This window comes from Bos mutus, chromosome 22 (genome assembly GCF_027580195.1).
Source record: "Bos mutus isolate GX-2022 chromosome 22, NWIPB_WYAK_1.1, whole genome shotgun sequence".
Taxonomy (NCBI): domain Eukaryota; kingdom Metazoa; phylum Chordata; class Mammalia; order Artiodactyla; family Bovidae; genus Bos; species Bos mutus.
This window is the reverse complement of record NC_091638.1, coordinates 12815126-12944936: the sequence shown is the minus strand read 5'-3', so window position 1 is coordinate 12944936 and position 129811 is coordinate 12815126. Positions and strand designations below refer to the sequence as shown.

General features: G+C 46.0%; 6 protein-coding genes and 2 non-coding genes across 13 annotated transcripts; 1 reads left to right on the top strand and 7 right to left on the bottom strand.

The window, feature by feature from the left end:
• Nucleotides 1-24736: 24736 nt before the first annotated feature.
• RPSA (ribosomal protein SA) lies at nt 24737-38276 on the bottom strand. 2 transcript variants are annotated; one of them, XM_005909647.3, is made up of 7 exons: nt 38137-38276; nt 36547-36712; nt 35314-35432; nt 26176-26421; nt 25301-25429; nt 25016-25181; nt 24737-24907 (listed from the first exon to the last, which is right to left on the bottom strand). In XM_005909647.3, the coding sequence occupies exons 2-7, from the start codon at nt 36677-36679 to the stop codon at nt 24813-24815; spliced, it is 888 nt and encodes a 295-aa protein (XP_005909709.1). In that variant the 5' UTR covers nt 36680-36712; nt 38137-38276; the 3' UTR covers nt 24737-24812. The 2 variants fall into 2 exon arrangements, with proteins under 2 accessions (XP_005909709.1, XP_070216613.1); XM_070360512.1 differs by lacking the exon at nt 38137-38276 and adding an exon at nt 37576-37667.
• LOC138984787 (small nucleolar RNA SNORA62/SNORA6 family) lies at nt 25973-26121 on the bottom strand. Its single transcript, XR_011462073.1, has one exon. It is a non-coding gene; the product is annotated as a small nucleolar RNA SNORA62/SNORA6 family (small nucleolar RNA).
• LOC138984786 (small nucleolar RNA SNORA62/SNORA6 family) lies at nt 35506-35656 on the bottom strand. Its single transcript, XR_011462072.1, has one exon. It is a non-coding gene; the product is annotated as a small nucleolar RNA SNORA62/SNORA6 family (small nucleolar RNA).
• A 2012-nt stretch (nt 38277-40288) lies between the features above and the next one.
• On the bottom strand, nt 40289-60741 carry LOC102276247 (caspase-14). 2 transcript variants are annotated; one of them, XM_005909648.3, is made up of 7 exons: nt 59143-60741; nt 57633-57685; nt 56236-56385; nt 47919-48144; nt 47063-47179; nt 45014-45123; nt 40289-42264 (listed from the first exon to the last, which is right to left on the bottom strand). In XM_005909648.3, the coding sequence occupies exons 1-7, from the start codon at nt 59489-59491 to the stop codon at nt 42163-42165; spliced, it is 1107 nt and encodes a 368-aa protein (XP_005909710.2). In that variant the 5' UTR covers nt 59492-60741; the 3' UTR covers nt 40289-42162. The 2 variants fall into 2 exon arrangements, with proteins under 2 accessions (XP_005909710.2, XP_070216650.1); XM_070360549.1 differs by lacking the exon at nt 56236-56385.
• A 1296-nt stretch (nt 60742-62037) lies between these two features.
• On the bottom strand, nt 62038-76869 carry SLC25A38 (solute carrier family 25 member 38). 2 transcript variants are annotated; one of them, XM_005909649.3, is made up of 7 exons: nt 76491-76865; nt 69060-69181; nt 68383-68467; nt 67509-67688; nt 67075-67249; nt 65153-65319; nt 62184-63149 (listed from the first exon to the last, which is right to left on the bottom strand). In XM_005909649.3, the coding sequence occupies exons 1-7, from the start codon at nt 76557-76559 to the stop codon at nt 63027-63029; spliced, it is 921 nt and encodes a 306-aa protein (XP_005909711.1). In that variant the 5' UTR covers nt 76560-76865; the 3' UTR covers nt 62184-63026. The 2 variants fall into 2 exon arrangements, with proteins under 2 accessions (XP_070216651.1, XP_005909711.1); XM_070360550.1 differs by lacking the exon at nt 65153-65319 and having other exon boundaries at nt 62038-63149; nt 67081-67249; nt 76491-76869.
• A 2013-nt stretch (nt 76870-78882) lies between these two features.
• Nucleotides 78883-85632, bottom strand: LOC102277746 (acyl-coenzyme A thioesterase THEM4). The gene is made up of 6 exons (XM_070359545.1): nt 84629-85632; nt 83478-83676; nt 81397-81541; nt 80275-80385; nt 79564-79688; nt 78883-79095 (listed from the first exon to the last, which is right to left on the bottom strand). The coding sequence occupies exons 1-6, from the start codon at nt 84896-84898 to the stop codon at nt 79073-79075; spliced, it is 873 nt and encodes a 290-aa protein (XP_070215646.1). The 5' UTR covers nt 84899-85632; the 3' UTR covers nt 78883-79072.
• Nucleotides 85633-85784: 152 nt separating this feature from the next.
• Nucleotides 85785-101619, bottom strand: CCR8 (C-C motif chemokine receptor 8). 3 transcript variants are annotated; one of them, XM_070359659.1, is made up of 3 exons: nt 101066-101619; nt 90095-90207; nt 85785-87988 (listed from the first exon to the last, which is right to left on the bottom strand). In XM_070359659.1, exon 3 carries the CDS (start codon nt 87955-87957, stop codon nt 86899-86901), a length of 1059 nt encoding a protein of 352 aa, XP_070215760.1. In that variant the 5' UTR covers nt 87958-87988; nt 90095-90207; nt 101066-101619; the 3' UTR covers nt 85785-86898. The 3 variants fall into 3 exon arrangements, with proteins under 3 accessions (XP_070215760.1, XP_070215759.1, XP_005909714.2); XM_070359658.1 differs by lacking the exon at nt 101066-101619 and adding an exon at nt 90936-91076; XM_005909652.2 differs by lacking the exon at nt 90095-90207.
• Nucleotides 101620-118219: 16600 nt separating this feature from the next.
• LOC106701546 (alpha-N-acetylgalactosaminide alpha-2,6-sialyltransferase 6) lies at nt 118220-118887 on the top strand. Its single transcript, XM_014482909.2, has 2 exons — nt 118220-118419; nt 118827-118887. The coding sequence occupies exons 1-2, from the start codon at nt 118220-118222 to the stop codon at nt 118885-118887; spliced, it is 261 nt and encodes an 86-aa protein (XP_014338395.1).
• The last annotated feature ends 10924 nt before the right edge of the window (nt 118888-129811 follow it).

The window sequence follows — 129811 nt, the reverse complement described above, 5'->3', positions numbered from 1 at the left end:
CTGACTGACTCCTGCTATGAGGCCAGGGCTCTGCCAGTGCTGCAGGGGATGTGTTTGAGGGCTAGGTAGAGTGAGGTGGTTGAGAGCATGGGCTCTGAGCACTGGGATGGTCACAGGACTCCGACTCTAAGTACAAGCCCAGGGCTTGTTGACAAGCGGTGGAATGGGCAGACAGGCTGGCCTTCGCATGGGCAGACCTCAGAATCCAAGTAGCTGGAAGGTTTTCCCATTTGGTCATTCCGTCTCTTCAGCAAAGAGCAATCTATCTTCCAGTCTAGCAGGGTAGGGAAGGTGGGGGAGTTGGAGTATCTTACCACTGATATTCTGTGATCAGGGTGGGCAAGGGGCCCACATGAGTTATGTAGATGTTCCCTTTTTAAGCCCTGCCCATCACCCTGCTCTGCCCAGCTTCTGAATCTGGAAATTTCTCCGTAATAAACTTCCCAGAACCAGGGCAGGTCAGTGCAGTAAACCTGGAAATCTGTTCAGAATGTGCACCTTCCCCACACCTTGCCACACTTTCTGCTCTGCCTGCCACCCAAGCCTGGAGATGAGTGGTGTTTCGACACATGATTGTGACATGCTTTTTTCTGGCGTGGCCCCTGCCAGCTCTTACGATGGAACTTCTCGGACAGCCAAGCCAGTTACCGCCCTCCACTCATTTCTACTTCCCCAAATTGTGTTATAATTACCCATCTTTTGTTTAATGGGTTAAAACCTTTTTAAAAATTCTCTACTGCCCCTGTGAGAGTTTAAAAAATCATTCTTTACCTTTTAAAAAATATTGTACTATAATTTTAGTAAAAATTTTTGGATAAAAGTAGATAAATAAGCTTGTATAGTCAACCTATCACTTTTAACCAAAAAGAAAAAAAAAACTATTATTGTTTTTATTGGGATATGGTGGCTCAGTAATAAAGGATCTGCCTGCAATGCAGAAGACCTGCGTTCAATCCCCGGGTTGCAAAGATCCTCTGGAGGTGGGCATGGCAACCCATTCCAGTATTCTTGCCTGGGAAATCACATGGACAGAAGAGCCTGGCAGGTTACAAAGAGTCAGGCATGACTTAGAACTAAACAACAACAACATAATTCATATACTATAATAGTCATGATTTTAAACTGTAAAATTTAGAGACATTTAATATTTAATATAATCACTCTACACGTGGACATCACCAGGTGGTCACTATCAAAATCAGATCCTTTATATTCTTTGCAGCCAAAGATGGAGAATCTCTATAGAGTCAGCAAAAACGAGACCAGGAGCTGACTGGCTCAGATCATGAACACCTTATTGCCAAATTCAGACTTAAACTGAAGACAGTAGGGAAAACCACTAGACCATTCAGGTATGACACAAATCAAATCCCTTACAATTATACAGCAGAAGTGACAAATAGATTCAAGGGATTAGATCTGATAGACAGAGTGCCTGAAGAAGAATGGATGGAGGTTCATGACATTGTACAGGAAGCAGTGATCAAGACCATCCCCAAGAAAAAGAAATGCAAAAAGGCAAAATGGTTATCTGAGGAGGTCTTACAAATAGCTGAGAAAAGAAGAGAACCTAAAGGCAAAGGAGAAAAGGAAAGATATAAGCATCTGAATGCAGAGTTCCAAAGAATAGCAAGGAGAGATAAGAAAGCCTTCCTCAGTGATCAACATAAAGAGAAAGAGGAAAACAATAGATTGGGAAAAACTAGAGATCTCTTCAAGAAAATTAGAGAAACCAAAGGAACATTTCATGCAAAGATGGGTATAATAGAAATGGTCTGGACCTAACAGAAGCAGAAGATATTAAGAAGAGGTGGCAAAAATACACAGAAGAACTATACAGAAAAGATCTTAATGACCCAGATAACCATGATGGTGTGATCACTCACCTAGAGCCAGACATCCTGGAGTGCAAAGTCAAGTGGGCCTTAGGAAGCATCACTATGAACAAAGCTAGTGGAGGTGATGGAATTCCAGTTGAGCTATTTCAAATCCTAAAAGGTGATGCTGTTAACGTGCTGCACTCAATATGCCAGCAAATTTGGAAAACTCAGCAGTGGTCACAGGACTGGAAAAGGTCAGTTTTCATACAAGTCCCAAAGAAAGGCAATGCCGAAGAATGTTCAAACTACCACACGATTGCACTCATCCCACACACTAGCAAAGTAATGCTCAAAATTCTCCAAGCAAGGCTTCAACAGTATGTGAACTGAGAACTTCCAGATGTTCAAGCTCAATTTAGCAAAGGCAGAGGAACCATAGATCAAATTGCCAACATACACTGGATCATAGAAAAATCAAGAGTTCCAGAAAAACATCTATTTCTGCTTTATTGACTACGCCAAAGCCTTTGACTCTGGATCACAACAAACTGTGGAAAATTCTGAAAGAAATAGGAATATCAGACCACCTTACCTCCCTCCTGAGAAATCTGTATGCAGGTCAAGAAGCAACAGTTAAAACTGGACATTAAACCACAGACTGCTTCCAGAGTAGGAAAGGAGTACATCAAGGCTGTATATTGTCACCCTGCTTATTTAACTTCTATGCAGATTACATCATGCAAAATGCTGGGCCAGATGAAGCACAAGCTGGAATCAAGATTGCCAGGAGAAATATCATTAACCTCAGATATGCAGATAACACTACCCTTATGGCAGAAACCAAAGAGGAACTAAAGAGACTCTTGATGAAAGTGAAAGAGGAGAGTGAAAAAGCTGGCTTAAAACTCAACATTCAAAAAATTAAGATCATGGCATCCGGTCTCATCGCTTCACGGCAAATAGATGGGGAAACAATGAAACAGTGAGAGACATTATTTTCTTGGGCTCCAAAATCACTGCAGATGGTGACTGCAACCATGAAATTAAAAGACACTTGCTCCTTGGAAGAAAAGCTATGACAAACCTAGACAGCATATAAAAAGTAGAGACATTACTTTGCCAACAAAGGTCCGTCTAGTCAAAGCTATGTTTTTTCCAGTCATGTATGGATGTGAAAGTTGGACTATAAAGGAAGCTGAGCGTGGAAGAATTGATGCTTTTGAACTGTGGTGTTGGAGAAGACTCTTGAGCGTCCCTTGGACTGCGAGGAGATCCAACCAGTCAATCCTAAAGGAAATCAGTCCTGAATATTCATTTGAAGGACTGATGCTAAAGCTGAAACTTCAGTACTTTGGCAACCTGATGCAAAGAACTGACTCACTGGAAAAGACCCTAATTCTGGGAAAGATTGAAGGTTGGAGAAGGGGATGACAGAGGGTGAGATGGTTGGATGGCATCACTGACTTGATGGATGTGAGTTTGAGCAAGCTCTGGGAGCTGGTGATGGACAGGGAGGCCTGGTGTGCTGCGGTCCATGGGGCTGCAAAGAGTCAGACACGACTGAGGGACTGAACGGAACTGAATGCAATCACAATGATGTGAAAGCACCGTCACTATCTAATTATGTAGCGTTTTCCTCACTGTAAAAATAAACTCATACTGATTAGCAGTGAAACATAATACTGTTTGATATCAGCACATAGAGTAAGACATTAAAGGAGTTAAGAGGATACAGCAAATACTGTGTTGGCCATCAATGAATATTAATACAAAGTGAGGGAATCTCTATAGAAAAAGTTACCTTAGGAAAGACACTGATGAGAGGAGGATGTCTCCATATTCTTCCTAGCAGGTTAAATATGCATGAAGTCACAGCCACAGTTAGACAGGTGTGTACCTGATAAAATCATGTCCCAAAGTATGTGTTGTAAAAGATAGGCTAGAGACGGACATTCAGATTAATGGCAATGCTATTTTTCCTGTGGAAATATGAAAAAATGACCTTTATAAATAACTGTAAAACCATTAAATTATTGCAGGGTAAATAATACTGAATTGATCAAATCAGAGAGAAACAAACTGAAGCGTCTCTTCGTTTGCCCTTCAATCCTCACTTTCAGAGTAAATCTGTCTCCTCCGAGACTTTGACCTGCACCTTACCAATTTTGAACTGTCCCCAACTTTCAGCAGGAATCAGAGGAATACGACACTCAGTGAGCTACCAGCCATTCAGACAAAGCCTCTGTGTGTTCCCGAGTTCCACACCCAGTGTCTCTCTCTTTCTTTCTCTTCTTGGATGCAGTCACAATTGTGTTTTGGCTACTAGTGACCTATATGTACATTATGTTCTCTGCTTAAAGGACTGGATTTTATCCAGTTGCTGGGTTAAAAGTCACTCTTTAGAAGACACACTTCTTCTGTTCAACTCTCTGAACCCAAACCATGGATTGATTGTACTACCCCTTTTAATTTTACCATTAGAAAAGGAAAGAGTGGACACAGGGTAGCAATAAGCAAAGATTCTAGCAAGAGGAGAGAGTCAGAATAAGAATGTATTGTTGTGATGTGTTAAAGAAAACCCAAGCTAAATAGTAATTAAAGTGTAAAAACCAGATTTTACTCAGGAACTATTGCAGTAGGAGAAAAGAGACCACAGTATAAAACCGGGCTCAACTCCAAATACAATATGGGCAAGTGGGGATTAATGCCAAAGAAGCAGATTGGAGGCGTTGATGGATGGAAAACTACTATCCCTGATAAGGAGGGGATTTCTAACTAAACTGACTTGACAGGATTCTGGTTAAAATCACAAGCTGTAACGGGCACTGCAGGGTCCCAGCTGGCATGCCACACAGCACTTCTATATATAAAACCCGTGGTTTCCAAACACTGCAGGAAGCCCTTCTATGCACAGCAGCCTCTCAGGGTGCCATGGAATATTTAAAATGTCAAGAAAAACTCAACAATACTGGACCTCTGTCCGACATCCATGGACCAACAGCTTGCGATAATTCACCATTTCAATAGTACATTGAACTGTGTTTTTCATTTTGCTTGGTATTTTGGCCGCACTGCGAGGCTTACGGGATTCTAGTCCCCTGACCAGAGATGGAATCTGCACCTCCTGCAGTGGAAGCATGGAGTCCTAACCACTGGACTGCCAGGAAATTCCCTGTATGGTTTTATTAGATGATATCATATTCTTTATAAGGGTGGATTTTTAGATGTTCGCTTGATAAAAAGCAAGTATTTCAAGAGAATCGTGAGGAACAGGACCTGAGAATGGCATTGTCACAACTCACCTCCTGCACGCAGCCCCATTAGTGGGTACTTGTAGTTTCTAAGAATAAAAACATTATTGTTTTTTTGTTCCTTCTCTTTTTACTTTTTTTTGGCTTCAGCATAGCTTGTGAGATCTTAGTTCCTTGACCAGGGATCGAACTCAGGCTCTCAGCAGTGAAAGTCCTAATCACTGGGAAGTCTTTTTTTTTCAGTTTCTGTGTGTTTTCAAATTACTGCTTAGTTCTGAGAACATAAATTCTAATGAGGTTATTTGGGTCTAACTGCCCCATGAAAAGGACTGTTAGGGATTTCTTTTGACCTATGGGTGCTATGAAAAAGAAATTATAGAAACCCTAAAAACTCCTTGAACCGAGATGCTCAAGAATTCTGATATAAAATGACTGAGGTGTGCCACAATAAGATTGTCTCTCTCTTACTAGAAAAATGTTTACGATCTGCGGAAGCTCTGCAGTGACTCTGAAGAGCCCCGGGTTTCGTCCCGGAGCAACAGTATGAGAAACACAAAGAACAGAATAGCAGCATATACGCGTGTCAGCCCCAGCCTCCCAGCTCACTCCACGCTCCGGTCCCTGCTTGGTGTCCATGCAGCTGTTCTCCGCATCTGTGTCTCTATTTCTGCCTTTCAAATGGGTTCATCTGTTTTTCTAGATTCCACATATATGCATTAATATACAGTATTTGTTTTTCTCTTTCTGACTTACTTCACTCTGCATCTTCTCTCTTCTAAAATAGTTCACCCCTGAAAAGAGTCAAATGTCCTTTTTATCAAAAGTCTGTCTTTTCGAATATTTCTTTTCTCTTTGGCTGTGTTGGGTCTTAGATGGGGCATGTGGGATCCTCACTGTGGCATCTTGTGCCGCAGTGGGCAGGCTCAGGTGCCCTGCAGCATGTGGGATCCTAGTTCCTGTTCCAGGGCTTGAAGCAGCGTCCTCTGCATTCGAAGGCAAATTCTTCATCACTGGGTGGCCAGGGAAGTGCCTCTAAAGTCTGTCTTCAGAGGTTCTGGAGCTCCCTTACTTCAGGATCGGTTCTCACTGATCTTGGGAACATGTCTGTAATAGGTTGGGTCTGCCTAGCTGCGTACAAGGGATGTGGCCAAGCCAAGTCAGTGGAAACAGCGGGAAGTCATCACTGATGGGAGGACGGTGATATAATGTGTGGAGTAAGAAGTGCCTATTCTTACTGGCTTGGGAATGGGATTCTTCGAGACTGCAGCCTGGCAGAAATGGTGAAAGTGAAAGTAGCTTAGTTGTGTCCAAGTCTTTGTGACCCTGTGGACTATACAGTTCATGGAATTCTCCAGGCCAGAATGGTGGAGCAGGTAGCCTTTCCCTTCTCCAGGGGATCTTCCCAACACAGGGATCGAACGCAGGTCTCCCACACTGCAGGTGGATTCTTTACCAGCTGAGCCACAAGGGAAGCCCAGAAATGGTGAAATGTTAGCCAAAGCAGCTTCCTCCTTCCACCAAGGTTACAGGCAGCTTGAGCTGGGTGCCATACCTCACAGGAGAACTCACACCACCATGGGCCTGGGCAGGCCTAGTTTCTGTCTCTTTTCCCTGTGTCCCTTATGGCTTATCATTTGTCTGCATTTTTTATTTTGCCATAAAGTATTCTCTTTAATCACCACCTTGGAAGAAGCCAGGACGAGTTCAGTAGGCCTCGACCATGTACGTCTACTTCTGCTGTGACCTCTTCTGCCGGGGTGTGAGACAGGCAAGCAGTGAAAGGGACTCTCACTTAGACGTGCTAAAGTCTGAAAGATGACCCCAGATAACCAGCTCTCTTTCCAAACACAGCAGCTTAACTAATGCCTCCCTGTCGAGAACAGCATTCAGGAGGCTTGCTAAAATTATAGTGAGCTGGGACACCAGCTGGGGCCAGTCAATTCCTCCTTGTCTCAGATGGTGAGAGAAGTACCCCAAGCTGCTGCCTCTGCTGGGGACTTGAGTACCAGCCAGATGCACAGTGACAAAGAGCGGTCTGATGGTTTTTGCTGCAATGCTTTTAAAATTTCTTTGTATGATATAAAGCTACAACTGTTTAATTATTTGGCAGTGGTTTTTGCATTTTGCAATAAAGTTTTTGATGACCAAGAGCTCAGAGAGATGAAAGCCACGGTTTAATAGAAAACTGTGTTGAATCTCAGTTTCCCCAGAGAGTTGGGGACAAATGTGTAGCTTGCACCAAAGTTGTACAAGCATTTACATGCCGCTGTGGACTCTGTGATGGTGTCAGTGACCCTCCCACGCTCCCCCTCAAAAAAGAGAGAAATCTTTTGTGGACATGAGAAATATCTTTGTGGATGTGAGAAAGCAACAGCGTCCACTTCTAAAGAATGTTAAGAAGGAGATGCATCCTACAATGGCAGGCAGTGTGACAGGCGCAGCTGCTGGACGTGCAATTACAGAGCACGCCGTGGTGACGCTCAGTTTACATCACATGACAGCCCCTTTTTACCCCAATATGTATTTATTTGACTGTGTCAAGTCTTAGTCGTGCTACGCAGGATCTTTAGCTGTAGCACGTGAGTTCTTGGTTGCGCCAAGTGGGATCTCGTTCCCTGACCAGGGATTGAACCCAGGCCCCCTGCACTGGGAACGTGGAGTCTTGGCCACTGGATCACCAGGCAAGTCCCAGATGACTGCCCTTTTAAGTATGCTTACTTTTTATTTGAAATTTGCTGCTAGGCATCAGATTTTAGGAAAGGTTGAGCCTTTGAAAAACTACTTCATAAATCAAACTAAATGTCCCTAATCGCTTTTGTAAATGAATTTGAACTCCATTAAAATACTCCAAGGATGGAGCACCAGAAACTTCAGTGTTTGAAGTTTCAGCAAATCACAATTATCATTAAACCCAAGAAACTTGCTAGTTCTCCCCACCCCATCATCCTTTTTGAGACACTGTGCTCTATTTTTATCTTATTTGGCTGCACTGAGTCTTAGTCGTGACACTTGGGATTAGTTGTTTCCTTTTGTTTTTTTAGTTGTGGCATTCGAACTCTTACTTGCGGCATGTGAGCTCTAGTTCCGAGACCAGGTATCGAACCTGGGCCCCTTGCCCTGGGAGTCCCAGCCACTGAAGCACCAGGGAGTCCCAGGATACTCTGTGTCCTGTGCTGCTTCCAAGTGCCCAGTGGCTGCAGCCCCTTCCCTACACGTGGGGGCTTCCTGCCATCACCTCCCTGGTAACTTACTTGGGAGTCCTTGTGCCTGGGTCTGCTCCTGGTGGGACCCAATCTAAGGCTAGCCCACAGGACAATCTTCCTGTGAGTCATGCCCTTTTTTCCTTCATCTAACGGGGCCCTCATCGAACTTGGGGTCTGTGTCTACCTTGTATGAGAAGTCACATTTCCCCAGCTTAGCCCCAGGTCATCCTGAAGTTTGGCATGATTTAGCCAAGCATTTGCTGTCAAATCAGATGCCTTGTTCCTAAGAGCAGCTTCTGCTCTAACAAGTCCATTAACATTTGCTGAAACCTGGGACATCTCTGTATGAAAGGGTTAACCCATCCACTCAACTGTTATTTGCTTCAAGAAATACTCTTTTAAAAAATAAGCTGTGGTACATATACACAATGGAGTATTACTCAGCCATTAAAAAGAATACATTTGAATCAGTTCTAATGAGATGGATGAAACTGGAACCTATTATACAGAGTGAAGTAAGCCAGAAAGAAAAACACCAATACAGTATACTAACACATATATATGGAATTTAGAAAGATGGTAACAATAACCCTGTGTACGAGACAGCAAAAGAGACACTGATGTATAGATCAGTCTTATGGACTCTGTGGGAGAGGGAGAGGTGGGGAGATTTGAGAGAATGGCATTGAAACATGTATAATATCATAAAATATATATATATATAAACAGATTGTACCAATTTGTACAAATACTATAAAATTATATTTGGTGTCTACATAAACTACACTGCATAATATGTAACATTCTCTTTGATTATTAAAGAAAAATAACTTTATGCTTGACCAGTCAGAGATTACAAAGAAGTGCATGTCTAATTCCAGGGATCAAGTAAAGCAGTTAAGTCCTCCCGTGTAGGCTGCAGACTTGGTCTCCTGGAACCAGCGATTGGAAGAACTGGACACCAAAAGGCAGAGCGTCCAGGCTTACAAATAAGGAACTTGTTGCCTCTCTCTGCATCTGCAGTGTCTTTGTTAATCACAAAGTGTGATTTTGCATTCTGATTACCAGTGTCATCAGCCTTTGTACAGATTTGAGCAGAGCAAATCACAATCATAATCATTTTATGGCATGTGATTCTAATCTCTTCCCAAATTATTAAATTTTGAATAGTATTTAACTGCAATGGTTGATTTAAAAAGACACACACAAGACTGAAAACCAAGATCCAACAAATACTTTGGTTGAGAACAAAGTATTTTAGAAAACCCGCTGTGCAGGCTATATTTTATGGTCAGTATTTTAATTTAAATATTTGATATTGGTTAAATCTATTTTTTTCTTAGTAAATTTTAGTGAAGGACAATGTTCAGCATAACTTGTTAATTTATCTTTATTATAAAGACTTTTAAATATACACAAAATTGGGGGGCATTCTCATTTTTTTGCCTAATTTCAGTAACTGTTGACATTTGTCTTTCTTGTTTCATTTATACCTAATCCTCACTCACCCTCTCCCCCACCCACATTCACTTTTTTCTTTTCTTTTCTCTTTTTTTTTTTTTTTTTTTACTGAGGATGGGTTTAGAAGTTTCAAAATCAAATCTCAACCATTATTTCACCCACAAATCTGTACAATTTACTGTCTCTAACAAATTATGACTTTTTAAATTGCCCACAATGCTGTTATCATGCCTAACAATTTAACAGTAATTCCATAGTTAACAAGATGATTCATTTGTGATTGTTGTTGATATTCAGTAATTCAAAGTGGCAGTAGGAAAGAGCTCAGCTGGTACTTTATTTTGAAAATATAAATTGTCATAAGATTTTGCTTCTGTTTCAAATTCACCAGCTAATCTTGTCTGAAAATTCAGTGAAGCCGGGGGAAAAAACAGAACTCTCCGTCTATTAAGGATTGTTTAAGGTAAAGTTACATAAAAAGACAGTTTCTTCTATCCCCAATTTTAAATAAAATGTTTAAGCTCTGTTTTATAAATTCTCAAACAACATTAGGATTCTGTGGGACTTCCCAGGTAGCTCAGTGGTAAAGAAACCACCTGCCAATGCAGGAGACACAGGAGATGCGGGTTCGATCCCTAGGTCAGGAAGATCCCCTGAAGGAGGAGATGGCTACCCACTCCAGTATTCATGCTGGAGAATCCCATGGACAGAGGAGCCAGCAGGCTACAGTTCATGGAGTCGCAAGGAGTTGGACCCGACTGAAGGGACTTAAGACGGCAGACCAAAAATGACTTTTGTTTTGCTGAAGTTAAATTGTGGCCCTACTTTGGGTGGATATTAAATAGCGGGGCTACCTGTCAGTTAAAGCCTTTACTTCCTGTGGCAGTACAGGCATGCTCACCCCATGAGGAAAATGTTGAGCTCTCTCTAGAGTGGGGACTGCTTCCCAGGTGACTCAGTGGTAAAGAATCTGCCTGCCAATGCAGGAGACACATGTTTGATCCTTGGGTTGGGAAGATCCCCTGGAGGAGGCCATGGCAACCCACTCCAGTGTTCTTGCCTGGAGAATCCCATGGACAGAGGAGCCTGGCGGGTACAGTCCATGGGGTTGCAAAGAGTCAGACATGCCTGAGCACACACGCATTAGGATTCCACACACAGTTTCTGAAATATGTTCACGCTGTGTTTATTGAGGTGGAACATAAGAGGACTCCAGGGGTATTTGGGGTTTCAGGAATAAAATGATGCATTTGCATGCAGTGCCAAATTTACTCACATGTATTATGGAGTAAAATCTCATATTTTTAAACAGAAGCAAAAGCTTGTGAAGAAATACCATCCTTTATTTGGGCTGCTTTACCAGACCCCGTTAGATTTGAGTTCAGGCTCATCCTTTCCTCCCCTGCTAAGGAGAGGGACAGCTTTGCTGGAGAAACTTGTAAATACTGAGTCAAAAGATTAAGAAAATGCAGCTAATTCTAATTGAGGGATATCTTTATTAGTCAACACATTTCAACGCTGCTTTAGGTGAAAAACTTGCCTTTGATTATACAATCCAGATTCCAGCCTGGAAATTCAGAGCAAAATCCTAACTAGTACATTTTAGGCATGCCAGAACCAAAGTCTTTATTATGTTAACAAAAGTAATTACAAAATCCAGCAATCCAGAAGTTAGCAGACTATCTAAAATGCACCCACCCTCATTTAATAAGCATAAAAACTATTTTATGGATTTTCTTTTTGGTGCAATGAGTCCCAGCTTTCAAATATTTCAGAACATATCATTTCTGCTTGTTGTTCACAATACCTGATTGGTATGAATTTGCAATTATCCACAAGATAAAGGCAAAGGGAAAGAGAAGAGAGGATAAAATAGTATACTTTCTAAACAGTGCAGTAAAGAGGATTAGGCCATCATTCATCATATCTCTTGGAAAAAAATTGTTTACTTTCAGTTATATCACTTAATAATACCATTAACTTTACATTTGTCTTTTTTTTTTTTTTTTTTTTTTAACTTCAAGTCCTCTTTATCACCATTCCCAATTCCAGGGCCCAAATCAAGTCCTTCTCGGTAGTAACTGCTACAGAGCAGATCTCCCGTTTTCATTCCTGTGAGGTTTGTATGTTTATTCCTTAGTACATGTGAGGTCTTAGGAGGGGTCAGTATGAATATACTCATACACTTCTGGTTTTTCAGCAGTGTCTTTAGGATCTGTTCAGATGTAGAGGCATGTGAATTCCTTTTAACGGCTGGATGTCCTGTGTCCTCACATGCAGGTTTATCTGTGATTCTGCCTTCCCCCTTTGGATGGAGACGAAGGTGTTCCCACAAGTTCCTCTGCTGGAGTGCCCAGTGCCAGGCTAAGGTTTGAGGAATGAGAATGCGTTTTGTTAAAGGGGACGATGTCCTTAAGCTGGTTGTTTCTGAATGGAAAGTGCAGGCCAGATTAATATGGACACAGAAAATTGTGGAAGGTTTGTGGGGGAAGAACACTGAGCTTTGCGCACGTTCAGGATTGGCTGAGATAGGGTTGAATTTCATTAATAAAATGAATGTGAAAGGTAAAGTGGTTTAGAACCTGAATCTGGTTCTCTAAGAGAACAAAGTTTTCTTAAAATACTGAACTGTTTTTGGTAATTGTGAATTTCTTTAAGTGATCTCTATTTGCCAGTGAGATCTTTTATTACCACTGGTTAAAGTTTTTTTATATTTTGATAAACTTCCCCTCCTGGGGTTCCTGTTACATCCAGATCTGGGATCCTCGGCCCCTCAGCTAATTGGAGGCCCTTTTCCTTATTTTTTTTCCTGCTGGGCACACTGGCCTCACCAGAGCAGCTGCTCCAACAAACACACATACACACATTTAGACAAACACATGCACACTCACTCCCAAAGGCCTGTGGGTGAGCAGAAGGCAACCAGAGACAGTAGACGCCTCTTCCAGTGTGGGGGCCTCCCATCTCAAGGGAGTTTCTGGACTTTCTGCTTCCTTGAGTGTGGAGTCCAACCAGAGAACCAGGCAAGGGAAAGAACGAGCTGGGGGGTGCAGGCCAGGCTCTGGAAGGACAGGAGGGACGTTCTAGGGTCAGTTTATAATCATCAAGCTCTCCCCTCTATCCCTTTTTTTCCTGGATATAGAACATGAAAAACTCAGCCTTTTGCAGTGGTCATTGGGGGTTCCCATGTGGACAGAGGGGCTGTCATCAAGGAGCCCAAATCCCACTGCAGGGACTGGACTGGAGAGGGTGGCATTGCTGCCAACATACTGATTCAACACAAATTCCAGAAAGTAGATGTGGACTAAAGAAGCTGACCCATATTGCTCGCAAGTCATTGCCAGGAGGAAAACTTAAGTTTTAAAAGGGCAATAAAAAAAAACCTCTTTAAAACATAGTAAATCCAAGCAGAGCAGAAAGGGCCCGAAGTTCCCAAATCCCTGTGGGTCCTACCTCAGCCCGCCTGAGAGTCTGCCCATCTGGGCCTGAGAGCTTGGGGCAACTGGCCGGAGAGGTTCACTGGGGCGAGGCAGGCAGCGTGCCTGCTTACAGAGCCCAGCACGGGGAAGCAAGCTGGCTGCACCCGCCCTGGAGGGCTGGGCTACTCGAGTTTGACCTTGGCTCCTGACCCACGTACTAGGTCCATCTGAAAGGCTGAGTTAGACACCGCCCACCCTCCCAGGAAGCGAACCCTGCCCCCAGCAGCCGTTTCCAAATGACACCAGGGACCCTCCCACTCTCTGCTTAGGGTCCCCAGAAACAGCAGGGCTGAGGGGAGGTCTGAAAAGCAGTGGAGCGTTTTCATGGGCAGGTGGGACTTGAGGTCAGAGAAGTGTGCCCATGGAGGCCCTGTGTCTCAGCTGCGTCCCCACAGTGAGCTGAAGACAAAGGAAAAAACGAGGGAGGGTTGAATCGTGTACTTTCTAAATAGTGGAGTTTAGAAAGTGGAGTTTCTAAACAGTGAGAGGCTTAGGCCTCTATTCATTAAGTACTTAAAAAAAAAAACTTTCAGTTTTATCACTTTAAATTATACCCATAACTTAACATTTGCCTTAAAAAAAAACCAAAACTCCAAATTCAAGTTCTCTTAAATACCACTCCAAACCCCGAGGTCCTTCTTAATTCTAACTGCTACAGGGCAGACCTCCAATCTGTTCCTTACACTTTTAGATCTGTATGCTTGTTCGTTAATACACATGAGGCATTTCCTCCTAATAGAGATCGGGATGAATATCCTCATGCACTTTGAGCTTTGTCAGCAGTGTCTTTAGGATCTATTCAGATGTACAGGCATGTGAATTCCTTTTAACTGCTGGATGTCCTTGTCATCACATGCAGGTTTATCTGTGATTCTGCCTTTGTCCTATGGGTGGACATGAAGGGTCCCCGCCAAGTTCCTCTGTTATAAACAACGCTGCAATAATGCTTTACCCAGCGCCAGCTTGAGCTGGAGGGCTGTATAGCAGCAGTCGGGAATAGTGGGAAGAAATAGTTTATCAAGGACTTTCAGAATTTCTTTCTCATGGTGCTAATTAGCAGGCTTTAAGTGAGATGACTTTGAAGTCTGCACCACGCTCTCCTATCCGGCAGGAACAGACTGCTGCCCACCTCTCCACCTCTGCCGTCACGTGCCTCCTATTTCCTGGTAGGTACAAGAAAAACATAATCACGTTTAATTTCCATGAATGTTGCCAAATGTTTGTTCCAAACTTGATTTTTTTTTTTCATCAGCCTTTAAGACAACTGTACCTTGGATTTTCTTCATTTTCCCTCCCCTGACCTCCTGAGATTCCTACGGAGTTTCTCCCCCTCTACCTGGCCCTGGGAGCTCACTCCTCTCAGATCTCATCCAGTTGCCTGGCTCCATATTTATGCCAATGAACCCAGCCCCTCTCTGATGCCCTGTCCACACAGCGCACCTCTCCCTGTGAATCTTGGCTGGGTCCAGGTTATCTGTTCACAAATGATTCATCTCTCCAGTTGGCCTGGGCACACCCTTTCTCCCCGTACACCCCAACTTCCTTCACGCCTGCCTCTCCATCTCAGTTAAGGGCAGGGGAACAGCCAAGTACTAGAATGTCTTTCCAGTCCCTCCCCCATTACAATGACTGATGCTGCTGCTGCTGCTAAGTTGCTTCAGTCGTGTCCAACTCTGTGCGACCCCATAGACGGCAGCCCACCAGGCTCCCCCATCCCTGGGATTCTCCAGGCAAGAACACTGGAGTGGGTTGCCATTTCCTTCTCCAGTGCATGAAAGTGAAAAGTGAAAGTGAAGTCGCTCAGTCGTGCCTGACTCTTAGTCTGTCACATATATTCATACTTGTTTATAGGTTTAAAAAAAAGTCAGCCACTCTCCACCCTAAGAGCCACCCCTAGCCCAGGTCGTGTTCCCCAGGCCCCCACCTAGGTCACCCACACAATCTCCGGCCAGCTTCCAGTCCCTGACTTGCCTGGGAATTCTGTCTTTGCCCTCAGTGTCCCCAGAACGTCCCTCCACACAACACATCTGATGGCACCCCTCGGCTCTCTTCTTCCAGCCATGCAGGCCTCACGATGTTGCCTCTATACTTTTCGATCCAGGGGTGTCTCTCTCCGCCCGCTCCTCTCCTTCTAAGGTCCAGCAGCACACTAGGCAACCAGAAAGGCTTTCAAAGTCAGGACCTTCTCCAGGCAGCTCTCCAGGACATCATGCTGCCCTTAACCTCAGCGTAGGACACCCTGAAGACCATCTTCCTTTGTCAGTTACCAGCCCTCCTAAACACTGCCTCCTCTAGGCAGCCCACCCAGTATCAGCACCCACCCCACCTTGGGGAGAAGATTAAAGCCCCAATCCAGAGTCACTGGGGGCCTCCGGGGGCTGGATGTAGGCCTTGGGGTTTGGCTGGGGCCCTTGTTGATTGGCTGGGGCCCTTGTTGATTGGCTGGGGCCCTTGTTGATTGGCTGGGGATGTTGTTGACTTACTGGGGCCGTTGGGGATTGGCTAAGGTCGTTGGGGTTGGCCAAGGCTGTTGGGGATTGGCTGGAGCCATTGGGGGGGGGGTTGGATGGGGCCGTTGGGGATTGGCTGGAGCCATTGGGCGTTGGCCAGGGCCATTGGGGATTGGCTAGAGTTGTTAGGGCGGGGGGGGGCGGGGCGCGGGGTTGGCTGGGGCCCTTGGTGATTGGCTGGGGCCATTTTTTACTTGCTGGGACCGTTGGGGCTTGGCTGGGGCCGTTGAGGATTGGCTGGAGCTGTTAGGGGTTGGCTGGGGCCCTTGGTGATTGGCTGGGGCCATTTTTTTTTCATTTGCTGGGGCCATTGGGGGTTGGCTGGGGCCGTTGGGCGTTGGCTGGGGTCGTTGGAGTCTCAGACAGTTACCAGAGAGGTTCTGCCTGAGTCCAGGGTAGGGAGCTGAGGCCAGTGGAACCAGGAGTTGGGCCCCAATGCCAAGGAGCCTGGTGACACAGTGCCAGGACCTGAAGTCGGGGAATCCAACCGAGTCTGCCAGCATGCCAGCCAATAAGGGCCAAGGCCAGGCAATAAGCAACAGCCAGGGCTCCCCTGAGCATCCGCCCTGCCATCTGCAAGCAGCGGGACAAGGGCGCCCCCCCAGTGAAGAGCAGGACTGGTGTGTGCAGGAGACCGAGGCCCCTGCACCGTCCCTGGGAGAGTCGGGCCCGCAGTGGGCTCAGCTGGCCCCCAAGTCCGGGGCCGCGACTGCTGAGAGCCAGGAGACCCCTGCCGCCTCAGCCCTGTGCCCGCAGGAGCCGCGAGGGATCCTGGACTGGACCCAGTGCCCCGTCTTACTGTGGCTCTTCCCAGATCTTTTTGAGCACAGGCTCCAGTTTTAGAGGAGGAGTGGGGCAGGGGACTTCCAGCCTAAAGGCTCCCATAGCTCTTTCTCCACTCACTCCAGAGGAGCTGACCAAGGTGCCTTGGCCACACTCTTTGCTCCTAAAGGCAGGGTCTAGATCCCCTGCCTCACCCGGTCTTGGGAACCTCATATTAATTTTTACTTTATACGAGCTGCCTTTTGTTCTCATTCCTCCATGAGGTAGACTTCAGGGCCTGTGTTTGCCCTTGCCTTCCTGTATCCACACTCTCGGGGAACTCTCTCACCTCCTGAGGCTGGGCTTGGACAGGTGATTTATTTTGGCCAATAAGATACCAAAAGTGTTGCAAGAGGAAACTTGAGAATCATTTGTTACTCCCAGAACCTGCCTGGGTGTGCACAAACCCTGACTGTTCTGACAGATGACTGTGGCCCAGAAGCCTCAAAGTGCGGCTGAGCGGCCACCTTGAATCATCCGGCCCACGGGCCCCGACCCCAGACGCGTGAGTAAATTCATCCCAGGTCGGCTGAGCCTATGAAAAGAACCACCCAACACTAAATGTGTTGTTGATTTGAGATAGGCTGTTACAGAGCAACAGATGGCTTACATGCTATATCCAATCCCTTTGTTCTCCCCAGTTCCCCCCGCCGCCCATTTCTTTTCCTGACCTTGTCACTCTAGACAGCAAGCCTGGAGGAACCTCACTAGGGTTTCTAAAGAAGTGTTTCCCAAAAACTTTTACAGAGATCGCTTGCCTCAGACTCACTTGGAGAATCTCTTGGAAATAGTCATGGACTATTTCCGAGACTTTGAGAGTGCAGGGTGGGAATCTCCAACTTGGCAAGTCCCTCTGTCCTGGAGGCGGAAATGGCAAGGCACTCCAGTGTTCTTGCCCGGAAAACCCCATGGACAGAGGAGCCTGGCGGGCTAAGTCCACAGTTCACAGTCGGACGCGACTGAGCACACTGGCCCACTGGACACATTTCAGCAGTTCTATTGCCACATCCACAGTTGCAGCGTCCTTCCTTCCCCAGTCCCTGTGTAACAGGAAGAAACCTTTGTATTCTGTACAAGTTAATTGGGAAACAGATGTTGCCTATAAGCTTGGGCATTCTGGCCCTTCTCTGGGAACCCTGCCTCCCAGATAACAAGCACTAAGCTAAAATTCCTTTGTTTAGCACACAGGAACCGTCTTGACCAGATCCATCTATGAATGACTGCAGGTGGGAAGAAAGTAACACACCCTCTGTGAAGGCTGACAGAAACCAAGAAATGTTTGATTCGTTCCCTGTCAGTTAAAGGAAGCCTGAGTTCTAACTCAGGACACAAGTCCACCATCTTCGTGGGGTGCTGGCTTTCCTACTAAAGTCGCCATTCCTTGCCCTGACAGCCTCTCAATTTATGGCCTGTCCTGCGGAGAGCAGTACAAGCTTGTACTTGGAACCAGCTGGTGACTAGCTGGCCCTGGTTGGGGATTTTCAGGTAAGGCCCTAGCAGCTGCAGGAACCACTTGTCCTGAGGATCTTCCCTTCAAAATTCCCGAAAGCAGCACCGGCTGCCCAGCACTTGGCAACTGGAGCAAGGAATCGACATCCGGGAGCCAACGGGCTCGATTCAGTAGGGTAAGTGGCTCCACTGCTCCTAGCTGGGAACTTTATTTACTGTTTCAGGCATTTTCTGGGCAATAGTCAAGTTGGGGGCCCTGTTGGAGACAGGGAAGGGCTGCTGGAGTTTACCCAATCTGCGAGCCAGCTCTTTCGTTGGCTTGGACGCTAGCATTTGTGTTTTGTTTGTCTTGAATTTCTGGCTTTAAATATGGTGAGCGCTTCAGCTATTCCTAAACTGCAGGGGGAAGACATTTTATTGCACCCACGTGTGGCCGGAGCGTCCGTTAGGATCTCCACGAGGGGTTTAGGCAGATTACCTTGGGGCCCTGTGCGCCGTGTTTGTCATTGGGATATGCAAAACCCCGAGGCCAAACTTGAGGGTTTCTTTAGGATTCTGTCTGTCCTTTGGATTTTTCGTTTCATTTTGTTTGGTACTGTTTCTCCATTTACCTCCAAATCAAGTTTTATCCTGGTAAATTATATCATTTCTTTTGATAATCTCAAATTGTTGTATGTCACAGTAGTAATCAAGTTTCTTTTCAATTGCATTGACCCCTGGTTGGTTGACACCAAGGCAAAAAGGCATCCTTTTAATGGTTAGAGGTGAACTCTGTGCAAGTGCCTGAGCTGTGACATCAGGGAAAGTACGGACAGGAAGCAGAGTGAGGATACGTTGCTCCGAACTTTCACTCCTCCAGCTGGGCCTGCGGTCTGAGCTGTTACTTGCGGCTTGCTGTTACTTGTTACTTGCTGTTACTAGCTGCTCTGGCCGCTGTGCCAGTATAAGCACCACTTCTGTTCCCATCCAGCCCCAATTCCCAACACTGGGACTTGGGAGTGCCTCTCTGTACAGGCGTCATTTAGAAACCCCGTGTCATCTGCTGGAGTCCTGGGACTCAGTGTGGCCTCACCGAGGCGTCTTAAGACGCCTCACTCACGTCTTAAGACCTGGAAGGGCCCCCAACTCAGTCCAGGAGCCGCTCCCAGGACAGACGGTTTCCTCTGCTGCCACCTCACATGGGGGGTTATGCACATGACCAGTCAGCAGGCTTTCCCAGACTGACTCCTGTAACTAGAGAGACCGCACCCCTCTGTACAGGGAAGATTTCTGTACCTGAAGCCCACCTGGCAGTACCCAAAGCTGAACCAAATCATGACCCCAGTGAGAGGAATGCCCTTATTAGATGACTGCGTGTTAGCGCACCTTGGCAGAATCTCAGTTCCCTGACCAGGGATGTGACCCTGGGTCCTTGGAGGGAGAGCAGAGTCCTGACCACCGGACCGCCAGGGAATCCCATCTGTAGGTGTTATCTTACTCACATAGTTCATTCAGATTACTGAAGGGGAGGCTGGCAAAGAAATCTGGTTACTTATTCTTGATTTCTTAGGCCAGGTGTAGTGAGATTAAGATTTGAAAGATGTGCTTGGGCTGGAGATGAGTAGAGCATGGGGTTCCTGACTTAAAAGTTCCAGCAGAGCTTTGCTAAAGGGATAGGAAAAGGGACTGTCTGTTGAGGGTGGTTTCCTGTAAACAGCTGCTTACAAGCCTACTGCTCACTGCTTTCACCCAACATAAGCTCTCAGCACCACTGGCTAAGGGTGAGTGCTCAAAAGGCCTTGCCTACTGCTCAGCCAGTGCTTGCCCACAGGCTGTGTGTTTACAGCCAGAACACCGTGTGACCTCAATGACTTGGAATGAAGGGATGACATGAGCCTGAGGGCCCTGCGATGTCCTAAGCCCCCAAACCCAACTCCTAGGCAATGTTTCTCAAGGTCAGTCTGATATTAGCTAGACATGTCCACTTTTACCAAAAGCTTTTCCAACAAAGACCTGGACAGACGAGGGCTGTGCCTTCTACTACTAAGAATTGGTCACCATGGAGGTACAAGGCAGTTTCTTAAACCCACACTGTTAAAATAGACAAATGCATAAAAATAAGCAAGGAAGATAAAATCATGAAGGCCTGGTTGTGATGGCCATTTGAAATCCCCCATATATGGCCCCAAACCAACTGCCTTAATCCTACCAGTCCCAGGCCTGTTTCCGGATGACAGAAGGATTTGCTACCTGATTTCCTTCAAGTTACAAGTTATTTTTTCCTTTGAATATTAAGTATCCCACAAAGCGACTTGGTCTTGCAATGTCTTTTTTCTAACGATGACTTGGACTTGAGATTTCTTTGGTGTCTGAAGGTATTTGGTAGTATTTAAGGGACAGTTATCCAGACAGATGCCCTTCTTCTTCAGTTTTATTGGACTCTCTGAGCTCATAAAAGGGACCAAAAGAGGAATTTGGGGGTGTGAAATGCGAACTCTAACCGCATCGTTCCTGTTCCTTGAGAAGGAAGAGGACAAAAGGAGTCATTGTACGCCCACCATAAGCTGTCCACTGTGGTCAGTCCTTTGTCTTTGACCAATCTCAAGTCCTTACACCAATTAATTGGAGTAACTAGCTGGACAGTCCTTACACCTGTGAGGACAAGCACAGGAAATGCTTCTCTTTCTCTGAGACGACTGCCAATGTGTACTCGTGGAGTTACGAGTGATTTTAGTTAAACTGCTCCAGACTAGTTCTTGATCTTCAACTTGAACAGCCCCTGGATTCTACCCAGATTTTAGCTGTCCTGCTAGGGAGGGGCAGAGGTTGACCAAAAGGAAAAAGCTTAAAAAAAAGAAAAAAAGGGAAACTTACTAGTGACTTTTTTCCTGTAGGGGGTCTATTCCCCTCAAGAACCTTTGCTTTAGCTTTCTCTTCAGTATCCTGCAGCAAGCTTTTTTTTTTTTTCCCCTTTTCATTGAAATAGTTTCCTTTCAATATCAATTTAGATTCAGGTGTATAGCACAGTCAATCAGTTATACATAAATTTCTGTTCCTTTACTGACTTTTTTTCCTTTATAGTATTTCCCTATGCTATACAGGAGGTCCTTTTTATCAATTTTATATGTATTTGTGTATCTGTTACACCCAGACTCCTGATTTATTCTTTCCCCTAGGATAACCGGAAGTTTGTGCTTTAATTCTGCAAGTGTTTCTCCTTGGTAAACTAGTTTATTACCACCAATGATCAGATCTCACTTACAAATGGTATCCTATGACACTGGTCTTCCTCTGTTCACTTACCGTGATCCTCTAGATCCACCCAGGGTGCTGCCAGCGGCATTATTTCACTCTCCTTTCTGCCTGAGCAATATTCCATCGTGTCTAGGTCCCATTCTTCTGTTCGTGGACATGGTGGTTGCTTCCCTCTTTTGGCTTGTGTAAATTAGTGCTGTGCTGAGTGGCGAGTTGCGTGTGTCTTTTTGAATCCTGGTTTTCTTCCTGTAGACACCCAGGAGTGGAACGGATAGATCACAGGGTAGCTCTTTTTTAGAGCTCTCGTGTTCTCCGTGGACTGTCAACAGTTTGCATTCCCAGAACAGCGGAGGAGCCTTCCTTTCCCCACATCCGCTCTAGCATTCACTGCTTCTAGGCTTCTTTTGGCTGTGCTGGGTCTTCATTGCGGAGCACGGGCTTGGCTCCAGGTGCAGAGTGGGGGCTGCCCTCTAGCTGTGGCGCACGGCTTCTCACTGCTGTGACTTCTCTTGTGGAGCACAGGCCCTCGGGCACGCGGGCCTCTGTAGGTGTGGCTCGCAAGCTCTAGAGCACAGGCTCAGCCGCGGTGTATAGGCTTAGTTGGTTCTGTAGTGTACACAGTCTTCATGGACCAGGAATCGAACCCGTGTCCCCCTGTACTGGCAGGTGGATTCTTACCCACTGCAGCACCAGGAAGTCCTGTTTGTAGAGTTTGCTGATGGCCCTGCTGACTGGCAAGAGGCGATTCCTGCCTGCAGCTTTGATTTGCACGTCCCTGATGTTAACAATTACTCATGTGGAGCCCCTTTTCATGCTGCTTCTAAAAGAAGGGAGAAAAAATGAACGTATGGTTGCCAGGGGAAGAAGGGGGGTAAGGGATAGTTACAGTTCTGAATGGCCATGTATGACTGCTGTATTTGAAACGGATAACCAACAAGGAGGTACTGTACAGCACAGGGAACTCTGTTCAGTGCTGTGCTGTAGCCTGAGTGGGAGTTTGTGGGAGACTGGATACATGTATATATATGGCTGAATCCCTCCACCTTTTACCTGAAACTGTAACATTGTTAATCAGCTATATCCCAATACAAAATAAAGTTAAACGAAAAATAAGTGAGAGGGAAACTTCCTTTTTGAAACTGGCTTCCTGACACTGTGCCCCATTTTAATGTATTCTTTTTCCACTTTTCTGATGAAAAGGGCAGGTGTCATTTACAGCCCTGGAGGCCCTGTGATTATCAAGTGTCCAGGGTACAGGTTTTAAAAGTCGCTGCTACCCAAAACAGCCACAAGGGGGCAGGATTTCTCCCTAGCCTCAGCTGGTTACTCTAGAGACCAGTTAAGTCACGTTCCTAGGCAGAAAGGAAATACCCCAAACCTTGTCTCATTATTACTCTTTCCTTATTTTAAATGGAGTTGTCACTTTACGGTGTTGGTTGTATATGTACAACATATGTATATGTCCACGTCCTAACGCATGTGTGCGTGGGTCTTCTGATATACCCCTAAGAGGGTATCGGGCTTCCCTTGTGGCTCAGCTGGTAAAGAATCTGCCTGCAACGCAGGAGCCCTGGGTTGGTAAGATCCCCTGGAGAAAATCTTGTCCGTTTATACATGTTGTCACTTCCTCTTCAGGTTCCCTCCCAACGTTGAGTGTTGAGTCAAGCTCCCTGTGGTACATAGCTTCTTAGCATCAACTTCATATGTATTCAGTGTTTTTGTTCAGTTGCTAAATTATGTCCAACTCTTTGCAGCCCATGGACTGTAGCATGCCAGGCTTGTGTATATTAATCCTAAACTCCTGATTTACCCTATGGTAACCAAGTTTGTGTTTCTCTAAGTTTCTCCTTGGTGACTAGTTCATTACCACCACTGTTCAGTCCTACTTAGGATGCCTTTTGATACTCACGTCTCAGCTCAGTGACTATGATCCTCTCTGGGTCCACCCAGGGTGCTGCCAGTGGCATTACCTCACTCTCATACCCCACTGTGTCTGGGTTCCATCTCTTAGCATCTTCCGTCCATGGACATTGTGGCTGCTTCCCCCTTTGGCTTATATAAACAGTGTTGCACTGAATGGTGGCACCCGTCTCTTCGTCTTCTCTGTAGACACCCAGGATTGGGATTAATTGAAACCTCTGCAGTGTTATATATCCATGTTATCAGTTTACACTTCCAGCAGTAGCACAGCAGCATTCTGTCCACGTCCTAATGCATGTGTGCGTGGGTCTTCTGATATACCCCTAAGAGGGTATCGGGCTTCCCTTGTGGCTCAGCTGGTAAAGAATCTGCCTGCAATGCAGGAGCCCTGGGTTGGGAAGATCCCCTGGAGAAGGGACCAGCTACCCACTCCAGTATTCTGGCCTGGAGAATTCCATGGACTCTACAGTCCATGCATGGGGTTGCAAAGAGTTAGACATGACTGATTTTCACTTTAAGAGGGTGTTAGGGATGGCTACTAAATAATGCCATGATGTACCAATTTAGCTTCCCAGGTGGCGCTAGTGCTAAAGAATCCACCTGCCAATACAGGAAATACCAGGGACAGGTTCAATTTGTGTCAGGAAGATCCCCTGGAGGAAGGCATGGCAACCCACCAGTACTCTTGCCTGCGAAATCCCACAGCCAGAGGAGCCTGGAGGGCTATTGTCCATGGGGTTAGAGTTGGACACAACTGAGCACGCACAGTCTGCTGACCGGCCAGCAGACAGTTGTTGATAGAAAGTATGGTTACCAAAATCTTTATGGTATTTCTTCTTTATGGTATGTTTGTAAAACACCTTTAATCCTACCCAACCCTTTTCTGTTAGCTTTTCAAGGAACAAGTGTTTTCTCCTTCAGTCTGCCTCTTCAGATGCACAGGCATAGCTGTGCGCCTTGGTCACACGCAGCGTCTGGCTGAGTGCACCGCAGCTCAGACAGAACGTCCTACTGTGACAGCTGAACTGTTCTTCCACTTCTGCTACAGGCTGCCTAGATTTACCTCAAGTTGCTTCTTCTCACAGGACTTTGCTGAGAAACTGATGCCTCAGACATTAATTAGATCTAACAGTTTCTCAGCTTCCACTCAGCTCACACTCCAGGCACCATGTTAGTATGGAAGGAGGGAGAATGGACGCTGGTGACCACAGCTTCCTTCTGGCCTGACACTTCTATTTACCTTGGTTTTTTAAAGAAAGCTAGTGTCCTAATTCTTGGGTAACAGAGCTGTATTGACCAATTCTGTGTATTGTATTCTCCAAGAATACATAGGTATGTCTATTAGATCAACTACATGCATGACATATTTTACTATTTAAAACTATTTTAAAATTACACACTAAGGAACGACAAAGTGATAGAATAAGCACTGGCCACATGCCCAGACTCAGGACTAGCTGCTCTGAATCACAGCCCCATGAATATTATCCTCGGCTGAGGACACCTGGGCCCAGAGCCACACACCAGGCTGAGCAAGGCTTTCATACCAGGTGTGTCTGTCCCATAGACTGAAATGAATGAACAAAATTTTTAGAAACAGTTTATTTTCCATCAACCAAATTTCCATTTTGGTGGAAGTTCTGCAAGTGTCTGGAAGAAGAGCTTACGACCACTCGGTGGTGGTTCCTACCCATTCCGTGGCCTGGGCGGTGGGGGCTGCAGACCAGTCTTCAGTGGAAGGCTGAGCACTCCAGTCTTCTGTTGAGAAAATACAAGGAGGTCATCAGCCACATCCCCAGATTACTTTTGTAACCCCGCCCCACCAATCTGCTTATATTCCTACAGATACTGGACCCTGATACGTACCAGTGGGGAACTGCTGAATGGGCACGGAAGGCACCTGCACGCCTTCAGACCAGTCTGCCACCTCAGGCTGAGCAGCCGTGAACTCTGGAGCTGGAGCGGTCCATTCACCCTGAAACTCCTCCTTGGTCACAGCCTTCTCAGCTGCTGCCTGCTCTTCCTTTTCAATCTAGTTTAGGAAAATATTTTTTAGTTTATATACAATGGCGGATTAGTTTCTGTTCTTGGCAGTAAAAAGTATCCATGTACTTATGTGAGTGACAACAAGCCCCTGTGGACAAAGCTCACCTCCTCAGGATCTCTGTAGAAGTAGAGGTCCGGCATGACCTCCCACGGGTGCTCTCGGGAGATGGTGCCACGCATGCGCAGGACTTCCCGGGCGAGCATCCACCACATCAGACCCACTGAGTGCGCTCCCTGCAAGAGTGCCAGGTTAAAGCGACACTTGGCAAACCCCGAACAATAAGCAACCCCCACTCCACCTAACCTGTCCCCTCATCATCTAGGTCCCTTGGTACCACGTGAGCAGACGTGTCTGTTAGTCTGAAAGTGTTGACAGCACAGCAGAAACTAACACAACACTTAAAACTGTACTCCAATTAAAACAAAAATGAAAGTTTATACCAAGACTGTTCTCTATCTCTGGTTCTTAATCTTGTCTGCCACTGGAATTAACTAACTGGGTTTAATTAAGACTCCACTCAACAAAATGGGGCCAGTGCCTGAATATTGGTAGAAATAAAAGAAAACCTCTGCCCCATTCTTACGTGTAGCCAGGTTTGAGATCAGTGACAAACGACCAATTTGAACCATAGGTAACCTACCTTTTTCAGCATCTCAGAGCAGGATACATGAGCTGAGAAAACAGAAAAGTCAAGTACTGCCTGAAGAGTTAGGAATATTCAAGAGAAAAAAAAAAAGGCTATCTTTAAAATGTTTTCACCTCTCCTTAGAATCATATTTTGTAGCAAGTATTACTATCCAACTCCACTCATTGGGCCAGAGACCCTTGTGGCGTTAGCGAAAACTTGCCGCTCGTGTAGCACACTACCTACACTTGAGAGTTCACCGGCCAGTGGCCTCAACCCCAAGCTCTAACAATGTGCAGAGGAGGCCCGGGCGGAGCGCTCAGCGGCCGCGCCAGCTCAGTCACAGACTGTTACCTTGTTGTTGCATGGGATGGCAATGTCCACGTAGCGCAGAGGAGAGTCCGTGTTGCACAGGGCAATGGTTGGCAGGTTCACGTAAGAGGCTTCCGTGAGGGGCTGGTGGTCAGCCCTGGGATCGGTGACCACCAGAAGCCTTGGCTCCCTGAACGCGGCCTGGATCTGGTTAGTGAAGGTTCCCGGAGTGAAGCGGCCAGCGATAGGAGTGGCTCCAGTGGCAGCAGCAAACTTCAGCACAGCTCGCTGGAAGAAGCAACAGAAAGAGTAACAAGCGTCCCAGAGACGGTGCCATAGGAGCCCTGCGATGATAAATGGACCACCACCACCTTCTGTAATGTCACCAAGCAAGCTATCTAGCAGGAAACTCCCCCAAAGCCTTGCTCAAAACATCTAGTAGTTGATCGTTCTATGAAAACTCAAAGTGTTAGTCACACAGTTGTGCCTGACTCTTCGCGACCCTATGGCCTACAGCCTGCTATGCTGCTCTGTCTGTGCTCCTCTTGTCTGTCTCCAGGCAAGAATACTGAGTGAGTTGCCATCCCCTTCTCCTGGGGATCTTCCTGACCCAGGGATCGACCCTGGGTCTCCTGCCTTGTAGGCAGATTGTTCTCCATCTTCCACTTATTGCCTGGAAACATAGAATCAGGACAAAAAGAAAAACGCAAAGCATGGCCCCACACCCAGGCCCTCTGTTGGGGACGCTCTTCCCTCGGGTTAGCTGATGCTCACTACACCCTCACTTCTGCTGGTTCCACAGCAAACCAGCCTGGTTCAAGTACCACTTACGAGTAACGGGCTAGTGACTCCTGTACATCCAAATTCCTCATAAGACTAAAAAATGACACAAAATGCAAACACACCATGTGGAATCTGACCACCAGAGCACTTCTGTAATCTAGGTAGTAAATTTTCCCTGATGGAAGCACAGACTGGTCACTGAGCTCACTCTACAGCAGTAATTAAAACCATCAACCATGTGCCTCACCAAAGAATTCCAGTGATTAAGCCAGCCACAAGGGGAATAAAGCCCAGTTAAAACACTCTTGCAAGGAGGCCTACTCAGGACAATTGAGTAAAATGAGAATTGAGAAGAATTCACCCCCTTCCACCAACACTGTTATATATTTGTATATATGTATAAATGTACATTTGTATGTATAACAGGACACCTAGGAACAACTCAAAGGGCAAGAAAGAGCTCCACAGAACAGGGCTGAAGGAGGCAAAAAAGAGGAAGTGGGGCGGACTCCCAGTCCTCTTGGGAGGTAGCTGAGAAAGAGGAAATGTCACCCGCTACCCTGAACATTCCCTCACTGGCAGGGATATTAACTGGAACAAAAAGGGAGGTTCCGAAGCTCAGCACAAAGATGACTGGTTTGTGCCGGGCAGGACAGAGACCCGCGCAGGCGGTCTGTGCCACCGCCCTGCTCACTGCAGCCTGAGGCGTGTGTCCGCGAGGCCAGGTGAGGGCTAAGTGCTGCCTTAGAGGACACCAGGCAAGAAGCCTGGTCGGGGGGAGAGCAGTCCCGCTGCAGATGGGAGTGCTGTTGTGCAGCGGCACGAGAAGAGGCGAGGTCGCCAGGGCAGCCTCTGCCTCTACTCACTAGCTCCAGTTGCAACCCTGGCCTCCCTGAAGCCAGAGGCAGACACCACCAGGTTGCAACGAAACAGAGGGATCTGAAACTACAGCTGAGGCCTAGGACCAAAGCCACAGTTTGGAATTAACATATACACTAATCTATGTAAAACTGATAGGCAACGAGACCTACCATAAGCACAGGGAGAGTTCCCCATGCTGTACAGGAGGTCTCGTTGCCTACCAGTTTGATATCTATTAGTATATATGTTACTCCCATGGAAACAGGTCTGAAGATGGTGACACATAACTGGACACGACCTTGCACACCTACAACAAGCACAGCATTGGAAATCAACTTTACTCCAATAAAAATAAAACTCAGAAACTTCCCTGGTCAAGGGACTGGATCCCACATGCTACATCTAAGATACCCCATGGTGCAACAAGGGTCAAAGACCCTGGGGATTGCAAGTGAGAACCAGGGCAATGCAACCAAACAAATGAACACATAAGCATTAAAAACAACAAAAACACAAAACTTAGAAAATAAAAAGCTGTAATGTGAAAGGAGATTTGGAGTGTTTCTTCTGGCACTTCCACAAAATCCTGCCACCATGTGGCCATTTCAGGCCAACAGCGACCTTGAAACCAGGCCCTGCAGGGCTGTAAATGACAGCTGCCTCAGGAGTGTCTGGGGTGAGTAACTGGGGAAAAAGGCAGCAGAGTCTCAGGAGGCCAGTTTCAACAGTTTCATCTCCGTCACACCATGTTTAAAAGAAACACATGAAAAGAGGCTCAATATTGCTAATTTGTGGAGACATGCCAATCAAAGCTACACTGAGATTTCGGTTAGCACCAGTCAGAATGGCCACCACCCACATCTACAGACAATAAATGCTGGACAGGGTGTGGATTAAAGTTTGTGGTTGTAAACCAAGGGTTCCTTAGTAAAGCAGAAACAGAGCTGCCCTAAGACCCTGCCACCCGACTCCTGGGTGTCTTACCAGGAAGAAACCAGAATTCAAAGACACACGCACGCCTGAGCTCACTGCAACGCTATTTACACAAGCCGAAAGAGGGAAGCAGCCAAAACGCCACCCACAGCAGAAAGGTAAAGGAGAAAGAAACGGTAGCCAGGGACAATGGATTATTACTCAGCCAGAAACAAGAATTTAATAAATGCCACTGGCAGCAAGCCTGGATGAACCTAGTGAGGATCATACTAAATGAACAAGTCAGACACAAAAGGCCAACGTCATCTTGTTTCTGGATCACAAGCCTGTTTGCTCAACGCCAAGTGAGACCAATCATACTAATCATTTAGTTTGGAACAGAGAAAGGCTTATTACAGGTTCATACAAGGAGATGGACAGCGCATGCCCTAAGAGCACCTAAAGTTACTGAAAGCTTTAAGCGAAAGCAAAAGGTGAGGGAGGGGCGAGGTTAGTTGTTGCAAACTTCTTGATGTCAGACCCTTTGTTTTTGAGGTCTGGCCATGGTTAGGTAACAATGTTCCTATGAATCTCTACCAAATGAATGTTATTCTTTGTCTTGACAAGAAAGGGCAAGGTCCCATCCTGGCCAAGAGGTGGCAAATCTCAGTTGGCAGCTTCTTCAGGGCCAGGTCTCCACATCCTGCCCAGCTGTCATCCCCGAGGGAGCCAGGCACCCAATCCAACTGGCCCTCAGTCTCCTCAGGCCACACCAAAGCTGAGGGAGGTCTAGGTCTCACAGACTGCAACCCAGGCAGGTCCAAAGCTGGCAGAGGGCCTTAGTGAAGGCTCTGGAGCCCTGCAGGACGTAGTCCCCAGTCTGTCCCCTGGGCCCTCCCGCTCACTCGCCAGCCCAAGGCTGGGTGAGTCAGAGGGGCTCCATCAGAAGGCCTCAATCTGCCTCATGGTCCACACACTACTGACCCTTGGCTGAACTGCTTCCTTAATGGTCCCCCATTGACAGCTGCTTGTAGGCAGGGCCCACTGAGGTACCCACCAAAGGCTGAGTAAGACTCGTTGCTTAGTAACCAGGATGTGGGGTAACGAGGCACAGCAATGGCTGCCTGCTAAAGGCTGTGCTCATCCTGCTATTACAATGTCTTATAGGTGGAACCTCAAAGTTGGTAGCACAAGTTTACCAGGGACAAACTCCCTCGCAGAATTAAAAGCCAAACTTATGCTTACCATGGGGGAAAGGATAAATTAGGAGTTTGGGATTAACAGATTCACACTAATACAACACCTACAGCGAACACAGCATCGCAAATCAACTTGACTTCACGGTTCAAGACGGCGGAACAGGAGGACATGCGCTCATCTCCTCCTGCAAGAGCACCAAAACCACAACTAGCTGCTGCAGACCCAGAACAGGAAGATGCTGGGACCTACCAAAAAGACACCCCACATCCGAAGACGAAGCCACAGCGAGATGGTAGACGGTAGGAGGGGCACAATCATGATAAAACCAAATCCCACACCAGCTGGGTGGGTGACTCAGACTAGAGAACAATTAATACTAAAGAAGTTCTCCCACTGTTGTAAAGGTTCTGAACCTCACATCAGGCTTAATCCCCAGGGAATCCGACCTTGCAGACCAGTGGGATTTGATTATAGGACTTCCACAGGATTGGGGAAACAGAGACTCCAGTCTTGGAGGGCAGAAACCAAACCTTGCGTGCACAAAGACTCAGGGGGAAGGTGCAATGACCCCACAGGAGACAGAGCCAGAACTGCCGCTCACGTTGGAGGGCCTCCTGTGGAGGTGTGGGCCCACAGAGGCTCGCAGGGATGGGGGCACCAGTCTGGGAAGGTCCTTCCTAGACGTAAAGCCTCTCGGAGGTCACCACTAACCTGACCACTGAGCCTGCAACCCAAGGCTGGGTGTTCTCAGGCCAAACAACTACCAGGGAGGGAGCACAATCCCTGGGAGCACCCATCAGCAGATAACTGGATTAAAACTTTACTGACAAAGGCCCTGCCACCAGAGCAAGACCTAGTCTTTCCCACCACCAGTCCCTTCCATCAGGAAGTCTACAGAAGTCACAGCCTCCTCCAGAGGGCAGACAGAGAAGCAAGCACAGGCCCACAGCGAGTAAAACAAAACCACATTACAGAAAGCTAGTCAGCATGAAAAAGCAGGTGGTTATGTCCCAGATGAACAGACAACATAAAACCCCAGAAAAACAAGTAAATGAAGTGGAGACAGACAACTTTCCAGAAAAAGAATTCAAAATGATACTGAAGATGATGATACAGGATCTTGGAAAAAGAATGGAAGCAAAGATTGAAAAGATGCAAGAACTGTTTACCAAAGACCTAAAACAGACAGATAAATAATACACTGGAAGGAATCAACAGCAGAAGAGGCAAAAGAACGGGTAAATGACCTGGAGGGCAGAACGGTGGAAATCACTGCCACAGAACAGAATGCAGGGGGAAAAAAGACTGAAAAGAAAGGAAGACAGCCCAAGTGTCCCATGGGCCAACATTAAACACACCAACGTTCCCATTACAGGGCCCCAGAAGAAGAGAGAAAGAAAGGACCTGAGGAAGTATTTGAAGAGGTAATAGCTGAAAACTCCCCTAAAACGGAGAAGGAAATAGTCAATCCAGTCCAGGAAGCAGAGTCCCAGGTAGGATAAATCCAAGGAGGAACACACAAAGACACATAGTAATCCAACTGGCAAACCTTAAACAGGGAAGATATTAAAATCAACAAGGGAAAACAACAAATAACGTGGCAAGGGAACTCCCATCAGACTACCACCTGATTTCTCAATGGAAATGACAAGCCAGCAGGGAATGGCATGATACAGAGAAATCAAAAGCTTTCCAGACAAGCAAAAGTTAAAAGCGAATTCAGCACCACCAAACCAGCTTTACAACAAAAGGAACTTCTCCAGACAAGAAACACAAGAGAAGGAAAGACCTACAGAAAATAAACCTGAAACAATTAAAATGGTAATAGGATCATACATTACCTGAAATGTAAATGGATTAAATGCACCAAAAGATATAGACCGGCTGGGTGGATGAAAACACCTGCATGAATGCACTTCCACTTACCACATCTCTCTGCTTGACACCACCCCCCCTCCCCCCGCCAAATTATATGTCATTATTTTATATTGTTAATCATATTCCCATTATAGCTTACAATTATCTTTTATTTTTTGATTGTGAAAACTGATAAACATCTTTCACTACTGCCATTATGTAGCTATTACTCACTTAATACCACTGTATCATGACTGGCCAACCGAAAAGAAAGAGAATTCTGTACCACCAAAACTACCATTTAATAGAAAAACCTGTAATCACTTAAAATCCACATGCAAATCAGAATTGTTGTGAGTACAAATGCCCAGGTACTGCTTTTTGTTTGCCAGTGCTCCAGATGTGTGTCTAATGTTTAGAAACAACTGGACTGTATGTAAGATCCCTTACTATTATCTAGTTTGTTTCCGTTTCTATTTCATATTCAGTGCTCCCATTTCACTTAGTTTATGGTTTCCAATTTCTCCATCTCTTTTTAGCTTAATGTTCTTTCTCAAGCATTTGTGAAGCGTAGTAGTAAAGCCTTTGTGTATATAAATAATATGCATAATACGTATATTTTAGAAGACACGAATTTCTGCCTAACTAAAACAACGTATGACATTTTGATTCCACTTGACTTAGAAAACAGATATGCAAGCAGCAACAAACGCTTACTGTACAGCACAGGGAACTAAAGTCGGTATCTTCTAATAACCTATTATGGAAAACAACAACTCAAACACAAAGAATTCTACTTTTTGAAACTTAGTAATGTTCATCTTTTAGCCAGTTTTTCCAAATGTTCTGTGGACACCTAATAGCAACATGTAAAATACAAAATTTTAAATAAATTTTAGGATATAAAATTACTATAACTTAATATAAATCTATTCTAATTAAATTAATGACATCATTCAAGATGCTCCAATTTTTCTTTTTTTCTGCACTTGATAAAATATTCTCAGAGAAATATTAACGTCTCACTATATGATTATTCCCCCCCCCTTTTCTTTTTACAGTTTTGCTTTGTTTCTTTGTTGTTAGGCGTCTAATCGTTTCTGTTGTCTGTCTTCTTTGTGAATAGCACCTCTTATCACTGATCACTTTTCATTTTAAAAATAAGGTAAAAAAATTAAAGTTATTAAGAAAAACTCTATTCCAATAAAAAATAAAAATTACATTAGAAAAAGTAAAGCATAAGGCTTTGGGTGCTCATTCTATCAACTACCACTTTCATTGTCACCCAGGAACAGGAGTCACCTGTGGCCGTCTTGGGCAGCAGCAACCCACAGGGCCTCGGGCACTACCAGTCCAGTGCCTGCAGGGCTGTAAATGACAGGGACTGCCCCAGGGAATGCCTGCGGGAATTATTAGGCGGGAGGTGGAATCAAGCCTCAGTCTCACTCAGAATGCCAATTCTGATGGGTAAATCTCCCTCACACTGTATTTAGAAGCAGCACACGGAAAGAGGCTTGATACTCTCATTTCTAGAGATGTGCAAATCAAAACTACTCTGAGGCATCAGTCCAAAAAACCTTTTAGTCACTCAGTTGTGTCTGGTTCTTTGGGACCCCATGACCTGTAGCCCACCAGGCTCCACTGTCCATAGAACTCTCCAGGCAAGAATACTGGAGTGGGGAGTCATACCCTTCTTCAGGAGATCTTCCCAACCCAGGGATTTAACCTGAGTCTCCTACACTGCAGGCAGATTCTTTACCATCTGAGCCTCCACAGAAGCCCAAGGAATCAAGATAGCACCAGTCAGAACAGCCATCACCAAAACATCTACAAACAGTAAATGCTGGACAGGGTGTGGAGAAAATACATACTCATTCCTATTCTACTGGTGGGAATGTAAATTGGAAACAGCCACAATGGGGGTTCTTTAATAATGTAAAAACAGAGCTCCCCACTCTTGGGTGTCTACCAGGAAGAAACCAGAATTCACAAAGACACATGGAGCCCAAAGCTCACCGCAGTGCTGCTATTTATACAAGCCCAAAGAGGCAAGGAGCCAATATGCCCATCCACACAAGAACCGGTAAAGAAAAAATGGTAGCTAGGGGAAATGGAATATTACACAGCCAGAAAAGGAGAATTTAATAAATGCCATTGGCAGGAAGCAGGGATCAAACTAGGGAGGATCATACTAAATAAACCGAGTCAGAGAATCAAAAGGCCATTATATGACTTACAGGTGGAATCACATACTAAATCCATCATCAACAACCTCCTCAATAGCACAGGAGCTCTACTCAACGCTCTTACCCCCTATACCAGAAGAGAACTGCAGAGGCAAGCATACATGGTAACTGGACAAGATGCTGTACACCTACACCCAACACCCAAGTGTAAATCCACCTGACTCCAATAAAAATAAAAGTAACAACAGACAAGCTTTTAAGTGTTTCTTCTGGCATCTTTCACTTTTAACTTTCAACCCAGGAAAAGGACTTACAGTAAGGCACTGGTTGCCTGAGTAAAAACTTGAGCAGAGAAATCCTGCCACCTTGTGGCCGTTTCCCGCAATAGCAACTTTCAAACCATGGCCGTGGGCACTAAGCCTTCAAGAGCCTGCAGGGCTATAGACACCTGCCATCAGCAAATGTCTTGAGGTGGGTAACAAGAAAATAAACTCATTTAAGGCAGAAATTTCAGCTTGCCAATACCAACTGGTAAATTTCCCTCATACTGAGGAACTGGTTCTCACTATTCAAAACGGCCATCATCAAAATGTGTACAAACAACGCTGGACCCCCGGGGTGTGGAGAAAAGATGGCAGCTACCAGTGGGAATGGACTGGTGTCCTAGAACAAGTTTCAAAAAATGAAGGCAAAGAAAGACAATGTTTATTAAGCTATTTTTATTCACTTAATCTGGCAAATATTCTTACTCTTGCTGATGTGACAGAGTGTGGTGATGTCCTATCGACAGAAGCCCTTCCTTAAAAACTGGCATTTAATTCTAACTTTTCAACTCAGTATTTCAGTTTTTTTTAAAGAAATGAAACCTGAATGTAATTAAATTTTGGGTGCAGTGTCTTCCTTGGTGCGCGTGGGCTTTCTCTATTGGTGGTGGCTTCGCCTGCTGTAGAGCAGAGACCCTAAGGGTAGGGGCTTCAGTACTTGGTGGTGAGTGGGCTTACTGCCCTGGGGCACATGGAATCTTCCAGGACCAAGGATTGAAGCCATGTCCCCTGCATTACCAGGCAGATTCTTACCACTGGACCACCAGGAAGTCCAATATTTCACTTAAAACCTTCAAAGCTCACTGCTGAAAACGGCAGTGAGCCACTTTTTCATTTCTTGAAATTCAGCGGCTCAGGAAAATACACAATAATACAACACGAATTTTAAGTGTCAGATGTGATGAATACGGTGACAATCTTTAATTTTGGGAATTCCTCTAACTTAGCCCAGTTTCAAACGTTTTTTGAATACATTCTGGGGTTTGTTACTGCTTTTCTATACATCCCCAAACATCTGTAAGCTTTATAGCAAAAACCAAGCATACTGTTCCACACACCTGGCCAGTATTCCTGGAGGATATGACACTGACATCAGCCGGGTTTTCAATGGCGACAATGGCCCGAGCGGCCAACAGAAGCTTCTCCCACGTCCTCTTCAGATTTATGATGTAGATGCCTAGGCGGGGACACAAGGTTTTCTTAAGAGCAAACCAAGTTTTGTAAGGTAATACTCTTCTAAAAACATGAAGTCATGTGGCAGCGAGTACTATCAAACTCCAGTCATAGAGGCAAGCTCTACTGGTGTTAGCGAAAATCCTGCCATTAATATAGCACACTTCCGACACTCAGCAGTTCATTGGCCAAGACTGGCCTCCACTCTGAGCTTTAATAATGTGCAAAATGCATCTTTTCATTTCTTATCCTCCTGTGTTAACCCACTCTCAAGCCTCCCATGCAGAATCCAAGAAGCTCTTATTTGTGGCCTACCATTATTTTCCTCGTCAACTACCACGTCAAATTTATCGCGAACTCCTTTAAACCTTGCCACTCACAGGGGTAAATCCTTTAGTGTTTCTATTTCAGCTGAACAACTTAATGCATTCCAGTCTCATCAAAAGCTACCTTACTTTTCCTGATACATAAATGAAAACAAAAATGCTTGTTCCCAATTCAGAAATCAGCTTTACAAACCCGTATTGGTAGCTACAAATTACAAGGCACTCTGGGAGATAAATTATTAGGAACTAAGCTATGGTAGCTGCGATTCATGGGGTCGCAAAGAGTCGGACACGACTGAGCGACTGAATTGAACTGAAGCTATGGTAAAGCGTCCACCTACAACGCGGGAGACCCAGGTTCGATTCCTGGGTTGGGAAGATCTTCTGGAGAAGAAAATAGCACCCCACGCCAGTACTCTTGCCTGGAAAATCCCATGGACGGAGAAGCATGGTAGGCCACAGTCCATGGGGTCACAGAGCTGGACATGACGGAGACTTCAAGCTAGTGAATTTTCTCCTTATCTTTACATTGTGCTTATTCAAGGCCCAACCCACGACACATAACCTACCAGTTTCCACTCTTCCACTGGGGTTCAGAATCTTCCTTTAAAAACAACCGGATCAGTTAATACTTTTAAAGCTTCTTACCAAAGATCTATTTTCATCACTTAGTGAGAGCCCTCTAAGGCTCGAATTTCACAAAGCACTTCAACTCAGTACCACAATAGTGGTGTCAAAACTTGTTCTTATAGCTGGAATGACCAAGCAAAGAGCACTAAAGCAATGACTGACCATCACTTTTCCTTTTGTAGATGTACTGTTCCATTTGGAAGTCAAGGTTGGTGCCACCCAAGTGGGTTCCTGCTGCAAGGAATTTGAGGACATCCTCCTCCTTCATTTGCAGGACATCAAGGGCTCCGGACATTGTGAAAGCTTCCCTTTAAGTTACGACGGGAATCTGAAAAACAATAGTTAATCAAAGTCCTTTAAACTCGAGGGACTCAAGCGAGATGATACATTCTACTCTTGGGAGTCAGGTGGCTTAATGTTGAAATCTTAACCATAGACCACACCTCCTACAGTGTCAGGCAGTGGGGTCAGTCTAGTGGATAGGACAGAACATTAACAGATCTATGTCACACCTTGGAAAATCAAATCCTGCTAAAAGAGTGGTGTAGAGACCGACAAAACACCCAGGTAACTAAATGGAAACAGTGAATTGAGACTTTTTAACACTCAAGGTACAGAGGAGTTAGATGTGAAAGAGCAGCCATGTCTGAGAATATTCAGAAGGCGAGCAACGGTGATGTAAATAGGCGTTATTTTCAAGCAGATTGAAGGTGGCACCTTCAGCGCTACTTCTGAGATTATTAGTTTTCCTTGAAAGGAGAAAATCAAGGCCAGATCAAGGACAATCTCCTCAAACGCAGATAATCAAGAACTCCAACCCCTTTTTGCTGCACTTAATGTGACCATAAAGCGTCAAATATGGCGTTTACAACACGAACATCAATTAGATTTTGATTAAAGCTCGTCACATCTGAATAGGAAACCCTGCCCACAAATCCACAGGGCCTGGCCGAGCATACTAGCTGCAGGTGACTGCTCTTCAACCTCTCGGGAAGGGCGCTCATAGAGGAAAATGGCTCTTAAAGAGCATGTGCGGTGCCTTCCAGAACCAGGTGCAATCAAGATCCCATCCAATTTCAACAAAGTGTACTTCGCCCCTAATCAAGAAACCTCCCATAGAAACCAAAGAGAAATCAAAGTGAAATGGGGGGTGTGTGTGTGTGTCTGAAAAGCTCTCGGTGCGCTCCTCACCTGCTTTCTTCCCCGAGTGCACTTTCGCGTCTGTTCGTCACTAAATCTCTTTCTCTCTACACCTCAGTCTGTTATGACTTTTTTTTGCATTCCTTGTCCAAGTTATTTTGAACCGAGAGAACAGAAACGTGACGTTGGAGCTTTCCATTAACAAAAACCTCAAGAACCTTAACTCCTGAACACCATGAACAAGGATGAGACCAACTCAAGTAGATGGAGAAAACTGGAGCATAAACCTCGGGATTTACAACCGAGCGTCGGGATTTGCGTCTAAACTAGCGCGCAGCGTAAGGTGGTCTCTTTGCACCCTCGGCCACCCGCACCGCGGCCCGGGGCCTCCGCGGCGGGAGCGCAACCTCTCCCCGCTCCCGAGGCCTAGTGGGAACGTCCCGGCCCGGGCCCGGCCACGTGTGGCTCGCCAGTTTGAGCGATAGAGCGCCTAGTCAGAGACTAACGCACTCCGTCTGCGGGCTCTCACCCCAGGTCCTCCCCACACCTCGTTTTAACAGGAAGCTTGTCCTTTTGACCCTGAGGGCCACCGGCACCCCAAAAGCAACTCACTCAGAACAACGCCGTATGGACCCCTCTCGAGGTAGCGCCGAAAGGACGGGCGGGCGGAAATGACGTCCTTATATAGTGCGCATCCAGCCAATAACAAAGAAAGCTCAACGGAAGCGCAATGAAGGCTTGCATCTTGGGGGCGGGCCTTCCCCCGGAAAACGGGCTACGGCGCTAGCGCGGGCGCCAGCGAATGCCGGAAGTTGGAGGGTTGATTGCTGCACTCAGATTTCGAAATGGGTTGCGGTCCGGAAAGACCGGCAAGGGATTGGCGCTCTGCCCGTTGGGATTGGCGCTCTCACCCAGCTTTTTGTACTTATGCGCTTGAGCGGGTTCCTTATTTACACTGCATTTTTCTTTCGTGGGAAAGCACTGAACAAACCTCTGTTGGATGAAGAAGAACTGGAGAAGTTACTTTGCGGTTTTTGGAGGACAAATTAGCGGTGTCTAAATCAGATTTTTAAAGAGTTCTGTTAATGGGAAGTTTCCCATTAAAAAAAAAAAAAAGACTACACGGATGGAACGCATGAGAATTTTTTTCGTAGAAGAATTGCGATAGCAATTATTAGTTAATATACATTCCGCCCAATACCATGCAGCCATTAAAAAGAATTAAAATACATTCTTTGGTTCAAAAAGGAGTTACAGGATGAGGGCGATCATTTTGAAAAATTGAAGCCCTAGGTATTAAACGACTGTAAAGAAATAACCAGTAGCCAGATTGTTAATTATACAGTAGGTTTGGAGTCTGGTTGCACTTAGAATCGCTTGGAGAGGTTTTAAACATATGCCCAACGCTAAACCGAAAGAATTTAGATAATTTTAACGTGCACCCAGGGTGGGAACTACGGATATACAAGTAGAGAAGTGGATAGGTTCTTGGCCTCTTGAGTATTTTTTGAAATTTTCTTTGAGGAACGCAGTTTTTTAAATTGAAATAAAACAAACTCCGCATTTAAATGAAGAGCTGACATACAAGCAAAGGAATAAACTTAATTGTGGCTTTAAGCATCCTTAGAAACCGGTGCAAGTATCTGTAGACAAAAAGGGGGAAAACTTAGGCTGGCTTTTAGGGACAGTTTTCAGTCACTGCAGGACTTTCCTGGAGGGTGTTCTAGGACACTCCCAGACTATCTCAGCTCCCTCCCCAGTGCACCATAGAATCTCCAAAATACTTCCATTCTAACAACTGGGAAATTGCGCTGTAATTATGTTTAGGTTTTGTTTCTCCACAAAATACTTTTTTTCCCCACAAAACAACTCTGTCCTTGAGAAGTGCTAAGCATGATGAAAATTTTCGGCAAGGAAGTGAGTTATCTTCAAAGATGAAGATGTACTATGGTGATAGTAAGCCAGAGTGAGGAGCCCTCAGCCTACGGGGCGCTTGTCAAACTGCGGTTGCTCCCCAGCCAAGTGTCCTCCTTCCCACCTCAGCCTCCTGGTCCTGTGCACAAGTTTCTCCACTATTTTTTATTCGTACACATTTAAAATAAAAATCTCAGCCTTTCTTTTGCAAACTTTGGTTCCTTGGGTCTGTATTTAAAAAATAATAAAAAATGGGCTTCAATTTTTTTTTTCTTTCAAATATAAAACTGTGCCAGGGACTATTTGGTGGTGGGGGGTGGTGGGGGATGGTTATATTTCACATGGCATTGGATGGCTAGGAGATTCTGTACTGATTTGAAGCTGAGAGAATTATGGGGTAGTTAGCTGGCCCCAGGCATCAAGTTCATCTGGGACCACCCACCTTTGTAACCAGAATTCCTCCTTTCTCTTTATCTGTCTGCTACCTAGTTGTCCTACAGTTCTCTCCATGACCCGAACTTGCCTGTAGTGGTCTGGGCAGGGTTCCAAAATAACTTTTCCCTCTGTTGTCCCAAAGCCCTCATTCCCTCAGTTTAGTGGTAATGGAAAGGTCCCTTCCATCCATCAAAAGCATTCTGTCTTAAAACTTTTCTCTGTCATTTGGCATTCCATCTCTTATATTATTCATGCATTGAAATCCCAGCTTCACTACATGCTGATTCTGAACAACCTAACCTCTCCCAGGAAATAACAGCTGTTGATATTTCAGCTGATGCTGCCTCCCTGAAACAAGCCTCTGTGCCTAGAAGTCTTGCAAAACCCAAGTGAATAGAGAAGGCTCACCGGATGGTCATGTTTTATGAACCAGAGACATTTTAATGCTCTATACAAAACCAAAGCTACATATCAAGTATCAGAACACAAATGCTTAAAAATTAAATCACATATATTTATACTTTAGAAATCACATTACCTAAAATGGACACAATGATCTCTGAAATGCGGATAGGCCTGGAGATTCCAGATTGCTTCAGTTCATTTGGCTGTCAATCTTCAGAGCATTCTCACTAACCACCTGCATCCTCACATAGGCCCAACAGTCTTATGCAACTGCCAGCTTGAACCCTTAGGTTCAGCAACAGTCCCACCTGCAGGGTGTTCAGGAGCAAGTTCATGAAGCGGTCCAAGTTCACTGAAGTCCAGGGGGGTGAGTTCTCAGGGTCTGCTGAGCCAAACCTCCTTTCATACAGATGAGGAAACCGAGGTCCAGAAGCAGTCCAGAGTTACAACAAAAGTTTGAATACAAAAATTCATGCTCAGTCCACAGCTTGTTACTCTAAAATCATTAGTCTGTATACAGTTTTCTTTATTGTGGGATGGGACCCAAGTTGCTCCCTGAAGAATACACAGTAGAAGGGAAGCACACAGAACGGAAGGGCATTGCAGACCGAAAGGGGAGACTGAACTCCGATACAATGACATATCCAGGAGAGTTCATCCATCCACTAAGCCACAAGCCCGGTTCTGTGAGACAGGATTATTAAGGGAGGGCGAATTACCAGGACAAACAGGCAGAACATGAGTAGTGTAGACTGAGCCTGATGGAGAAAGACTTGCAATATTCTCCTAGGGAACTTGGGGGGTATATCCTGCAGGCAGTGGGGAGTCAAAGGATTATGAACAATGGGATGGCTTTTATGAGAGGATTTCGGGGAAACTCAGGTTAACTCCCAACTTGTTGAGTAGAAGCAGCCATGAGACATGCATGTATGTGGGGATGAATGGCAGCTGGCTAGATATGCAAGAGGCCCGATCTGTGGAATGGGTAAAATAATTAAAACACAGGGATCAGTCACTCACTACAACATTCACTGCATGGCCTCTCTGTGTCCTAAGGTGCGGACGGAAGCTAGGACACAGCCATGAGTGAGACACACAACCTCTGCCTCTTGGAGCTCATGACTAAACTGGAGAGGGAGAGAAAACAGGCACTATAGAGTCATTTCAATGCTACAGAAGAGGAGCAGAGAGTCTCTGAGCACTTAGAAGAGGCTGACCTAGCAGGGGGGCTATGGAAAGCCTCCCTGTGTAAGTGATGCTTGAACCAAATTCTAAAGGATGGCAAGGACTTACCTGTGTGGGGTGGAATAGAGGGTTCCAAGTGGAGAAGACAGCAGCTCAGAGGTGCAAGGAGGAAGGTGGGAAGCAGGTGCAAAGCAAACACACAAAGGCATCAAGGCCCAGAGTGATCCAGGTTAAGACCCGAGAATGGCTTACGGATCCAAGAGATCAGACTGGCTACAGACAAGTCTGGGGAGATAAGGCACAACAGAGGACAAGACCACACCCAGCAATCCTCGACTAAACCAAGAAAATAAGCCTTAAAGCCAGCACCAAATGAGGGGTGCGGAGGGCAGGGTAATCAGCAAGAAAAACGCGGGATAAAACCAGTACATAAATGGAGCTGGACGTCCATGTTTTGATAACAATTCAGGAAAGTGTTTTTTCAGAAAACAGTGATCTCAAAAAAAAGAAAAAAAAGACTTACAAGTATCAAGTAAGCAGACTTAAATCTTAGAAAAATTATATATATATACAAAACTGAAGAAACATCAGTGACAAGAATAATGCAAAATGGTAACCATTAGTGCAATGCTACAAATGCTCATAGCTCTTCACAAACTGTGTTGCAAAGCAGTCTTTGTTTTTTGAATCATCCTTGTGTCAAAAGTATACAAATTTTGTTAAAGTCGACTCCATTACCAGCGATACTTTCACTGGTTTGTTACACAGATTAAAGTCGCGGTGCACCACTCTGTTATTCACCTGTAAGATAAAAGAACAAATTGTCCAAATGAACTGTAAAGCCCTCAAAAGCCTCTTAGTAAAGCCCACCAAAGGTGAGAGCAGAACTCTGACTGCATCAGGAAAAGCAAAGGTCACCCACATCCCAGCGAAGGCAGCGCTGTGGCTGGAAAGAGCACTGAAGTGTGCACAGCGTGCTCGGTCGCTTCAGTCGTGTCCCACACTTTGCAGCTCCATGGGCTGTAGCCCGCCAGGCTCCTCTGTCCATGGGATTCTCCAGGCAAGAATACCGGAATGGGTGGCCAGGCCCTTCTACAGGGGATCTTCCTGCCCCAAGGTTTGAACACTTGCCTCTCACGTCCTCTGCACTGGCAGGTGGGTTCTTTATCACTAGCGCCACCCAGGAAGCCCAAGTGTGCACAGACCTGGGTTCAAGTCTCAGCCTGGCCCTGGTAACATCAGGCAACCGTCTCTGAGCCTTGGTAACTTATGGTACCCTGAAAGGATTGGGTTATGTGATGTCCAAAGCATTCAATAGCTCTATGAATTCCAGGGCTGGTTGTAGGCTCGCCTACATCGGCTGCCTCATGAAGCTGTAAGGGCCTTTAACGCAAAGGTCACATACATTCGTTTTTGGACTTTCTTGCCAGTGTCTACTCAGCAAGGACTTTAAAAATGAAAAGTGTTCATACCATATGACCCAGCAATTCCACTTCTGGGTATATATCTGATAAAAGCAAAAACACTAATTTGAAAAGATACATGCACCCCAATGTTCATAGCAACATTATTTACAATTGCCAAGGTATGGAAGCAACCTAAATGTCTATCATCAGATGAATGGATAAAGAAGATGAGGTATATACACATGCGCACACATGCATACACACACACACACAGACAGAAACACTACTCAGCCATTAAAAAGTGAAACTTTGCCTTTTGCAGCAACATGAATAAACTTGGAGGGTATTATGCTAAGTGAAATAAATCAGAGAAAGATAAATACTGTATATCACCACTTTTAAGTGAAATCTAAAAAATACAACAAACTGGTGAATTAAAAAAAAAAAAAAGAGGGACTTCCCTGGCAGTCCAGTGGGTAAGACTCTGTGCTTCCACTACAGAGGACATGGGTTCAGTCCCTAGAAGGGGAACTAAGGGCCTGCCTGCTGAGTGGCCAGAAGCAGGCTCACAGCTGTAGAGAATAAACTAGAGGTTACCAGTGGGGACAGGAAAGTGGGGAGGGGCAAGATAGGGCTAGGGGTCAAAAAGAGTTCTGGAATTGAAGACGTATGTGAAATGAAGAGTTATAGAAATGAAGACGTGTGTGAAACATTTGAAAATTGTAAAGCACTATAGAATTTAAAGAATCTTTCATTCAATTAAAAAAATAAGCTTTCAATTAAAAAATGAATGCTGTTCAAAAAAGACTTAATGAACACCATTTGGCAAAATAATTTTTCAGTTAGCCTAACTAAAAGGAATTTCTACCTAGGTTAAATCTGTCTTTATTATTATATTCTTGAAACACTGACAAGAAACTATTTTATTAAAGAGAGAAATTGAATAATACAAGAGATTTGGGAATATGGTTGGAATGACTGTCAAAATCATATTTCTTCCCTTTAACACTCCCCCCTCGCCAAAAGCTTACCTCAAAATGAGGTGAAAAAGAATTCTGAAAGCTCTTAAGCATCATATGCAAAGCATTAACATTATATTTTTTTAAAGAAATAAAAATTGTTACCGTACCTTGGGAGGTAAGAAGTAAGTTCATTTAGTAACTAAGTTGTGTCTGACTCTTTGCGACCCTGAGGACTGTACCCCTCCAGGCTTCTGTCCCTGGAATTTCCCAGAGAAGAATACTGGAATGGGTTGCCATTTCCTTCTCCAGGGGATCTTCCTGACCCAGGGATCAAACCTTCTTCTCCTGCGTCTCCTGCGTTGGCAGGTGGATTCTTTACCACTGGGCCACCTGGGAAGCTCCTAAGGAGTAATACTGCGTGATTGTGATTAAGGCACGAGCTCTAAAAGCACTTTGGACTAGAAAGCCCAGGCTGCCACTTTCCTAGCTCTGCATTTGTAACAGGGGATGGGAATCAAAGCACCTGCCAGAGGGCTGTTGAAAAACTTAATGTATTAATATCTGTCAATTGCAAGGAACAGTAACTGGCACAGAGTGAGCTGTTCAGAACGTGCGAGTACTGCTGTTACTGTGCTCATTTACAACCTTTTCTAGTTAGCTCTCTTCAGAGATAAAACGCCCAGATTAAGAAGAAAATAACTCTTTGATCCTGATATGGTAAACCACTATCATCAGGCCCTCCTCCAAACTACAGTGTGTATATAAATCTGCTATAATTCCTGGCCCCTCATTCATTCACTGAACGTTCAGTATTGGCTACAAGCTGGGCAGACAAATGTAAGATAGTATTGGTCCTCAAAGAAGCCCTCCGGTTCTCCCCTCTTCCTGGGGGAGATAAATCAGGCTGGCAGGACCACAGTGCAGGCAGAACTTCCAAGCTCGCTAATAACCAACTCACTCGTGTTCCACTGAATGAAGTGTCACTGTCCGTTCTCCATTGGCGCCTGGCTCAGCCGTGACTTCTGCCACAGCCCTCTAAACTCACCAGCCCACTGGTTACAGGCCACTCCTGAACCCCCCTCATGCTTTCACGGCTGAAGGCAATCTTCTCATGAAGATGTTTTCATCAAGCGCATTAGCTTTAGACTGGATGGAGCGCGTGTTCACTTGGAATCTACTCACTATGGTAAAGAAGTCAGCGAGGTGCCACTTATTCCCATACTGCTTAAAGACTTCAGTCATCTCCTTGATCATCACAGAGCCAGTGCGGGGATCCCGTAAAGCGACATGATCTATAAAGGAAAAAAAAAAAGAACCACTTCATCCATTTCCCCCTCTACTTGTAGCAAACTTGCTCTTTGCTCCATAGTTAAAACCTAGAAAATGGCTTTGAACTGATAATACAGAAACACCGGCATTATGGAAAAGAATCTAAAAAAGAATATATGTGTGGGCTTAGTCGCTCAGTTGTGTCCGATTCTTTATGACCCCATGGACTGTAGATCGCCAAGGCTCTTCTGTCCATGGGGATTTTCCAGGCAAGAATACTGGAGTGGGTTGCCATGCCCTCCTCCACGGGTTCTTCCCAACCCAGGGATCAAACCCAGGTCTTCGTCATTGATGGCTCTCCCCATATGAGCCACCAAGGAAGCATTAAGATGGAGAATCCCCATGGACAGAGGAGTCTGATGGGCTAAAGTCCATGGGGTCGCAAAGAGTTGGACACAACTGAGTGACTAAGCAGAGACAGAAGACTTGTGTGACCAATTGCACACAACCCCTCAAGGGGAAACTTTTAAATATGCATTTTTTATCTAGCTTCAAAGTTTTCAAATATACACTAAAGTGGGAGGGAAAGTTGAATGGCCCCCCCGAATAATCATCCCTCAGATCAGAGTTATCAGTTTTTGTCATATTTGCTTTCCTTATCCCCTTTCTGGGCTTCCTAGGTGGCGCTGGTGGTAAAGAATGCCTGCCAAAGCAAGAGACGTAAGAGACGCAGGTTCAGTCCCTGGGTGGGGAAGATCCCCTGGAGGAGGGCGTGGCAACCCACTCCAGTGTTCTTGCCTGGAGAATCCCATGGACAGAGGAGCCTGGCGGGCTCCAGTCCACGCGTCGAAAAGAGCTGGACACACTGAGTGACTTGGCATGCATGTACACATCCCCTTTCTACCTTTTTATTGCTGACTTTTGCTCTAGCATTTTAAGCTAACCCTAAATATACCCATATGGAATTTATTTGGGGGTATTCAAGGGTTTGACTACTGAAATTATGCTTATTATTCGATTGAAAAACACAAAATACGTCTGTATAGTGTGGAAGGACTGTGAAAATGGCACCCTCTCATAGTAAACCTGGGTTGGAACACAAAAAAACACAGGACATGTTTGCAACATCAGGGTATGCAAAGGTTTCTTACAAAAGGCATACGCCATAAAAGACAAAAGTCAATAAACTGGAGTAAAAACATAAAACGCTTGCTTTGCAGCAGGCAAGAATTCTACTACTGAATCACCACTGAATGCTTATAAAACTTTTGCTTTTTGAAAGACATCTTTAAGAAAAGGAAAAGCCAGTCACAAAGTGGGAGAGAATATTTGTAACTTGTACCAGAGAAAGGACTAGTATTCAGAATATACGTAACTTAATAAGAAAACAACCCAGTGCAATACCGGGCAACAGGAGATGCGTGAATGGCCAACAGGCACGTGAACAGATGGTCCAAAAAAGGCCATACAAATAGAAAGAAAAATATTCTTATTTATTTTTTTTATTTTTGATCATGCCACTGGGCTTGTGGGATCTTAGTCCCCAAACCAGGGATTGAACCTGTGCCCTCAGCAATGAGGGCACGGAGTCCTAACCACTGGACCACCAGGGAGGTCCCTCATTCTTAAATAACCAGTTACTACCAGGCTGTGTGTCCCTGTTGGGCACTGCATGACTTCTCAACTTAGGACACCACAATGGTGCTTGCTCTTTCTCCCATGCACATCAATCTATAAAGCACAGATAATTTTTTTCAGAAAGATTTCTGGGAAGGCCCTGGTGATCCTGTGGTTAAGACTCTGCACTTCCATTGCCAAGGGCCCAGGTTCAATCCAGGGTCGAGGAACTAAGATCCCACAAGCGTCACAGAGAGGCAAAAAAAAAAAAAGGATTTTCAAAAATCAGTAGGAATAACCTAAACCCTCTGGATGAATGTCTATCTTCAAGCCTCACTATCCTACCTGCTTGGGTGGGATATACAATGAAATAATCACTGAATGTAGGCAGCCTCTTCTTCTCTGATCCATCATCCAAGTCCATGGGTTCATCATCTGTTTCAACACCACTGTCTCTTCTCTCTGTTTTTTGAGGAATGAAAATACAAACTACAATAATATACCATTGACATGAATAACCTTTAATAAAAGTCACAAGAAGCTTGTATCTCCACAAGAGAAATAATTAAAACCAAAGTTACATAAATCAGAAATTAGTCCCACAAGCCAACTAGAATCACATGAATGATGGGACATCCCCCAGAAAATTGTCCACCTCTCCCCTAGAATTTGAGGCTCTCAGATACACCTAATGATTTTAATGGCTTAGACCTTCCTCAACTCCCATGGATGGAGGAGACTGGTAGGCTGCAGTCCATGGGGTCGCTAAGAGTCGGGCACGACTGAGCGACTTCACTTTCACTTTTCACTTTCATGCATTGGAGAAGGAAATGGCAACCCACTCCAGTATTCTTGCCTGGAGAATCCCAGGGACAGAGGAGCCTGGTGGGCTGCCATCTATGGGGTCGCACAGAGTTGGACACGACTGAAGCGACTTAGCAGCAGCAGCAGCAGCAGACCTTCCTCAGACTAAATTAACCATCCTAGCCAGGTAAGCTGTCACTCCATCCCTTTCTCCCAGCTCAAAGTCCCTAGTATGCTATATAATGTAAGATACATCAGCTAAGGGTCTGAGGTATCTTCAGTTATATTATTTAATATAATTATTAAAAAATAATTTTTTAAAACTTACTTTTCTTTCCTCAATCATCAACATGAGAATTTTCTGGAAAGAGAATGATACAAAGACATCTCCACTTACCTCCTCTGCAAGCCTGGATTATAAAGATTTTTGGTTTCTCTTGAAGTGCTGGACAATTTTTATTGTTAAACATTTCAAAAATGTCTTCCAGGCTGACTTTTTCACCGTCTTTCATTTTGATAAAACCTTCTTCTCCATGGGACATAAGAGTAACAAGGCAACAGCCAATGTCATCTTTAAATTCATTTAGTTCATCACGAAATGATGTTATTTTTCCAAGTAAGTCCTATAAAATAACATATTAAAAAGAACTGTATATACATATATATTATATATGTATAATATATAATACAGATAAATATATAAAAAGAAGTAGAAAAAACAGAAATCCCAGAGATGGCTTCTTCACAAAGTGAATCAATGAGATGACAAATATGAAAATACCTACATCTCTTATAGTGTCAGTATTACTTATCACTTCCCTTTTGGTTGCTATCAGACTTCGTATGATTTATTCTTTTACCAATGGTGGTTCTTGTTTGACAAAATTATGGTGCTTCTGATTCTCTACCACAAAACATAAGAAAACTACAGTTCCCCAAAGAATTAATGTATTTAAATGCTGCATTATTAATTATTTTATTGATTTATTTTTAATTAATTAATTTATTTTAATTGGAGGCTAATTACCTTACAATATTATAGTGGTTTCTGTCATACATTGACATGAAACAGCCATGGGTGTACATGTGTTTAACTTATTTTAATAAAAAATTATTTTATAAAATTAATACCCTCAGTAAGCTAGAAATGGCAAGGAATGGAGGAGTCTACCCAATCATATCCACTTGCCAGAATCTATCAAGAGGCATCAGCAGAATCAATGCCCCTATAAAGACAAGCAAGAGAGGAATGGCTGCTCTCACCATGTTGTAACAAAGATCCTGGCCATTTCAATACAGTACAGCAAAAGTTAAATGAGGTATAAATACTGGAAACAAAGACTCATTGCTGCTAAGTCACTTCAGTCGTGTCCGACCCTGTGCGACCCCATAGACGGCAGCCCACCAGGCTCCCCTGTCCCTGGGATTCTCCAGGCAAGAACACTGGAGTGTGTTGCCATTTCCTTCTCCAATGCATGAAACTGAAAAGTGAAAGTGAGGTCGCTCAGCCGTGTCGGACCCTCAGCGACCCCATGGACTGCAGGCTTCCAGGCTCCTCCATCCATGGGATTTTCCAGGCAAGAGTACTGGAGTGGGGTGCCAAAGACTCATTACTTACAAATAATATGACTTTCTAGAAATATATTCAATTAAAACCTACTAAAAGTAGAGATCTGCAAGTTGACCAGATACAAACTTAATTTACAAAGACCTTGGTTCAGTTCAGTCGCTCAGTCATGTCCAACTCTTTGCGACCCCATGAATCGCAGCACACCAGGCGTCCCTGTCCATCACCAACTCCCGGAGTTCACTCAGACTCACGTCCATCGAGTCAGTGATGCCATCCAGCCATCTCATCCTCTGTCGTCTCCTTCTCCTCCTGCCCCCAATCCCCCCCCAGCATCAGAGTCTTTTCCATTGAGTCAACTCTTCGAATGAGGTGGCCAAAGTATTGGAGTTTCAGCTTCAGCATCATTCCTTCCAAAGAACACCCAGGGCTGATCTCCTTTAGAATGGACTGGTTGGATCTCCTTGCAGTCCAAGGGACTCTCAAGAGTCTTCTCCAACACCACAGTTCAAAAGCATCAATTCTTCAGCACTCAGCCTTCTTCACAGTCCAACTCTCACATCCATACATGACCACAGGAAAAACCATAGCCTTGACTAGACGGACCTTTGTTGGCAAAGTAATGTCTCTGCTTTTGAATATGCTATCGAGGTTGGACATAACTTTCCTTCCAAGGAGTAAGCGTCTTTTAATTTCATGGCTGCAGTCACCATCTGCAGTGATTTTGGAGCCCAAAAAAATAAAGTCTGACACTGTTTCCACTGTTTCCCCATCTATTTCCCAGGAAGTGATGGGACCGGATGCCATGAACTTCGTTTCCTGAATGTTGAGCTTTAAGCCAACTTTTTCACTCTCCACTTTCACTTTCATCAAGAGGCTTTTTAGTTCCTCTTCACTTTCTGCCATAAGGGTGGTGTCATCTGCATATCTGAGGTTATTGATATTTCTCCCGGCAATGTTGATTCCAGCTTGTGCTTCATCCAGCCCAGCACTTCTCATGATGTACTCTGCATATAAGTTAAATAAGCAGGGTGGCAATATACAGCCTTGACGTACTCCTTTTCCTATTTGGAACCAGTCTGTTGTTCCATGTCCAGTTCTAACTGTTGCTTCCTGACCTGCATACAGATTTCTCAAGAGGCAGGTCAGGTGGTCTGGTATTCCCATCTCTTTCAGAATTTTCCACAGTTTATTGTGATCCACACAGTCAAAGGCTTTGGCATAGTCAATAAAGCAGAAATAGATGTTTTTCTGGAACTCTCTTGCTTTTTCCATGATCCAGCGGATGTTGACAATTTGATCTCTGGTTCCTCTGCCTTTCCTAAAACCAGCTTGAATATCAGGAAGTTCACGGTTCACATATTGCTGAAGCCTGGCTTGGAGAATTTTGAGCATTACTTTACTAGCATGTGAGATGAGCGCAATTGTGCAGTAGTTTGAGCATTCTTTGGCATTGCCTTTCTTTGGGATTAGAATGAAAACTGACCTTTTCCAGTCCTGTGGCCACTGCTGAGTTTTCCAAATTTGCTGGCATATTGAGTGCAGCACTTTGACAGCATCATCTTTCAGGATTCGAAATAGCTCAACTGGAATTCCATCATCTCCACTAGCTTTGTTTGTAGTGATGTTTTCTAAGGCCCACTTGACTTCACATTCCAGGATGTCTGGCTCTACGTCAGTGAGCACACCATCGTGATTATCTGGGTCGTGAAGATCTTTTTTGTACAGTTCTTCTGTGTACTCTTGCCACCTCTTCTTGATATCTTCTGCTTCTGTTAGGTCCATACCATTTCTGTCCTTTATTGAGCCCATCTTTGCATGAAATGTTCCCTTGGTATCTCTAATTTTCTTGAAGAGATCTCTAGTCTTTCCCATTCTGTTGTTTTCCTCTATTTCTTTCCATTGATCGCTGAGGAAGGCTTTCTTATCTCTTCTTGCTATTCTTTGGAACTCTGCATTCAGATGCTTATATCTTTCCTTTTCTCCTTTGCTTTTCGCTTCTCTTCTTTTCACCGCTATTTGTAAGGCCTCCCCAGACAGCCATTTTGCTTTTTTGCATTTCTTTTCCATGGGGATGGTCTTGATCCCTGTCTCCTGTACAATGTCATGAACCTCATTCCATAGTTCATCAGGCACTCTATCTATCAGATCTAGGCCCTTAAATCTATTTCTCACTTCCACTGTATAATCATAAGGGATTTGATTTAGGTCATACCTGAATGGTCTAGTGGTTTTCCCTACTTTCTTCAATTTAAGTCTGAATTTGGTAATAAGGAGTTCATGATCTGAGCCACAGTCAGCTCCTGGTCTTGTTACAAAGATCTAGAGTTCCCTAATTACCCAGGAATAAAACATTTAAACTGGATAATGGAAAAGGGATCCTTTGAAGGTCATAACAAAAGTAAAACATTACCTAGGAATAAACCTAACAAGAAATGAACATTATCTAAGTGAATAAAATTATTTAAAAAATCTTCAGTGAAGAGGCAACATAAAATATGACAGCCTGAAGTTTCTGATCGAGATGACTCAATACTATTAATTTGTCAATTAACTCCAAATTAATCTCTAGTCAATGTCATATGAGTTAAAACCTCAAGGGATTTCTGTGAAACTGGATGGTTCTCAAGGTCACAGAAAACAGATGCTCAGGAATAGCAAGGTACTGAAGAATAGCAAAGAACATTCAGAAGTAAGAAACAAAGGCAAACAAATAAAAACAAACAAAAAAAACAATGAACGGGAGGTAGATCATCTCAGCTGTCCAAAAGCACTATAAAATCAGGGTGAACAAAACATGGATATAGCAGCATGTTGCTGCCGCTGCTAAGTTGCTTGTCTTGTCCAACTCTGTGCGACCCCATAGACAGCAGCCCACCAGGCTCCGCCATCCCTGGGGTTCTCCAGGCAAGAACACTGGAGTGGGTTGCCATTTCCTTTTCCAGTGCATGAAAATGAAAAGTGAAAGTGAAGTCGCTCAGTCGTGTCCGACTCTTTGCAACTCCATGGACTGCAGCCTACCTGGCTCCTCCATCACCAGCATAAGTATAAACAAATATATGAATACATATTTTAGAATCCAGAAATCAATCCAAATACACATACAGGGATTTAATATATGACAAGAATGGAATTTCATGTATGTGGGGAAAGGATGTATCACCAACAAATGAGAACTGGCTTGGAAATAAAGTTAGACCTCCCACCTCACTGTTTCAGTGAGCAGAAGGCTAACCTTAACTATAAAGATATTATAGAAAAATAATTTAAAAAATGTTTAACTGGGGGGCTTCCCTCTTGGCTCAGTGGTAAAGAATACGCCTGCCAATGCAAAAGATCAGGGTCTGACACCTGATCTGGGAACCCACATGCCAAGGAGCAACTATACCCATCTGCCACAACTACTGAGCCTGTGCTCCAGAGCCCGGGAGCCCCCGCACTGAAACCCACATGCCCTAGAGCCTGTGCTCTGCAACAAGAGAAGTCACAGCAGTGAGAAGTCCACGCCCTGCAACCAAAAGTAGCCCCGCTCACTGCAACTAGAGAAAGCCTGCACAGCAACGAAGACCCAGGGCGGCCAAAAATAAATAATAAATTTTAAGCTGGGAAATCATGGGGTTTAATCAAGACAGAAAAACCAAGAAGCTGACAAAAAGAAAGACTGACAAGTTTACAGCAAAAACTTCCATATGACTTGAGGCAACAAAAAGTCAAAAGGCAAGTAACAAGGCAGGAGAAAAATATCTGCAGTCTATTTTGTCTAAAATTCAGCAAAAAGAACTACAGAATAAGAAAAGAAAATCCAGTAAGAAAAAAGGGCAAAGGATATAAACAGGTAATTCACAGAAGGGAAAATAATGACCAAAAGATGTTCAACCATGCTACTACAGTCAAGAAAATGAAAGTGAAATAATTTTACCAGTAAGATTGCTAATTATTTACAAATAAATGTTGACAGGATGTAGAGAAAGAAGTTACTTCTGGACCTTTGGGAGAATAAACCAGAAAAACATTGGCAATTATCTGTCACCTGAATGGAAAAGATGGATTTAAAAAAAAATCACATAACACAGAAGAAATTCTGGTACAATCCATGGAAAACATGAAGGAGTCTGCTTTTAACTTTGAAACAAAATCTAAATTTATCGAGTACTTACTATAGGCCAGCTATTATCCTGAGAACTTTAACATAAAGCAGTTCATTTCATCCTGACCCCAGCCCTACATAATAAATTAGAGAGAAGAAAGCCGTCCATTAATTTCAGGCAGAATTTCTAGACAATTACCCTGCTATGGACATTTTGTGTCAGGAACTCTTTGCCTTGGGGGCTGTCCTGTGCATCCTCATATGTTCAGCCACACCCTCGGTTCTACCTTGGCATCTACACTAATGCCAACAGTACCCTCCAACGATGAAAAACAAAAACGTCTCTGTGCACTGGCATGAGTGCACGCTGAGTCATGTCCGACTCTGTGATCCCGTGGACTGTGGTCCGCCAGGCTCCTCTGTCAGTGGGACTCTCTAGCCGAGAATACTGGAGTGGGTTGCCATTTCCTTTTCGTGGGGATCTTTCCAACCCAGGGATCGAACCCGCGTCTCTTGTGTCTCCTGCATTGGCAGGTGGGTTCTTTACTGCTGTGCTACCTGGGAAGCCCAAAAATGTCTCCAGACAGTGTCAGAAGTAGCCCCCAGGGGGGACAAAGTCACCCCCAGTTGAGGATTAGACTAACAACTGGTAAGAGACAGGACTCCACCCCTGTTGGCCTGTGCTGTTTTCCTGGTCCTCCTGCTATGCTGTTCCTTCATATTCACTAGCAATGACTCCTGGGGTCTATGAAGGACTCTCCTCTGTTACTAATCCAAAGCATGGGCAGGGCTAGACCTGGACTCAGCTGCAGGCAGAGGGTCACAATGAAGCTCCCACCCATCCACCACCGCTCTTCCCCTTCATCTTCTTCTCTGTCATCTAGTTAAATCACAATGCAGTTTTGCCCAGGGCTCTCAGTAATCCCTCTCCATACCTGCTCAATGCAAACTTCCAAAGAAAAGCAAGGAGAGATAAGAAAGCCTTCCTCAGTGATCAATACAAAGAAACACGGAAACAACAGAATGGGAAAGACTAGAGAGCTCTTCAAGAAAATTAGAGACACTAAGGGAATATTTCATGCAAAGATGGGCACAATAAAGGACAGAAACGGTATGGACCTAACAGAAGCAGAAGATATTAAGAGGAGGTGGCAAGAATACACAGAAGAACTGTACAAAAAAGATCTTCACGACCCAGATAATCACGATGGTGTGATCACTCAACTAGAGCCAGACCTCCTGGAATGTGAAGTCAAGTGGGCCTTAAGAAGCATCACTACGAACAAAGCTAGTAGAGGTGATGGAATTCCAGTTGAGCTATTCCAAATCCTAAAAGATGATGCTGTGAAAGTGCTGCACTCAACATGCGAGCAAATTTTGAAAATACAGCAGTGGCCACAACTGGAAAAGGTCAGTTTTCATTCTAATCCCAAAGAGAGGCAATGCCAAAAAATGTTCAAAATACTGCACAATTGCACTCATCTCACAGGATAGCAAAGTAATGCTCAAAATACTCCAAGCCAGGCTTCAACAGTATGTGAACTGAAAACTTCCAGACGTTCAAGCTGGATTTAGAAAAGGCAGAGGAACCAGAAATCAAATTGCCAACATCTGTTGGATCATCAAAAAAGCAAGAGAGTTCCAGAAAAACATCTGCTTTATTGACTGTGCCAAAGCCTTTGACTGTGTGGATCACAACAAACTGTGGAAAAATTCTTAAAGAGATGGGAGTACCAGACCACCTTACATGCCTCCTGAGAAATCTGTATGCATGTCAAGAAGCAACAGTTTGAACCACACATGGAACAGCAGACTGGTTCCAAATTGGGAAAGGTGTACATCAAGGCTGTATATTGTCATCCTGCTTATTTAACTTATATGCAGAGTACATCATGTGAAATGCCAGGCTAGATGAAGCACAAGCTGTAATCAAGATTGCCAGGAGAAATATCAATAACTTCAGATATGCAGATGACACCACCTTATGGCAGAAAGTGAAGAAAAACTAAAGAGCCTCTCGATGAAAGTGAAAAAGGAGAATGAAAAAGCTGGCTTAAAACTCAACATTCAAAAAATGGAGATCATGGCATCCGGTCCCATCACTTCATGGCAAATAGATGGGGAAACAATGGAAACAGTGACAGACTTTATTTTCTTGGATTCCAAAATCACTGTGGATGGTGACTACAGCCATGAAATTAAAAGACACTAGATCCTTGGAATGAAAGTTATGACCAACCTAGATAGCATATTAAAAAGTAGAGACGTTTACTTTGCCAACAAAAGTCCATCTAGTCAAAGCTATGTTTTTTCCAGTTGCCATGTATGGATGTGAGAGTTGGACTATAAAGAAAGCTGAGCGGGAAGAATTGATGCTTTTGAACTGTGGTGTTAGAGAAGACTCTTGTAAGTCCCCCTTGGACGGCAAGGAGATCAAACCAGTCAATCCTAAAGGAAATCAATCTTGAATATTCATTGGAAGAGCTGATGCTGAAGCTGAAACTCCAATACTTTGGCCACCTGATGCAAAGAGCTAACTCATTGGAAAAGACCCTGATGCTGGGAAAGATTGAAGGCAAAAGGAGAAGAGGATGACAGAGGATGAGATGGTTGGATGGCATCACCAACTCAATGGACATGAGTTTGAGCAAGCTCCAGGAGTTGGTGATGGACAAGGAAGTCTGGCATGCTGCAGTCCATGGGGTCGCAAAGAGTCGGACATGACTGAGCAACTGAACTGAACGGAACACGACAAAAGCTCCTACATCCATAAGGGAAGCTCGGTTAGATTTCATCAGGACATTCAGGTCCATCACCCAGCAGGCCCTGGTTCTAACCAGGTAATAAAACTCAGTTTTTTTAAAGAAGAAAAGAAGATTATAATATCCAAGCTACAAATTTTCCTTTTCTTTTTTTGCCATGTCACAGGACATGTGGGATCTTCGTTACTGACCAGGGATGGAACCCGAGCTCCCTGCAGTGGAAGCACAGAGTCTTAACCAATGGACCACCAGGAGAGTCCCAAGCTACAAATGTTCACTTTTGTTTTTAACTTGGTACCATTTTGTCAGGATCGATGCACAACGTCGGTTCGAACTTGCACTCCTTAAGCCAATCCTTCATCAGTTGGACATCCTGGTGAGCTCCTAGCCTGTTCTTCTTCACACACATGAGGAAGGCCTTCCGCCTGCCACTTAGGTCGTAACGGTACTGTTTGCAAGGAAAGCCAAGAAACAATGTTAAAACCAAACTGAATCCAAATGTGCCTTATATGTGAAACGAGTTTAACACTGACTACCTCTCTCGTCATGACTTCCTTTATAATTCTTTCAAATACCTCTGTCAAACTTGGACCAACAGGCAATCTCATCTCTAAATCCTATACATAGCCATAACTACGTTTAAGGAAAGTGGGAAATGGTAAATGACATAACTACATGGTGTAAAGAAAACGCAGTTATGGAAATCCAGAAGGTGGGGTATTCTACAGGACAAATAACCTGGCTTCATCAACAAACAAGAGAAGAGGTTAAAGGAAAGGTATTGTAAATAAAGAGTGTTAAAAGACAGGCCTTCAAATGTATTTGTTTGAATCAGAGCCTAACTCAAGCAAGCCAACTGTACAAGGCACTGGAAGCAGCCAAGGACATCTGTAGGCTAACTGCATCTCTACCGAGATGAGGGCGTTTGTTTCTAGGCTTGCTAAATACATACTCAGGTATTGTATGTATGAAAGTGATAAGATATCCACGTGTGGGAGAGGGTTGCTTTAAAATAACAGGGTCGAGGGAGCAGATGAAACAAGATTGGCTACATGGCTAATTGTTGAAGTAGGACTCTAGGAAGGCGGGGCTGGAGTTTGGGGATTCATTTTTCTCTTCTACTTTAGCTTATGTTTTAAATGTTCATAATAAAACAAACAGAAGAGAGTCAGAAGCCAGCAATTTATGTAGTTGCACAAGGCCAAACAACCTGCGGTGCCCTGATCTGTAAAATGGAGATACTAACCATACTTACCTAATTCGGTTCATGCATGCAAAGTGGTTTTAACTGGCGAATATTTTGCTTTTTCTATTTATAACAGAAAGCAGAAAGATGTGACCACTTGAGACAACCACAGATGTTCATTTTCAGCCCAACAAAAGCAGCACAAAAACCTTCAAATGGTGTCTAAATACTATCTGAACTGATTAAGTGTGTGCGTGCACTAAGTTGCTCAGTCGTGTCCAACTCTGCAACCCCATGAACTGTAGCCTGTCAGACTCCGCTGTCCATGGGGATTCTCCAGGCAAGAATACTGGAGTGGGTTGCCATTTCGTACTCCTGGGGATCTTTCCCACTCAAGGATCTAACCCACATCTCTTGCATCTTCTGCATTGCAGACGGATTCTTTACCACTTGAGCCGGCAGGGAAGCCAGCTAACATGCAGCATTAGAATAAAAGTCCAGATACTTACCAATTCACCGTCCACACAGTCATAGCTTCTCTTTAGAATCTTTCGTGGAATCACTGAATGAATTTTCGTGGAAAGACAAAACAGAAAAGAGCATTTTTTTTTTCACTTTTCTCTTTTTAATTATGATCTGTAGTGGTTCCTGTTAACAGAAAGCAACTCTCAAGAAAAACAGTCGCCTCTTTTGTTTTGGGGCCCAGCAGGCTTCAATCTCGTTTCAGAACAGGTTTCCAGGATCATGAAAACCCTCTCCCAAACTCATGAGAACAGAAACTTAACAGAACTCCTTTAGTCCTCAGTCAGGTTCAGAGGCAGGGAGAGGCAGGCCAGAGATGAAAAGGATAAGGACCAATGAGCATTACTGAACATGAACCTCCAGAAAAGGAGACCAAGGCTCTGATAAAGAGACAAATGAAGTTAAAGACCCCATTTGATGTTTTAATTAAACAAACAGCATTCAAATATTTTGGAGGTACCTACAGTGTGCAGTCATGATACTGTGTAGTTTGGTTGGTTCTGAAAAACCAAAAAAAAAAAAAACCACCCACTTTACCAAGTGCAAGAGATTCACAGTCTAAAGCATGATAACTAAGCATGGAGAGACAGTATAAGAGCTGTGCAGATGCAGTCAAAGGAGAATCAAAGGCTTCCCGGGGCCAGTATTCTACCCACAGGCCATGTTTTGTGGTGGTTTTCGGTGGTCACCCATTACAAATTCAAATGTCAGCAAAGCAACATACTTGGAACTCAATCAGATCATAAGCACGGGAGAACAGACCCCAGCCATAGTATATTTTGGTGTGTACCTCAACACGTCCAATCTAAGTGCTACTTTCTCTTTCTCCTCTTTCTCACTCTCTCTTTCATCTCTCTACATAAGTATACACAAACTGCCTCATATATTATACACACATACAGTTGTTAAATTTACCAGGGGAAACCCTAACCTCCCCCAGCTTGGTACGTTTCCTGCTCCTAAACCACATCTTCCCAGATTTATGGCAAATGTTCTAACGGTATATTCAAACACTGAGTTTCTCACTGCATCATCTAAAAACCTTCTCCATCATAACCACCCGGAGGTAAGTGTTCAAAAATGCACCTCAGTCTTGCTGAGTCAATCTGGATTTCTCAGCCCGTCCCAGAATGGTAAACCCTGATGGCTGCTTTGGACTGGTCACTTGGATTCCGTGCCTGGGAACTCTCTCTCTTCTTCCCGCTGACTCCCGGGCTCCCACCCTCCGCCGCTGGTTCTCTCCGTCCCTCGAGGCCCTCGTCCTTCTTGCTCCGCCTCCCCCAACGCCCATCACTGATACTCTGTCCCCCGCCGCTCACCTGGGCTCCGGGGCCAAACCCGGCCCTCACCTAGGGTCCTCCCCTCGCCAGTCTCCCCCTCCCTAGTTCAGTACCCACCCCACCCCCGCCCCTGCCCCAATCCAGGAATCCCCGGGCGGCGGGGGCCAAACCCCGCGGTCCCGAGCACCCCCTCCTCCGGGAATCCCCGCGCACTCACCAGGGCAGTCGGTGGGGGCGCTCTGCCAGCGCGGCAGCAGGTCTGCGCGGGGTAGCAGCTCCAGCACCTGGACAAGGACGCGCTTGGCGACGGCCGCCGGGTAGTAGTGCTTGGCAAGAAGCTTGGCCAGCCCCGACGGGCTGTGGCCCTCCAGCTCCAGCTTCACCTGGCTCACGGGCGGCTCCACTTTCTTAAGGTGGTCGCGGAAGCTGCGCAGCTCCTGCGAGGAAAGCAAGTCCAGGGTCTCCTGCAAGCGGCTCTGCAGCTCCTCTGTGGTCGGCGAGATCTTCGGAGGCGCCGGCTGACCGTCTGACCCCGAGCGCCGGCCGCTTCCCAGGCTCCCCTCCATTGTCCCCCAGCGATGCTGAAGCGCCCGGGCAGAAGAGACCTATCTGAACCCCGCGCGCCACACACGCCTCCCGCTTCTCCTCTTTGTTTTGAAAACTGGAGGCGTTTCCGCTCGCCCAGCGAGCCTGACCAGGGCGGCCTGGAAGCTCCCGCCTTCCCCGCGCTGGCCCAGGCCCCGCCCCCGACCCGGAGCCACGCCCCGCTCCGCCCACAAGAGTTCGTCCACGGTTTAACCCTTGGAGCCTGGGTTGGGAAGGCTGAGTGGTGCCCGCCCGGCAAGGCTCCTACATGGTTCTCTGCCTTGGCAGCACGTTAGAATCGCTAGGGGGACTTTTGACATTACTCACGCCCAGGCCACAACCTAACCTGATTACACTAGACCCTCTGGGTGGCCGACCCAGGTACTAGTGGTTTTTAAAGCTTCCCAGGTGATTCCAACCTGCAGCCAAGTTTGAGAACCACCGATCTTAGAGCGTCTATCAGCTACCTAAGCCAGTCCCCAAGGAGCAGGGGAAAACTTGGAAACTGAAAAAACACCTACAGATTATGGAATCGAGCCAGCTTTTTTAGGGGACTTGGTGACAAAGCGAGTTTTTTTAGAGGACCTGGTGACAAAAAACTAGTAATTTGAAGGCAGTAAGATGTCGGAAATGCACTGTTCAGCCTGAGGGGTGTGAAAGGAGCACTGCCTTGGGGAGCACTTCGCAGCTTTGCAACCACCCTCTTCCTCCTATTCCTGTTCCCTGACTTGATAGGGCTCTCAGGAAATGATGACTCATTTAAACCATGGTCTGCCTCAAAATTACTTACCCTTTCAAACAGTTGGTGAAAGAATCTCAGGACCTGAGTCGTGACTCAATTAAACCAACTGTAAACAATCATTTTGGAGACCATCAGAGAACTGTGAATATGGGCTGGGTACCGAACGATAAGCAAAAAAACTGTTAACTGTTTTTCTGGTGGGGTAATAACATGGTACTTACTGAAGAAAAATGTCCTTGAATTTTAGAGATGCATATTGAAATATGGAAGGGTGAAATGGTATGATGCCTGGGATCTGCTTTTAAAAGCTTCATTGCAGAATAAAGGAAGTAGTGGGGAGAGGGGAGAGACAAGCAGCAGTGAGTAAACTCTGATGATTGCTCCATTTGAATGATGTTGAGTGAGGGGCAGTGTACTATTTACTTTTTTGATTGATTGAGCTGTTTCATAATATACTCTTGGAAACAGTATAGCAGCTTGAAAGCTTGGCTTCAGTTCTTTTTGCCTCCTGCCTTACTAGGCCTTATCTCTAGCTGCCAGATGACTGTTCACTCCCACAAAGCCCCCGCCCCAAAATAATTTGCTTTAACTCTGGGGCAGTTAAGAACAAATCAAATTTTTTTAATAAAAAAAAAAAAAAAAAAAAAGGAGGTGGGGTGGGCACTGGGCAGTGTTTCCAAAGTCAGCTGAAGCTCACTACCCACTCCCTGCCTGAACCTCAATACTTGTGGGAGACAGTGGGAGAGGAAAAAAATTCTTGGAGCCTGGGATATGCAGACCCCAGGGGCCTTCACTCTTAAGAGTCAGATTTCATAAAGGCGAATTTCAGTTTTACCCCACTTTTAGAGAAAATGAGATGATTTCTCCAAATTTTAAGATGATATGCCCCCAAAAGAAAAAATGAGGAGCGGGGAAGGGGACTCTGGTAGCTGAAATTCATCAGTGTGTATAAGATGAGCAAATTTGTACTGGATGAAGCCTGCACCTCTGGGCCTCATCCCTGCTCCTCCCCTCCCAAGTCCCTGGCAGGGCCCTCACTGGCTCTAGGCTCCCAGAGCCCAAGATGAGGGTTGGTCAAGGGAGACTGAAGAGGCCAAGAAACCTGAACATCTTGCCTCAGAGGCTAAGTAAGTCCTTAGGCAGCAGACGCCCCAGCCACCATCTGGGCTAAGCTGCCCGCCCTGCATTCCTGCCCCAGGGCCACCACTGCCACCTCTAAGTACTTCCCGCTTGCCCAGCACACAGCCTCACACACAGCACGCCAAGCTCTGGTGGCTTAGGCACCACTAGACTAGGATCCCACTTTCCTCTCCTGTACTCCTCCGCATAGTGTAACTGTGCATAGGGCATCCTAACCTTAAAATATAAACTGAAGCTCGGAAATCCAGACAGAGAGAAACATGCAGGAGAAAGCATTGTGAAGACAGAGATTGGAGTGATGAAAGCCAAGAATTGCCAGCAACCACCAGAAACCATAAGAGTAATACCACCAGTAACACCACTCCGAGGCATTTACACGAGGGAAATGAAAATATATATCCACACAAATGATCTATACAGGAATGTTCATAGTAGCGTTATTCCTAAGTGCCAAAAAGTGTTCACAATTCACATATTCATCAACTGATGAAAAAAGAATAAAGTATTGAAGATGCCACATCACAGATGAACTTCCAAAATGTTATGCTAAGTGAGAGAAGCAAGACACAAGAGACCATGTAAGAAAGACTACATGAGACTACGTTGTATTAGTCCCCTTATAGGAGGTGCACAGAAGAGGCAGATTTATGGACAGAAAGCAGATCAGTGGCCGCTGGGCTTGAAATGAGGGTTCATTGTAAATAAGAGCTCTTACTGGAGGTGTGAATGTGTTCTAAAACTGACTTGTGCTGATGGCTGCAGCAGACAGTAAAGTTACTTTAAAAAATCATAGAATTGTGTATTTGGAATGGGCAGATCATATAACATATAAAATAAAGCTATTTTAAACAATTTTAAGCTTCAGGACCTGTACAGATCAAGTGTCAGCCACCTTATTCTGTTACTGTAGGATGGACCCATGGCACTTGAGGTTTTCCAATGATAAAGTGCTTCACTTTATTTATCCCAACTTTAGCTGCACAAAAATGCCAGATCAGCTTGGGAGCTGAAACCGTGCAGGGGCCGAGACCAAAAAATACACGTGGACACTTAGAGGCTAGGAAGCTACTTCCCTTCCCTGCTTCCCTGGAGCCTCTTAGAAATTAACAAGGAATCAGTTAAGTCATGACATCTCTTCTTCTTCATCCTAACATCACCTCAGAGGGAGACTTCAGCCTGTTGAGTGTGACTCCTCGCTCGGCAGATCCAGTCTCGCTGCTGGAACTCCTCAGACACGAGGGACAGCTCACAGCATCTCTAGCGTTGCGGTTTCTTGCCCAAGAGCAGATCCAAGGAGGCGGCATGGTGTGGTGGATGGCTGAGCGGGACCACCGACAGCACTCTCTCTGGAAATGCCCTTTCACATGGCCTTGTAGGGTATGCAGACCCTTTTCCTGACTCCCCACCGTGCTCTATCAGGGACTCCTCTTCTGGGAGGTTCAGAAGGCTTAAGTCGGGCCCACCTATTTGAGTTGGGCCCACCTATTCTCTTCTTGAACTGAGTAACTGAAGGCGATGTGTCTGCCAGGCTCTCCTGCTAGGACTTCATCTGACTCCAGCATGGTGAGATGAAGCGGCCCTTGGCAGAAACCAAGCCGGACAACAGGTCCCGTCTTTGCCCGGTCCCCGCTGGGTCAGGACTTCAGGCCCATCTTGGCCATCATCTCTTCGTAGACTGTCCACGCCATGGCTGCCATCAGAGTTCTGCGGAGGGCCCGGGGGACACTGCCTTGGAAGAAGCCACGCAGCCCATAGTCCTAGGAGGGAAAATGGAAGCCCAAACGCTGGAATTAAAGCAGCAATACAGTTACACACCTGCCATGAGAGAGAGGATGTCCCTCTGCGTTATTCCCTTTTTAAGCCTTACTTTATAGACTTTTACAAATATCATTAAAACTATGAATACTGGGTCCAAAGGGACGAACTAAAAAAAAAAATTTGGCTTTGTTGCTAAGCTTTATATGTTTTAGGTGAGCTCTATCCAGGGGACTTTATTTCTCAGATGAAAATCTTCTGGAGGCTTACTCTATATAGTGTGCAACCTGTACAGTACACAGGAGCCAGGAGTCCCTGAGCAGCAGCTGAAATGCACACCAAAGTCTCTCTGCCGAGCCCTGGGCCCCAACTCTAGGCTGAAGGAAAAGGTACCTTCTTGGCAATCCGTCTGCCTGGAGGGAGAACCCTTTTTATTTTTTATTTTTTTAAACTCGCTAGATGTTCTTGGTGGCCCTAAATAAGAATTAAAGACAAACACCTGTATCATCTGGATTGTTCTTTCCTACTGTTATCATTCCTTCCATTTTCACATGGAAGATATATGGAGACTCTATTTTCAAACTTTATAGCTTCAGGTATCACAAATAAGAAAGCAAGCAACCTATGCAGTGTGAGAAATATGATCAGATTCACAAACATCTGCTTCTATCTAGGGTAAGACATAAGTGCTGGCAGATGCTAACATGTTTCCTCTGCTATGAGGAAAAACTGAGAAGTACAGAAAAATCTAAAGATCTAGGTGACAGATTTACCTTGAAAGAGAATATCTTTTAATAGAACATGTTCCCAAAGGACCAACTCAGTGGCTTTTAAATAGCATTTTAATGTACTTGACATCTACTTTACTTTTTATCTTCAATACATCTGTACATTTGTATTAGCACAAACTCCTAGAAACAAAACAATGTGCCTGTGGTTTTTTTCTGACTACATTTCCTCCTAGGTCCTTGATTCAGAGAAGGAAATGGCAACCCACTCCAGTATTCTTGCCTAGATAATCCCGTGGACAGAGGAGCCTGGTGGGCTTCTGTCCATGGGGTCGCACAGAGTCGGACATGACTGAAGTGACTTAGCATGCATGCATGCATCGGAGAAGGAAATGGCAACCCACTCCAGTGTTCTTGCCTAGAGAATCCGAGGGATGGAGGAGCCTGGTGGGCTGCCGTCTATGGGGTCGCACAGAGTTGGACATGACTGAAGCAACTTAGCAGCAGCAGCAGGTCCTTGATTAGGTTAATGAGTCCTCCCAAAACTCCTGACTCAGGAGGTCTGGGGTAGAGCCCAACAATATGCACATTTAATAAATATCACAGGCTGTCCTAATGTTGGGCCCCCTCCCTAAACAAACAAAACCCAAAAAACAAAAAGACCCACAACCAGTTTTTCAGCAGTGATTCTCAACCTTGGCAACACATTGGAATCACTGTTAAGTCACTTCAGTCATGTCTGACTCTGTGCGACCCCACAGACGGTAGCCCACCAGGCTCCGCCGTCCCTGGGATTCTCCAGGCAAGAACACTGGAGTGGGTTGCCATTTCCTTCTCCAATGCATGAAAGTGAAAAGTGAAAGTGAAGTCGCTCAGTTGTGTCCGACTCTTAGCGACCCTATGGACTGCAGCCTACTAGGCTCCTCCATCCATGGGATTTTCCAGGCAAGAGTACTGGAGTGATGCCAGGGTTTCATGTCTTCCAGAGACTCTAATATGATGAGCTCAGGTTATGCTCTGGGAATGGGGAGTTTTAAAAGCTCCCCAGGTGATCTACCAGTAAAGGACAGAGCTACTGCCTTAGAGAGAGAGAGAGAGCTTTAACCACAACAATATGAACCAATATGTATTCTAAAGCCTCATTTTTTTTTTTTTTTGGTTGTGCCACAAGGCATGGGAGACCTTAGTTCACTGACCAGGGATCAAACCCATGTCCCCTGCAGTAAAAGTGCGGAGTCCTAACCACTAGACCACTGGGGAATTCCCTAAAGCCTTACTTTGAAAATGAGCGTAACTGACTGGCCAATCCACCGAAATTTCATTGGGAAGAGCTGCATGTGAGTTTTGATCACATCTGCAGGTTGAGTTACCAGCGAGGCCAGAATCCCAGCAAATATCCCACAGCTGAAATTCACAACAGGAACAAGGACTGCATCCAGCTGGTCTGAAAGAGGACAAAGGCAACCTTTGGTTATAAATAAATCTCATATCTACCAGATAAATATCAGTGCCAAGTTGCCACTAATTCTTCCTGAAAGCCAGAAGGGTGTGGATATTCAAACAAAGCTAGGAATTCAAAGTCTACACTAATCAATGTAAACAGAAAAAATGGAACTAAAAGTTTACCTTTTTACAATCATCAGCATAGTAATTAATTCTGGCAAAAGTCATTGACGGACGCTAAAATACATGGGTGAAATAACAGGACGTTTTACATAGATTCAAAGTATCGTCCCGCAAAGATACTTAGAAATGACAAAAGAACAAACAACTGAGTTTTCACTGGAGACGTTCTTTTTATCCAAGCGATAAAGAGTTAACATCACCCACCACGGGTCAAAAGCTGACATGAGCTTCCTGACATCACACAATGAAGACACAACCTGTTATATGCTTCTTTTGCGGAAAAGGTAGCGTATAAATGAGTCTAGTTGCAAAGAATCATCAGATAAACCCAGGCTGAGGTTATATAATTGGCTTATACACTTGAAAACAATAAATAAAAATGGCCACAAAATACATTATTGGAAAAACTGGAGAAATTAAGACTATAGATTGGACTACAGACACAAGAAGTCTGTGTAAAATTTCCTAAATATAAGATGGTTATTAAGAATGCTTTTATTCTCAGGAAATGCACACTGATGTATTTAAGAGTAAAGAGTTGCATCATGCCTGCAACTTACTCCTAAATGGTTTGGAGAAAATAATTATACATAGAGAAAGAGAATAATACAGGGCTATGGAGTTATATGTACTATTCTTGTGGCTTTTTTGTTAAGTATAGAATGATTTCTAAATACCAAATTAAAAAAATTTTTTTTAGGATGAATGAAGAAGTTAAAAACATATATCCAAGCTCCCTTATTGCCTTAACCTTCTACTGCAAAGTAAGGCTGTGACCCGCAATGTCACAACTCCTGGTACTTGGGGCGAAGCAGCAAGTCTCCTAAAGCACCCCTACTGACAACATGGTCATGAGGGCGGCATTCTAGCCTTCCCAATTAAATGACCTCGGTTGCAATTCCTGCTCAGATTATCCACAGACACCTGACCGAACGCTGTGTTCCTATCAGTGTGTGACTCTGCCTGGGTGGACATTTACTGATTGTTTACTTTGCCCAAGTCTTGCAACATGAGCTTACTAGTAGGGTGGGCCTGCTAGAATGCGGGAGGTTTGGCAGCCTTCTCTCCATCCAGAGGGCTCTCATTGTTAACTGAGAGCATACCAGGTAAATGAAAATAAAATTTTTCTTCGAGCTCTGAACCCACTAGGTTTCCCAAATTTGTCTGTTAAGAATCATAAGTGCTTCTTGAAAGATACAGTTTCCCAGTTCTTACCCCAAAGCTTCTGATTTAAGATTCCTTGGATAGGACCCAGAAATCTGAAGATCGGGCCAATGTGGGAAGTATTGTTGCATGGCCTATGCAGAACGTGGTTTACTCTACCCCGACCCCCGACTCAGGAATTACATACTATCAGTACTCTTCCTTAAGAAGCTATAAACTCAAAAGGGCAGGGACTGTAACTGCATCCCAGCACAGGGCCCCATGCCTGACACAGTGCAGATATGCCTCAGTTTTTAAAACTAGGCTAAGAATCCAGAGCCGCTAAGAACAACAAATAGTCTCCTATCTCAGAGAAAGCAGAGGATGTGATCCCTTGAGGGATCTCTCTTCCCACCACGCCTTCCCTTACCTGTACGGTGAAGCACAACGTTTTTGGTCTGGCTATAAAACATCAGGTAGATTCCGGAAAAGGGAGCGTCACGAAGCAGTGTTGCTGTCAGGCCACTGAAGAGGCCCCGGAACCCCTCGCTGTGACAGATGCTCCTCAAGGCGGCATAGACGCTCTCGTAGCCATACCGCCCACTCTGTGAAGGAAGCACAGAACCCGTGGCTGCCTCGGTGGCCCTGGGGCTGCGCACTGAACCAAGCCATTTTCAGGCTGCACAGCCGGGGCCCTGGGGGCTCTGGTTCCCACGTGCTTGGCCTGACTACACAGATGGGTTCTCCCTCCACACTGACCTCTGTGTTGGGTTATAACTCAGGAGGTGGCATCAGTGGCCACTTGACGCAAGAGTCCAGTGCCCCTGTTTGCCCTCTCCCAGGCTCTGAGGCTGTCCAACTCACCTCGTACCGTGTCTTGATCACAGTGATGGGTGACATGCAGACCCCTGCAACGGAGCGGGAGCCCGCCCCCAGTATGATGGACTCCAGGGCGGTGGGGGGATGGCCCCGCAGGAAGTACTGCTTCAGAGAGTAGAGGGTGCCAAAGTAGATGCCAACGCCTGGGACACACCTCACGATGGACTGCAGGAAGAGTCGGAGGAAGGACAGGGATCAAAGACCACCACGGGTGGAGCTCCCCAAAGGAGACCCAGAATTGGCATGAGAGGAGTTGACTTAAGGTGTGGAGGGAACACCAATGGGAGAATGGGCACATGAGACGGGACAGAAGGTGGCCAATAAAGGGCATGTTGTCTCATCGGTGTTCACCGTGGGCAATGGAATCCCTCCGGGGAACTCTGGGAATCAGCATGGATGTGTCTCAGTTACCTGCCGCCTGAGGAGGGAAGGGGGCTTCTAAACCTCAGGTCTTGTCTTTCACTGGTTAAGAGCTGCTTTGAGGTTGGGGTGAGCATGAATTCCCCGGCTTTTCCAGCAAAATGACTTCTGAAGGCCAGAAAGTCTTCTAGGTAGGGAAATGCAGGTAGGAGGCACGGGAGGAAGGGGCGGGGAGTGGGGGGAGGACCTGCTGACCGTGGGGCGCCAGCTGCCTCTGCTCTAGGACTTGATGCTGCTAAGAAGCCGTGCCCAGGGCACACACAGGCAATGGCCCCCAGGGCCCTCAAGCGGAAGCCAGGGAGAGTGACGGGCAGGGAGACAACAGAGGCCTGCTCACAGCCTCCAACCCTCATGTACTCTTAAAAGCGAGGATGTGTGAGGTGGATGAGAAATGGCTGGTGAGTAAAGGAAGTGGTGCAAGACCCAAAAGGCAGCTTACGGGAGACATCCCTTTCCAGAGGCCCAACGGACTCTCCGTGCGAACCACATTCAGGAGCAGAGCCAACATGCCAACACGTCTGGACCTGAAGGCAGACAAGATAGAGGGAAGGAAGGAAAGATCACTGAGACTACGTCCTTGTGAAAGGACTCCCCGCTCGAAGACTTCTCTGTATGGCCTCTTTCTACAACACTTCACGGTCTCTGCTAGGCATCTGGGAGTTACTCTGAGTTCCTACGCATTCAGTGTGGCAGGTCCGTGATTCTTTGTTCATTCAGGCTGCAAGCAATGGGATAACTACTCATTTTCCCTACATTTCACACACTTCCCACAGTGCTGAGCCCAATAAGGGGGCTCACAAGAGGCACTCAATACTTCCCTTATTTCCAGAAAACCAGCCGCTGCTTGCGCCAGGCAGCACAGTCATGACATTACAGACCAGCACAGTAGAATGCAAATGTCACCAAGGCAGATGCCAGGGGGCAGCTGAGCGAAGGACCCCGTTTAATTAAGAGAAACGTCAAATAAAACAGTATACACAAAACACAGGAGAGCTGGGCCTGATCTGTGTTTCTCTTTGATCATCCCACAGAATGGAAGTTGACTGAACCCAGATGCTCCCGCTGAAACCAGCTCCTCAGTGAAATGGGGGTGGGGGGGTGGGCAGCAGGCCTTACCCACGGGCCGAGGGCTGAAGGGTCTGCAGGCGGGTTTTGAGGAGATCCAGGGGTTGGAAGAGGAGGGTAGAGCAGGTCCCACTGATGGAGCCACACAAGAAAGCTTTGATGACTGGCTGCAACTGCAGGGCAAGAGAACACGGTGTCGTCAGCTGTGTCCCACCATTCACCACACCTGGACCAGTCAGTTCTTCTAAGGATTTCTTAGAAACTCACCTGGCGGTGCCCAGCTTCTGACTTCAGAGAAGGGCAAAATGTAGTCAGGGATGAACAGTGTTAGAATGTTGTTGAGAACATTGTACACTCCAAGAAGTAGCTCTCTTGTCTTACTGATAACAACTTTAGTAACCACTGATAATTGAAAATTATGGATAGGGCTTCCCTGGTGGCTCAGTGGTAAAGAATCTGCCTGCCAATGCAGGAGACATGCATTCAATCCCTGACCCTGGAAGATCCCAGATCCCTAGGAGCAAGTAAGCCCATGCGCCACAACTATTGAGCCTGTGCTCTAGAGCCCAGGAACCAACTACTGAGCCCATGTGCTGCAACTGCTGAAGCCCAAGCACCCTAGAGAGAACCCATGGCAGTGAGAAGCCTTTGCACCACAACTGGAGATGGCCTCCGCTTGCTGCAACTACAGAAGAGTCCCCAGCACAGCAACAAAGACCTGCACAACCAAAATTTAATAATAAAGTATAAAAAAATTATGGATAACTTCTCTCCTACTGAGCAACATGGTTATTTCCATCTGTGAATTATGCCACTGACCACAACTCCCTAATTTGTCCTCAACATAAGTTACTGGCCAACTTCTTCTCGTGACAAAAGCAAAATGAGCAGTGTGTTTTAACCCTGGACTGCTGGTTTCAGGTTCCCTGGGTTGTGGAACCAGTAGATTGTTTACAGGAGTAAGACAAAGGAAGTGAAACCGTAAGTGAGCTGATGCACTGTGACATGTATGTGCCACTTCCTGTAAAAGTCATGCATTTCCTTAATCTAAAACTTTCCCCCTGTCATACACCCATTCATCTCACTGGGACTGAAGCAGACCGCAGGTGCACCACAGGCCGGCAGCCACTCCTGGGTTTGCTGGCGGTCCTATATACTGGGACAGTCACAGTTCAGTTCAGTTGCTCAGTCGTGTCCAACTCTTTGCGGATTCATGGACTGCAGCATGCCAGGCTTCCTTGTCCATCACCAACTCTCAGAGCGTGCTCAAATTCACTTCCATTGAGTCGGTGATACCATCCAACCATGTCATCCTCTGCCGTCCCCTTCTCCTCCTGCCTTCAATCTTTCCCAGCATGAGTCAGTTCTTCACATCAGGTGGTCAAAGTATTGGAGCTTCACTTTCACCATCAGTCCTTCCAAGGAATATTCAGGACTGATTTCCTTTAGGATGGACTGGTTGGATCTCCTTACAGTCTAAGGGACTCTCAAGAGTCTTCTCCAACAGCACAGTTCAAAAGCGTCGATTCTTCGCTCAGCTTTCTTTATAGTCCAACTCTCATATCCATACATGACCACTGGAAAAACTATAGCTTTGACTAGACAAATCTTTGTTGGCGAAGTAATGTCTCTGTTTTTTAATATGCTGTCTAGGTTGGTCATAGCTTTTCTTCCAAGGAGCAAGTGTCACTGTTTCCATTGTTTCCCCATCTATTTGCTATGAAGTGATGAGACCGGATGCCATGATCTTCACTTTTTTGAATGCTGAATTTTAAGCCAGCTTTTTCACTCTCCTCTTTCACTTTCATCAAGAGGCTCTTTTGTTTTTCTTCACTTTCTGCCATAAGGGTGGTGTCTTCTGCATTTCTGAGGTTACTGATATTTCTCCCAGCAATCTTGATTCCAGCTTGTGCTTCATCCAGCCTGGCATTTCATATGATGTACTCTGCATATGTTAGGGGAAGCACACTGACTGAAACCGCCCACCCTGGCCAGGCCCTTTAGTAACCATTTGCATGAGTTGTTTTATGACAGGAGATCCTGATAAGGAATATGGAACTAATAAGCCACCACCAACCGGAAGAGTTCGGGAAAGGTTGAAAGGAGACACCACGTGTCCGTCCACTTCCCAGAATCCCTCTCACTAGCATCCACCTTGGCTAGGCGATGCGTGCACCACCAGGAAAGACTCTGAATTAGAGTGATTGGCCAAAGACCACCTGGAAACTAATCCCACCACCATAAAACCCGAGACTGCGAGCCATGCGGCAGAGCAGTTCTCCTGGGTTCCCTTAGCCTACTGCTCTCCACCCGGGTGCCCTTTCCCAATAAAATCTCTTGCTTTGTCAGCACATGTGTCTCCTCCGACAATTCATTTCCAAGTGCTAGACAAGAGCCCAATTTCGGGCCCTGGAAGGGGTCCCCTTTCCTGCAACAAATGGTGACTCTGGTGGGGACTCTTCTTCACTGAGACTGACATCCTGACCACTGGGGGTACTCAGGGGCCAGCTTGCCTGCCAATGGACCAGACCTAGTGGCCGCAACTGGAACCCTTCTGTCCCCGGTCTCCTCCTGATGCTGACAACTGGCCAAAGTGCCCCAACCGGTAAGGAACAAGAGACTTTACTGACCTCTCTCCCCTTCCCTCTCTCTTTCCTCTCCTTAACCCTTCCTATCCTTCCCTGTTTTTCTAGTCCCCCAGTCCTGGACACAGGAATCTGGTCGAAGGGCCTCAGCCTAAGCTGAGGATTGGAGACAGATCACCTCCTCTTGGCAGAAAACTCGAATTATTTCTGGTAGGGCCGAGTTCCAGTCCTCCCTTCTCTGGAGGCCCAGGGTAAAGTCCCATAATGCCTGGGTATCTGCAGGTGGCAGGAGATGTCTGTAAAGCCACCCCTTTTGCCCCCTTCTCCCGCCTCCTCCCCGTTCTTTCAACCTGGCTCCTTTTCCTCCCTTTGAAATCTTTGAAGACCTGAGATATTTTCCTTTACTCTCTTAGTACTTGGATGTGAAGTTCTGTGCCTCTATAGGAGGTTTTCTGAGAGACTGTATTCTTGTATTTAAGGGCGTGTCTGATGAGGACTGCCAGGTTTACATGTGTATGTTTTAACTGTGTGTTCTGTGTTGTGATTTTTTATGGCCATTTTGCTTTGTCTGGCCACCATTTGGTTTAGACCTGCCACCGTTTTGTTAGAACTTGATATTCTTTCCCTGTGCCTTGAGACCAGGGCTCTCAGGAACACTTATCTAGACCACCTCTAACTCCTGAAACCGAGGGAAAAGGGGGAAAAGCCTTTAAAATTTTTATTTCAACTGTTTTTTAATAAACTAGTAAATTTTATATTGTAATATCTAATTCATGACTAAACTTTGAAAATGAAGCTAGATCTTGCACTGTATCTGTCTAAATATGTCTTGGTATGTCTTTGCCTCTGGGTAATATTTTTGAGGTTACTTTGTAAATGAGCTCTATTTAATTATATTTAACACATATAAGTTGAATAAGCAGGATGACAATATACAGCCTTGACATACTCCTTTCCCAATTCGGAACCAGTCTGTTCCATGTCCGATTCTAACTATCGTCTTTTGACCTGCATACAGACTTCTCAGGAGGCAGGTAAGGTAGTCTAATGGTATTCCCATCTCTTTCAGAATTTTCCACAGTTTGTTGTGATCCACACAGTCAAAAGCTTTGGAACAGTCAATAAAGCAGATGTTTTTCTGGAACTCCCTTGCTTTTCTGATGAATCAACGGATGTTGGCAATTTGATCTCTGGTTCCTCTGCCTTTTCTAAATCCAGCTTGAACATCTGGAATTTCACAGTTCTGGGAGAGTCACGCACGCTGGCTAATCTACAGGCAGCATTCAGAAGGGCAGGACTGCTTGGTAGGCTAACTGCACTTTCCCCAAGCATACTCCAGGGCCCCACAGCATACCCTGGAATCCAGACACACTCAAATGGTTGTGCAAACACACTTTTAAAAATCCAAGCAGGAGAGAAAAGTCTTCTTTTCCATAGGAGACACTGGGCAAACTCCACCCAAAGACCTTCTCTCTCCTCATTAAATGGCATTTGCACGATTATTTTGTAATACATGGCATACTGTCATCCTAAAATGCTATTAAGATGAAGTTGCTTGTTACCTACATTACATAACTACCTACCTAGAACCAAAACGTTTGTAATCTGTGTTATTTCACAGAGAAAAGAGGTAATTCCACGTTCCACCAAACCAGCAATTATCAACTAATAACTGGAATTCCTTAAAGGTCTAAGTTCAGATAATAAATACTGGCGCTTACAGCCACATTCAAATAGCTTTCTAAGCAAAGGTCAGACCGTAAGCACAGCCAAGTCACATTGTGCTCCATCAGCTGTGTGCACAGAGTCCTGCTCCTCCTGCTAACTTGCACTCCCATGAGCTTTGTTTCTCAGGCTCATCCGAGACTTTGGGCTCGCAGCGAGGGCCTCCTGCCTGCACACTGAGCCTCACTTCCGCTGACTCCTTTGCCTGGAACAAGCTTGAAAGCCCCCATCTTTCCAGCCTGAGGCCACGTCATCTCCACCCCCTCTTCACCAGTCACCCCTCACGTCCCCCCAGTTTGCCATCCGGCTAAAGGCCCTTCGCTGAAGCTGCCTCACCGAGGACCCGAGCAGCCCAGGGCCCCTTTCTCGTGCCCTTCTCTTACCTGGCCTCTCCGGTGCATTTGGAACACCTGCTGATGGCCACCCCTCTCTGGCTTCTCTCTCCTCTTCTGGGTCCCCTTCTGAGCCTCCTTTCCCCAGCGCACAGATGTCGCTGCTCCTCTTATCTCCCTGTAGCTGCCACCTCTCGGGGCACCCTTATCCCCACACCACACCTCGCTTCACACGCACATGCCGGCAACGCCCACGTCTCCAGCCCAGTTCAGCTCGCACTCCCGTATCTCCCCTCAGACGGCCTGCAGACATCTCAAACTCTACATCCCCAAGTGGAAACTCAGTCCACAGTTCTTCACATGCCTGCCTCTCCTTCAGTCCACACTGAGATGTTCCAGCAGGACATTCAGGAGACGAGGAAGACGCCTTGGTCTACCTACCATTTCACGACCAACTCCTGCCGCTGACCCCTCTTTCCTCCCACAGCCTGCCCCTCGCTGATCCAAGTAACCTCCCTGTGAGTCTCCAGCCTCAGCAGTGCCAAGCCCACTGAGCAGCCTGGGGTGAGGCATCCATATGCACCACCTCAAAATCTCACAGTGCTCTTATGAGCTAGGTGTTCAAACCCACAGTGGTCCCCCTCAGGACTGATTGCAGAGCCTGGTCCGCATGAGGGGCTCAATAGTCAACAATGAAGGAATCACATCATCTAACAGGAAATCTGCACGTGGCTCTCCTTTGACCACAATCCCACACGATAAAGCTTAGTGGGCCCTGCGGGCCCCATTCCTGGGCAGCGGGATCGCCCCAGGCACCCTCCAGCCCTTTGCTCCAGTAAGGCTGTAGGACTGACCTGCAGTTACCACTTCTAAGCAGTTCTCTTTGGAGCTGCTTCCCCAGTGTTCTCACAGGTATTGTCTGGAACTACCCCTCCCCCCTGGGCTTCCCAGGTGGCTCAGTGGTAAATAATCTGCCTGCCAATGCAGGAAATACAGGAGACTCCGGTTAGATCCCTGGGTCACAAGAACCCATGGAGGAAGAAATGGCAACCCACTTCAGTATTCCTGCCTGGAGAATTCCATGGACACAGGAGCCTGGCAGGCTACAGTCCATGGGGTAGCAAAGAGTTGGACACGAATGAGCACACTCAACATATAGTACGTTGCTTAGACATTATACTGACTCAATAAATATTTGTTGAATACATCCATACATAGAGCCCATAACCTTTTTAACTGTAACTTTCCAGGTCTAGTACCATAACTGCTGCTGCTGCTAAGTCACTTCAGTTGTGTCCGACTCTGTGTGACCCCATAGATGGCAGCCCACCAGGCTCCACAGAGCAGATGCTAAATATATACCAGCAGTATTGATTAACCTCGAGTTAAAAAAAAAAAAAAAAACAGGCAACAAAATTGTTTTTAAAAAACAGAATTTACACTTTTCTTTTCGAAAGATATTATCAATAGTGGATGGCACATTCTTCAAGGCTCACTTGACTTTCTTCTAAGTAGCCCAAATTTATTCAAAGTAAATACTGATAACAACCGAATAATAATACAAAGATACATAAAGGCAATAAACAGCACTTGAATAGTTGGCAAACAACTTCCACAAACAACAATTTCCCTTGACAAAATTAAATCCTAAAAAATTAATCAGATCTCCAGGTCAGAGCTGGAGGACCCAGAAAGAAATCGGTAAGCACGTGATTAAACATGTAAACTTAAAACGGCCGACTCCGCCTTTTTTAAAGATTAAAAACAAAAACAAAACACTAAAAAAAGAAAAAGTGCCCACAACCCCGCCCAGCGCCTGCGGCAGGTGGACCGTAACCTTTATCTCCGGAGAAAGCGGCTTGCCACAGGCCCTCGCGAACTAAAGGAAGCCGCATTCCCGCCTCCATCCACGTCTAATAGCGACTTGGCCAGACAGTCCTCCTCCGCCCGCCTTTCCAGCCCCGCCTCCAACAATGGCAGGTCCGCGGACGGCCACGGCAGCCAATCCAGACGCGGGGGACGATGCAAACCACACCAGTTTCCCAGCGAGTCCCTCTGGCCCAGCCCTCCGGTCCCGTGTGGTCCTAATCTACCTTGCTTGAAGAAGGATCGCATTTCAGGCTTAGCTTCATTGCCGGGCTTTGCAACGGTCCAAATATCTACCCAGATGCCCTCTCATCTTTCAATCTAGGAAAACAACTCAAAGCAACTTCCCATAGCTCTCGCACGTCGTTCCCAGCCGCAGGAGGACATTCCCCATATGGCCCCCAAGGCCGCAGCAATCCCGCCTGCTGCTGCTGCTGCTAAGTCACTTCAGTTGTGTCCGACTCTGTGCGACCCCAGAGACGGCAGCCCACCAGGCTCCCCCGTCCCTGGGATTCTCCAGGCAAGAACACTGGAGTGGGTTGCCATTTCCTTCTCCAATGTATGAAAGTGAAAAGTCAAAGTGAAGTCGCTCAGTCGTGTCCGACCCTCAGCGACCCCATGGACTGCAGCCTTCCAGGCTCCTCCATCCATGGGATTTTCCAGGCAAGAGTACTGGAGTGGGGTGCCATTGCCTTCTCCGAATCCCGCCTACCTCTACCCAGATACTAGCACAGAAATGAGGCCTTTGCTTGCCTGTCCAAGAGTTGCGCTGCCACTCCTCTCCTTCCTCTCTACCCTCCTTTTAATCCCTTAGTCAAACTCCCATCTCTGCCGCCAAGTCCCCAACCCGTTATGAGCGCACCCCGGGTGCAAAAAGCGGCCCCCCAAGGGCCGCTGACCCTCGGCAACCTTCCGAATTCCCCTCCCCGAGCCTGCGACGCCGGAATCCCTGCCTTCCCTTCCCTGCCGTTTACCATAAGCGTTTCCACCCGGTCTCCGACATCTTGATGCTGCAGCAGCGCCGGGCGTGACTTCTGAATCATTGGAGGGGAGGCCTGTGAATACACTGGGCCCCGGGTGCCGTTGGTAGGAGCGCAGGCCCGGCCCTGGCGATCCTGGAGGAAGACGACGCGACGGCGGTAGCCGGGAGACGCTTTCTACGGCAGGGCCTACTCTGCAGTGTACGCCGGTCGGGACCTGCGTTTCCACCCCCACCTCAGAGCGGCGCTTTTCACTTGCGCCGTAGACTCTTCGGCTCTGCTCCCCGGCCCATCCTGTCCAGTCACGGGCTTCAGGACTTGAGAATGGTAGGGTGCACCAGGGGTGAAGAAAGCCGGAAGAACTACCTAGAATGCCGGAATTTAGCTTCCGGGGTTGGATGCGCTTCGCGGGCTGGCGAGGATGTGCTCCTTAGTGCCACCTGGTGGAGACGTCCGGGGCTGCAGGATCGGCGGCTTCCCTGCGCCCGGAGCTTCAAGGGACGTCTGCAGTGCTGGATGCTTTCGGGTGCCACGTCTGTGCATGGTTACAGTCCAGACTTAACTCTGCCCAGTGCAGTAGCCAGGAGCCAACGGGGGCTACTGAGCACTCGAGAAGTGGCTAGTGTGACTGAAGCCCAGAATTTTAAACTTGACTTAATTGTAATTCATTTGTATTAAAAACTGAAGCAGTGTGGAATATTTTTCTGTAAACATGACTTTATTGTTCTAGCGTTTCCACATTTCCCTTTAAAAAATGCTGAAATCTTGATGTCAGAAATGTGCTGTAAGTCATCCACACACCGTATTTCTGACATGGCAATAAGATAAAATAATTTCATAAACAATTTTTTCATTTTTACCCGTTGAAATGATTTTTTTGGACGTATTAGGTAAAATAATTATTAAAATTAATTTTACCTCTTTTGCTTTTTTAATATGGCTACTAGAATACTTAAGAATACACTTGTTATCCTGTGATAAGCCATAATGGAAAAGAATATGTGTGTGTGTGTGTGTGTGTGTGTGTGTGTGTGTATAACTGAGTCACTTTGCTGTACAGCAGAAATTAACACAACATTGTAGATCAACTATACTTCAATAAAAGAAATTTTTTAATTACACTTGGGGCTTGAACTTCTTTTCTATTGGACACCACTGGTCTAGATGGTTAAGATTATGGTTCTTACCTCTTATCTGGACCCTATCAATAACCTTCATTTTGGTCTCTCAACTTCCCATTATTCCTATCTGGCTGATTGGTGGAAAACTATCACTGCTAGAATCCTGACACTCTTTTTGGCAAAGGCAGGCATACATCTTCAAGAGTCCTGATTATCTGCAGAATGAAGTCCAGACTTTCCATAGTGGCAGCCTTCACTACTTCCCACCATCCATTCTTCACTCAGGAAATCTAGGTCAGAAAAGAAACTGATGATTCAGGGAGCAAGAGGCTGTTTTTTTAAGGCTTAAATTCCTGTACTTCTGAGGCACAAGGAACAGGCAAGAAAGTGTGGGCTTTTTATCATCAGAGGGAATTAAGCAAAGAGTAAATATAAAAAATACATAGGCAAACCTGCCAGGTTACTGCTGTATACTTTGCCATCTCTTGCAAGGCAAGATGCTGAACTAGGCTGAAACTTGTCTTTAAAGGAAGACCTACTTTTCTGTCCTCACAGGGCAAGAATTCCTACTTATGAGAAATAATCGATTCGAGTGTTTTAGAGGCTATTCTTGGCCACTCTGAGAATGGGGTAGAGGTGGGACCCAGAATGAGAGCCTGCTGCCCACTGCCCCACCCTCAGCAGGTACTGGCTTGGCTCTGGGCTCAGATAAAATGGGCTGGTTTTCAAGGATGGTTGGTGCCGGCCTGGGTTTTCCTCCTGTGTATCTGTTCCTGCTACACTCACAACTCTGGAGCCCAAAGTCCCCCCACCTTCTCAATCCTCCCCCCACATCTGAGAGGGTGCAGAGACATATATGATCATGTAAAAGGAGTATTACCCATCAGCAGATGAATGAAGGTTTTAGGGCAGTACTTCATGGTAGAATTTAGAGGAGTGAATTAAAAAATGAAAGGAAAAAGCAAACAGAAAAAAAGAAAAGGAAAAATACCTGGTGAAAACATTGTGTGTGACTTCAATTCAAAACAAGATCATTAATTAACATTGGGCAAGGCTCCCTTGACTTGTCTGTAGCCGGTGGAACGTGACATTGCTTCTGTGACCTTACTCCCTTCTGCAGTTACACGTTGGGTCCCTCAAACCCAGTCTGGCCCTTTTTCTGTTTTCTGAGTTGGGTGTTAATGTCACACGATGCTTTCCAATCCCACTGACCATAGACATCTCTATGCAGAAAGAAATGCACGTATGTCCATTTGGATACATAATCTCCCTTTTCAAAGTTTATTCATAACAAGCTCTGACAGCTGGAGGAGTTTTCACCATCCAAGGAGGAAAGGGCTGGAGTAAACACTGGCAGCTGGAGATGGGTGGAGAGACAGACTCTGCTCCAAAGGAAGCTTTGGTTTCCTGCCCTCTGGGCCAGGAGGGGATGAGCCTACGGTGCCTTGCACCGTATCACTTCATTTGGAAGAAGATGGCTGGAATGGTGAAGAACACAGAAAGAAGTGGCTCTCAGGTTTGGCTTTTGGGAAAAACTAGTTCAGGGAGACCTTTCCTGTCTGCCTGGAGCTAGAGCTGCTTCTGGAAATATCTAAATTCCCTCTGTTGTCAAAGCAATGAGCCTGCTTTTGCCTTCTGGAAGCCAGGAGGGGGCCAGGAGGGGAGATAGCATGCACACTCTGCTGCCACAGCCCCCTCCCCTCCATCCTCATAAGCCCCTTTCTGACTGGTAGTCTCCCAGGGAGGTGAGTGGGAGTGTTATAATGGCCTCTATCCTATAACTTATAGAGGCTCCTCTCCATGTGAGCATCCCGTCCGACCCCAAACACACACCTGTAAGAGTCTCCCAGGGCAGGTGCTGCCCCCAGCAGTGGGGGCAGCCACCCTCTGTGCCTGTCACAAGGATGGGCACCAACAGCAGGAAGAAAGAATTCTCACGGCCTTACCAGAAGCTTCAGCAAAGAGGATGGTCCTGTCGCTGCTTTGGGCTTCGCAGGAGAGAAACACCTTTCTCCCTTCCATGCCGGTGATGTTTGCCTCCAGCCTCACCACTGAGCCGAGGGTGATCGGGCTAGGAGAGGGCAGTGGGGGCGAGTGACTGGTAGCCTGGTCTCTGAGAAAGGTGGGGGATGACCCTACAGGGGTTGGAGGCTACCAGAGTCGGGGTCCCGGGCGTCTACTCAAAGGGCCAAGATGTCAGGGCCTTTGTGTCTGTCACCTGCTAGCTGTCTTTGCTTCAGCTTCTTCATTCGTCAAGCTGGAGACAGTGGTACCAACCTCCCAGGATTATAGTAAAGATTGTACAAAACAGTGTGTGCGAGTTTAACAACAAATTAATCACGTGTCAGGAATTATCATTTCAGTAGCAGCCCAGTAATTATTTGTGGACTGAGTTAAATATTTACAGGCACACAGGTTGGCTTTCTTTAAATCAGAGGTGGCCAAAAGTAGTTTATCATTGTCCTCTGTAGTGTATTTTTATGTTGGAACACATAACCCATGTTCAAGCTCATCACCTTGAACTTGGATGAAAAGGGAACATCTAACAAGTTTAGGTTGGTCCGTGAGAAAAACAAAAGTAGAAACTCCTCTTTGTACTCAGGATTGCTACACGAGCTCTTATCTTCCATCGTAACAACCCAGGAAAGGAGACAGACCTCTTGAAGGTGATGGTCATGGTCCCGGTGAAGACCGCATTAGCACTGCAGTAGGCCGTCATGAACAGCGTGGTATCTATCATGGTCCCCAGCGCGCCACCATGGATAATCCTGCAGGGCCAGACAAGGGGAGAAAGGGAAGGAAAGAGTCTCCCAGGATTCCACCCCGCATGGCCAATTTCCTGTGAGGCAATGTGCTGAAGGGTTCCCTGCAATCCAGGACCAGATCCTTCGATCGATCCATTTAGAGCAGAGATGTAAGCGCAGAGCACATGCAGGGGAAGCAAATGCTGCTGTCTGAAGTGAGTCACACCAGCTTAGAAGAGAATGAACTAAAAGCAGGAGAAGCCCCAACCACAAATTCTGATGAACCTTGTATTCCCTTCTGGGTTAATGTTGGGGGAACTAGAATGGTACCATGAAAAAAGCATGGGCTTCACAGGCAGAGAGCCCTCACTCTAAATCTCACGGTTCTAGCCATGTGACCTCAGTCACAGAACCACTTGGGCCATCTGCACCTTTATCTGTAAGAGAGGAATATCTCCTAGGAATTTTTGTGAGTATGAAATTAATACAGCCAAAGCTTCATGTAAAGGGTCTGACATATACTAGCACCAAACAAGAATGGTCTTCCCCCTTCTCATTTCTAACTTCCATTGCTTACCCCACTGCCATTTAGCAGGTTAAGGAAGTTCTTAACAGGGAGAGGCCACACCTTGGGTGGATCATTGAGGGACTGGCAGAGCCTCGCTGCCCAGGGAGCCAGTAGAATAAGGCTGAGGTAACCAAGAATCTAGGGGTTGCTCAGTTGGTGAAGAATCCACCTGCCAATGCGGGAGACCCAGGTTCGATCCTTGGGTCAGGAAGATGTCCTGGAGAAGGAAATGACAACCCACTCCAGTATTCTTGCCTGGAAAATCCCATGGATGGAGGAGCCTGGCAGACCACTGTCTACGGGGTTGCAAGAGTTGGACATGACTTAGTGACTAAACTACCACCCACCAACCAAGAACCTGCTGAAGGCAACCAGGGACCCCCAGCTGGGCTCTCACCCACCACCTGCTCTTGGACCAAGATAAAGCCCATTTGAGCTGCTGGCTGGGACAAGCCTGCGTGCCTCACCCAGGCAGCCCCTCCAGGAGGGGCCCAGGCTGGAACAAGCAGACGCACTTCTTCTCAGAGTCATTGTGGAAGACGACATACTCAAAGCCGAGTCTCTCCATCTCTGTGATCCGGAGAAAGAGGCGGGCGTCTTCTACCGTTTGGACTGGAGGGAAGAATGGATTTGATAAGAAAGACCTCAGGCTTAAGTCTGATCCTCAGGGCGGTGTGGTCTCTGGGGCAGAAAGCACCGGACCAGAGGAGGTCCCAGGAAACGCACCCCCCTCAGCTTCCCATGGGCATGCCACCCTGGGCATAGTCCCATAAACTTCTGACGGAGAAGAGCAGCTTCCAAGGGGAGGATGAGGTCAGCGGTGTGAGGGGCAGTGAGGAGCCAACTGCCTGTGAATTCAGGACACCACTGTTCCCATCAGCTGAATAACAAACGCTAATCCGAACGCATCGATTGTGGCAGATCTAGGAGTTAGCAGGCGACAGTCCTTTTTGTAGAGCACGTGTATGTGTCTCCTCTCACTGCCACAGGCCTGAACTTTCGGTGAGATTTGTTTATACTGTATGACTTCCGAGGGAAAGGGGGATAATTTACAGGCCCTAATTAGAGGTTAAACCTCCAATATCCAATACTTAAGGACTTCCCTGAAGCTCAAAGGGTAAAGAATCTGCCTGTGATGCAGGAGACCAGGGTTCGATCCGTGGGTCAGGAAGATCCTCTGGAGAAGGGAATGGCAATCCACTCCAGTATTCTTCCCTGGAGAATTCCTTGGACAGAGAAGCCTGGCAGGCTATACAGATCGTGGGTTTGCAAAGAGTTGGATACGACTGAACAACTAACACAGCACATCCAATACTTATCAAACACCTTTTTTGCCAAGAATCTCAAAGCAGAATTTCTTTTCTTTTTTTTGGCAGCATGGCTTATGAGATCTTAGTTCCCCGACCAAGGATTGAACCCATGCCTTCGACAGTGAAAAGGCAGAGTCCCAGTCACTGGGCCACCAGGAAATTCCCCTCAAAGCAGAATTCTGAATGACAGATTAGGTATATAAAATTATATACTATAAACATAGTATATAAGTATGCTGCTAAGTCGCTTCACTCGTGTCCGACTCTGTGCAACCCCAGAGACGGCAGCCCACCAGGCTCCCCCGTCCCTGGGATTCTCCAGCCACGAACACTGGGAGTGGGTTGCCATTTCCTTCTCCAATGCATGAAAGTGAAAAGTGAAAGTGAAGTCGCTCAGTCGTGTCTGACTCTTCACAACCCCATGGACTGCAGCCTACCAGGCTCCTCCGTCCATGGGATTTTCCAGGCAAGAGTACTGGAGTGGGGTGCCATTGCCTTCTCCAGTATATAAGTATAGACTATAAGTATAAGACTTCCGGCTGGTTCCTCCTGTCTCTTGAACGAATCTCTTCATCTTCTGTTTTCCATCCAGTGTCCTTCACTGACGGGTTCAAGAGCTCAGCTCAGCTGACCACTAGAGGGAGCGCGAGTTCTGTCCCCAGCAGATTCTGGCTCCTGGCCCCAGATATCAGTAAGATCCTGCCCCCTGTAGCATCACTGAGCTGCCAAAACGGTGTACCAGAGTGAAGGCACTGGCCCTTAATCCCAGGCACTGCCTCTTCCCAATTCCTCACTGACATTGCACCTGTCTGGTCTACAGGAGATGTGGGGCTGGCAGGTGTAAGGAGACGCCCCGGGTGACTGCAGACAGGGGTGGAGAGAGCACTAATCCGGGAGCCAGGAATCCCTGACTCTAGTCCAGTCTCTACCAAAAGAGGCTTTGTTGCCTCTCCAGACCTCAGTTTTCTCACTTGTAAAATGACGGGTTGAACTAGACGGCCTCCACGTTCCTTTTCTAGCCTGATAGTGTATGAATCTAGGATCACCATGTCCAGCCTGCCTCATACTGACTCTCAGGCTAATGCAGGCCACACGGGAGGTGTAGGAACTGGGCTGGAGCGCGGAGCTCCCCGAGGAAAATGCACACACAGAAGCAAAGTTTTGCCAACAATCCTGCACTCTCCAGAGCCCTCCTCCAGCCCAGGTGAAGCGCTCCTAATACAGGGGTGTGAACGTACCGGGGACAACTTTAGCGATCCTAGCTAGGTCTCCCTCTTTAAGGAACTGCCAAGAGCGACAGTAACCGGGAAGTCGCGTCCACGTCCCATCCACAGTCTTCTCCATGAGTTCATTGTACAGCCTCACCATGATGGGGCTCCAGCCGGAGTTTGGGAGGGAATAATCCTTTGAATCGGAATGGAGGTAACTTCTTGAGACCTGGGAAGTTCAAAAGGTAGCTGACTGTGTCTGCTCCTACAGGGCCGGCACAGCTGAAAGAAAACTTGGGGTGGGGGAGGACTCAGGCCCGGGACCCGCGCAGCCAGAAGTGACCTTGGGGAGTCGGGGGTGGGGGGAGGGGAATCAAGCCCAAGACCCAGGAGGCCAGAGGGAACCCTGAGGGGTGGGGGTTCAGACCTGTGGCCACAGCAGACTTGCTGGCGCCAAAGTGGGCAGGGAAGATGCTGGTCACGTTTTCTTATGATCCTCCAGTCCCCCGAAGGTCCCTTTCTGTTCTGCTGATCCCCTCGCCATTAGTAGGCCCCATCCAAGCACGGGAACCTCTCCCCTACCCCAGCCCCCATGAGGGGCATCCCGCCTCCGCTGTTCTTGCTTTCCTCCTTCCTTTCCACGTTCTACCCTGTCGTCTGGGGATTCCTCTCATCTCCTTAGGTGTCCAGGGACCCCCACCAGCGCCCAGTAGGTGTTCCTACTTATGAGCGGGCATGAACTCCTTGTCCTCCTACTCAATCATCTTAACTCTTACCCACAATTTTCTTTTAGTTTCGCCTCTTTTTTGCCCAGAAAATGTTATGTTAAACAGTAACCACTGCTTTCCCTTGAGTCACCACTAATCAGATTCTCTTTCCCTGATTCTGCTCACTTGCTCACGCTGGGGCTCGGCAACCCCATTTAACCATATGGGAAAGGTTCAGCAGGGTCAGTAAGGCTGGAGGGGCCTCCAGATATTGTCGTTAAGTTCCCAGTCTGAGGGTGCACCCCTCCATACAGGATGAAATGGCCGAGTGGCATAAGCATCTTCTAGGAATCAGGAGTCCTGGCTCCGAGTTCTCATCTGTCAAAGGAGCCTAAGGTCCCTTGTAGCTCCCTCGATCTGAGACTCTGACCACACTCACAGCAGCCTGCATCTGGATGCAATGTGGGTACTCACGGTGATGAGTGGGGCTGGCGCCCAGGCTGACCAGAGCATCCGGGGCTGGCCAGCCAGGGCTGGGAGAAGGCGTGCTGCCTGTCGGAGCGTCACCAGCCACCTGAGACCTCTCTGCAGCATGATGTCCAACCGAGATGCGCCAGCTGAACCTTCTGCCAAAGGCAAGCCTTCCTCCTGGTAGTTGAGCACAGCCCTGAGGCTCAGACTCAGCCAATCGGAGCCTGTGTGGGTCCTCTGAGGGCCAGGCCGTCCCACGTCCCTCCCCTGCATCAGGCCAAGCAGTGGGGAGCGGAACTAGAAAGGACGTTAGGCAATTGTGGGTTAGTAAGTTACACATGTATTTGATCTTGGCAGTTGCCAGGTGTATTTCTGGCTGCGTGCCTGGAACAACTGAGTCAATCAGAATGTTTTGCAGGCCAGGTTCCCCAGTGGACAAACAATGACCAGGAGCCAGAGTGGATAACCTCAGTCTCTGTGTGTAAGGACAGATGGCTTTGATACCTCACCCTGGTTCTTAACTGTGTCTTGTTTCAGAGGCCAGTTCATTTATTCATCTGACAAATGTTAATTAGGCGCATACTATGTGCCAGGAACTGTTCCAGGCTCTGGGGGCACAGGAGTGAATAAAACAGATGAAGTCGATGACCTCATGGGGTTTATGTCCTAAGTAGGTAGTTAACAAGTAACGCTAATTGTTGCACTTTCTACCCCCAACTGCTGTTCTACCTGTTTCTCTGTTTTATCAATTTTAATATTTAATGTTATCTCATGCTGCTAAGTCACTTCAGTCGTGTCCCCTGTGCGACCCCATAGACGGCAGCCCACCAGGCTCCCCCGTCCCTGGGATTCTCCAGGCAAGAACACTGGAGTGGGTTGCCATTTCCTTCTCCAATGCATGAAAGTGAAAAGGGAAAGTGAAGTAGCTCAGTCGTGTCGGACTCTGTGCAACCCCATAGATGGCAGCCCACCAGGCTCCCCCATCCCTGGGATTCTCCAGGCAAGACTACTGGAGTGGGTTGCCATTGCCTTCTCCAATGTTATCTCATAAACAGCCCAAATTAAAAGTTCACCAATTGTCCCCAAACTGTCTTTCAGAGCATTCCCCCTCCACCAAGCCAGAATCCAATTTAAGATCATATATTTCAGTTAATTGTCATGTCTTTAGCCTCCTTTAATCTGGAACAGTTTTTCAGCCTTTCCTTGACACATTCTTAACATACCGCACACACATATACCAGATACCTGCAGCAGTGAGCTCCCATTCTTTCCACCCTGCTTTAGGGGACTCCTGTTACTCCCAGTGAGTGAACGGTAGGTGGCATTAGAACACAGCTTCATAATCTTGCATAACTGTTACAGAAATCAGAGGTGTGCATTATTGCTATTAATATCTGCATTTACATACAAAGACACTGACACACAGAACAGTTAAAGCACCTCGCCCAAAACTGCACAGCTAGTAAAATGTTATATGCTGTGTATTTTTATTACAGTAATAACAAACTTTTATGTGTATGAAGATATTTATAGGCTATAGGTGGGACATCGGGTAGGTCTATGGAGCAGGCAAGACAGAAAACACCATCATCACCATCTTCAACCTTATCTTACACGTGTCTGCCTTGACATGCAGAGATGCTACCTCAGGCCAGCTTGCAAGTGAGGAGCAGGGTCCAGACAGGAAATCCAAGGTGTCCCTTGCAATGTCCTGAGCAAGGCCAGCATGGTTCAAGATCTGAGGCACTTCCCACGTCACAAGTGTTGCGGGTCAGTATCTCTCATGAACACAGACACAAAAATCCCAAGAGAAGCCAATTGTTTTTTGTTAAAATGATCATAAACATGAGGTCATTTTTTCTAGGGAAAACATGAGTTGATTTAAAATAAGAAAACCTATCAATATAGTTCACGAAATTAACAGAATAACGGAGGAAAACTACATGATCACCTCAATAGATAAGGAGAAAGCATTTGATAAAATTTAAGCTGGTATTTGATAAAGATACTCCAAAACCTAGGGGAGGAAAATCCCTATAGCTAACACAGTGAAACATATGGACTATTTTTAGAAAATAGTGACAAAGTCTTTGAAAGTTGAGAGGGTTGACTTGCAATAGTAGTAATTCACTGAATATCATGAAAGAAGTCTTGTGTCTGTAGCCAGCTTTGTAAGAATCTCCCTTCAATGTAGCCTCCAACTCCAGTGTGAATCGTTTCTGTTTCAAGAAGGTGGATGATGGAGGCAGGGGGATGCTCTGCCCTGCACGGACTCACAGAATGTAGTCTACGGTGGAGGAGCGAGTGGACTGCTGATTCGAGGATGATTTTTCCAAGACCTCCCTAGAGACCTGTCTCCCTATGTAGACTAAGGTGTGGCTGCAACTCTTCCGAAATAGTTCTGATAGGTGTTTCTTGAATTTCTCACCCATGAACGCATAGATAATAGGGTTCACGCAGCAGTGGGTGAAGGAAATGGTCTCTGTGACGTGCGTGGCATAGGTCAGCTGCTGGCTCATGACACACCCATCCAGGACGTGCATGTCATGCAGGGAAGTGAGGAAGAGGACCGTGTTGAAAGGGACCCAGAAGAGTAGGGAGGCAACCACCACGATGAGCACGAGCTTAATGGCCTTGGTCTTGTTGTGGTTCTGGCAGCTCTTCAGCTGGTGCAGGATGCGGATATAGCAGAACATCAGGATGCTGAACGGGATCAGCAGGCCTAAGATGTTCACTTCAAAGTGGATGAAGATCTTCCACTTCAGCGTCTGCTGATTGTAATAGGAGTAACACTGCAGGATGCCATTTTCGGAGGCCACTTGGTAAAACACTAGTAACGGGCTGGTGGCCACCAGGGCAGTCAGCCACACCACCAGACTCAGGGCTGTGCCCATGCTGATCGTCCTCACTTTCAAGGCATATACGGCATGGACAACCGCCAGGTACCTGTCCATACTCATGAGGGTTATAAAGAACATGCTGCTGAAGAAGCCGATGTAATAAAAGCCAGAGACCACCTTGCACATTATGGTCCCGAACACCCACTGGTCCAGTTGATAGTGGGTCTGAAAGGGGAAGGAGAAGACAAAAAGCAGGTCAGACAGGGCCAGGTTCAAGAGGTATACATCCGTGACACTCCTCAGTTTCTTGCAGGCGACAAGGACTAGGATGACCAGGCTGTTGCCCAGAAGACCAAATACAAACAGGATGCAGTAGAAGATGGCAAGAAGCAGCTTGCTCTCTCTCCCCTCCCCATCGCAGGGGCTCGAGTAGATGTCAGGATAGTAGAAGTCAGTTGCTGTTGTCAAATTGGGCTCAGGTGTGTAATCCATCAAGGCAGGAGGAAGCCAGCCACAGAGGCACCTAAGAGACATTCATTTCTTAGTGATATTTTTTATTTAAAAATACGGACTGAATTGTGCCCCACTGCTCCCCACCAAGTTCATATGTTGAAGCCCTAAAGCCCTGTTATGGACTAAATGTGTCCTTCCAAACTTTGTGTGTTGAAACCTTACCCCTATTGTGATGGTATCAGGAGATGAAGCCTTTGGAAAGTGATCAAATTAAGTGAGGTCAGGAGGGTGCAGGGCTTCCCAGGTGGGGCCAGTATAAAGAACCCGCCAGCTAATACAGGTAGATGTAAGAGACACAGGTTCGATCCCTGGGTTGGGAAGATCCTCTGGAGGAGGGCATGGCAACCCACTCCAGTATTCTTGCCTGGAGAATCCTTTGGACAGAGGAGCCTGGTGAGCTACAGTCCATGGGGTTGCAAAGAGTCAGACACACCTGAAGCAACTTATCATGCACACACGCCTGAGGGCTCCACCCTCATGGGAAGAAAGCCCTTATGAGAAGAACAGGAGAGCTTGCTTCCTCTCTCTGCTCTAGAGTGTGTGAGGATACAGTGAAAATTTGGCAGTTAGCAACCTGGAAGAGGGCTCTCACTAGAACCTGACTGCTTGGGTACCTTGATCTTGCATTTCGCAGACTCTAGAAGTGTGATAAATAAATTTTGTTGTTGTCAGCCACCCAGTCTATGGCATTCTGTTTACAGGAGCCCAAACTGACCAAGACACCCCCAGCGTCACTCAACTTGGAGACAGTCCAATAAGGAGGCAAGTTAAAGGAGATCACCAGATGGGGCCCTGATCCAATTGGACTGGTGTCCTTGTAAGACGACAACCAAGTGTGAAGGCAGCCCTAAAGGCTCTCACCAGAAATCCAATTTGTCAGCATCTTGCTCTTGACTTCTAGCCCCAGAACTGTGAGAAAATAAGGTCCTGTCATTTAAGCCACCTGGCATTTTGTGATGGCAGCTTAAACAGAATAACAATACAGGGGCTATATGGAACCTCTCTGGGGCTTCCCTGGTGGCTCAGTTGGTAAAGAATCTGCCTGCAATGCAGGTGACCTGGGTTCGATCCCTGGGTCAGGAAGATCCCCTGGAGAAGAGAATGGCAGCTCACTCCAGTATTCTTGCCTGGAAAATCCCATGGAAAGAGGAGCCTGGCGGGCTATATAGTCCATGGGGGGGTCGCAAAAAGTCAGACATAACTTAGTGACTAAACCACCACCACCACCTCCACCATGGGACCTCTCTGCCTTTTCTATGCAAATTTTCTGTAAACTTGAAACTTCTCTAGAAAGTAAAGCCTATTTGCATTTTAAAAAGTTGAAATCTTCCCAGGCTAACTAATACAGAGGGATTCGCTGGGATAAGAAAAGTCAAAATTTGCCAAGAAAACTTAAAAACCTATAGTTCTACCTCTCAGAATTAGCAACTGCCAGCATATTGCCATATTTGCTTTTGATTCTTTCCCCTTTCCTCCCTTCCTTCCTTCTGCAACAGAGATGAACAACTTGAAGGGAAGATTCAACATTTAAAACATGATCATTCTCCTCAAACTGATATTTACATTCAAGGCAATTTTGATCTAGACTTAACGATTTTTCCAAGGCATTTGATTATTGGACACTTAGACATCCCTCTCCACCATGCCACATTTCTATAATTTGAAATGCGAATCAAGTTAGCCATTTTTAAACATATTAATTTCACCTAAGTATATACACAAAATAGATTTTAAGACAGTTTCTGAAGTATGGAGGTGGGTCTCTTTTTTATGTGGCTAGCATCTTTCAAAACAGGAGTCTCCCCTCCTACATCTTCCTCCCCACTTGTCTTTTACAGTTACTTTAAAAAACAATTTTCAGTTCATGGTCCTTCTGTTCTGCTCTCCTAATATCCTGGGATAAGAGGAAGTCTTCAACTCATTTTCTTCCCTAGATCCTTCCTATCCACTCCACATTCCCCACCATGTTCCTCCATCATTAAAATCTGTGGAAAGTATTAGCAAGCCCTACCATTTATCACAGCGCACCAAGAATTTACATGCGTCTCATTTATTCCTCTTGCATGCCTGTGAAGCAGGTACTATCTCCTTTCTCTTTCTGGAGTTACAATCATACCTGAGTCTCAGCTTTTGTCCAGTACCTGAAGTTACACAAAGGGTGAGGCAACAGAGCCAGGACTCAAAAACCGCATCTGTCTTCTCCAAATCCTCCTTCTTTTCTGTACTTCACTGTGGGTTAAAAAAAAAAATTAAGAGTAAAAAAGCTACAATCTTTTAGAATCTAGACCATCTGGCTTCCAATCTCTAGATTACTTTGTAGCAGAGTAAACTCGGACTTGCTTTTCAAACTGAAAAGGAGGCTTTTCAGTTTGTGAGAAGGAGGCCAAGAAGGCTTTTCAGGGTTTGGTGGGATGTGAAATGGCAACCTACTCCAGTGTTCTTGCCTGGAGAATCCCAGGGACGGCGGAGCCTGGTGGGCTGCCGTCTAGGGGGTCGCACAGAGTTGGACACGACTGAAGTGACTTAACTAGCAGCAGCAGCAGCCTGTGGTCATTTAAGTTAGCATCTAGTCAGGGATGAAATTTGCTTGCCAGCTTTGTTCCTTGAGAAACATACCTACATGCCTTCCTGTCATTGACGCAATGCACACAGCGTAAGGATAGATTCCTCCCCAGATGCCTGGGGATAGGCAGAATCTTCTGCTATCCACCTTCCCACTCTTGGGGAGCTTTGACACCCTCCTAGCATCCTGCAGAGAAATGGCATGGTTTGCTTTTCTCCACTAGACCGCTATGGACAGGCACTGAGACATAAGCGGGGTTTGTAAACACTGGGGATATGCACAGAAAAGTGTCACCTCTTGTGCCAGATTTCTGAAATCCCGGCCTCACCCCAAGGACATAAACTATCCTTGCTTCTTATGTCTTTCTTTCCCAAGGATGCTTATTAATACCTACCTTAATTAGAGCCTTCCTTCTAGAGGTTTTCAGTGTTGCTAATTTCTTTGTCTCAGGCTGCACTGCTGTGTGTCTGCAGCTCAGTGGAGAACAGCTTCTCTGCAGCTATCTTATCTATCTGTGGTTGGTGGCAAAATAGGGGTGGGTCTACTGATGCTCCCTACAATGATTTTTAAAGTTAAAAAAAATTGATCTCATTTAGAGAACATACTAGTGGTTACCAGTGGGGAGAGGGAGGGGCAAGGTAGAGGTAGGGAATTAAGAGGTAGGAACTATTAGGTATAAAATAAGCTGCTGCTGCTGCTAAGTCGCTTCAGTCGTGTCCGACTTTGTGACACCCCATAGATGGCAGCCCACCAGGCTCCCCCGTCCCTGGGATTCTCCAGCCATGAACACTGGAGTGGGTTGCCATTTCCTTCTCCAATGCATGAAAGTGAAAAGGGAAAGTGAAGTAGCTCAGTCATGTCTGATTCTTATCGACCCCATGGACTGCAGCCTACCAGGCTCCTCCACCCATGGGATTTTCCAGGCAAGAGTACTGGAGTGGGTTGCCATTTCCTTCTCTGATAAAATAAGCTACAAGGATATATTAATAATAAGGGAACAGAGGCAATATTTTGTAATAACTATAACTGGAGTCTAACTTCTAAAAATTGTGAATCACTTTAGTGTACACCCGTGATATGTCATATTGTACATATGTAATATTGAACATCAACTATACTTCTACTTTTTTTTAATGCTTAAAAATCACACATAGTGACAATGCTAAAACAAAACACTATAACAAAAAAACCCCAAAACTTCAAAAATAGATCTCACCAAAGAACACATACAGATGAAAGATTAGCGTATGAAAAAACAAGAGGGAACCGCATATTAAAGCACCAGTAAATTATCATTACACACTTGTTAGAATGGCTAAAATCAAGACACCAAATACTGGAGAGGAAGAAGATTAAGGGACTTCCCTGGTGGTCCACTGCCTAAGACCCCATGGTCCCAGTGCAAGGGCCTGGGTTCAACCCCTGGTCGGGGAACTAGATCCCACATGCGGCAGCTAAGAGTTCACACAACCAAAGATCCCGAACGCTGCAGCAAAGATTGAAGATCCTGCATGCTGCAACTAAGAGCTGGTGCAGCCAAATAAATAAAAACAAATATTTTAAAGATTAACAAGAGAAAAGCATATCAATTAATTTTTTACAAAAAGAAGATTAAGAGGCGCTCTCATTTATTGCTGGTGGAAATGCAAACTGGTACAACCACTATGGGAGACAGTTTGGTAATTTCTTACAAAGCTAGAATAGGCTTACCATATAATCCAGTAGCATGCTCCTGATTTCTACCCAGATGAGTTGAAAACATATCCACACAAAAATCTGAGCACAAATATGTATAGCAACATTACTTATAATTGCCAAAAAATGAGAATCCACCAAGATGTCCTTTGATAGATGAATGGATAAACAGGACTGTGGTCCTGTACACAGTGACATGTTTTTCAGTGATCTTAAAAAACCAGCTATCGAGCCACAAGCAGAAGCCTTAAAGTGCGTATTGCTAGCTGAAAGGAGCCTGTCTGAAGAGGCTACATGCTGTATGACTCCAACTACAGGAGAATGTTTTGGAAAAGGCAAAATGACAGAGACAGCAAACAATCAGTGGTTGCCTTGGGGTTCAGTGGAACGGGGGGCTAATTCTTCCAATCCAAGGGGAGGAGATATTTTTCCATTTCATTGAATCATCTTTAATTTCCTTCATCAATATTTTCTAGTTTTCAGGGTATACATCTTTCACCTTCTTGGTTAAGCTTATTCTTAGGGCTTCCTTTACTGTGATTTTTTAAAGATTTATTTTACTTATTAATTTTTTTGGCTGTGCCACATGGCATATGGGATCCTAGTTCCCCGACCAGGGATCAAATCTGCACCCCCAGCAGTGGAAGCGTGAAGTCTTAACCACTGGATGGCCAGGGAAATCCCTATGCAATCTTAAGTGGGACTTTTCTTTAAACTGGCTCTTTCTGATATTTCATTTTTAGTGTGTAGAAATGCAGCAGATTCTTCCTTACGGTGTAGAGAACAGGCACTTCAGGAACAGAATTGTGAAGTGATGAACTCATGGTTTATTTCTGTTTGTGAGACCAGGTCGCTGGGATAAGTTCAGTCATCCGCATTGAGGACAGTCTCCTGCCTCAGTATCAAGAAGCAGGGATATAACCTGACAAAACCAGACCAACTCGGTCACCTCACCACGAAGGTCTACAGCCACGGGCACCTTTACTGTGGAGTTCAGGCTGCCCTAAAAAGGTAACAGAGAAAGGGGCCCATTCCTCTAGCTTTTGTGGTCCAACGGATACAAGTGACAAAATTTCCCCACCTGCTAGTCATAGGAACTCATCACCGCCACCAACCCCACCCCCAACCCCCCACCTCCGTCAGGAAGAGAGGTGGAACCAGAGCTGTCTTTTCCGCTACTGCTCCCCCTTCTGGAGGGATGTGGAAGTTCCCCGTGGAAACGCAGGGAGCGAGCTAAGAATTCCCCCAGGCGGATTGACATCCGTTTCAATGCTACACTTTCAACTTCTTTCTTTAGATGCAGTTTAGAATGGCTATGTGTTCCTCTATGTTTCGTTTCATGACCTCTAAATCCATTCTCCTTTGTCTGCAATTTCATCTCATGTAAATAACCGCTGGTGTCCGAGTTCATATCTAGGTAATTCCCCTCACCCACATTATTCATAGGCTGACGTAGTTTGGGGAAAACCTCAGATCTTTTACAAGAGTTTTGTCAGTGATAAGCAAAGATCAATGGTTCACAGACAGGGAGACTCGGGGGCTCACAGTTACTGCTGATTCACATCACAAGGGCGGAAACTATGATACCTGCTTTACCTGAAGTTGTGGAAGGGACCATGGACCTCTCCCCGTCTGGGCCACGCAGGCCTCAGGGACTGGGTGGAATTCCCCCAAGACCAGCTTCCACGTAGGGCTAGAATGATGGCACGGGACTTGGCACAGACATCCTTGCTTTATGCAGGGTAACTGAGCAGGGGCCAAGGGGCGTTGGGGACTGGGCTGGCCTCTATCCTGCCTGTTTCCTCCACTCCACAAAGCCGGACCACTTGGTCGAGGCCAAGTTCGACTGAGCAACCTGACTTGGGCAGAGGCAAGCCCAGTCAGCAGAGGTGTTTCTGCGGCTGATTTATACTCCCAGGCATCCTTACTGTGAGTTCCTTGAAATCCTGCTATTTACTGTTCCTTCACCTGGTGGACTGAAGTTTTCCAATAAGCTGAATGGTATATGAGGCGCTATGAAGATGAGGGAGTCAGGTGAGGCACTGGGGAGAGGACCTCACAGCCTGGACCAAAGGACCGCCTCTTGCTCAGTTCCAGGGCCATCACAGACAGCTGGTCTGGGCCCCTGTAGACCTGTGTCTGCCCTGGCCATGTATCCAAGTTTACTGAGGTTGCTGTAAAAAAAAAAAAAAATTACTGCAGACTTGGTGGCTTGAAACATTAAAATTTATTCTCTCACACTTTTGGAGTTCGGATGACTGAGCTTTCTCCAGGATCTTCAGAGAGAATCCTTCCTTGGCTTTTCCGGCTCCTGGTGGCAGCCCCAGCAGTCCTGGGCTTGGGGTTACATCACACCAATCTCTGCCTTTGTCTTTACATCGCTGTCTCCTCTGTGAGCTACGTGAACTCTCCCTCTGCTTCTATCTTATAAAGACTCTTGAGACCGCATTTAGGTTCCATCTCAATAATTCACGATAATCTCTCTATCGTAAGATCCTTGACCTAACCACATCTGCAAAGACCCTTTTTCTAAATAAGGTTACATTTACAAATTTCAGGGATTAGGACTTGATATCTTTGGTTGGGGGCTTCCCTGGTAGCTCAGCTGGTAAAGAATCCACCTGCAATGCAGGAGACCCCGATTCGATCCGTGGGTTGGGAAGATCCCCTGGAAGAGGATCTCCCAGTATTCTTGCCTGGAGAATTCCCATGGACAGAGGAGCCTGGTGGGCTATATCCATGGGGTTGCAAAGAGCTGGACATGTCTGAGCGACTCAGCACAGCACAGCACAGCATCCTTAACTGGCTTTTATCCAAGCTACTATACCTGGGCTCTACAGATCTAGACTGTGATGGAGTTAAAGAGAAGCCTCCATTCCTCAATTTTGGACACAAGGCAGGGATCCCAGCATCCTAGAAGAAAGCAGCCAGAACCAGACTACACAGCCAAGGTCATGCAGGGCTCAAGAATCAGTGCTTTATCCAGGTCCATCTTCTGTTGCACAGAAACATTCACTAGATCCTGAAAGGAATACCCTCAGGGACAGACTTTATTTTTTTAAGAAAACCTCTTGACAAAGATATAAAATGCAATGTAGAATGGCTTTGTATTCCTCTACATCTTGCTTCATGACTTCTAAATCCATTCTCCTTTGTCTGCAATCTCATCTCCTAGAAATATTTTCTGGTGTCTGAGTTCATATCTAGAGAAGAAAATGGCAACCCACCCCCGTACTCTTGCCTAGAGAATTCTGCGGACAGAGGAGCCTGGTGGGCTGCTGTCCATGGGGTCACACAGAGTTGGACACGACTGAAGAGACTCAGCATGCATGCATGCATTGCAGAAGGAAATGGCAACCCACTCCAGTATTCTTGCTTGGAGAATCCCAGGGACAGAGGAGCGGGTGGGCTGCCATCTATGGGGTCGCACAGAGTCAGACATGAATGAAGCAACTTAGCAGCAGCAGCAGCAGAGTTCATATCTAGGTAATTCTCTAGGACATAGAAGTGCTGGACTGCCTCTATCAGAGACAGTTCAGTTCAGTTCAGTCGCTCAGTTGTGTCTGACTTTGCGACCCCATGGACTGCAGAACGCCAGGCCTTCCTGTCCATCACCAACTCCCTGAGTTTACTCAAACTCGTGTCCACTGAGTCAGTGGTGCCATCCAACCATCTCATCCTCTGTCGTCCCCTGCTCCTTCCGCCTTCAATCTTTCCCAGCATCAGGGTCTTTTCAAATGAGTCAGTACTTCGCATCAGGTGGCCGAAGTAGTGGAGTTTCAGCTTCAACATCAGTCCTTCCAATGAACACCCAGGACTGATCTCCTTTAGGATGGACTGGTTGGATCTCCTTGCAGCCCAAGGGACTCTCTCAAGAGTCTTCTCCAACACCACAGTTCAAAAGCATCAATTCTTTGGTGCTCAGCTTTCTTCACAGTCCAACTCTCACATCCATACATGACTACTGGAAAACACACAGCTTTAACCAGACGTACCTTTGTCCACAAAGTAATGTCTCTGCTTTTTAATATGCTGTCTAGGTTGGTCGTAACTTTCCTTCCAAAGAGTAAGCGTCTTTTAATTTCATGGCTGCAATCACCATCTGCAGTGGTTTTGGAGCCCCCAGAAATAGTCTGCCACTGTTTCCACCGTTTCCCCATCTATTTGCCATGAAGTGATGGGACCAGATGTCATGATCTTAGTTTTCTGAATGTTGAGCTTTAAGCCAACTTTTCACTCTCCTCTTTCACTTTCATCAAGAGGCTTTTTAGTTCTTCTTCACTTTCTGCCATAAAGGTGGTGTCGTCTGCATATCTGAGGTTATTGATACTTCTCCTGGCAATCTTGATTCCAGCTTGTGCTTCATCCAGCCCAGCACTTCTCGTGATGTACTCTGCATATAAGTTAAATAAGCAGGGTGACAATATACAGCCTTGACGTACTCCTTTTCCTATTTGGAACCAGTCTGCTGTTCCATGTCCAGTTCTAACTGTTACTTCCTGACCTGCATACAGGTTTCTCAAAAGGCAGGTCAGGTGGTCTGGTATTCCCATCTCTTTCAGAATTTTCCACAGTTTATTGTGATCCACACAGTCAAAGGCTTTGGCATAGTCAATAAAGCAGAAATAGATGTTTTTCTGGAATTCTCTTGCTTTTTGATGATCCAGCGGATGTTGGCAATTTGATCTCTGGTTCCTCTGCCTTTTTTAAAACCAGTTTGAGCATCTGGAAGTTTATGGTTCATGTATTGCTGAAGCCTGGCTTGGAGAATTTTAAGCATTACTTTGCTAGCGTGTGAGATAGTGCAATTGTGCGGTAGTTTGAGCATTCTTTGGCATTGCCTTTCTTTGGGATCAGAATGAAAACTGACCTTTTCCAGTCCTGTGGCCACTGCTGAGTTTTCCAAATTTGCTGGCATATTGAGCGCAGCACTTTGACAGCATCATCTTTCAGGATTTGAAATAGCTCAACTGGAATTCCATCACCTCCACTAGCTTTGTTCGTAGTGATGCTTCCTAAGGCCTACTTGACTTTGCATTCCAGGATGTCTGGCTCTAGGTGAGTGATCACACCATCGTGGTTATCTGGGTCATTAAGATCTTTTTTTGTATAGATCTTCTGTGTATTCTTGCCACCTCTTCTTAATATCTTCTGCTTCTGTTAGGTCCATACCATTTCTGTCCTTTATTGAGCCCATCTTCAATGAAATGCTCCCTTGGTATCTCTAATTTTCTTGAAGAGATCTTGAAGAGATTTCCCATTCTGTTATTTTCCTCTGTTTCTTTGTATTGATTGCTGAGGAAGGCTTTCTTATCTCTCCTTGCTATTCTTTGGAACTCTGCATTCAAATGGGTATATCTTTCCTTTTCTCCGTTGCCTTTTGCTTCTCTTCTTTTCACAGCTATTGGTAAGGCCTCCTCAACCATTTTGCTTTTTTGCATTTCTTTTTCTTGGGGATGGTCTTGATCACTGCCTCCTGTATGATGTCACGAACTTCCGTCCATAGTTCTTTAGGCACTCTATCAGTTCTAATCCCTTGAACCTATTTCTCACTTCCACTGTATAATTGTAAGGGATTTGATTTAGGTCATAACTTAAATATAGATTCACATAGATTACCTCCCCACAAAGCTACAATAAACAGACTTTTTTGTTACTGCTAAATATTTATTTCCTGTATAAGAGTGGTCAGGAACATCGCCTGCATACAATCAAAGGTATGACCACAATATTGCTCTGAAGGGTTGAACATGGAGAAAAATGTGTGGTTTGTAGTATAATATTCATATTTTTAGCTGTATTTTCTGGAAACTTATGCTATATTGTATGCAAGAAGAACTGATAAGACCTCTTAGTCTTTTACATGGTTCTTTATTCCTAGAATTTGTCTTCTATGAACATTTTTTTCCCAAGGCTGCAAACACTGAGAACTAAGCATATTCCCAGCACTGCTCTAGTCATTAGAAGAGATAAAAAGATGAAATTATATATTATACTCCCCTTTAAGGAGTTTAGCAAGCCATGGCACTTTCGTCACAGAAGTCCTAGGAGGTAAATGGCTCTCTGAAGAATGATGAATAACGAAAGGAAGAACTCATATGAGAACTATGTAGAAACCCAGAAAAATCTTTATGATGAGAAAAGCAGATTAAGGTGGTATATATGGTACAACTGTCAAGACACGGATGCATGGGATCACATTCTGGAATGGAACAGGCAGAAATTCAAAGTCAGATATTAGACTGTTCCTCTTCATTTTGAAAGTTTTTGAAAGTTTTCTTTAATAATGATATGGTATCTTTTCAAAAATAAGTTTTTAGCCATTTAGAAAATGGCTATCACTGATAAATGCAAAGCAGAGAGGTTTCCATTTTGTAAATAACTTACTAACTAAATTATAGATGAAATTACTAATCCACTTGGAATTCTCTCCCAGTGACGAAAAGTATTTACATGACAAAAAGTGGTGTGAGAGGGAAGTCTGAGTTCATCATTATTAAGCATATGCTGGGGAGAAAACTGTTTTCCTCTAGTTTCTTAACTCAGTAACTGAGGGTCTGTGAATTAAACTAACAAAAGGCAGATTAAGAGAAAAGACATAATTTTCATTCAGAATATGTTTAGGTCCACAGGTGTCCACAGAAAAGGGGTGAAACTCAAAAAAGCAGTTAGGCTTGGAGGCTTATGTACCATTTCAACGAAGGAAAGGAAGTTTGGGCTTCCAGGGATGATGAACTATGATGAAGTGTCAAGGAAATATATGAGTGAACTAAAGGAAGATAAGATCTATTTTAATAAGTTCTGTTTGCGCACACTAAACTTGGTGTCAGCGACTCATCTTTGGTAATAAGAGTCACTTGTTCTGGTACAGGGCGGGCACCTTTCTCAGAGGGAAACGTATGCCTCGCTTTTGGTACCCAGGGGAAGGGCAAAGAACTCTTCCTCTGCTGGCTGATTCTCAGCTGCCTGTAGCTGAGAATAATCCTTACACCAAAGTGGCATATTCGACTTCACATAGTAATGATATCTCCATTCTGTGAGCACCCCTCAGGGGCCGGCCATAGCTTATATGTTTGGCCCTGGTTGGGGTTATGGGAGTACCCCAGCTCCTTTTTTAAGTGTCAGTGGCCTGAGGTTGAGTCTGCCCCAGAACTGAGTACTAGCCCTCAGGCAGTGGGCATTTCCGCTGCTGGTGAAACTTGAGCTCACTGTGTTGTCTTATGGTGGGTGCCTTTGCATCCCTGCCCCTATGGTTACTGTCTATTCTATTGATTCCAGCTTCTGCAGGAGGAGCCTAGGGACTGGGATGTTTGCCAAAGACAGGATGCTTTGGCAGTCACGGGCATATGTGGAACTCTTAAGGGGAAGCCAGGAAGACTTCTTCCCCTGCCCCAGGAAAAGCACTCCTGAGTTAAGGGTGAAGGTAGACTGTTAAGACGCTTCTCTCTTTCTTTCCTGATACCATTCAGCCCTGTTTCCTGCATAGAAGAAGAGTTTACAAAATAATGCATTATTCCTCTTACTTTTCTCCCCCGCATTAAAGTTTGGTTCAGCATATCCATTTTGGAACCAGGCTGGGGACACCTCTATTTTAGTTTCTTGATGAGAAAAGACACGGTAACATCAATATGATCTCCACCAACCTCTGTCTTCTTTTTAGCTACTCCCAGGTCCCCAGAGGCCACAGCTCCTAAAAGAGGCCCCGAACCTGCTGCACCAGCATTTCATTTATACTAAATCTGATTCTCAGATCAGCCCTACAGGTATTTTGGACAACTTTCCCAAGATCCACATGGCTCCTAAGAGGCAGCACTGGTCCCAGTCCAGGTTACACCATCTAGGTGGACACCAGCGCCCCTTCTCTTACCTCCATCATTCTTCTTCAGAAACAGAGTGAGCTACCCAAAATCATCAGGGCAGTCGGAACCAACTTCCTTCCCCTCTGGGCTGCCAGAAACCCTTGTTTCTCACTGTAGATCTTGTCCATGTCCACCCTTGTGTTCTTTGGACTTTACACACATCTTGCCTGTTTTTAGGGGAGGGGGTCTCTACTCACTACATCCAAGGCAGTGCCTGGAAAGAAGAGGTAGTTCTCAGAAAAGGCCAGATGAATTAAGACCCAACAGCTTATAACCAAGAAGACATAAATGCCACCTTCTCTTCTGATCAGTTTTTGTCAGGGTCACATCCCAGGGAATTTGTGGCACCTGAAGGCTTTCACACAGACCCGAGTGAATCCCAACCCTGCTGCTTCTTTGCTGGGTGACCTTGAATGTTTTATTTCACCTCTGTAGCCTTCATCTTTCTCATCTGCACATGTGGAGTGATGATCCCTTTCTTAAAGGGTTAAGAAGATAAGCGATTTCCTCTGAAGACATCTAGCACCAAGAACATGTTAATAATGACACTCTATATTCAAACCACCAGATGATCCTTATCATTTACCTTTGTGGTTTTCCATTTGCTAGATATGAAAGCATTTTTTTAAACTTATTGTTCTGAAATAATATCCAGAAAAGAACGCTTGCAAGAATATAGAAAAAACTGCTATATTCTTCTCCAAGATTCACCAACTGTTAACGTTTTGACACACTTGTGCACTCTCTCTCTCTATATATATATATATACACACACACACATATATATGTGATATATAGATATTTTTTCTAAATCAGCTGAAAATTTTGGCATCACATTCCATAAACCCTTCAGTGTGAATTTCTAAAAAACAAGGACATTCTCTTATGTCACCTTGGCACCGTTATCAAGATCAAGAAATTTAACAGTAACATGGTATTACTCTCTAAGAAGTCTATTTTGCGATCTCACCAGTTTTCAGATGATGTCAGGTGACAACGATGTCAGGTGATGACCTTTATAATACTTTTCATCCCTTGGTTCAGGATCCACTCCAGGATGGTGCACGGATTCCACTGTCAAATCCTTTTGCTCATCTTTGATCAGAAACTGTACCTCGTCTTCTGGTTTTTAAGACACTGACATTTTTTAGAAGAATACAGACCAGTTATTTTTCAGAATGTCCCTCAGTTTGGATTTGTCTGATAATTCTCTGTGATTAGGTCCACGTTAAATATTTTCAGCAGAAACGCTACAGAAATGATGAGTCCTTCTCAGGGAACGCGTGATGTCCATTAGTCCCAGCACTGGAGATATTAATCTTGTTCATTTCATTCAACTGTCTGCCAGTAGGAAGGTTGCTATTTTTCCCTTTGTTATTAATAAGCCATTTATGAGAGATATTTTGAGACCATGTGGATGTCCCGTTTCCCATCAAACTCTCAGGGCTGCTGTTCTGGAAGCTTTTGTGGACAAACTTCTCTCAAAGATGAAACACTGAAGGTCTGTACTGCCTTGGCTGAAGAGGCATGAATACTCATTTTCACCAGTTTCCTGTGAGGGAACCTTGTGGTTAATAACTCGGGGAGGGGTGGGCGAGCCGGAGCCTTGTGGTCCAGGCGCTCTCCACCCTGCAGCAGCACCAGCAAGAGGGTGGGGACGGGAGAGGAGCCCCCCACTGCAAAGTGGAGGCGAGCGAGAGACAACCCAAGCCTACACGGTAGAGTACGCCTCAGGTTCACAAAGGCAGAGGTTTTCTTCTTCTGCCCCTACAACCGTGCTCTCCACCCGTTCCTTCTGAGTATGTGAGACTCATCTAGTCTGGGGATCTCAGCAGAGAGGCACATATCACCAAAGATTCCCAGGAGGGTTACTGTGAGAGCCTTGTTTCATTCCTCTGACTGGGGAACGCCTGAGCTAAGCTCTTGTCGTGTGAACAAGGAGGAAATCAAATTTGCAGTTTTCCAAACAGTATGGGAGAAACAGGGAGTCGAAAATTGTTAGAAATGGAGGGTGTCAAGAGTTTATCTTAGCATTCATAGCCTTTCAGGGAACTGGCATCATTACTCCAAGAGTTCTAGACCAGAGCTGCAGTACAGATTTGCTGTCACTGGCAGTTGGATCTCCAGTTCTGGTTTGACTCTGACCCTATTGTGCAGTTGTCTAAATATACCTAGTTCTTGGGGCCATTTTCTTTCATTTTGTGAAAAAAAAAAAAAGTTATTAGAGCAACCTCCCCCCTCAAATATAGGCCAACCCCACTAATGAAGACTGAGGTGAAAACTCTACAAAAACCATAGCACATGAAATCAAGCAACATACAATTTGTACATCTTGACCAAGTTGGATTTATCCCAGGAAAGAGAGGTTCCTTTTTCACGAGGAAAAATGAGAAGTGTAATTCACCACATTAACAGATTAATGGGAAAAAAAATCTTATGAGCACATGGTCATCTCAAAAGATGCAGGAAAACTGATAAAATTCAGCATGTATATGGAGCAAATGAAACTCTCCAACTCTGCTGGTGGGAGTGGAAACTGTTGCAACCACTTTGGAAAATAATGTGGCATTTTTCTACTAAAGTGAAACATGCACATTTTCAATGGTTTACCAATGCTACTCTGAGGTATGTATCAAACACAAAAGTATATATTTCACTAAATACATGTATTAGTATATTCATAGCAGTACTATTCATAAGGAAAGTTATAACCAACCTAGATAGCATATTAAAAAGCAAAGACATTACTTTGCCAACAAAGGTCTGTCTAGTCAAGGCTATGGTTTTTCCAGTAGTCATGTATGGATGTGAGAGTTGGACTGTGAAGAAAGCTGAGCGCCAAAGGATTGATGCTTTTGAACTGTGGTGTTGGAGAAGATTCTTGAGAGTCCCTTGGACTGCAAGGAGATCCAACCAGTCCATTCTGAAGGAGATCAGTCCTGGGTGTTCTTTGGAAGGAATGATGCTAAAACTGAAACTCCAGTACTTTGGCCACCTCATGCAAAGAGTTGACTCATTGGAAAAGACTCTGATGCTGGGAGGGAATGGGGGCAGGAGGAGAAGGGGACGACAGAGGATGAGATGGCTGGATGGCATCACTGACTCGATGGATGTGAGTTTGAGTGAACTCTGGGAGTTGGTGATGGACAGGGAGGCCTGGCGTGCTGCGATTCATGGGGTCGCAAAGAGTCGGACACGACTGAGAGACTGAACTGAACTGAACTATTCGTAATAGACTTACAGGAAACCACCCAAATGCCCATCAAACATAGGATAAATAGATTCCAGTATATTCACACAACAGCATACATTTCATTGTCAAGAATAAGTGATCTACAATTGTACAAAAGAGTATAGATGAATATATTAACATAACATTGCACAGAAGAAGCCTGTGGCTTCCCTGGTGGTCCAGTTCAGTTCAGTTCAGTGCAGTCACTCAGTCATGTCCGACTCTTTGTGACCCCATGAATCACAGCACGCCAGGCCTCCCTGTCCATCACCAACTCCCAGAGTTCACTCAAACTCATGTGGTTAAGAATTCACTTTGCAATGAGGTGGACACTGGTTTAATCCCTGGTCCAAGAAGATCCCATATGCCATGAGCAATTAAGCCCACAAGCCTCAGCTACTGAGATCATGTGCAGCAACTACTGAAGCCCATGTACTCACGAGCCTGTGCTCACAATAAGAGAAGCCACTGCAATGAGAAGCCTGCATGCTGCAACTCGAGAGTCGCCCCCACTGGCTGCAACTAGAGGAAGCCCGAGTGCAGCAATGAAGACCCAGTGCAGCCAATAATAAATAAATAATTATTTAGAAAAACAAAAGAAGCCAGTCACAAAGGCAGTACTATGACTCCACTTACATAAGAGACTAAAACACAGGTAAAATTAGCCTATGGTATCGGAAGATTGGGTACCATTGTGGGTTGAGTAATAAGATGGAAAGGCATATCTCAGGATCTGGTGATACGCTGTCTCTGGACCTAGGTGGTGGTCACACAGATGGGTTCAGTGTGTAGAACTGCATACATTTATGTTATAGGCATTTCCCACATGTGGACTACAGTTCATTTTTAAAGGGGGAAAAAAACAACAACATCTCTTCATTAAAAAATTCTTCAATATGGGGCTTCTTTAACCTGAAACTACAAAACCAAACATCAGTGACGAAATGTCAAAACAGATCCCTCTAAAATTAGGAATAAGAAAACTATGCCTTCTCTGCCACCACTTCTACTTGGTACTAGAGATATTCACCTGTGCAACAAGTCAAGGGAAACAAATAAATGGCATAAGGACTGGGACAGAAGACAAGATACCGTAATTTATAGGAGATGGGAAGGTAAAGACCAAACCCATTCTTTTGGAAATCCAAAAGAGTCTACAGATAAGATACTAAAGTTAGCAGTAAAATTACACAACAGTGCTGAACGGAAAGCTGATGACACAATTCCATTGCATTTCTGTCTCTGCAACAATATATATAAAATGTAGTTTTAAAAATGATTTTTTATTGTAACATCAATAAATATGAAGTGTTGATATATAAATGAGGAAGAATCTTTATAGAAAAATTATAAAACTTTGTTAAAAGACATAAAAGAATTTATAAAAGTTGTAGAGAAATATCCTATTTATGCTTTAGAAGACTAAATATCAAAAGATATGAGTTCTCCCCCAAACTGACTTAAAGGTTCTATATAATTATAAAAAAATTCTCACAATACATTTTGGTGATTAACAAACTAATTCTAAAATTTATTTAGAAACACAAATGCCTATAAAGAGCCAAGATACTGCTAAAGAAGAAGAATATGGGGTCTCATCATGTCAGATATGAGTAATTATTATAAAGCTTTGGTAATTAGATCACATAGTTTTACACTGAAAATAACAGGTAGATCAAAGAATCAAAGATGGAACCCAGAAGCAAACCTATTCAGAGACAGAATTTTTTTTAAGAACAAGTTGGCACTGCAGCTTAGTGAGAAAAGGAAAACTTTTTCAACAAATCTTGAGTCAAAATTGATTATCTATATGAAAAAGTTACTTAGGCTCCTACCTCAAAGCTTACAAAAGAAAACATTTGCAGATTGTTTGAAGATGTAAAGACTTTCCTGGTGGTTCAGTGGTTTAGACTCCACGTTTCCACTGCAAGGGGCCTGGGTTCTATCCCTAGTCAGGGAACTAAGATCCTGCATGCTGGAGGCACAGTCAAAAACATTAAGTAAGAAAAAGCATAAAATCTTTGATGTTCTGTTTCTTGATTTGGAAAGGTGACTATATTGGTATTCATTTTATTACTTTTTTTTCAAATTGCATATCTGTATTTTCATGTTATAATATTTAATGTATCTTATGATAAAATTTTTTAAAGCCAATCTACAACAAACAGGCAGGGAAAAAAATGAGGGAGTTGGACAGGATAATATTTATGGACTTTTTTTATGCTCTCGTTCATTCATACGAGAAACATTTTGGCTATATTATGCAAGGTCCTAGGGATTCCAAGAACAGGAAATAAGCTGGTCCAGACAGTCACTATGCAGTTCCAGGGCCCTCTGAGGGCTCACAACAGTCCGGCACCAGCCAGTTCCCAGCTTCACTGTGTCATTCCAAGACTCCACTTTGTGTAAAACACCACCCATTCACACTGTCTACCAAAAACAAAACAACTCCCCCAAAGCAATCCATTCCCACCAAGAATTTACAAACATTACTGTACCTCTTCCTCCAAGGCTCTGGCACGCTCCTCCTCTTTTCTCCTCCTAATTTCTCTGCCCACCTTTGTCTTTGTTCTCAGGATCAACACAAATTCCTTCTTTTGCACAGCAGTTTGTTTCCTTTGCTCCCTCATCACTCAAGTAGGGCAACCAAAGTGATGTATGGAGCTCTTCCAGACAAGTCCAGTGGTTGCCCTGAGAAGATGCTTGATGGTTCGGTTTTCTCCCCCTTATTACAAGGCTCAGTGCCTCTACCTCTTGGAGCCTGGGTTTTCATCCCAGGTGAGCCATCATGCTGTCCTGGAATGCTGGGAGAGTCACTATCCTTTAGTCCAGCACTTCCACTCTTTAATGTGCACACAGATCACCTGTGAAAGTGAAAAGTCGCTCAGTCGTGTCCGACTCTTTGCGATCTAATGGGTAGCCTTTCCCATCTCCAGGGGATCTTCCCAACCCAGGGATCGAACCCAGGTCTCCCTCATTGCAGGCAGATTCCTTACCAGCTGAGCCACAAGGGAAGCCCTCACAGATCACCTGGGAATCATCTTAAATGGCAGGTCATGACTCAGCAGGTCTGAGCCCAAGATTCTGCATGTCAAACTGGCTCCCAAGCAATGCCAATGGTGTCAGCTTGCAGATCACATTTTGACAAGGGGTTAGGATCTTCATCTATAAAATTGGCACAAAGTCTCCATGCAGATGTTGTGATTTAATGAGATAATAAGTATGAATGTGCTTGGGGAATTTTCTAGCCCTTATGAATATGATGGGTTGTTATTATTGAAGAGCTGGGATGTTCCAAGCTTGTCCAATAAACTGGTGGTAGGACCTCCCCCCATATTTCTACTGCTTGACAACCTGAAAAACTGCCCATACTCAGCCAATTTGGCAGCTGAGCCCTTCAGAAGTGTCAGCTGTGCCAAGAAGACACACCAGCCCTCAATAAAGAGGTCCCTGGAGAAGAAGGGACCAATATCAGCTGGATCATCGAAAAAGCAGGAGGGTTCCAGAAAAATATCTATTTCTGCTTTATTGACTATGCCAAAGCCTTTGACTGTGTGGATCACAATAAACTGTGGAAAATTCTGAAAGGGATGGGAATACCAGACCACCTGACCTGCCTCTTGAGAAATCTGTATGCAGGTCAGGAAGCAACAGTTAGAACTGGACATGGAACAACAGACTGGTTCCAAACAGGAAAAGGAGTACGTCAAGGCTGTATATTGTCACCTGCTTATTTAACTTATATGCAGAGTACATCATGAGAAATGCTGGTCTGGATGAAGTACAAGCTGTAATCAAGATTGCCAGGAGAAATATTAATAACCTCAGATATGCAGATGACACCACCTTTATGGCAGAAAGTGAAGAAGAACTAAAGAGCCTTGTGATGAAAGTGAAAGAGAAGAATGAAAAAGTTGGCTTAAAGCTCAACATTCAGAAAACTGAGATCATGACATCCGGTCCCATCACTTCATGACAAATAGATGGGGAAAGAGTGGAAACAGTGAGAGACTTTTTTTGAGGTGGGGCTTCAAAATCACTGTAGATTATGATCACAGCCATGAAATTAAAAGAAACCTACTCCTTGGAAGGAAAGTTATGACCAACCTAGACAGAATATTAAAAAGCAGAGACATTACTTTGCCAACAAAGGTCCGTCTAGTCAAGGTTATGATTTTTCCAGTAGTCATGTATGGACGTGAGAGTTGGACCATAAAGAAAGCTGAGCACAGAATTGATACTTTTGAACTGTGGTGTTGGAGAAGACTCTTGAGAGTCCCTTGGACTGCAAGGAGATCCAACCAGTCCATTCTAAAGGAGATCAGTCCTGGGTGTTCATTGGAAGGTCTGAGGTTGAGGCTGAAACTCCAATACTTTGGCCACCTGATGCTGACTCATGATGTTGACTCAAATGAGCTGACTCATTTGAAAAGACCCTGATGTTGGGAAAGATTGGGGGCAGAAGGAGAAGGGGACGACAGAGGATGAGATGGTTGGATGGCATCACCAACTCAATGGACATGAGTTTGGGTAGGCTCCGGGAGTTGGTGCTGGACAGGGAGGCCTGGCATGCTGCGGTTCACGGGGTCGCAAAAAGTCGGACAGGACTGAGTGACTGAACTGAACTGAACTGGAGAAGAAGGAAAGAACAAATCAAGGATGTGATGTGGCAGCTTATAGATTTGCACAAGTGCCCAGCCACTTCCAGAGTTAATGGGGTGGTCAAAGAGTCTGCAGAAACAGGAAATCCTGCAAGACAGCAAGGAAACACACATTCACACACACACACACACACACACACACACACACACATACATTATCCAAACCAGAGAGGGACTGTTGGGTTAGTATCACATTTTCTTTAAAGGTCAGAAGCTAGTTAACCCTTGGCAGATCCACAGAGAGCTGAGAACACAGCCCAGTAAAGATTAGGGCAGGTGCATGAAGGGGCAGATGGTGAGATGGGGCAGGTGAACTCAGGACCACTTTGGTGCTGGAACTCAGGACCAGAGATGCTCCACAGCCCCATGAACCTTCTCACCTACCAGGCCCTGGGTTTCACTTCCCACACTGGCATGCTGCTCTCAGAAGCTGCTCATTCTTGAGCGGGCAGCAGAGTGAGTTACTGGATGGAAGGTGTTTAAGTGGCTTGCCAAAGTCACAGTGGAGTTTCTGGCAGAGCTGACTCCCAAGTCTCTGGCTCCAGGCTGTCCATCACAAATGCAAGCGCAGGTTATCTGGGTGGCTCCGCTCAGGGATTAGCAGAAACTGTCAGCACCTGAAGTGAGGAAGGATGTAAAAAGGACTAGTATTTGTTCAGCACCTACAGTGGGTCAGGTACAGGCTATATGCTAATTTATCCTCACAGCTTCATGAAGATGATATTACATCTATAAAGGTTCTAGTATGGTGTATCGTGCAGAAGAAAGTTTCCGCAAAATGTTTGGTTATTTGTCCTGTTGCCCCAAGTTACTAAGAATGCAACCCAAGAAGGTATAAGCAACTTAACCAAAATCCACCTCTTTAAGTGGAGATTTGACCTCAGGTCCACCAGGCTCTGTGTTCTGCATGCTCTCCATTATGCTGTGCTGGAAAGGGAACAGGCTGGGCTCTGGTGCAAAACAAAGAACCCCTCTTTGCAAGGGGATTTGGGCAAGGTATTTCTCACATGGACCTGTGATGGCTTTAGGAATCTTCCCATCTTTAGGTAAGAAGAGTGTACTGGATTGGAGAGCATCCTGCCCCCAAATTCATGCTCTTCTCAGAGTCCTAGAATGTGATCTTTTCTAGAAATCAGATCATTGCAGATGATATTCATTACAACTTATGGCAGAAAGTGAAGAGGAACTAAAAAGCCTCTTGATGAAAGTGAAAGTGGAGAGTGAAAGTTGGCTTAAAGCTCAACATTCAGAAAACGAAGATCATGGCATCCGGTCCCACCACTTCATGGGAAATAGATGGAGAAACAGTGGAAACAGTGTCAGACTTTATTTTTTGGGGCTCCAAAATCACTGCAGATGGTGATTGCAGCCATGAAATTAAAAGACGCTTACTCCTTGGAAGGAAAGTTATGACCAACCTAGATAGCATATTCAAAAGTAGAGACATTACTTTGCCAACAAAGGTTCGTCTAGTCAAGGCTATGGTTTTTCCTGTGGTCATGTATGGATGTGAGAGTTGGACTATGAAGAAGGCTGAGCGCCGAAGAATTGATGCTTTTGAACTGTGGTGTTGGAGAAGACTCTTGAGAGTCCCTTGGACTGCAAGGAGATCCAACCAATCCATTCTGAAGGAGATCAGCCCTGGGATTTCTTTAAAAGGAATGATGCTAAAGCTGAAACTCCACCTCATGGCCACCTCATGCAAAGAGTTGACTCATTGGAAAAGACTCTGATGCTGGGAGGGATTGGGGGCAGGAGGAGAAGGGGACGACAGAGGATGAGATGGCTGGATGGCATCACTGACTCGATGGACGTGAGTCTCAGTGAACTCCGGGAGTTGGTGATGGATAGGGAGGCCTGGCGTACTGCGATTCATGGGGTCTCAAGGAGTCAGACATGACTGAGTGACTGAACTGAACTGAACTGAGGTCATACTTAAGTAGGGTGGGCCTTTAATCCAATATAACTGATGTCCTTAGAAGTGAACAGACACAGGGAGGATTCCAGAGGGTGACAGAGGCAAAGATTGGAGTGATGTGTCTACAAGCCAAGGAACACCAAGACTTGCCACCAACCTAAGACATGGAATGGATTCTCCCCAAAAGGTTTCAGAGAGAACGTGGCCCCGCCTACATCTTGATTTTGGACTTTGGCCCCCAGAACCGTGAGGAAATGCATTTCTATCGTTTGAGTCACTGAGTTTTTGGTAACTTGTCATGCAATCCTGGGAAATTAATACAAAAATCACTTAAGAAATTTAGAGTGCCTAGTCTTGAAGCACTGCCATCATCACCTTGAGTCAAATGAATAAAAAGGACAAAACTACTTTTAAACTGTGAGACTTGAGGGAGGAAGGGACATTTTGGTTGACGCTGAATTTCCATCACGTGCATAAATGTCTCTCGAGCATACGTACTCACACATACCCTCCCTCCCCTTCTTTCTGCACAGATAATTCAGAGTGCCCACAACCCACTCAGTGGGGCTGTCCTGGCCTTTCTGGATGCAGTTAGGGTGGCGATTTTATCAGCAGCCATTTCATGCACTGGTGTGACATACTAGGGTTCAGGTGGGGTGACTCTTCCTAGGTATTTTCAACCTCACCTGGATTTAGAAGAATCATCCTTTGTCTGTGTTGGCATTAAGTCCTTAACCACATTTATCTTCCATAAATAAATAACAGTTATGGAATAAATAAGTGTCACGATTCTTATTATAAATCTATTTCTCAATCTTAGCTGTTTATAAAATTGTCTTGTTGTTCACTTGCAAAGATGGGTCCAAAAAAAAAAAAAAAAAAAAGGGTCCAACTCTTTGGGACTCTATGGACTGTAGCCCGCCAAGCTCCTCTGTCCATGGGATTTCCCAGGCAAGAATATTGGAGTGAAAAAAAAAAAGAATATTGGAGTGGGCTGCCATTTCCTCCTCCAGGGGATCTTTCTGACCCAGGGACCGAATCTGCGTCTTCTGTGGTTCCTGCATTGGCAAGTGGATTCTTTACCACTGAGCCATCAGGGAAGCCCTTATGGAATTATAGGGGAATTTTAAAAACATCAGCATCAGGATCCCACTCCAATGAAATCTGAATCTGAGTTTTTTGCAAATTCCCCCATGTGATTCTCATGTGTAGCTAAAGTGGAGAACCACTGTTCTGGATCCTTGCTATTGTAAATGTAGTCCATGCACCAAAGCACTGACACCACTTGGGAGCTAGTTAGAAATGCACACTCCTGCCCTACTCCAGATCTGACTCTGCATTCTGACAAGGACCCAGGGGATCTGTGTGCACACTATATTCGAAAGCCTTGAGCAAGACTGACCCTTCCTTATACCACCTTGGATGAGAAGGAGAATTCCTTTGGCATCCAACACCGAGCCATCAGCAAGCACAGGAGATCCAGCTTTCCTCAGAGATGATGTTCAAGCTATTTAATAACAATGCTGGCCATTGAGAGCTGGGATTGCAGGAATGCTGAACTCTGGCTGAATGTCAATTCCAGTATTACTATTAATATTCTGGTTCTTAGAATTTCCTGTCTTGGCTACTGTGATTGCATCTCAACCTCCAGGGCCTCTCTGGCAGGGGAGAGGTGGGGAAGGCTGCAGCAGTCACGACTGGGGTGGCTTCTTATCTCCCAACTGTTCTGTTGCTTTTGGAAACTGTCATCATGCAGGGGGAGAGTTCTCACTGGCTGGTGGCGGGGGTGGGGGATGTCTATTAACCACATCTCTCTTCCAGGTTCTGAACAAATTCTATAAATACAGACAGAATTGTTAAATAATGCCATTTTAGCACATTTGGGCAAAGCTAGAATGGAGGACAAGGGTTTATTGAATGGATGAACCCAGGAGGACAGTAGCTGAAAATGACATTTTTCTCTCCAACTGCTGTCTCTGCCAACTGTACTGCTGAATGCTGACTCACCCATCCTTACACAGATGACTGCTCAGACCCCACATCTTTCTGAGTCAGACTTGGGTGTTAATACTTTTTTTAAAAGGTATTTTTAAAAGTCCAGTCCAATAAAATATCAAAGCATTGATCTCTTATCCACCTGACGTTCCCTGGGCCTCCTGCCAAGGAAACTGGCCTGGGGGAGGTGGGAGAGGGTGGCTTCTCCTCCTTGTCCTTTCCTTCTTCTCCCTCCCTTCTCACTCTGCTGCCCTTCCTCTGCCAGGGCTGGGCTGGGCTGGGCAGGCAGGGTGGGGAGCAGAAAAGGCATATCATGGCTGCTCTGGGAACAGCCTGTCACTGAGGTCCTCTGTGTGGCAGTGCCTGAGGCTGCCTCTTTCCCGTGGAGCATCTTTGTGGGTTTTTGAAGGAACTTCCGTCACTGATCTGGGTGATACATTTTAAGCCCGGCTGCTACCCCCGCATTTCCCATGGACTTCCCTGCTGGTTGTCTTCTCGTGTAGGATGCCCAGGACACTGAGACTCTGGCTCCCATGGTTGGGGTTCATCTCTGGCCCTGAGAAGCCCAGGCCCCACTTCTGGGAAGGGCAGGTCTTTCCCAGGTGGCCCACCTCTTGCTCTACTGCAGATGCACCTCACCTCAAGGATTACACAAGGTGGCTACCACGAGGTACGAGAAGACTACCAGTCCTGGCATCTCCAGATTCCGAAGACACAGCCTAGTTCTCCAAGTGATTCTCTTGAACGTTTCCTTCACTGGCTTCAGAGGTCACAGAAGCAGAAGGGGGTGGGCTCCGGAGAGAGGAGGGATATATTCAGGCTCCCTGAACTCTAAACACATCCTCTAAACATATTCTCTCTGTCCACTGCAGGGGCCATGGACACCCAGGCCTGCGTGCCTTCAGCAGACCTCTGAGGTTCCTGCAGGACCAGCTCTTCCTCCCTCTGACTCTGCCTCAGGGCCGCAAGTGCTGAGATTTAACAACCCAGGGGAAATGCTCAATCATTGAAAGGCTCAGCGACAAGATCCCTGGCTCCCAGCTGTGGACGGAACAATCGTGAGGTTAGTTCTGCACAGTCTCTCAGAGCAGGGCAGGGACTAGGGCAAGGTAAGAGAGGCTCCGGGGTGCAAGGTTTAAGGCGGCATCTACCAGGGTTGTGCGAGAGTGGGTCCCTCCTTAATCCGGCACCCCAAGTGCCTCACCCTAGTCCTGGCCCCATCTCAGAGGGTCCCCAGCGGGCCTGGGCCCTGGGTGCTCACAGCAGACGCTACTCAGTAACATCTGGGTCAGGCTCCTCTCTTCAGACCTGAGGTAGGAGATGCACAGGCCCCCGGCTGAGCAACTGCAGCTGGTCTCCTGCTGATGCTTTGAGATGGGAGGCCAGCGGGTGCACTGGGCCCAGACGGGGTGCATTCTTGTGGGGTTTCCTAGCTCAACACACACCCAGAGAAGGCCCTCAGTCGAGGGGAAGGACAAAAGGAGGGAGAAGAGGTCAGCTGGAATCCATCTTGGCTGAGAGATGCATGCCCATACAAGGACCAGATATGAAGATGACTGGTCAGAAAACAAAAGCAAAAAACTACCTGATTTAAGCAACCTAAGCCAGCCCCGTTGCACATAACTCTCTCTGAGTTCAGCTGCGTGTTCTTTTACACATATTCTGCTTCTTTTTATAAACACCTTTATCTTTTCACAATCTTGGTCTCTGCTGAATTCTTCCTTCAAAGAAGACAAGAACAAAGGTCCTTCCTTCTAATTTTTCACCACCGGAATCAGAACCACCTCCCAATAAACTACTTGTACCCTGGTCTCAGGCTTGCTTCTTGGGAATCCAAGACCCTTTCCTGTCTCTCCGTATCAACTGTCAGCCTCATCTCCGTCTGCCACTGAGGTGGTGTGGACGAAGTTCCCAGGACTGGGTGTTTTAGCCACTCCTGCCGGTAGGCTTCGGTCTCCCTGACCACAAACCTCCTCCTCCCTGGCAGTAGCCCCTCTTTTCCTCTGGTTCTGAGCCTGTCAGGCTGCCGGCAGCACCAACAAACCGAAGAGATGGGACAGTCCTGGCGACACTGGAGACCTGCTTCCAGCTGGGAACAGCATGACGTCATAAGTGGTCTTCTTCAGGCTTTTTAGGGCTTTCCTCGTAGCTCTGCTGGTGAAGACTCTGCCTGCAACACAGGAGACCTGGGTTCAACCTGGGGTTGGGAAGATCCGCTGGAGAAGAGAAAGGCTACCCACTCCAGTATTCTGGCCTGGAGAATTCCACGGACTGTATAGTCCAGGGGGTCGCAAAGAGTCGGACACAACCAAGCGACTTTCGCTTCAGGTTTTTAAATAATTAATGAATGGATTTTGGTTGCGCTGGGTCTTCATTGTTGCACGGGCTTTTCTCTACTTGGGGCAATCGGGGGCTACTCTCCAGCTGCAGTGTGCGGCTTTCGCATTGCAGTGGCCTCTCCTATTTCCCGGCCCGGGCACTAGGGGGCGCGAATTTCAGTGGCTGTGGCACACGGACTCAGTAGTCGTGGCTCCCAGACTCTAGAGCGCAGGATCAGTAACTGCAGCACAAAGGCTTAGCTGCTCTGTGGCAAGTGGGATCTTCCTGGACCAGGGATCCATCCTGTGTCTCCTGGCAGGCGGATTCTTTACCACTGAGCCACCAGGGAAGCCCTTCCTTCAGCTTGAAGAAAGAAAAGCCCACAAACCCCCCTCCCCCGAAATTAATCTTAACAATTGGAAACACTCCAAATGACCAATAGTAGAAGGTTAAATTACAGTATATCTGTACAGTGGAATATACACAGGCATTCAAAATGATGTGAAAGGCACTCAGTCGTGTACAACTCTTTGTGACTCCAAGGACTGTAGCCCACCAGGCTCTCTGTCCACGGGATTCTCCAGGCAAGAATACTGGAGTGGGTTGCCATTTCCTTCTCCAGGGGATCTCGACCCAGGGATCTAACCCAGATCTCCTGCATTACTGGCAGATTCTTTATGTCCGAGCCACCAAGGAAGCCCTTCAAAATGATATTGTACCTCTATTCTTACTGATGCTGATGAATTTTCATAACATATTAAATGATACAAAGATTTTTTTTAAAAAAGGAAGAAGCCCACAACGGAGAGGAGGGTAGAGACCGGGAGGAGAGTTTTCACTCAGATTTCAGGGCTCTCTGCCTTTCCTCCTTCCTGGCATTTCTGCCCCCACTTTCCAGTTGCTCTGGCAGCCTCAAGTTCTGACCTGCCCAGAATACGACATGGCAGCATGACAGAAGTAGGCACATCCCCCCATGTCCTCACATTGACTCACGAAACAGGGCCATGGTCTGGAGGCTAGGGGAGCAGAGGAGAAAGTGTGGGAACAACTTACACTTGAGGAAGGAGGTGGGCTTGGGGCCTAGAAGGTGACACCTTGTTAGGGAAATTAAATAGTCTTGTTTAGGCTTCACAGACGAAGCAGAGCAGGCCTCTGACCTTGCTTCTAACCTGCCTGGACACTGCCCTGACTGTGAGTGACTGCTTGCTGTGACTGGAAGCCTTGCAAACACCATAGATAGAGGATGTATCTTGAGACTGTTGAGCCCCTGGAGGTGCCCTGGCCAACCAAGTCCCTGGGCTTAACAACATTCCAAGTTTTATAAGACAAAGCAAACAGCATTAACAGGAAACCAGAGCTGCTATTTGCTCACAGATTAATGATATCAGTTTGCGTCCTGGGATTAAAAGCGGGAACCCTGAGGTGCAGTCTTTGAAGTCTCACCCACAGAGCAGATGCGATGCCTGGGTCCTTTTTCCCAACTGGGACTCCAGACATGCTGTGTCACGGGGACTTCCCAGTGCTGTTTGAGTCTGGATGCTGGTCAAAACCCAGCATCCAGTGGTGGTGTATCCTCTCAGATCAGTTCAGTTCAGTCGCTCAATCGTGTCTGACTCTGTGACCCCACAGACTGCAGCACACCAGGCCTCCCTGTCCATCACCAACTCCCAGAGCTTGCTCAAACTCATGCCCATCAAGTCAGTGATGCCATCCAACCGTCTCATCCTCTGTCATCCCCTTCTCCTCCTGCCTTCAATCTTTTCCAGCATCAGGGTCTTTTCCAATGAATTGGCTCTTCATATCCGGTGGCCAAAGTACTGGAGTTTCAGCTTCAGCATCAGTCCTTCCAGTGTCTATTCAGGACTGGTTTCCTTTAGGATTGACTAGTTTGATCTCCTTGCATATGTATCCTCTGTTGTTTCTATTTATCTTTTCTTTTAATGTTAATATATTGAAAGTAAGCTAGATAATCTTCTAACAAACATTTGTATTATTTATTTGTATAGAACGAGTGGCTTATTTTGTTAACAAATCCTTTGAACCTGAGATGAAGTGAAAACCTTCAGCAAAACACACGTGCAATTATGATTTTGTAGAACAGGAGGAATCCAGGGAAGGGACCATTTTAGAGTTCAGGTGTGATGTTAGTGCTATGCCAAGAAAACCAATTTCACCTTAGTGTCTGCTTTCTTGGGTCACTACCGGCCTCAACTGTTGCAAGTTGGGTCCCCCAGAAGAATCTCTGAGTGGGAGATGAGGGTGATTATGCTGATTAAGGGGTGCCCTTGAGGTCAACATCTGTGGGAGGGAGAGGAGGGAGGCAAGAATTGAGGAGATGGAGAGGTGAAGCTGTGAAGCCTCAGCTCACTCCCCGCCAACTCCCCCAGGAGCTCTGTCACTGGAATGACCCTTCTGGGATGCCTCAACTTGGGTTGAGAAAGTCAGGCCTTTATAACCTGGTATAGACCAGTCACTGGATGCGGGCTGGACCTTATAAACCATTCCTGAGCCTGCCGACAGCAGGGGACCACCTGCCCACAGCACTCCCAGAAGCTGGGGGAATAAGTCCTTCAGTCTGAAGGGAGACTGGGACGCATTCCAGCTGAGTCCTTTGGACCTGGGTCCACAGCAGAGGGGACAGCTCAGGGACCACCTTCGCCTCTCACAACAGGCCTAACAATAATTACACCTTGGGCCACACTTAATTGATGGGTGGACAAGCTGCTTCCTCCAACTTCAAGGAGCCTGCATTCTAAGAAAATCAGCTCTGGTGCTGGCACACAGGTAGGAGTCTTTGTCAAACAGAGAAAGTCACTATTACTGTGCCCTTTTGAAGTACTGGTTCCACTTCTGGCTGAGCTGGCTTGTGGGCCTGGTTTTCTCAGGATGAGAAATTTAAGGAGGCGTCAGGGGAGACAGAGGAGGAGGATGGCTGAGGCCCAGAGGGGTGAAGGGCAGGAAGGTAGATGGGGGCAAAGAGACCAGGAAGGCACCAGTAAAAACAAGACCAGCATCAGAAACAGGACCAAGGTCTGGGGAGTAGGAAGGAGGCTGATTCAGGGACCTTCCTGCCATCTATCTCACACTTGCCTAACCGAACCTCAGCACTCCTAAGCCCACCTGTCTGTTCCACATAGTAGCTCCTGGTTGAAGTATGTATTATCTCCTGCATGGAGCTTCTCATGTGGCTCAGTGGTAAGAATCTGCCTGCCAGTGCAGGAGACACAGGTTTGAACCCTGGGTTGGAAAGATCCCCTGGAGGAGGAAGTGGCACCTCACTCCAGTATTTCTTGTCAGGAGGATCTCATGGACAGTGGAGCCTGGTGGGCTGCAGTCCACGAGGTTGCGAAGAGGCGGACACGACTGAGCACCCATATGAGCACCTGGTTAGTTGCACTTAGCTCCTGACGACAACTCAAGCAGGCTTTCCTCATTACCAGGCTATTCTACTCAATGTCCCCCATACACTCAGCCTCCCAGCCTCCAAAACAACCATTTCACCCCACACTCTGTCCTCATTATCAGTCAATTGCCTTGCTTCTTGGCTTCCCCTGTGGCTCAGTGGTAAAGAATTTGCCTACAATGCAGGAGACACAGGAGATGCCAGTTGGGATCTGATCCCTGGGTTGGGAAGATCCCCTGGAGGAGGGCATGGCAACCCACTCCAGTATTCTTGCCTAGAGAATCCCATGCACAGAGGAACCTGGCAGGCTACAGTCCATGAAGTCTCAAAGAGTCGGACATGACTGTGCAACTGAGCGTGCCCTGTACACCCTTATTTCACTGAAAAACCAGAATCAATCAAAACAGCTGTTTCGGCAGTGGGGCCTGGGCAGCCAGAGCAGCGCAGACCTCAACTCTGGGCTCCAGGCACCATGTGAGGGGGCTTGGGGGCTGAGGGGAGCTGGCGCCCCCCAGGGGAGGTGTGACCCCACACCCCTACCCCCTGGGCCATCTGCAGGATGCCGGCCTCTGCCCCACAGCAGTCGCCAGAGAGAGATGAGTAACAACAAACAGCAGCGGTCAGCAGCGCTCCTGATCCTCTTTGCTCTCATCACCACCCTCATCCTCTGTAGCCCCAACAGTGCGAGTGAGGCCTCTCATTACAGCTCCCTGCGGGGCCAGATCCGCCAGCTGGTCAACCTCAAGAAGTGGGGCATCACTGACGGCTACATCCCCATTCTCACCCACAAGACACTGCCCTCCTGGTGCCACCAATGTGATTGTCACCAGCTCCAGCCACCTGCTAGGAACCAAACTGGGCCCTGAGGTCAAGCAGGCAGAGTGCACAATCTGCATGAACGACACCCCCACCACAGGCTACTCAGACCACCTTGTGGGTAACAAGACCACCTTCTGCGTAGGGGCCCATTCCAGTGTATTCCGTGTGCTGTGGAGACTCTAGGAGTTCATCAACCAGACCTCGAAACCGTGTTCATCTTCTGGGGTGTTTCAAACAAGACGCAGAAGCCCCAGGACAGCCTGGTGCACGTCGTCCAGCGGGCAGGCCTGGTGTTCCCCAACATGGACGCTTACGCCATCTCTCTTGGCTGCATGAGCCAGTCTGATGACCTCTTCCAGAGTGAGACGGGCAAGGACAGGGAAGAGTCCTACTCGTGGCTGAGCACAGGCTGGTTCACCATGGCGACTGCAGTGGAGTAGTGTGACCACGTGCCCATCTATGGCATGGTGCTCCCCGACTACTGCAGCAGCCCCGCCTACAGCACATGCCTTACCACTACTACGAGCCTAAGGCGCTGGACGAATGTGTCACTGACATTCAGAATGAGAAGGGCAACCACCACCACTTCATCAGGAAGAAGAGGGTCTTCTCTTCCTGGGCCCAGCTGTACAGAATCACCTTCTCCTACCCTCCTGGACCTAGGCCACCCTGCCTGTGGGGCTCTCATGAGGGACAAAGGAGAAGTGGGAATCCGCGCAGGCCATCTCCTGGCCAATCATGGCTTCCAAGAGTGTCTTCCAACCCGTCAGACCTTGAAGAGGGTGTATCCTCCAGCCATTCAGGGCCTGGGGGAATCTCTTGGCCAAACAGGGATTTTGGCTTCTATGTGGTTAATGGGTATCAAGGGTATTTCCTGTCCATTCAGGATCTGAGCACAGTCAATCAGAGTAATCTGAGGTTAAGGTTATGTCCTTTCCCATGAGGCCTTGGTTCAGAGCCCCAGGGTGGACCCCAAATCACTTCCTATTGGCTGGACAGTGGGGTCCTGTCCCAGGAAGCTGAGAATTTTGTGTTGCCCCCTCACTTTCCAGGGCTAAAGAGAGGTTGTATGGGGGTAGGAGGCCAGGCTGGGGCATTTGTGGGGTTGGGGGGTCTCCAGGGGTGAGACACTGGTGAGACTGGTGACTGGTGTCTTGGTCCTCTCCCGACAAACGACATCTGCATCTCCCATGCTCAAGTGAAAAACAGAATCTGTTTTCTCTGCAAATGACCCTATTTCGTTCCTTTCAGGGGTGGAGTAATACTCTATGGGGGAAGTGATGGGAGGGAGGCCCCAGAGGGAGGGGCTATGTGTATACATATGGCTGATTCACTTCACTGTGCAGCAGAAGCTAACAGAGATTGTAAAGCAATTGTAGTCCAGAAAAATAAGACAAAAAGAATCATAATCCATTAGCTCCTCTCTCTGCCTCACCCTGTACATCCAATCCACTAGCACGTCTTGTTGTTTCAACCTTCAGAATATATCTGACTCCACAGCATGTCCCACTAGAGCTACAGTAACAGCTTCGCCGCTGTCTCCAGTCACTCATTCCTTGAACAATCCCCACTCTGGTGACACTGTCCATTTTCTGGTCCGTCCTGCACAAGCTGTTTTCCTGGGAGAAGAGTAAGGCAGAGGTGAAGGGACACACACTGGAGCAACAGCCTGCTTCAAAACCCTACCTATGGGCTTCCCTGGTGGCTCAGTGGTAAACAATCTGCCTGCCAAGGTAGGAGACAAGGGTTCAATCCCCGATCTGGGAAGATCCGACATGCCGTGGAGCAGCTAAGCCCGAGCGCTACAACTACTGAGCCTGTGCTCTAGAGCCCAGGAGCCAGAACCACTGAGCCCAGCTGCAAGTACTAAAGACTGTGGGGTCTGAGCCCATGCTCCGCAACACGAGAAGCCACCACAGTGAGAAGCCCACACACCGAAACTAGAGAGTAGCCTCCGCTCACCACGACTAGAGAAAAGCCTGTGTAGCAACGAAGGCCCAGCACAGCCGAAAATCAATAAATAGATACATTTTTTTAAAAACCTATCTATGATTAGCCACGTGCCCTGGGGCAAAATTATTCAACCTCCTCTTTCCTCACCTTTCTTACTTGTAAAGTAGGAATAACAAATATGGATTTGCCCTATAGAACTCTTCTGAGGGTTAAAGGGAGTCCTCTCCCCTAACAGCTGCACTCATTTACTAAGCACCTGAGAGGGTCCAGGCTTCCTGCTCAGTCCAGTACACATTCCTGTTTTTTAAACTGGACACACTCATACCTGGAGACAAGTGACCGTGGGCCAGGGGCACTCTAAGCCACAAGGTAAGTGTTAAAAAAAAAAAATCTTGAATACAGTTGACAATGGGGAAAGACAGTCCCATGAAAAGAGACCATTTATGTAATGGTGTGGGAGGAGTAACAGCAAGGGCTTAATGAATACTTATTGTATCAGGCATTGTTCTAGGAGCTTTACAAATACCAATTTACTCAATTTTCTAGCAGCTCTATGAAGCAAGTCCAGTATTATGCCCATTTTATAAGTGAAGAATAAAAAGAAGAAGTTGAGTAACATGTTGAGGTCACCTGGCTAATCCAGACAGGATTTGGAATCTGGCAGCGTGGCTGCAGCGTGGGTCCCTCTGACTTCCACCTTCCACTGTCTTGCTGTGAAACAGCTGCCAAGGGACAGGCCTTGAAAGGACACAGGTTTCACCAGAAATGAGTGACTGGAAACAGACAAGTGTAAAAGAAGAGACGGGAATGAACAATGGTAGCTTTGGGTGCCCTCAACCTGGGCTTGAATCCCAACGCAGCCACATCCCACCTGTGGAACTTGGACCCAGTACACAGGTTCCTTACCTGTAAAATGAGTTCACAGCTATATTTTTAGGCAGTTGGGTACATAAAAAGCACCCACTGCTTATTAACCATCCTTCTCCTTTAGGATCTTCTTCCTGTTATTATGAGCTTCCCTTGTGGCTCAGCTGGTGAAGAATTCGCCTGCAACGCGGGAGACCTAGGTTTGATCCCTAGGTTGGGAAGATCCTCTGGAGAAGGGAAAGGCTACTTACTCCAGTATTCTGGCCTGGAGAATTCCATGGACTGTATAGTCCATGGGGTCACAAAGAGTTGGACATGACTGAGTGACTTTCACTTCACATCTCCTGTTACTATAAAAGAGTTGAGCTCTTCTAGGTCCTAATTTACTATGACGCTATGATAAAAGGGTCAATCCACCAAGAAGACATAGCATCTGTAAATGTGTGTGTGCCAGTCAACAGAGCTGAAAACATATAAAGCAAAATCTGATAGAACGAAAGGAGAAAAAGACACATCAACAGTGATAATTGAGGGGCCTCCCTGGTGGCTCAGCAGTAAAGAATCCGCCTGCCAATGCAGGAGACACAGGTTCGATCTCCAGCTCAAAAGATCCCATATGCTTTGGAGCTAAGCCCATGTGCCATAAATCATTGAACCTGTGCTCTAGAGCCTGGGAACCACAATCACTGAGCCCACGAGCCACAGCTAAAGAAGCCCATACGCCCTAGAGCCTGTGCTCCGCAGCAAGAGAAGCCACTACGATGAGAAGCCGGCGCACCGCCACTACAGATGAGGCCTCACTCTCAGCAAGTGGATTGAAAAGCCTGTGCATCAACGAAGACCCAGCACAGCCAAAAATAATAAATAAATCTTAAAAAAAAAAAACAATGATAATTGCGGACTTTAACAACCCTCCCTCAACAATAGATAAAGCAACTAGACAGAAAATCAGGATCTATAAGAGCTCAACTCCACCACCAACTAACAGAAACTCACTGACATTTATAGAACACCCAACAATAGCAGGATACACATTCTTTTTAAAAGTTCAGAGATCAAATACTAACAGAGGCTATATCCTGGTGAATAAAATAAACCTCTACAAATTAAAAAGAATTTAAATCATATACAGTGTACTCTCTGACCATAATGGAACTTAACTAGAAATCGGTAAAAGAAAAATTTCCAAATACTTGGAAAGGAAACAACACACTTCTGATTAACCCATGGATCAGAGAAAGTCTCAAGAAAAATCAAATATACACAAATACACACATAGTGAATTGAGTTATTCTTAGTACCATTTATGTTAACTTATGGCTTGCAGGGAACATTGCTGTTAAATCTAATGTACTGACCACTCCACGTCAGTACACTACATACATGGTCGCCTACAGTATCCCATTTAATGCCCTCCAAAACTCTAAGAAAGAGAGTTTCTATTATTATTCCCATTTTGTTAATGCAGCAACAGAAGCTTACATCAGCTAAATAGCTTGTCTGAGGTCTCAGAGCCAACAAATGACAAAATCAGCTAAATTGAGGCACCAGAACTCTGTGAAAATGTCAGGTTTCAGGGAATACCTGGGAACCTGCCACAGTTGACAACCCTACCTAACCAACCCCTTTATAACTAAGTCATATCTCCACACCCTTACCAAAACACTGCCCACCATCTGGTGTGAAATAGGCTTTCTCTCCAGCCCCTGATAACTGCCAGGAGGTGGGAAATTCAAAGGGAGAGAAGGACTACAAAGCCCTTTGCATGAGCAGGAGAGATGTAGAAATCTCTGAGGTCATAAATGCTAATACCTCTCTTGATATGAGTCAGAGGGTTCATTGAGAACATCAAAATAGTTTTATTTCCAGATAACATCAGAACAGAAATAAAAATAGTTATTTGACCTATGAAATATGGAAAAGTTCATATGCTTTTTTCTAGGGTGGGGTGGGAAGAGTGGTATGCAAGATATTTTAAAATTGTACTTAATTTTTATTTTTAGCTCTCTCTGTGTGTGTATGAGTGTGTGTATGCACACACACCAAGTCATGTCTGACTCTTTGAGACCCCATGGACTGTAACCTTCCAGGCTCTTCTGTCCATGGCATTTTCCAAGCCAGGATACTGGAGTGGGTTGCCATTTTCTACTCCAGGGATCTTCCTGACTCAGGGACTGAACCCGCATTTCTTGTGTCTCCTGCATTGCAAGAGGATTCTTTACCACTGCACCGCCTGGGAAGCCCCTTTAGCTCTGTAATAATGCCAAAAATGTAAACAATATTCAAAATTTGTAACAAAATATAGCTGTCCATATAGCTGTCCCTTGTCCCCAACCCACATACTAGCCCCACACTCCAGAAAAAGATCACAAAAAAATACTTTTAGTTCCTTTCCCCCTCTGGTATTTCCTTCAAAATTTCTAAATAGTAGGCTTATCCTGGGGCTTCCCGGGTGGCTCAGATAGTAAAGAATCTGCCTGCTATGTGGGAGACCCAGGTTTGATCCCTGGGTCAGGATGATCCCGTGGAGAAGGAACCGGCAACCCACTCCAGTATTCTTGACTGGAAAATCCCATGGACAGAGGAAACTGGTGGGCTACAGTCCATGGGGTCACAAAGGCTTATCCTACAATTTCTCAATTTATAACTTTTATTTTCTGTTGATCTGCTGTTGAGAAGGTTGAGGATTTGGTCCTCTTCCTCTCCTGACTCCTTTAACCTCACGTAACATTTCAGAAAGATGGCTCCTAGGTCCTCATAGTTGACAATGCACTGTATGTAGTAGACTTCTAAGTCCAAGGGTTTTTTTTCATCCCATTGAAAATTTCCTCTTAACTGCCACTTAATGCATAATACCTCATCATACAGAAGTCTATAATTTTTTTTCAACTGCTTCCTTATTTTGGAATTTGGGTTGATTTCAACTTTTTTCTACTGTAAATAGTGTTTAAAAAAAACCACTTGAACATGCATTTTAAAAACACGTTTAAACATCTCCTAAGGATTCTTAGACGATCAATTAATAAATCAAAATATATGTTGTCAACTGTGAGGGGGAAATGGCCACAGAAAATACACTGGATGGCGTAAGAGCAAACACAATAAAAATAGAGAGTTAATCCTCCTTGTCGCAAAGAAGGGAAAAAACTTTTCCCCCCTCTCCCTTTTTGTTTCAGAATTTCTCTGTCCTACTCAAATGTGCATAAATCTTTATAATGACCTCATAAGTGAGGATCATTTCCTGAGGACCTGGGAGCCGTCTTTCTAAAGAGCAAACTGTATCCCAGTTTGCATGGAAGGATAAGAGCCTAACTCGTGGCCCCTTGTCTGTACTATGAGAAGCTTGTTTCTCCTCTGATTAAGGCCAACATAAGAGGTCTCCCCAAGTACGTGGGTAAATGTGGAGCCAACTACATGTGACAAAAGATGCCGCTGAATCCTCTTACCCGGGGAGCATTGTTTACCTCAAGAATGTGTATGTAAGGGGCTGTATCTGCTTGGCTAAATAAGGGGGTCCGATTACATTCCATCTTTGCCATCTCTGAGCAGACTACCTGCGATGTGATTGCATTCTGATTTAATATAGTATATATATAGCATAAATGCACATTCTGGTTTAATATAGTGTATATATTCAATAATAAAAAGTGTTTTCTTCCTCTGCTGCCTTTGTGGAGAGGTTTCTGGGCTGGGAGAAGTTTTGCTTTTTTAAACAATATTCTTTCTGTAACCAAGCAGGACCCTATGGGGCCTTTCCAGGACAGACCCCTCCCCCCAAGTCCTCTGCTATAGTTACCCTCTCAAGTACCTAGATAACAGTATCTGCTGCAAATTTCCTGAGTTGTTTTACAGATGCTTAAACCTCCACCAAATGGAAAAAGTTAACTGCTTGATGACCATGAACATGTAGCCCCCAGACTTTCTGGAGCCTGAGGATTGATAATGTTAGCCCCTGTGACCCTGCCCTGTTACCTCACCATCAGCCAATCAGAAAATTGTGCAAGAGCTGAACACATGCACTTCAATTCCCTTCCCTCATCTGGCCTCCCATAAAAACGCCCTCCCTGAAACCCATCATGGAGTTCAGTGGTGTTTTTTGAGCATTAGCTTACCCAGACTCCTTGTCTGGCAGCTTAAAATAAACTCTGCAGTTTCCTTCACCACAACTCAGCGTCAGTAGATGGGCAAGCAGACCCAAGTTTGGTTCCGTAAGATCTCAACAATGGCACTCTGCCATAATGATATTAACATTTGCCATCCCTGGATGGAGTGGAATCCCACCTGTTAGTAAGGTGTCAACTCATCACTACATTAGTTTTTCATACCAGAGAGTGAAAGTTTGTGTGTGTGCCTAGCCTTGGAAACCTCAGGCCTAGCACTGCGTCCTGTTGCTCTTCAGACCCTATTTCAGAGGATGACTTTTTTGTCCTTTTCAATCACTTGCTCATGGCTCCTAAACATTCTACAGATGGCACTGGACATCTTACCCACGTCCTGTGCTGTCCTCTCCCCACTGAGAACCAGCTACCATCACATATTTACATTGAGGCTATTTTCACCTTCTCCTGTCCTTGAACTCCTTTCAACCACAGACTGTGACAAGCTTCCAAGATGCACCGTCCTCTGTTCCTGACAAGACCCTGTGAGTAAAGAGCCTACTGAGAATCTGCTAGCAAGAAGACGATCGAACGTGACGTAATTCACAGAAACGATACGCCATCACCTTTATCGTGTCTGCGTTCCATGGTTAGCATCGAGTTGCAGGTCCTGCCCAGTTCAAGAGGAGGGGATCTTTGGCCCATCCTTGAGTTTACCCATCACAGTTTTCTGAGATTTTGGTTAGACACAGACTCATACCTCCTCATCCTGTGATCCCTGCCTCCTAACCTTCCTTAATTTTTTCTACCCTTTTGTCTTGCAGTGCATTCTGGAAGTATCTTCAGAGCTTTCTTAAAGTGCACAAATTCTTCTTCTCCTGCTGCTGCTAAGTCACTTCAGTTGTGTCCGACTCTGTGTGACCCCATAGACGGCAGCCCACTAGGCTCCTCTGTCCCTGGGATTCTCCAGGCAAGAACACTGGAGCGGGTTGCCGGAGTTTAACCTTAATTCATCTGTGCATTTTGCACTTTTAGTCATCTTATATTTCTTATTTCCAGAATATCTACTGTTTTTTTATATCACACAAACTAATTTCCACAGCCTTGTTATTTCATCATATTCCACTATTTTTATTTCTTGAAATACATTAATATATTAGTTTTAATCTTTATTTACAATTTCTGTATCCAAAGTCCTCATGGGTTTGGTCTCGACCGTTTGATGTTTTTGGTTAATTCTGATCATTGCTGGCTCAGTTCCCTGTATATTTTGATTTTCCATTTGTTTGGATTTTGGACTGGGAACTCATATTACTTGGAATTTCACCTAAAATTCTACCTTTTCCACCCTGCTCTGCCTATTTGGATCTATTTTCACCACATCAGGTACGTAGCCCTCTGTATCCCTTCCTGTGACGTTGCCTCAGCTTGACTAGGGTTCTCCGAGCAAGATCCCTAATCTCCTGTACCCGACTCTCTGCTTCCAGTTCTGGAAACCTCTCCTTCCCTTGGTCCTTTTAAGCCTAAAAGTGGTAGCAGTTCATTTTGCCATTATGCTGTGGGGAAGAGGTTGCTGTATTAGTCCCTGTGGAGCTGCTATTTGCCTGTATCTTTGTAAATAACCCCACCTTTTAAAAAATTTTTTTGGCTGCACCAGATCTTCGTTGGGGCACACAGGACCTTTAGTTGAGGCACATGGGATCTAGTTCTCTGACCAGGAATCCAAGCCGGGCCCCTTGTGTTGGGAGTGTGGAGTCTTAGCCACAGGACCACCCAGGAAGTCCCTAAATAGCCCTTTATAAATCAACTACCTGATTCGATAGAGATTCCATCCTTGACCCAGCTTATGTGCCTTTCCAGACTGTGCAGCCCTGCTGGCCTTCCGAACACTGACTGCTTCCCAGCTGGAGTGTCCCAGTGTGTGAGCATCCCCAGGGATTAGGTGATGGCTGTGAGGCAGCCTCTGTCATGCCCACTGCACCCGCAGAGGCGACAGCTGTGCTTCTAGGTCTGACCTGCCTGTACCCACGGAGCCTCTGGCTGTCCCAGTGGCTGCCCAGAGAGCCCAGGTTACACAACCCAGAAATGCAGGGAAGTGAACGCCCCAGGGGCGAAACTTGGACCAGAGAGACTCAAGAGAAAGAGAGGAGTAAACTGCTTGCCCTTTGCCCTGCAGGTGACTGCTCTAAGAGGCAGTGGCTCCCCGTGTCTCTGGGAGAGGTCCCACATGACCTGGTGACCAGAGCACTCTCTCATGAAGCTGTGGCCAGCTCAGGAATAAACCTCTGTGTACTGTTCTTCCTCTCCTAGCCTCACTCCCCTTTTCCCTTCACTTTGTTCCCTTGACTCACACATGCCAGTACGGCAATTACTACACAGGCTTTTTGCGTCAGCCTCTACTTTCTAGGGACAGAGCTAAGACAGGCATTGAGGGGGCTGTCCTTTGAGGAATCTGGCTCTGTGTGGGCCTCAGACAGACTCCCTCCTTCCCAGCCCAGCCTTTCTCTCCTTGTCTCCTCGCTGCAGGGCCACAGCACATGAAGACCAGGCTCCCGACCTGAGGGACCCCAGGGTGCCCAGCGTGATGCAGGCTCCGGTTTTCCTCACTTTTCTGAATTTGCATCCCAGGCCCTGAGATCTTCCTGTGCTTTTCTGCCGCATCAGTCATTTATTTTAAAAGGTGTTTTAAAATAATCACCCAGTTTCTTGGGTAGTCTGAACCAGAAGGGCACCCCTAGACTTTCTCATTGACTATATTACCTGGAAATCCTCTTTCTATTTTGTATTTTTTCTCTACCTTTCTCTTTCTTTTCCTCAGCCCACTGTCCTTCATCTCTTCCAGGATTTGACGTAGGCATAGTCTCTGGAAGGCAGAGACTCCAGACTGAATCTTTGGGATTCAAAGTTCTGCACCCCTGTCCTACCCCCAGCTTCAGCTCAGGGCTCCATAAATCTGCTGGAACAGGCAAAAAGCAGGCAAGCACACTCCGTGTACAGCCTGGAGAGGCCCCAGGGAGGATGTGGACTCGCTGTTTCATCATGCTGAGTGGGAAACGGTCACACACGTGTGGGCTCAGCCCTCCAGCCACCCCTGCTTCTCATACACAGAGGCAGGGCTGAAAGAATGACTCAAAAGCATTTGGAAAATAGCTGTCCATGGCCCCCAACGGTCAACTTACGTATGACTCTGACTCACTGAGCAGGGAGCACGCAGTGGGTGCCCTTTGGTCACAGCAAGGTCCCAGATGACATCATCCGTGAGATGTAGCATCAGCCCGTGCAACCCCAGATGTGTTGTTCAGAATCAGTCACCCGGCAAATGAAGGGTCAGTGGAAAAGCAGCTGCCAATAGCCACAGAGAAGAATGGGCAGTTTCACAAACGCTGTGTGTGCTGCTGCCCACCTTTTTGAAGGTCTGCCTGACTGTTCCCCCAGCCCAGGTGTTACCTGAGCAGAAACCCTTCTGAGCCCTGGTCACCCGAAGTGTGGTGTCTCCAAAGACCACCATGGCAATGGGGGGCCCAGGTGCACAGCTGAATTCGAGGAACCCTTGAAGTGAACCAGGCAGCTTTTCCATGGTGGCCTCCAGGGAAAAATCCATTCAGTTACAGGATTGAGACCTGGTCCCCTTGTCCAGAGGCTTCGCCCCTTGCCCTGAATGTGGGTGACCTCTGGATGTTCCCCAGGGCCCTGGAGACTGGCCTGGCAGGCCTCATGACCTCATCCTTCTCCTCCCCACCTTTTAACTTCTGTGTCTCTCCTCTCTCATCCAAGCTCCGCTCCCCTCCCCCCCTGCCCCACCCATGTATTCAGCAGATTCCTTGTTCACTCTTATGCTTTACCATTTTCCTTGTTTTTGGTAAACTTGGTGAGTCAATGTCACGGTCGTTTCTGTGTGTTTTGGGGTGAGGCAGAAGCCTAGCTAAGCAGGCCTTGAGGTGTGCATCCATCAGGGTAATAGAGGCGCATGGCTCAGGTCTGCCTGCAAAAGGCTTCTGAGTGTGGGGGGCAGGGGGGTGCTCAGTGAATACATTACCTGTTCTCCTGCATGCTCCCTCAGACCATCCTTTTCAGTCTTTCAAGCCAAGCGTTTTCCCCTGATGCCGGGCTTTCTCTCCTTCTCGCTCCCGCCCAGCACACTTACTTTCTGCCAGCCTGTCTGTCTGTGTGTCTGTCTCCGCACCCATCTCCACTCTCCCCACTGGCTCCTTCTCCCTGAGAAGAGGGGGAGGCGAGTGGGGACTCAGAACAGGGTGCAGCCCCCGGGGCTCGGCCTGGAGAGGAGGGACGGTGACATCTGCTGGGTGACTGCTGAATCCGCCTGGCCCTGCCGGGTTTCTGGACCTTTCCGGGCAGAACTGCTTCCGCTGATACTCTTCCATCTGGGGGGAAGGAGCCCCGAGGTGGAGTTCCCTGCACCCGGTGCCTGCGCCCACCAGCCATCTGGCCCCT

Bases quoted from the DNA above. Each gene is read 5' to 3' on its own strand.
- RPSA (XM_005909647.3), bottom strand. From the start codon at position 36,679: ATGTCCGGAGCCCTTGATGTCCTGCAAATGAAGGAGGAGGATGTCCTC. The intron at 35,433-36,546 runs GTCAGTCATTGC...GTCCCCGCCTAG, and splicing joins CTACAAAAGGAAAAGTGATG to GCATCTACATCATAAATCTG. The intron at 25,430-26,175 runs GTAACAGTCTGT...GCACTCTTGCAG, and splicing joins CCATCCCATGCAACAACAAG to GGAGCGCACTCAGTGGGTCT.
- LOC102276247 (XM_005909648.3), bottom strand. From the start codon at position 59,491: ATGGAGGGGAGCCTGGGAAGCGGCCGGCGCTCGGGGTCAGACGGTCAG. The intron at 56,386-57,632 runs GTAAGTATCTGG...CCTTGCAAACAG, and splicing joins ACTGTGTGGACGGTGAATTG to TACCGTTACGACCTAAGTGG. The intron at 45,124-47,062 runs GTAGGATAGTGA...TTTCCTTTATAG, and splicing joins TGTATATCCCACCCAAGCAG to ATCATGTCGCTTTACGGGAT.
- SLC25A38 (XM_005909649.3), bottom strand. From the start codon at position 76,559: ATGATTCAGAAGTCACGCCCGGCGCTGCTGCAGCATCAAGATGTCGGA. The intron at 67,250-67,508 runs GTGAGTTGGACA...CTTCCTTCACAG, and splicing joins TGATCAAGACACGGTACGAG to AGTGGGCGGTATGGCTACGA. The intron at 63,150-65,152 runs GTAAGGCTTTAG...TTTCCCTCCTAG, and splicing joins CAGTTACGCTCATTTTCAAA to GACTATGGGCTGCGTGGCTT.
- LOC102277746 (XM_070359545.1), bottom strand. From the start codon at position 84,898: ATGCAGGGGAGGGACGTGGGACGGCCTGGCCCTCAGAGGACCCACACA. The intron at 79,689-80,274 runs GTCTGTCTCCTT...GCCCTCTCCTAG, and splicing joins ATGACCATCACCTTCAAGAG to CCCGATCACCCTCGGCTCAG. The intron at 79,096-79,563 runs GTAAGGCCGTGA...TCACCATTCCAG, and splicing joins CCTCTTTGCTGAAGCTTCTG to CCATCTTCTTCCAAATGAAG.
- CCR8 (XM_070359659.1), bottom strand. From the start codon at position 87,957: ATGGATTACACACCTGAGCCCAATTTGACAACAGCAACTGACTTCTAC.
- LOC106701546 (XM_014482909.2), top strand. From the start codon at position 118,220: ATGAGTAACAACAAACAGCAGCGGTCAGCAGCGCTCCTGATCCTCTTT. The intron at 118,420-118,826 runs GCCCTCCTGGTG...AGGACAGGGAAG, and splicing joins ATTCTCACCCACAAGACACT to AGTCCTACTCGTGGCTGAGC.